Source organism: Adiantum capillus-veneris, chromosome 24 (genome assembly GCF_014529385.1).
Source record: "Adiantum capillus-veneris isolate H3 chromosome 24, ASM1452938v2, whole genome shotgun sequence".
NCBI lineage: Eukaryota > Viridiplantae > Streptophyta > Polypodiopsida > Polypodiales > Pteridaceae > Adiantum > Adiantum capillus-veneris.
The window spans coordinates 115,191,681-115,335,859 of NC_140954.1; positions in this window are offsets into that span (position 1 = coordinate 115,191,681).

The following is a 144,179-nucleotide window of genomic DNA, read 5'->3' on the forward strand; positions in this document are numbered from 1 at the left end:
ATTGAACACTTCAAGCACCTAGTCAATTAAGTGGAAACCGTTTATGTCTCTCGAGAGTTTGTGTTTGAATTGAACACTTCAAGAACCTCATTCATTTAAGCATGAGAAGCACCTCAATCTTGGGCAAGGTTCCCATAAACTCTTTAAAGGCACTTTAGTTAGCAAGTCAACAAGCACCTCATGCTTGGGTAGGGTTCCCATCTCAAGGTCAGCCCTAGCTTGCCTAAGGTCAAAGGATTTTTTAACACTAACTTTTGGAGGTCTTTAATGAAGCTAACCCTAAGGTCTTTAAGCTCCATTAGGTAACATTGCTCTTTAACAGACCATCCCTCATTTGGACGCTTTTAACCTTGGCCCTATGTTACGACAGATCCATAAGCACATGTCTATATTCTAACCCTTGTTCTCGTTTATTATCCCACATTAAATGATCAGTTTAATATGAGAAAATAATTTAGGTTGGTTAGATATTAGATATTATGACATTACCTCTCTCTTGAAATCATAGTCATCCTCGACTATGAGGTAGAAGAGATAGAGTCTTAGTCATTTGTCTACGTTTCTTAGCGGGTAGATGATCCCCTTTCACCCTACGACATCATTCCAGAATGGATGACTAGTCCATTTGGTGCTTGGGAGACGTAGCTGCCGCAAGCATGTCTGATCTTTAGTCCATATCATACTCCCAAAGTAGAGTGACAAATTCTACTTGGTGTTTGAGTGACGTCGTCATCACATACATGATTCTAAGCATGCATACTATTTAAATTTGTGCACAAAAGAGGATTAGTCTTATAAGACAAAAACATTGTTCATTTAGAAAGCATTTACATTTGCTTACTCTAATACAGCATTGTAAGCATTGACAAGGTTCATACTATCCTTAAGTTGTATTCCTTGCATCCATCTAGCATCTTCAAAAGGATTTTGAACTTAATAAGATACCGTCGAATAATCTTACGATGCCATAGTACCTTGTTTTCATGCCAAAGGATAGCTTCGGGTTGTAACACCTCTTCTTGGTTTTTGATTTTTGGAGGGTCTTCAATAATTGGTTCTCTTGGTGGCTCTCCTTTGTAGGGCTTAAGTAGGTTCACATGAAAAGCATTGTGTATGAGCCAATGGTTGGGCAACTTGAGTTGATAAGCCATGTCATTGATTGGCTTCAAGATTTGAAAAGGACCATAGTATCTTTTTGCTAATTGAGCACAATACTTTTGATGGCCCGTAGGATTTTTGCCCGTCATTTGCCTCAATCGACCCTTGGGAAACTTAAGTAAGACCCAATCATTTTCTTGAACATTAAGGCCCTTATGTACTTGTCAACAGCATCTTTTTGCCTTTGTTGAGAGATGGATATAGCCTCATTAACGTCTTGAAAAGATTCTTGTGGGTCATGACTATAATCATCAGCACAGCGAAGATCTTCCCATGTACTTTAAGTAGCAAGGGACTTTTAGGTCTTCCCTTTATAATCTCAAAAGAAGCTTTTCCTGTAGTAGTATCGACTGTATTATTGTACGCATACTCTACAAGGGGTAAATACTTCTCCCATTGTGATCATCGATCTACCTCTGTAACATAAGTCTTTAGTAGATCGAGTATCGTAATTGGCTATCTCACTTTGGCCATCCGCTTGTGGTGGTAGGCCAAAGAGAAATTCAATCTTGTAACTAGATTTTCAAAGAGACCTTTCCAAAAATTACTGGTCATTCTAAGATCTCTATGTGACATGATGGATGTTGGTAATCCATGGTCAAGCCAAAAGGCATGACAATGTACTCATAAAGACCAAACGTAGTGCGAAATGCAGTCTTTACAATGTTTTGATCAACTATTCTTATTTGATGGTAGCCACTTTTTAGGTCAATCCTATTGAAGTAGGTCGACCCTTGTAGCTTATCAAATAGGTCTTCTACCCATGGAATAGGAAACCTAGTATTGATAGTGATCCTATTTAGTGCTCTATAGTCGACACACATATAATATGTGCCATCTTTCTTTTGCACTAATAACACGGGTGAACAAAATGGAGATGGGCTAGGCCTAACCATGCCTTTCTCAACTAACTCATGCACTTGCCGCATAATCTCCTCTTTTTGAGCTTGGGAAACTCTATAAGGAGGTTTATTAGGCGGTAAACTTCCAGGAAGAAGTTCAATTGCATGGTCGTCATTGCCTCGTTTGGGAGGTAGTTCACAAGGGATATCGTCAATAAAAACATCTTGAAACCCCTGAGGAAATTGGATAACTCTAATTCCTTTTGATTGTTTATATTTCCTTTTGCTAAATCATATGGTTCATTTTGAGAATCTTTAACAAAAATCATGTACACGAAAATAGAGCTCTTTATTGACTTATTGAAAGCTTGCTTATATACAAGAGGTATGGTACTACCCAACTCCTTAGCATCTATGTACATATCTTTTTCCCTAACCTAAAGTAGATTTGCCTTTTAGGGAATTTAATATTGGCCATATGATCAAACCATGGTACCCCTAGGATTACATCCTCGTGCTTGAGAGCAAAGATAAAGAAATCCTCCTTCTCCACATAGCTTTATAAATGGAGCCTCAATTTCCCAATTAAGGGAGTGACTGAGGCTTCTTGCCCCTTGAAAGCACATCGGCACGTAAGACATCTCCCATCTCATAGGCTTGGATGCCTAGCTTGGTGGCCAACTCTATGGATATGAAATTGTGAGTAGAACCAGGGTCAAAGAGAATAAAAGCATCATGTTCTCTTACCTTTCCCCAAGCATGGCATAGAGGAGATCCTTTGTGATGAGCATCCTCTTCTTGAATTTCGACCAAGGTAGCTCTAGGAGGCTCATTACGTGTATTCTTGTGGGGGCAAGCACGATAGGCATGCCCTTGCTCCCCACACTTGAAACAACGGTTATCTTTCTGATAACACTCTAGCTCTTCAAGAGAGAGTTTATTTTTGCCTTTATAAATTCCCTTCTCCTTAGCTTTGTTGTTGTTGGCATTGCCTTTGGGAGACCTTTGGACATTGTCCTTCCCCTTAGGCTCGTTACGGTCCTTGTTTTTCGTGGGCTTAAGATTTCTCTTAGCCCCTTGTTGGAAATTGATTAGTGAAGCCACCATGGTATGGTGTATGACCGCAGATATGGTGCGTGGCCTTTGGGAGTTAACATACTCCGCCATATCCTCAGTTATTAAACCCGCACAGAATTGTTGTTTTTGCTCTCCAAAATCCATCTTTTTGAAGACAGTGGCTTTGAGATGTAAATCGAAAAACTTGTCTACATATTTGTGAATAGATTTGTAGGGAGAGAGCTTCAAGCTTTGCCATTCGGTGAGTACTTTGTCTTTGGCATTGGTAGCCAAAAACTACTTCATAATGGAAGGTCTTAAAGCTTTCCATATTCGTGGAGCTTCACCGTTTGCTCGTATGCTAGACCACCATTGCCTGGCGGACTTTTGAAAATGCATAGCTACATGGCATAGCTTATAGGACTCCGTGAAGCCTCATCTCCAAACACCGATCGAATTGTTGGATAAAGGCCAAGACTTTGTCCGTAGCACCAAAAGTGCCATCGTAGGTAAGGAAAGAGATGTTCTTTCCTCCCTCTTTAAACTTTTTGAGTTTGGAAGACCTCTTCTAGGCGGCATAGGGTTTCCTATGGCCTCTTCTTTTAGGTGGTTCAAGAGTTGCACCATCACTTTCTTCAGAAGAGGAAGAGTATGAGGAGGATGGAGAAGAGGATGACCTCTTTCTTGCCTTTTTCTTCCCTTGTTCCTCCTTGTCTGCACCATCGCTTTCTTCTGAAGAGAAAGAAGATGAAGAAGATGGAGAAGAGGGTGACCTCTTTCTCGCCTTTTTCTTCTCTTGTTTTCTCTCATCCCTCTTTGAATTATGGTGTAGAGAAGTATGCGATGGTCTTCTCCGTTTAGGGGGTGTTGGAGAGCATTTTGCCCGCCGTCTTCATGGAGCCATCTCCGCCGAGGTGGCAGGAGACTCACTTCTTTCTCGTTCTTTTGGTGGGATCTCTACCATTGAAACTTAAGTTCTCCTTTGGGAAGGAAATGCGTCATCGAGTAGTAGATTTTTGAGCCCTTTGTACGGATCCTCTTCTTCTTCCCTTATCGGAGAGAGTCCTCTTTTGGAAGTCTCACAAGGAGGCTTTCTAGGTACTCTCTCTTCTTGGTGGGGAGTTTGGAGAATACCATGGGTGCACAATTGTTGTAGCACTTCGCCTTGGAGGGATGGGTTTCTAGGTACTCTCTCTTGTTGGTGGGGAGTTTGGAGAATACCATGGGTGCACAATTTTTGTAGCACTTCACCTTGGAGGGATGGGTTGCCTAGGGCTTGTTGTAGCCTAGAAACAAGATAGTTTACAGGCATAGGGGCATCATTAGTTTCTCTTTCATTAGCAAAATCAAAGCTATCGACATTCATTTCAATCTCTTTTCCTTTGTCATCCATACTAGCAAATTTTAGGTGTAAAATTTTACTTCTACTTTGGCACTTCAAGCCCTAGTTGCTACTCCTCTTTACCTTCAAAGATAAGCACTCAAGCATCTATACCCCTGGCTAGAATATTATTAATTGCAAGGAATAGAACAGAGGGTTCAACAGACCCATGATAGCACCGGTTCATGTCAAGCTTCTAATAGCTTAATAATGATTAAGCCATAGGCAAGCCCCATAGGACTCCATTATTAAGACCATAGCTCTCAACGGTGTCCCTGTTAACTGCATAAAGCAGGCGTGCTTCAAGGATGAAAAATCCCAATTCTACTTACTCTTTTGCAATTAATAAAACCAACCATTTGTAGCAAGCTTGAGGATCTCTCTTCTTGAGCAAGAAAAGAGAAACCAATAGCTATGATACCAATGTAACATTTAATGCACTAATAACTTGTGTGTAGCGAAAATTCATAAGATAGTGAGCATTTCATTAAGAGCAAGTTCCTAATGAGCATAGAGAGAGTACTTAATTGAGAAAGCAACATAGCAATTTATACCTAGCTAATTTGGCATTGACAATACTTGAAAAGAGAGAGAAATAGAACAATTGACAACAATTGAGGACTGGATTTACATGGAGCTGGTCCCCCCTGTATAAAGGCTTTGTATTATAGCTTCTCCCATCAAAGGAAAATTTGGTACAATACAATCTTTGTGTTTCTTGATAAAACTAGTTGGCGTGATAAAGATGGAAACTTCATACACCAAATTATGCTTGAAAAACACACCTAGTGTCCCTACCTCAGTCCCAAGACCTCACACACCTTCAAAAATGGTGAGAGCTAGTAGGGAATGAGGATATATTGAGAGGAAGAAGAGGTATCCTACGAGAAAGAAGTATTCTCTTCAAATAATCACTCTAATAGCATAGCTTAACTTAGTAATTAGCATGGTAGAGGAGATGAGCATGCCATTGAAGCTTGGGTCTTGGTTAGATATGCTTGGAGAAGGAGATGGAGTTCTTCTTGCACACATGAGTTGTGTGTGTGTGTGTGTGTGTGTGTGTGTGTGTGTGTGTAGCATTGTGTTAGTGTAAAATGCAGCCCCTTCTCTCATCTTGGTCGATCCCTCTTGCTAAATGCTCATGCTAGGCTCCCATTGGCTCCTGTAAAGCTTTTCCAACCACAAATTAGAAGCATAGTTGATAGCCTTTTGACAAGTGTCCCCCTTTTCCCTTTTGTGAGAGCTTTAAGTATTTGATTAATTAATCTAAACTCTCATTGGACCTTTTTGTCTTCTGGCCAATAAGAATCAGGCAAGCCACTAGGCTGCTGGATGCTCATTGGACCCCTTGGTAGACTGTCCAATAGTTTTCTAGGGAGCTTAATTTCTATTGGTTCTTTTATCAAGCATTTTTAAATCGATTAGACTAAATTTACTGTAACCTTATATTCTCATTGGTCCACCTCTATCGCCATCCAATAGGATTTGAGATGAGGTTGGGGACAACTGACCTAGGAGCTTGACATGTGTCCAGTATCTTTGCGTAAAGGGGGAGCCTTGGAGAGTGTGTGTGTGTGTGTGTGTTTCTCTCTCATCCCCTACAATATGGGCTCGCCCCCTCCTTCCTAGGGATGTGGGAAGACTTTTTAGTCTTCCCATGACCATCCAATTTCCCTTTGCTTTGGCCATTGGATAAAAGATTTAATTTTTGGAACCTTAGCCTATGGAAGTCTTAATGGAGCTGAACTTTATGCCGTTCAAGCCCCATTGAAGCACATTGCTCTTTTGCAGGCTTTGTCCCCCTTTGAATCCCTATTTTCTCTCCTTTGGATCCCTGACAGAGACCGGTCTGGCAGCCTTAGTAGTACTTACCAATATTCTAGCTTTTACTCCCCTGGTACTTCCCCATATTAAACGATCAATTTAACATGAGAAAATCATTTAAGAGTATTAGATGTTATTTTTTATGACATGACAAAAGTTGAGGACTGGATTTACTTGGAGCCAGTCCCCCCTCCAATAGGCGTTTGTATTATAGATTCTCCCATCAAGAGAGACTTGATACAATACAATCTTTGTGTTCCTTGTGACCTAGTGAATGCAATGAAGATGGAAAGCTTCATGCATCACAAGCATAACATAAACTTTGCAAAAATCATTAACTGTCCGAAGGCCTCAAACACCTTCGAAGGTGGAGAGAGCTAGCGGGGAATGAGGGTAGGGAAGAGGAAGAAAAATCATCCATAGGAGAAAAAAATAGTTCATAACTTATCATCACTCTTATTGCTTAGCATATTATAATAGCATAGTAATGAAGATGAAGAAGATGGCAAGCTTAAGCATTGAAACATGGCTCTTGGTTGGATTTGCATTCCATTGCCAAAATTGTTGGTGTAGGCTCTCCACTTCTCAACAAGCTTGGAGAAGGAGATGGAGCTCTTGCACTTTGCACTCCACACAATGAGAGAATGTGTGTGTGTGTGTGTGTGTGTGTGAGTATACCCCCCTCTCATGCTTGGTCCCCCCCCCCCCCCCCCCTCTCTCTCTCTCTCTCTCTCTTTTATCATTTACTTATTTCATTTGGACATATGTCCTCTTTTTCCTCTTTGAGAGAAAGAACTTCATTATTTATATTTTTCCATCTAAATTCTCATTGGACCCCTTTAAAGCCTATCCAATAGGATTCAAGCACATCATGAGGGCCACATGTGGAGGATCATTTGGACATGTGTCTTTTATGCTTCTTAAGATATCATGTTTGAATTGAACACTTCAAGCACCTAGTCAATTAAGTGGAAACCGTTTATGTCTCTCGAGAGTTTGTGTTTGAATTGAACACTTCAAGAACCTCATTCATTTAAGCATGAGAAGCACCTCAATCTTGGGCAAGGTTCCCATAAACTCTTTAAAGGCACTTTAGTTAGCAAGTCAACAAGCACCTCATGCTTGGGTAGGGTTCCCATCTCAAGGTCAGCCCTAGCTTGCCTAAGGTCAAAGGATTTTTTAACACTAACTTTTGGAGGTCTTTAATGAAGCTAACCCTAAGGTCTTTAAGCTCCATTAGGTAACATTGCTCTTTAACAGACCATCCCTCATTTGGACGCTTTTAACCTTGGCCCTATGTTACGACAGATCCATAAGCACATGTCTATATTCTAACCCTTGTTCTCGTTTATTATCCCACATTAAATGATCAGTTTAATATGAGAAAATAATTTAGGTTGGTTAGATATTAGATATTATGACATTACCTCTCTCTTGAAATCATAGTCATCCTCGACTATGAGGTAGAAGAGATAGAGTCTTAGTCATTTGTCTACGTTTCTTAGCGGGTAGATGATCCCCTTTCACCCTACGACATCATTCCAGAATGGATGACTAGTCCATTTGGTGCTTGGGAGACGTAGCTGCCGCAAGCATGTCTGATCTTTAGTCCATATCATACTCCCAAAGTAGAGTGACAAATTCTACTTGGTGTTTGAGTGACGTCGTCATCACATACATGATTCTAAGCATGCATACTATTTAAATTTGTGCACAAAAGAGGATTAGTCTTATAAGACAAAAACATTGTTCATTTAGAAAGCATTTACATTTGCTTACTCTAATACAGCATTGTAAGCATTGACAAGGTTCATACTATCCTTAAGTTGTATTCCTTGCATCCATCTAGCATCTTCAAAAGGATTTTGAACTTAATAAGATACCGTCGAATAATCTTACGATGCCATAGTACCTTGTTTTCATGCCAAAGGATAGCTTCGGGTTGTAACACCTCTTCTTGGTTTTTGATTTTTGGAGGGTCTTCAATAATTGGTTCTCTTGGTGGCTCTCCTTTGTAGGGCTTAAGTAGGTTCACATGAAAAGCATTGTGTATGAGCCAATGGTTGGGCAACTTGAGTTGATAAGCCATGTCATTGATTGGCTTCAAGATTTGAAAAGGACCATAGTATCTTTTTGCTAATTGAGCACAATACTTTTGATGGCCCGTAGGATTTTTGCCCGTCATTTGCCTCAATCGACCCTTGGGAAACTTAAGTAAGACCCAATCATTTTCTTGAACATTAAGGCCCTTATGTACTTGTCAACAGCATCTTTTTGCCTTTGTTGAGAGATGGATATAGCCTCATTAACGTCTTGAAAAGATTCTTGTGGGTCATGACTATAATCATCAGCACAGCGAAGATCTTCCCATGTACTTTAAGTAGCAAGGGACTTTTAGGTCTTCCCTTTATAATCTCAAAAGAAGCTTTTCCTGTAGTAGTATCGACTGTATTATTGTACGCATACTCTACAAGGGGTAAATACTTCTCCCATTGTGATCATCGATCTACCTCTGTAACATAAGTCTTTAGTAGATCGAGTATCGTAATTGGCTATCTCACTTTGGCCATCCGCTTGTGGTGGTAGGCCAAAGAGAAATTCAATCTTGTAACTAGATTTTCAAAGAGACCTTTCCAAAAATTACTGGTCATTCTAAGATCTCTATGTGACATGATGGATGTTGGTAATCCATGGTCAAGCCAAAAGGCATGACAATGTACTCATAAAGACCAAACGTAGTGCGAAATGCAGTCTTTACAATGTTTTGATCAACTATTCTTATTTGATGGTAGCCACTTTTTAGGTCAATCCTATTGAAGTAGGTCGACCCTTGTAGCTTATCAAATAGGTCTTCTACCCATGGAATAGGAAACCTAGTATTGATAGTGATCCTATTTAGTGCTCTATAGTCGACACACATATAATATGTGCCATCTTTCTTTTGCACTAATAACACGGGTGAACAAAATGGAGATGGGCTAGGCCTAACCATGCCTTTCTCAACTAACTCATGCACTTGCCGCATAATCTCCTCTTTTTGAGCTTGGGAAACTCTATAAGGAGGTTTATTAGGCGGTAAACTTCCAGGAAGAAGTTCAATTGCATGGTCGTCATTGCCTCGTTTGGGAGGTAGTTCACAAGGGATATCGTCAATAAAAACATCTTGAAACCCCTGAGGAAATTGGATAACTCTAATTCCTTTTGATTGTTTATATTTCCTTTTGCTAAATCATATGGTTCATTTTGAGAATCTTTAACAAAAATCATGTACACGAAAATAGAGCTCTTTATTGACTTATTGAAAGCTTGCTTATATACAAGAGGTATGGTACTACCCAACTCCTTAGCATCTATGTACATATCTTTTTCCCTAACCTAAAGTAGATTTGCCTTTTAGGGAATTTAATATTGGCCATATGATCAAACCATGGTACCCCTAGGATTACATCCTCGTGCTTGAGAGCAAAGATAAAGAAATCCTCCTTCTCCACATAGCTTTATAAATGGAGCCTCAATTTCCCAATTAAGGGAGTGACTGAGGCTTCTTGCCCCTTGAAAGCACATCGGCACGTAAGACATCTCCCATCTCATAGGCTTGGATGCCTAGCTTGGTGGCCAACTCTATGGATATGAAATTGTGAGTAGAACCAGGGTCAAAGAGAATAAAAGCATCATGTTCTCTTACCTTTCCCCAAGCATGGCATAGAGGAGATCCTTTGTGATGAGCATCCTCTTCTTGAATTTCGACCAAGGTAGCTCTAGGAGGCTCATTACGTGTATTCTTGTGGGGGCAAGCACGATAGGCATGCCCTTGCTCCCCACACTTGAAACAACGGTTATCTTTCTGATAACACTCTAGCTCTTCAAGAGAGAGTTTATTTTTGCCTTTATAAATTCCCTTCTCCTTAGCTTTGTTGTTGTTGGCATTGCCTTTGGGAGACCTTTGGACATTGTCCTTCCCCTTAGGCTCGTTACGGTCCTTGTTTTTCGTGGGCTTAAGATTTCTCTTAGCCCCTTGTTGGAAATTGATTAGTGAAGCCACCATGGTATGGTGTATGACCGCAGATATGGTGCGTGGCCTTTGGGAGTTAACATACTCCGCCATATCCTCAGTTATTAAACCCGCACAGAATTGTTGTTTTTGCTCTCCAAAATCCATCTTTTTGAAGACAGTGGCTTTGAGATGTAAATCGAAAAACTTGTCTACATATTTGTGAATAGATTTGTAGGGAGAGAGCTTCAAGCTTTGCCATTCGGTGAGTACTTTGTCTTTGGCATTGGTAGCCAAAAACTACTTCATAATGGAAGGTCTTAAAGCTTTCCATATTCGTGGAGCTTCACCGTTTGCTCGTATGCTAGACCACCATTGCCTGGCGGACTTTTGAAAATGCATAGCTACATGGCATAGCTTATAGGACTCCGTGAAGCCTCATCTCCAAACACCGATCGAATTGTTGGATAAAGGCCAAGACTTTGTCCGTAGCACCAAAAGTGCCATCGTAGGTAAGGAAAGAGATGTTCTTTCCTCCCTCTTTAAACTTTTTGAGTTTGGAAGACCTCTTCTAGGCGGCATAGGGTTTCCTATGGCCTCTTCTTTTAGGTGGTTCAAGAGTTGCACCATCACTTTCTTCAGAAGAGGAAGAGTATGAGGAGGATGGAGAAGAGGATGACCTCTTTCTTGCCTTTTTCTTCCCTTGTTCCTCCTTGTCTGCACCATCGCTTTCTTCTGAAGAGAAAGAAGATGAAGAAGATGGAGAAGAGGGTGACCTCTTTCTCGCCTTTTTCTTCTCTTGTTTTCTCTCATCCCTCTTTGAATTATGGTGTAGAGAAGTATGCGATGGTCTTCTCCGTTTAGGGGGTGTTGGAGAGCATTTTGCCCGCCGTCTTCATGGAGCCATCTCCGCCGAGGTGGCAGGAGACTCACTTCTTTCTCGTTCTTTTGGTGGGATCTCTACCATTGAAACTTAAGTTCTCCTTTGGGAAGGAAATGCGTCATCGAGTAGTAGATTTTTGAGCCCTTTGTACGGATCCTCTTCTTCTTCCCTTATCGGAGAGAGTCCTCTTTTGGAAGTCTCACAAGGAGGCTTTCTAGGTACTCTCTCTTCTTGGTGGGGAGTTTGGAGAATACCATGGGTGCACAATTGTTGTAGCACTTCGCCTTGGAGGGATGGGTTTCTAGGTACTCTCTCTTGTTGGTGGGGAGTTTGGAGAATACCATGGGTGCACAATTTTTGTAGCACTTCACCTTGGAGGGATGGGTTGCCTAGGGCTTGTTGTAGCCTAGAAACAAGATAGTTTACAGGCATAGGGGCATCATTAGTTTCTCTTTCATTAGCAAAATCAAAGCTATCGACATTCATTTCAATCTCTTTTCCTTTGTCATCCATACTAGCAAATTTTAGGTGTAAAATTTTACTTCTACTTTGGCACTTCAAGCCCTAGTTGCTACTCCTCTTTACCTTCAAAGATAAGCACTCAAGCATCTATACCCCTGGCTAGAATATTATTAATTGCAAGGAATAGAACAGAGGGTTCAACAGACCCATGATAGCACCGGTTCATGTCAAGCTTCTAATAGCTTAATAATGATTAAGCCATAGGCAAGCCCCATAGGACTCCATTATTAAGACCATAGCTCTCAACGGTGTCCCTGTTAACTGCATAAAGCAGGCGTGCTTCAAGGATGAAAAATCCCAATTCTACTTACTCTTTTGCAATTAATAAAACCAACCATTTGTAGCAAGCTTGAGGATCTCTCTTCTTGAGCAAGAAAAGAGAAACCAATAGCTATGATACCAATGTAACATTTAATGCACTAATAACTTGTGTGTAGCGAAAATTCATAAGATAGTGAGCATTTCATTAAGAGCAAGTTCCTAATGAGCATAGAGAGAGTACTTAATTGAGAAAGCAACATAGCAATTTATACCTAGCTAATTTGGCATTGACAATACTTGAAAAGAGAGAGAAATAGAACAATTGACAACAATTGAGGACTGGATTTACATGGAGCTGGTCCCCCCTGTATAAAGGCTTTGTATTATAGCTTCTCCCATCAAAGGAAAATTTGGTACAATACAATCTTTGTGTTTCTTGATAAAACTAGTTGGCGTGATAAAGATGGAAACTTCATACACCAAATTATGCTTGAAAAACACACCTAGTGTCCCTACCTCAGTCCCAAGACCTCACACACCTTCAAAAATGGTGAGAGCTAGTAGGGAATGAGGATATATTGAGAGGAAGAAGAGGTATCCTACGAGAAAGAAGTATTCTCTTCAAATAATCACTCTAATAGCATAGCTTAACTTAGTAATTAGCATGGTAGAGGAGATGAGCATGCCATTGAAGCTTGGGTCTTGGTTAGATATGCTTGGAGAAGGAGATGGAGTTCTTCTTGCACACATGAGTTGTGTGTGTGTGTGTGTGTGTGTGTGTGTGTGTGTGTAGCATTGTGTTAGTGTAAAATGCAGCCCCTTCTCTCATCTTGGTCGATCCCTCTTGCTAAATGCTCATGCTAGGCTCCCATTGGCTCCTGTAAAGCTTTTCCAACCACAAATTAGAAGCATAGTTGATAGCCTTTTGACAAGTGTCCCCCCTTTTCCCTTTTGTGAGAGCTTTAAGTATTTGATTAATTAATCTAAACTCTCATTGGACCTTTTTGTCTTCTGGCCAATAAGAATCAGGCAAGCCACTAGGCTGCTGGATGCTCATTGGACCCCTTGGTAGACTGTCCAATAGTTTTCTAGGGAGCTTAATTTCTATTGGTTCTTTTATCAAGCATTTTTAAATCGATTAGACTAAATTTACTGTAACCTTATATTCTCATTGGTCCACCTCTATCGCCATCCAATAGGATTTGAGATGAGGTTGGGGACAACTGACCTAGGAGCTTGACATGTGTCCAGTATCTTTGCGTAAAGGGGGAGCCTTGGAGAGTGTGTGTGTGTGTGTGTGTTTCTCTCTCATCCCCTACAATATGGGCTCGCCCCCTCCTTCCTAGGGATGTGGGAAGACTTTTTAGTCTTCCCATGACCATCCAATTTCCCTTTGCTTTGGCCATTGGATAAAAGATTTAATTTTTGGAACCTTAGCCTATGGAAGTCTTAATGGAGCTGAACTTTATGCCGTTCAAGCCCCATTGAAGCACATTGCTCTTTTGCAGGCTTTGTCCCCCTTTGAATCCCTATTTTCTCTCCTTTGGATCCCTGACAGAGACCGGTCTGGCAGCCTTAGTAGTACTTACCAATATTCTAGCTTTTACTCCCCTGGTACTTCCCCATATTAAACGATCAATTTAACATGAGAAAATCATTTAAGAGTATTAGATGTTATTTTTTATGACATGACAAAAGTTGAGGACTGGATTTACTTGGAGCCAGTCCCCCCTCCAATAGGCGTTTGTATTATAGATTCTCCCATCAAGAGAGACTTGATACAATACAATCTTTGTGTTCCTTGTGACCTAGTGAATGCAATGAAGATGGAAAGCTTCATGCATCACAAGCATAACATAAACTTTGCAAAAATCATTAACTGTCCGAAGGCCTCAAACACCTTCGAAGGTGGAGAGAGCTAGCGGGGAATGAGGGTAGGGAAGAGGAAGAAAAATCATCCATAGGAGAAAAAAATAGTTCATAACTTATCATCACTCTTATTGCTTAGCATATTATAATAGCATAGTAATGAAGATGAAGAAGATGGCAAGCTTAAGCATTGAAACATGGCTCTTGGTTGGATTTGCATTCCATTGCCAAAATTGTTGGTGTAGGCTCTCCACTTTTCAACAAGCTTGGAGAAGGAGATGGAGCTCTTGCACTTTGCACTCCACACAATGAGAGAATGTGTGTGTGTGTGTGTGTGTGTGTGAGTATACCCCCCTCTCATGCTTGGTCCCCCCCCCCCCCCTCTCTCTCTCTCTCTCTCTCTCTCTCTCTCTCTCTCTCTCTCTCTCTCTCTTTTATCATTTACTTATTTCATTTGGACATATGTCCTCTTTTTCCTCTTTGAGAGAAAGAACTTCATTATTTATATTTTTCCATCTAAATTCTCATTGGACCCCTTTAAAGCCTATCCAATAGGATTCAAGCACATCATGAGGGCCACATGTGGAGGATCATTTGGACATGTGTCTTTTATGCTTCTTAAGATATCATGTTTGAATTGAACACTTCAAGCACCTAGTCAATTAAGTGGAAACCGTTTATGTCTCTCGAGAGTTTGTGTTTGAATTGAACACTTCAAGAACCTCATTCATTTAAGCATGAGAAGCACCTCAATCTTGGGCAAGGTTCCCATAAACTCTTTAAAGGCACTTTAGTTAGCAAGTCAACAAGCACCTCATGCTTGGGTAGGGTTCCCATCTCAAGGTCAGCCCTAGCTTGCCTAAGGTCAAAGGATTTTTTAACACTAACTTTTGGAGGTCTTTAATGAAGCTAACCCTAAGGTCTTTAAGCTCCATTAGGTAACATTGCTCTTTAACAGACCATCCCTCATTTGGACGCTTTTAACCTTGGCCCTATGTTACGACAGATCCATAAGCACATGTCTATATTCTAACCCTTGTTCTCGTTTATTATCCCACATTAAATGATCAGTTTAATATGAGAAAATAATTTAGGTTGGTTAGATATTAGATATTATGACATTACCTCTCTCTTGAAATCATAGTCATCCTCGACTATGAGGTAGAAGAGATAGAGTCTTAGTCATTTGTCTACGTTTCTTAGCGGGTAGATGATCCCCTTTCACCCTACGACATCATTCCAGAATGGATGACTAGTCCATTTGGTGCTTGGGAGACGTAGCTGCCGCAAGCATGTCTGATCTTTAGTCCATATCATACTCCCAAAGTAGAGTGACAAATTCTACTTGGTGTTTGAGTGACGTCGTCATCACATACATGATTCTAAGCATGCATACTATTTAAATTTGTGCACAAAAGAGGATTAGTCTTATAAGACAAAAACATTGTTCATTTAGAAAGCATTTACATTTGCTTACTCTAATACAGCATTGTAAGCATTGACAAGGTTCATACTATCCTTAAGTTGTATTCCTTGCATCCATCTAGCATCTTCAAAAGGATTTTGAACTTAATAAGATACCGTCGAATAATCTTACGATGCCATAGTACCTTGTTTTCATGCCAAAGGATAGCTTCGGGTTGTAACACCTCTTCTTGGTTTTTGATTTTTGGAGGGTCTTCAATAATTGGTTCTCTTGGTGGCTCTCCTTTGTAGGGCTTAAGTAGGTTCACATGAAAAGCATTGTGTATGAGCCAATGGTTGGGCAACTTGAGTTGATAAGCCATGTCATTGATTGGCTTCAAGATTTGAAAAGGACCATAGTATCTTTTTGCTAATTGAGCACAATACTTTTGATGGCCCGTAGGATTTTTGCCCGTCATTTGCCTCAATCGACCCTTGGGAAACTTAAGTAAGACCCAATCATTTTCTTGAACATTAAGGCCCTTATGTACTTGTCAACAGCATCTTTTTGCCTTTGTTGAGAGATGGATATAGCCTCATTAACGTCTTGAAAAGATTCTTGTGGGTCATGACTATAATCATCAGCACAGCGAAGATCTTCCCATGTACTTTAAGTAGCAAGGGACTTTTAGGTCTTCCCTTTATAATCTCAAAAGAAGCTTTTCCTGTAGTAGTATCGACTGTATTATTGTACGCATACTCTACAAGGGGTAAATACTTCTCCCATTGTGATCATCGATCTACCTCTGTAACATAAGTCTTTAGTAGATCGAGTATCGTAATTGGCTATCTCACTTTGGCCATCCGCTTGTGGTGGTAGGCCAAAGAGAAATTCAATCTTGTAACTAGATTTTCAAAGAGACCTTTCCAAAAATTACTGGTCATTCTAAGATCTCTATGTGACATGATGGATGTTGGTAATCCATGGTGTTTGAGAATCTGAGATATGAAGATGGTTGCCATTTGGTGTGCCTTAATAGTCTTCTTGACAGGAATAAAGTGTGCTTGCTTGCTAAATCTGTCGACTATTATCTATATTCTTGTATTCCCATGGATAGATTTGGGTTATCCAAAGAGAAAATCCATGGATATACTCTCCCATGGTGAATTAGGGATTGGCAATGGTTGGAGTAATCCAGGTTTCTTCCCTCTATCATACTTAGTCTTTTAGCATACCACACATTTTGAAACATACTCTTGTATGTCCACTTTCATGGTAGGCCAATAGAAGTACCTCTCTACTCCTCGAAGAGTAGGTTGAATGCCTCTATGCCCTGCATAGGGAGGAGCATGGGATTCATACATGACTTTCTCACGAAGGGAGTGGGTAACACATAGCCTATTGTCATGGAGAAGATAACCATCCTGCAAGGTGAATGGTTCCTCTTTCTTCCCCAAAGCAGGGGCTGACATTACATCTTTAAAGTCAGGGTCAGTAGCATACTCATCTATCATAGAAGATAGATCATTGTGAGTTGCTATAGACACCGCATTGACTTTTGGTTGTCGTGAAAGGGCATCAGCCACTTGACTGTGCTTACCAGCAATGTGAGAAATATGAAAACAAAATTGCGAAAGAAAATTTGCCCACCTCATTTGTTTGTTGGAAAACTGGGTTTGCATCATGAAGTACTTGAGACTTTGGTGGTATGTTCGTAAAATGAATGGAGTCCCCAGTAAATAGTGCTTTTATATGTCTAGGGCATGTAGAATAGCTAAAATCTCTTTCTCATAAATGCCCAAGACTTGTTCATCCGTATTGAGCCTTCAACTCTCATATGATGGCATGCCCTTGTTGAAGCAAGCCTGCTTCAAGGCAATCACCACAAGCATCACATTGGACCTCAAATGGCTTTGAGAGATCCGGAAGCATGAGGACTCGTTGAGAGGTAAGATTATCTTTGAGCTTGTCAAAAGCATTTTTCTCCTTATCAGTTCATGAATACTTAACGTTCTTCTTTGTTAAGTCATGTAATGGTCCTGCTATTTGAGAAAATTTTGATATGAAGCGTCTATAGTATGCACACATACCAATAAATCTTCTTAGCTCATGTAGATTCCTTGGATTATGCCATGCTTTTATTATCTCTAACTTTGATGGATCCATACGCATACCATCTTGAGAAATATATGACCTAAGTATTGAATCTCTTGAAGGAAAAAATTGCTTTTCTTTTGTTGAGAAAAAGCTTGTTCTCCCTCAATGCTTGAAAAATCACTTGGAGATGATGCTTGTGTTCCTCCAAGGACTTGGAATAGATGATGATACCATCAAAGAACACTCCAATGAACTTGCAATAGGGTCTAAATATTTTCTCTATCAAACGATTGAATGTTGTCGGTGCATTGGTCAAGCCAAAAGACATGACTAGATATTCATAAAGACCAAATGTTGTACAAAACGTGGTCTTTAGGATATCTTCATATACTATCCTTATTTGATGATAGCCACTTTTAAGGTCAATCCTACTGAAGTAGGTAGAGCCTTGTAGCTTATCAAACAGATCTTCTACCCGAGGCATGGGAAATCTATTTTTGATAGTGATATGGTTTAGTCCTCGATAATCCACACACATACAATATGTACCATCTTTCTTTTACACTAAAAGGACTGGAGAACAAAAGGGAGAGGAGCTAGGGCTCACCATCCCTTTGTCTACCAATTCTTGTACTTGCCTCATGATCTCCTCTTGTTGAGCTTGGGAAACTCGATAAGGAGGCTTGTTAGGCGGTGAGCTTCCTGGTAGGAGCTCAATTTGATGGTCAACATCCCCTCGTTTTGGAGGTAAGTCCATAGGGATATCATTAATGAAAACATCTTGGAATCCATTTAGAAAAGTAGACAAGTCTAACTCTTTTTGATTCATACCATTTTCATTTGATAAATCATTAGCATCATTAGTGGATTCTTTAACAAAAATCATGTACACAGAAATCAAGCTTTTCATTGACTTATCAAAAGCTAATGAATTTACAAGTGGTATAGTACGACCAGACTCATTAGCATCTATATACATGTTCTTTCCCCTGCAGGTGAAGTAGATTCTCCTTTCAGGAAACTTCATGTTGGCAACTGTTGGACGGGAAGCGACTCACACACCCATGAAGTGCATGCAAACACTACCTAGATCAACATAATGTCAATCGAGGACACAGATGACACGATAGGCACACGGAGGAAATATCTTAAGCTTGTCAGGCTGAGACCATCCTACACATACAACACTCAGGAAGGCCAACTAAACCACAATCAAGAACCTCACTGTCCTCAACTACACCACCTAGCCACATACACACATACGGAAGGTAACTCACCTAATCATGCCAGATTTGTACGAAACTTAAGGAACACCATCCCCTCACTAGGATACACTTGTCCCTAAGCTTCTACACTCAAAAAACTCACTCAAAACCCATCTGCAGAAAACGCGTAGGATGACAAAGCTGAATTTTGAAAGTGCCCGAAACTGAAATTTATGAGTACCTATGCGTAGCTTATGTCGCCACGATTCTATAGACTACTAGCACGCAGAAAACAGACATCGTTTGATACACTTACGGCCACAAATAGGTCGTAGATGCGTTGGCGTGTGAGCTTCGTCTCGCGTGGAATGCTTGGCGTTGTCGCGTAGCTATCCTCGAGCCTACAACAATGGTGCAGTCGGATCTCCAATGTGTTGAGCAAGTCGGGCGTAGCGAGAGGATGAAGCTCACGCTCACTCTCTTTCTCACTCACACACAGTAGACGACAGCGCTAAAGTTTGATTATGATTAAAAGTCTCCTTACAAAATGACCTAGGTACCTTATATACTAAGGCTACCTTAGGTTTAACCAAAAATGGGGTTGAAAGGGTCAAATGGATTTGTATTTACAATCTGGAAGTGCCATTGCACCTCGGCTTCTGAAACTAGAATAACTACTCATTACAAATGACGTTTATAGCCATAATCTGTAGCATTTCATAACTCGCAAAAGATAAGACTTTGGTACGAAACTTGAGTTATGTTGTGTTGTTGACCCAGCGGTCAACATTCCCCCCTTCCGCGTTCATGTCGTCCCCGACATGACCTGATTGTCGATGGCGATGTGGTCTTTGCTGTCGTTTTGTTGTTGGAAAGAAAGTATAGATTATAGCCTTTGCAGTAGCTTGTCTTGTTCGTCCAATCCGATATACATAGTCTTCACATGATTCAGGAAAATCATAATTGATGATGAACTTTATGTCTTTCACATCCACGCTCCGAGCTGCAGCATTTGTTTCTGTCATTATAGGTCTACTGCCAGATCTAAATTCAAAAAGAACCCAATGTCGTTTAACTTGACTCTAATTATCATGGATAGATAAAGCTCCATCCATCATTTGCTCTAGCAAATCTGTGAATTCGGAGTATTTGTGATTCTCAGAAACAACTTCTACAATCTGTAGAATTAAGTGATTGGCTTTCTGATCTTGTGAGCCAATGACAACTTTGTAAGGAGTTATGTTGTGTTGTTGACCCAGCGGTCAACACTTTGCTGTTGTTTTGGCTTCATCTGTTGCACTGCTTGTATCTTTGTCGAACCACAACAAGAACTATGATCCATTAGAGCGGACATCTATCATCGTAACCATTCATCTTTTGAGATCCTATGATTACTTTTATGTCTGCTATTTGTCATTGAGGACTTCTTTGTTCCTGTGCAATCATGTTGTTAGTGTTGTCTGCAGCGTTGTCATTGTAGGCCATTCTTCAACTCGCCATTGAGGAGAAGTATGCTATGATCTGAAATTGGTGCTCCAATTCATTTGTCAATTGATTTGAGTAGCATTTCCTTATTGTTGATGTAGAAGGAATATGTACAAGAGGATGGTGATAGGTGTCTTTAGATTAGGGTCTAAAACCTGGATGACCAAAGGGAAAAAACCCGGTGGGAAAAAAATGCCTTTGGTATACGCTCTTATTGGAGTCGAGCAGTTGAACGTGAAGCATGTTCATGAAAGGTGAGTGCTTGGGTGAAACACGGAAAGAGTGCCAGATGCAAGTGTCGATTATGGGACACTCTATATGCATATGAGAAATTTGTCAATAAAAGCATGCAATGTGAAAGAAGGAGATGATGGGTGTTTCGAGGAATAAATGTAGCACATGTGACATCAAAAGATGTCTCAATAGCTTCCACCTGTCCAAGAAGGGTTTTCGATGGAGAAGTTTCTCCACTCGTATCTCACTGTGCTCAGTACGTGAGTGTCTTTTGGACCTTCTCCTTCACTTCACCAGACTTAAGTACTTAGACTTCGACTCTTTTGCTCACCTATACCAGCATGAGCGAAACAACTTAAATATGCTCAACTCTTCCAGGTTGAGCAGTACCTAGAATAGCTAAGACGCTCAGACCCCAGAGAATATTACTTGAAGCTTTGGGACTAACACCTCACTCATTTTGTGGCGTAGCTACTCGACTCTGACTTGTATGACTTGTCGGTTGCATGTTGACACTACTTTGTGACAAGTTCTTCGGCTGTTGTAGTGGCTGCTGAGACATACTTCGTGAAGTTTCATCGTTTTCCTGTACCTTCTTCTCTTTGTAGTGCTCAGGCCTCTCGTCAGTCTTTTCTTCATGTGGATTATGGATTTTTTATTTTTTCTTAATAATAAACAAAGAAAATCTTTAAAAAAAACTCAACAAAATAAATATCATTCAAATAGAAATCTAAATGCTATGTACACTATACACATGTCCCTAGGGGCTCATATATGGATTTTGTCCCCATACTCCTCTGTAACACTACTATGAGGGCATATACTCTAAATTTTGTCAAAAAATTTATCACAATAAAACGCAAAAATTCAATGCATCTCACAAAACATTGCCCTCTAATAGTCATAATGCTAGGTCTGCATTCAGAATGCCTCCCCCCTTCCTATTTGGAGTCATCCTTTACGACAGGGTATCGCAAAGGGTATGTGTTGTGCTTGGGCAATTAAAAGTTGTGCCTATGCAGGCCTTGTAATGTAGCCCTATTATGCATACACAGTCAATGCATGGAAAAGATTTATGTTGTGCAAGATGTGGGTATAAGCAATTTGCTTATTGGCATTTGTTGGCGAGGCTTCCTATTCTAAGCAATGTAATGGTCTTTGAAGCTCCTGTATCATTGCTTGATTGAAGTGACTTGCTCTCTTCTAACTGTACTCTAATCGTAGGAAGAATTGTAAGAATTCAAGCGGCGATGCACTGACAACAGTTTTGTTGTTCTCCTTTGGGACCCATTTCTTTGCGATTATTGGCTCTTTTGTTGCTGACGCTCGTTTGGGAACCCATACTTGCCCGTGTTTCGTTTGTGTTTGAAGAGACTTCTTTGGGATCCACCTTTTTGTTGTGTGAGTTGACAGTGGTCTTTGCTTCGGCCCTTGTACGCTTGGTTGGTGACGGGATTCAGGCTTTGAAAGTTGATACTTTGGTTGTTTTGGAATCCAAATGAATTCCTGACTTTTTTGTGCTTGAATCAACTTCTTTGGAGCCCAAACCTGAGTTGTGAAAGCTTGCGACTTTGTGATATTCTTACCCATTCGTGCACGCTTTCCTTGTTTTTGTTTTGGTGTTGGATCTTGTGATTTGTCATTAGAGATCTTTGTCTTCTTGATCCATATCTGTTTTTGGCCGATCTGGCTTTTTGGTATCCAGATTTGTCGAGCTTTTTGGCTTTGACTTGTTGTCCTGTTGTTTTGACCTGTCATGGTTGTTGCTGAACGGGTTGGTGATAATGATGGCCTGAGTTGATGATAGGGATGTCGTAAGATTCATCACTATCGCTACTATCCTCAGCAAGGTTGACTTCTTGTACTTTCCCTTGATTTTTTGGCTGGTAGTGGAAAGTTACTGTCTGTTTGCTCGTGGGTGATAGTTTCTTGGAGGACTTTTCTAGCCCATTGATTAGAGCATTGTTAGCTCGTTGCTCTGGTCGTATTCCTCCTAGCTAAGTCTTTGCCTCCTTATTAGGAGCCATGTATGAGGATGCTTGTGGTGGCTGTGTCTTCACCGAGGACTTTGGAATCCACTTTTGATGCACTTTATTCATGTAGCGATGACATTGATTCCCGGGTCGTTGATCTTCTTGAAGCTCGAAGTGTTCTATAGAGTCATAGAACTCGTCGTCTTCTTCATCTTTTGATTCTCCACATTTCTTTGTTTGCTCCTTATTTCGAGAGCTTGTTGATGTCTGGACCTCTTCGTTTTCCTTGATTACACTCACTTCAAAATAAGGAACGACATCATAGCCATTTTCATCACAAAACTTTGTTGTGGGAGCATCCTCCACGGCGCACACGTCCAGAGTAGCCAAGATGTGTTCCCATCCAAAAGGCTCTAACTCTTCTTCAGAAAATGGTTCTGGGATATAGTCGTTATCCTCTATAACCCGCTCTAGGATACATTCCTCGCGTTTCAAGCTACCACATTGTGAAGCTCCACACATCCACAGTTCTTTAGGCTTACCTAACCAAGCTGGAAGTTCTGATCCTGCTACTGTGGCGGAATCAAACTCCTCAACCGGTGTTCTCATCACATCCCTATAGCTATGGTCCCTCAAGTTTATCTTTGTTATGGTTTCCATATGTCTCAGGTATATATGGTCATAACCCCAATCCTGGACCATTTTCAATTGTCGCATGAATGGTCTTCCCAGAATGATGTCATAGTTGTTCTTCTTGCCAAAGTCAACAACAGCAAAAGTGTGTTCATATTCAATGCCACAAGAAGTAACAAGTACTTTTTCTAGCAGTCCTAGGGGCTTTTCCTTGTGTCCGTCTGCAAGTTGCAGGGTCATTCGTGTGGATATCAAGGCAGGTTTTCCCCATTTTTTCCAAACCTCTTTGGTTGCAATGGCCACACCAGCTCCACTGTCAAGGATTGCCATGGTTTTTACACCATTGAATTCCAAAGGAAGGGTGGTGTTTCCATCTTCTCCCTCGTAATACTCGCCTACCTTGTTTAATGGCACTGGCTTAGTATTTAGTTGAGGCATTTCAAGCTCTTTGATGCCTTCCTTGATTTGAGTCATTGGGGTTTTTACACCAAATTTCTCTAGACATTTACCCACATTAGCCCACATGTTTGGTCTTATTCTGAGCAACTCGGCTAACATTATTGTACAGGTGACTGGGGTAGATAGAATATCTACTAGCCCCTTTGAATCGATGGCCTTGTTGGGAGACAGTCTCTGTGATGGGACTGCAACCACATCTGACTTGGTCTCGTACTCTCCCATGTAGGACGGTAGTGTTCCTAGCGAATGGGGTTGACGATCCATAGATTGTACAGATCCTTTCTCGCCCCAATACGATTGCACGTCTAGATTCATTTGAGATCCAGTCTCAAATTCCTCTATTGGTGGTAGAAACACTCCTCGTTCATCACCAGTCTTTTCTACAAGTCTTCTTAGGTCATCAGCTTCATTGGCCTCTCTGACTTGTTTCCACAATTCGTCAAGACCATCTATCTCTTTACAATCCTCAGGTATAGCTTGGTGAAATCCCTCGGATGAGTTATCCGTGGTATTCAACACTATCCTTGGTTCTAATGCTGGGTCTTTGAGGTTTGGTCTGTGCTTATGACTAGAATCTGGCTCTTTTAGTTCCTGGTTTGGTGGGATTATTTGTGTAGGCATGACATGGATCACATCCTCAGGTTTTGCAACTGGCGGTTCTAGTAAAGCTTGGGCTGTTTGAATCATTTTCTTGCACATTTCAAACCTTTGCTTTTCTAGTTCCGTATAGGGATATGTCATCCACCTGTGTTCTTGGGTTTGGTTGTTTTTGAGCCTCGCATCATAGGCTTTCAAGAGGGCATCTAATGTCTCATTAACCTTCTCTACCAACACAGATCCTCCTGAACTAGCACTTCTCGGTTTCTCATCTGTGGATGGTTCTTCTAGAGGTTTAACCATCTGTGTAAGAGAAGGTGCCTCCTTTTCCTCATGTTGTTTTATCTTCTCCTGAGCTTCGGTAAGCTTCTCAACTAGAGATTTTTGCTCTCGTTCCCTGCGTGCTTTCATCCTAGTCTTTCTAGCTTTCCAACTATTTCGTTTGCTCTTGGTTTTCTGATTTGGTGCGTCTGTCTTTGGTCCATCATCTGTCTTTGGACTCGTGTCACTTTCCATGTTCTTTGTCTCTGGATTCTCATCAACTTTCTTTTGGGCTTGTGCTCCCGTAACCACTTGAACTGGTACAACATTTTCATTTTCTAAGCTACTAGGTAGCTGAACAATCCCTGATACATTTGTCATGATTTTCCTGATTTGATTTGGTTTTTTCGGGCAATCGGGGATCAAGTGAGTGATGCCACACTCAAGACAATAGGCATTTACTTCAGTGATCTCCGTATGGGGACATTGTTTGACCAAGTGGTTGTCACGACTTTTGTGACAATCTGTCTCTGGTTGAGGAGATTCTTTTAGCATTTCCTCTTGGCTATAAGCAAGCTTTGACCTAGATAAGCCGCTATTTGCAATGAATCGCAATGTCCTTTCGTCCATTTCATACCTTCTTTCTTTCGACTGAAACCCAGGAGGTGGAGGTTGTACCGGCCTCACCACTCCATGTGCTTCTCTCACATTTTGTTGCTCCGAAGGGTAGTACTCACTTTGGTTGCTATACCACATTGTAGCTGGTACTGGTGTTGGTTTATTTGATGCTTCCATCATTGGCATGTATCTCATGTCTACCGGCATTCTAGCACCTGGCACCGGAGGTTGTTGTCCTAAGACAACCTGTGGCCTTAAAACTCCTACTGGTCCTGGCGCATTTCCCGTAATGTATCTAGGTGGAGTAGGTTATTATGGAACAGGTTGTACATACCTCTCCCTAGCATTTTCCATGCTATAATAGCACTCTTCCCTCGTATGGTTCGTCCATTTTCTCTCAATTTCACACCACTTCGGCTCTCCCGAATCGGACCTTACAAGAGGAATCAACCTCTTGACCAAGTCATCGATAAGCTTTTCTTGATCAATAGGTGCCGTTGGCTTGGCCATGGACTCACTTATCTGTGAAACACTGTGCTGAGAGGATGTGTCATCTCCTTGACTCTTTAAGTCCGTTTCTTTGTATGCCTCACAGTTATCCACTAGATAAAGAGCTTCTTTGATCAACTCGTTTAGCATCATCCTCCTTATCATATGCAGATCCTTCTGAAGCCCCGCATCTCTCATTCCCTGGATAAAGATCAGCATCAATCGTGCTTGCGTAGGTAATTCCGCTCTCGGACAGAGCTTAACATATCTCTTGAGCCGTAATGATGCTTTGCGTACTGATTCATTCTCTTTCTGTTTGAATCTATGGATTTGCTAGACCGTGTTGTGAGCAATGCCTTTTGGCGAGAATTCTTCAATAAACTCCTCAAACAACTCATATAGGGTTTCAAAATCCCATTTTTCCACCGAGTCGAACCATGTAGCTGCATCATCTTCTAGAGTCAATCCAAATCCCGCAAATTGTGTCGCAAAATCTGAAACTTTCTCTGCTCTAATCACTCTTCTAAAAGCCGTTACATGATCTCTCGGATCTTTATGTCCGGAGTATTTTCTGTTTACCCATTTCTGGACTTGGGATGGTCTAACTCGTCGATTTTCTACAAGTCTAACCAGAGACTCTCCCAATCCTTCTCTCATTATCGCTCTTGAAGGGAATCCTGGTGGCTCTCTTCTTGGAACTCCTATAGGAATTCTCGTGTTTGGTGGAGGCATTTGTGGTCCTTCATTGACCAAATATCCACCTCGTTCTAGTACAGTCTGTGGATTTGTGCTTTCTACAACTCTGTGTTCTCGTCCATACTTGTCGACAACTATAGATTTCCATTGACACTCGACTCTGTATGTGTAGACATATAAGAGCTTGTAATCCGTTATCTCTTCTAGGTATGGATCTGAGCACCTATAAAGATTGACCTCATTGTCGTCAATGTATCTATATAGTCCTTCACTCTCATGACCAATCATCCAAACTCTCTCAACAAGATGGGTCTTTATCAATTGCAAGTTTGGAAGATCCATTGTGGGAGGATATTCCTCTATCGTCGAGATCTCCAAGCTTGTGTAAGCTGCGTTTGAATCTAGGGTAGACATGATTTCTGGGCATAAGAGCTTTTGCTTGGTTTGAGTAGACTTAGTCCACTGTGTTCAAGTTCTTTGGTTAAGGAAAAGTCGAAACTATGTCCAAAACCACAACCGTTTCGTCACAATTCTCGCAAATTGTCGCTTTTAGACACCTCTGGCTTCCGGATGAATTTTGAGGCTTTAAACAATGTTTTTTTCAGAGTTGAACTAAATGGTTGCCGTCGGCATACATTTAGTTCAGGTTTTGCTCTAAGATCTGTAGAGCCGCTCTCAGGCTACGTTTTGATATAAAAACTTTTCCGATCCGATACCGTTTGTGAAAGTTATGGCCAAAATAGTGAAATGCAGTTTAGACTGGTCAAAATGAGTCCAAATTCAATTTTGAAAAAATATTTGGGATCTCTGTGACACTATGAACACTCCTGTATGGTCAAAAGCACAGTTGGACCCTAAAACTGGCCTAGAGACATCCTACGCGTAGTATGTCTATATGCTCAGAATTTAACAAAATTTGGTTCAGAGACTCCCCTTAAGTCCAACAACACAATGGTATGCTCAGAATTTCATCTGGTCCTAAAAATGGCCTTGAGACATCCTACGCGTAGGATGTCTTTTTGCTCAGAATGACTTGAAATTTTCACCCCAGCTTCTCCTTGATGTGCTGATCACAGTGGTGTGCTCATAGGTTGGTTTGGAGCCCTAAATCAAGCTGGAGACATCCTACGCGTAGGATGTCTTTTTGCTCTGTTTCAGCTCAAACTTGCACTGTAGCTTCCCCTTGATGTGCTAAACTTACAGCTATTTTTACTTTTTGATTCTGACACCTATAGGTTGGTCAAATGATCAAGAATATGTTCCAAAAGCCTGATGTCTATTCTGATGAATTCCTAAGTCAAATTAACTCCAAATTGGACCAAAATTGACTAGGAGGCTTGCCTAAGGCTATACAACACCCTGCTATGTCCACAGTTTGAATTTTGGTTTCAGAATTATGCCTTAGACATCCTACGCGTAGGATGTCTAACTGCTCAGAATTGCCCCAAATTTGAATCACGGACTCTCCTTAAGGTGCTGATCATTGTGGTATGCTTAGAATTTCGTTTAGAGTCCAAAATCACACAGAAGACATCCTACGCGTAGGATGTCTTTTTGGCATGTTTGACCCCAGACTTGTCCCACAGCTTCCCCTTGATGTCAGTAACCCAGTGGTATGCTTAGATTTTAATTTGGATGTCAAAAGACCCCAAAACTAGCTATCCTTGCCTTTTTCAGTCAAAAATACTAAAGTCTGCTTAAAACCCAATTTTCTCACCCAAATGAGGTGAAAACTCTCACATGCACTCAAAACATCATGTATAACATGCACATGAAGTCACCCTATGGTTTGGTCTCAAAATTAGGCCTTGGACACAATTTGGGTAGGATGTCTGGGAATTTTCGTCTTTTGACTTTGATCTGTCAAAATATGGTCAAATTTCCACTTTCCAGGTGAAAATAGGGTAAAACCTACCTTCTAAACACACTGGTAACCTCATATTTTCAAAAAAGTGCCTAGATCACCCTGTAGACATCCTACACGTAGGATGTCTACTGCTGATTTTTTGAGACTGAAGTGTCCCTGATGCTTCCTTATGCTCTCAGCAAGTGCAAGTATGCTTCACAATTGCAAAAACATGCAAAAATCACTCAATTAAGCCTTTGCTGAAATTTTACGTTTTCTGACTCCGCCTTTTGGCTTTTGGTCAACAAAAATAGGAAAAAACACCCAAGTCAATATGTTACTAGGGTAAAACCTACCCTCTGAACCCACTGGTGCAGTCAAAATTTTCAAATTTGGTCTCCAGAACCCCCTTGAGACATCCTACGCGTAGGATGTCTATATTTACAAAATTGCAAGTTTTCTTCACAGAACCCTTGCAAATGCTCTTTTATATGCACAGCATCAGTCAGTCATACAAAAATATCCACAAAAGCTTGTTTAATGCATTTTTACCCTCAAAAGCACACTTTTCCGTGATTTCAATTGCAATCAAGCACTTTAGCAAATAATTCAGTGTTGAATAGCTCTAGATTAGAATCGGATCACTTACCTAAAGCTACTCCTACAAATTATATGGGGTTTTGCATCTACGAGTAGAAAAACGCTTCACTGCCACACACGGACTAGTAAACGCTTTTATCACCTCACAAATCACTCGACCACCAACAACTACTCTAATCCACAGATCCTAACTAAACCTATCTAGTCGCAGACCCTCGGCAAGACACACGCTTCCTAGCTATCCACTTGATCGCGGAATATCCTCTTCCGGATCCACTTAAGAAAAATGCTTTCTTTAGCCGAAACTAAATCAAGCAACCATCACACGAGTGTTAGTAGGAAACCTACTTAGGTCCTTGTGTCCCCGGCAGCGGCGCCAATGTTGGATGGGAAGCGACTCACACACCCATGAAGTGCATGCAAACACTACCTAGATCAACATAATGTCAATCAAGGACACAAATGACACGATAGGCACACGGAGGAAATCTCTTAAGCTTGTCAGGCTGAGACCATCCTACACATACAACACTCAGGAAGGCCAACTAAACCACAATCAAGAACCTCACTGCCCTCAACTACACCACCTAGCCACATACACACATACGGAAGGTAACTCACCTAATCATGCCAGATTCGTACGAAACTTAAGGAACACCATCCCCTCACTAGGATACACCTGTCCCTAAGCTTCTACACTCAAAACCCATCTGCGGAAAACGCGTAGGATGACAGAGCCGAATTTTGAAAGTGCCCGAAACTGAAATTTATGAGTTCCTATGCGTAGCTTATGTCTACACGATTCTATAGACTACTAGCACGCAGAAAACAGACATCGTTTGATACACTTACAGCCACAAATAGCTCGTAGATGCATCGGCGTGTGCGCTTCGTCTCACGTGGAATGCTTGGCGTTGTCGCGTAGCTCTCCTTGAGCCTACAGCAATGGTGCAGTCGGATCTCCAATGTGTTGAGCGAGTCGGGCGTAGCGAGAGGATGAAGGTCACGCTCACTCTCTTTCTCTCTCACACACAGTAGACGGCAGCGCTAAAGTTTGATTATGATTAAAAGTCTCCTTACAAAATGACCTAGGTACCTTATATACTAAGGCTACCTTAGGTTTAACCAAAAAATGGGGTTGAAAGGGTCAAATGGCTTTGTATTTACAATCTGGAAGTGCCATTGCACCCCGGCTTCTGAACCTAGAATAACTACTCATTACAAATGACGTTTATAGCCATAATCTGCAACATTTCATAACTCGCAAAAGATAAGACTTTGGTACGAAACTTAAGTTATGTTGTGTTGTTGACCCAGCGGTCAACAGCAACCATGCGACCAAGCCATGGTGCCCCTAGGATAGCATCCTCATGTTGGAGAGGAGAGATGAAAAAGTCTTCTTTGTCGACATAGCTTTGGACATGAAGCCTCAACTTCCCAATCAAGGGATTAACGGAGGCTTGCTGTCCCTTGAAAGCTGTGTCAGCCGTTACAATATCTCCCATCTTAAAAGCTTGAATGCCCATCTTGGTGGCCAGCTCCATTGATATGAAGTTGTGAGTAGAGCCAGGGTCAAACAAGATGAAGCCATCATGCTCTCTTACCTTTCCCCCAAGCATAGGAGAGAGATGATCCTTTGCACAATGAGCATCCTCTTTTGGAGCTTCGATGGTAGAAGCCCTAGGAGTCTCATTGCGAGCATTTTTCTTGGGGTAAGAACGATAGCCATGTCCTTGCTCGCCACACTTAAAACAGTTATGGTCCTTGCAAAAAGCTTCAAGCTCTTCATAAGAGAGTTTGTTTTTACCTTTGTAAACTCCCTTCTCCTTGGACCTATTGTTGTTGTTTTTGTTGTTGTAGGAAGTGCCTTCGGAAGAATTTTGGGCATTGGTTTTTCCCTTTGCATCATTTTTGTCTTTGTTTTCCATGGATATGACATTCCGTCTAGCCCCTTATTGGAAATTGATGCTGGAAGCAACTATGGTGTGGTGGATTACTTTGGTGATAGAACCAGGCCATTGGGAGTTGACATACTCGGCCATTTCTTCAGATAATCCCGCACAAAAATTTTGCTTTTGCTCGGCTAAGTCTATGTTTTGGAAGACAGTAGTCTTGAGATGTAAATCCCAAAACTTGTCCACATATTTGTGAATAGACTCATGTGAGAGAAGCTTCAAACTGCACCATTCGGTAAGTACTTTGTCCTTTGCATCGCTTGCAAGGAATTGCTTGATGATGGAAACTCGTAGAGTTTTCCATGTCTTTGGGGCTTCATCGTTGCCACGAAGGCTAGCCCACCATTGATGAGCCAATTTCTGGAAGTGCATAGCTACATGGAGTAGCTTGGAGGACTCCATGAAGCCCTCGTCTCCAAAGGCCGCATCAAATTGTTGGATGAAGGCCAATACTTTGTCGATGGCACCAAAGGTGCGGTCATAGGTCAGAAAAGAGACACTCTTTCCTCCCTCTTTGAACTTCTTGAGCTTTTGTGATCTTCGCCATGCAGGGTATGATTTTTGATGTCCTTTCCTCTTGTATTCTCTAGGAGAATAGCCATAGCTTTCGTCGAGAGAGGAGGAAGGTGAAGAAGAAGGAGAAGAGGGTGACCTCTTTCTTGACCTTTTCTTCCTTTATTTCCTCTCTTCCCTTTTGGAGTGACGAGAAGAAGGACCGTGTGTTGACCATTTCCTCATGGCAACAATTGTCGATCTTCTAGACCGCCGTCTTCGTGCAGCCACATCTTCAGAGGAACTTAGGGATTCATTACTTTCTTGTTCTTTGGATTCCTCCTCTCGTATGGGAGCCTTCTTTTGGGGGTCTCATCAAGAGGCCTCCTAAGCTCTCTCTCCTGTTGGAGAGGAAGAGAAATCCCATAAGCACGATTTTGTTGAGTAACTTAGGGTTGCCCATAGCTTTGATGCAACCTAGTAACAAGATAATTGATAAACATGGGGGCATCATCATTAGCATCTTTCTGTGCAAAATTAAAGCTATCAAAGTTCATTCTACTCTCTTAGCTATTGCCAGCCATGCTAATTATAATTATATGTTTACTTAGTGTATTCTTTGGCAATTCAAAATCTTAGTTGCTACTTCTTTTAGCCTTTGAAAATAAGCACTTAAGTATCTACACCCACGGCTTGAATTGGTTAATTATAGAGAGTAGTGGGGTGGGTCTAACATAGCATAATTGTGGAAGGATAGCTCCTTTTGGACTTCTTATGGCTCAATAATGGTAAAACCATAGGCAAGTCTAAAAAGACCCATTATTAAGACTAAAGCTCCCGAGGTGTGCACCATCTCCCACATAGTGGACTCAACAAAACCGATAATAGATCCGAGTCCCACTTACCCTAACATAAGCAACAAAATCAACCATTAATAGGCTATTTAAGGACCTCTCTTCTTAAGCAAGAAAAGAGAAACCAAATGCTCTGATACCAATGTAATGGAAATGGCCTATGAACTTTGAGAATAGTGAAATTAAGAGAATTAGAGTGAGCAATTTTGTGAGATTACTTTGAGAACATAGAGGGTGAACTTAATTGATGGTAGCAACATAAACATAGTACTTAAATTAACTTGGCATGAATAATACTTTTTCAAGAAAGAGAGAATATTAGAGAACATGACAAAAGTTGAGGACCGGGTTTAGTTGGAGCCGGTCCCCCCTCCAAAAGGCGTTTGTATTATAGATTCTCCCATCAAGAGAGACTTGATACAATACAAACTTTGTGTTCCTTGTGACCTAGGTGATGCAATGAAGATGGAAAGCTTCATGCATCACAAGCATAACATAAACTTTACAAAAAGCATTAACTGTCCCAAGGCCTCAAACACCTTTGAAGGTGGAGAGAGCTAGCGGGGAATGAGGGTAGGAAAGAGGAAGAAGAATCATCCATCGAAGAAAGAAATAGTTCCTCACTTATCATCACTCTTCTTGCTTAGCATATCATAATATCATAGTAATGAAGATGAAGAAGATGGAAAGCTTAAGCATTGAAGCATGGCTCTTGGTTGGATTTGCATTCCATAGCAAAGAGTGTTGGTGTAGGCTCTCCACTTCTCAACAAGTTTGGAGAAGGAGATGGAGCTCTTTCACTTTGCACTCCACACAATGAGAGAATGTGTGTGTGTGTGTGTGTGGGAGAGTATATCCCCCTCTCATGCTTGGTCCCCCCCCCCCCCTCTCTCTCTCTCTCTCTCTCTCTTTATTAATTATTTCATTTGAACATGTGTCCTCTTTTTCCTCTTTGAGAGAAAGAATTAAATTATTTATTTTTATGCATTTAAATTCTCAATGGACCGCTTTAAAGCCTATCCAATAGGATTCAAGCACATCATGAGGGCCACATGTGGAGGATCATTTGGACATGTGTCTTTTATGCTTCTTAAGATATCATGTTTGAATTGAACACTTCAAGCACCTAGTCAATTAAGTGGAAACCGTTTATGTCTCTTGAGAGTTTGTGTTTGAATTGAACACTTCAAGAACCTTATTCATTTAAGCATGAGAAGCACCTCAATCTTGGGCAAGGTTCCCACAAACTCTTTAAAAGCACTTTAGTTAGCAAGTCAACAAGCACCTCATGCTTGGGTAGGGTTCCCATCTCAAGGTCAACCCTAGCTTGCCTAAGGTCAAAGGATTTTTTAACACTAACTTTTGGAGGTCTTTAATGAAGCTAACCCTAAGGTCTTTAAGCTCCATTAGGTAAGATTTCTCTTTAACATACCATCTCTCATTTGGACCCTTTCAACTTTGGCCCTGTGTTGAGACAGACCCATAAGCACATGTCTATATTCTAACCCTTATTCCCGTTCATTCTCCCACATTAAATGATCAGTTTAATATGAGAAAATAATTTGGGTTGGTTGGATATTAGATTTTATGACAGTTTTTCTGCAACGCTAATTCCAATAATTGGTATCAGAGCAGGTTGCATCCTCCCGTACTTAGTCGCTAGCAGCTCCAGCACACACCTGCTCTTTTCTCCAATTTTTGTGAGCTTTGGCGAGCGTTCGCAAGTCAATAAAAATTCTAGGTTAGCTCAAAGAGTTGTGTCTGCTCAGAATTTTGATTCGGGCTCATTTCGGCCTCCGTTTCCACTACAGGTAGTAGTGCACATGCTATTTTGTCATTTTGTGCACAATTTTTATCAATGTCATTTTTTGCATAACAGGTCCCTTACAGTCTTCTACCGTTTGTGTTATATAGCATGTATTGTTCTCACTTTGATTCTCCTCTTTTTGGGCAGTTTCCACATCAGGTGCAACATTTACCATGGCTAACAACAACACAAATGTGTTTAAGATGTTTGTTGATGAGGATAGATTGGATGGGGACAATTACCCTACATGGGCTTATATGATGCAACATGTTCTTATATCAAAGGGCATCTAGAATATTGTGCAGGGCATTGATGTACATCCTGGTTCTTAGAATTGCAGGCGATGTTGAGGATGTTGCAGGTCTTGCTGCAAGGATTGTTGTTGTTAGAGTTGTTTTGCCTATAGCTGAGCAAGCTCGTTGGGATGTAAAAGATGTGCGGGCTCATGCATTGATTGTGTTGTCTATGAAGCGCACTATTACTCCCCACATTCGTTCAACAAAATCTGATGTGCGCTCCTTGTCGCACTGTCGAAGCAAGGGACTTGCCGATACACCGTGTGCGAGCCACAAATGGCTCCAAGCACACAACAAGACTAATCTAGCAAGCTCAAGAGAGCAAAGGGTGTGTCACTCACCGCTCTACGCTCGCCTTCGTGGTGGATTCCTCGCCGCGATGAAGAAGAAGCTGCAGTCGTGCCGCGCTCAACCGCTTCGCCGCCGTCGTGCCTTCGTAATGCTCGATCGCACACACACTCTCCCTCTCTCTCTCTCTCAAATACACACACACACGAGGAGGTGAAGGAGAAGAAGATGGAGATGGAGATGGAGCAAGAGCACTCTTCTATTGCACAAATGAGAGAATGAGTGAATTTTAGGTTTAGTTGGCTTTTATATGAGCTCACCCCATTCACACTTGGGCGCCCATACTTAGCCAACTAATCCCTTGAATGTCCCAGTTAGAGTGCGCCTCTCATCGGCGATCACTCTTACCCTTTTCCTATTGGTCTGACAAGCCCGGTACCTGACTCTACCAAATACATAATACACGTCCGTCGTAGGTGATGGGGTGTCCGTGAGCCGTGAGGGTTAACATGCCCCCCTTCCTGATGTAGATTCCGTCCTCGGAAGCTATTGAGTTGAAGCTCGTTCGTCGAGGTGGAAGAGCATTTGAGATGAATGTCCTTAGTCTTCTTCAGTCACTGCAAAATCAAACAACATTGGCACAGTAATTGCATTCTCATAAGTGATTAAAAAGCATATGCAGTTTTAGGTAGACAAATTGATTGGTAAAAGAATTTCAAACAATTTGTCAGCAATGAACATTAAATTGCAATGTAATCAAATACATAAACAGATGTAAAGGTAAAAAACTAAACAAGTCTGGGGTCGCTAATTTGACGGTCGAAAGGCACTAGAGATCGAATATTAATACCATGGGTAAGCTTCTTAATTTTATGTGGTCAATTAAGTTGTTTAATCGCGAGAGCCAAGTATTCATGTTCGAGGGCTGACTAGAGGCTATATCTAAAAGACCTTGTAGTTAAGCTATCATAAAAGGAATTTCTCATGAAATCATCGCCTGACTGATTACTTTTTCTTTGACCACCCAAAGTCTTTTCACAGTGATTCAATTTTGATGTGTGTGCTTATTTTGTATGCCTTGGGTTTTTTGCTTTTCAAGTAAAAGCGCCCATACTGGGAACCTCTAGGGCTCTAGTACCATAGGCAATACATGTGAGTGAAGTACCAAATCAAGCTCAGACTCCTTTCCAGCTTAAGATTTTACAGTGTGGCACTTTGATTTTTTGTTTGTTCATTTTTCGCATTTTAATTTTGTAACTTTGGGGGGTCATATAACACTGATACACCTCCCCAGGCTCATCACACACCTTTTATAATACTTAAGCTAAAGGGCAATAGGGTCAAGCCCACTAGAAAGCCCTAGTACATTTCACACAATGCTGCCTAAATCGGATTAAGAACCTAAGTAACCATTAATTATTAGGAAGGCATTCCCCATGGTATTAAGAGAAGATTTCTAATACCTAACTTGGTTAAACTAGCTTAGTTGGACTGCTTGATTTTTAAACCTAGACAAGTGATTATGACAAAAAATTACATTGAATTAAATGTTTGATACTATGCAAATGCGGTGAATATTAGGCTACCAATCACAATCAAAGCAGACAATCATAGATGCAAAAAAGATAAGGGGCAATGCTAATGGACAAGAAACACCTGTTTGTGTCGATGGTCGCGCTTGATTTGAAGAGTGAGTTGAGATAAAGATTCCATGAAGGTCCAAATCCTACCAATAGCAACACGCTCCTGTACACACTAGGAAACAAAAGGAATACCTCCAGGAGGCACATTAGTGGAAAAAGGTACTAACACTTATTGAACACAACAAAAAACATAAGGAACCCTAACCTAATTATTTGCACTCCCCCTAGAGAGTCAAGGGAATAGGATATTGTAGAGGGTGGGGGGAAACCCTAAGGCTAAACCCCTATCCTCGTCGTCGAGATAAACAAAGTCATCATCCATGAGACCATATGTGCCATCCGTGTAGTCGTGTAAATTTTCTTCTTCATCATAGGTGCCCATGTTTACTAAAAAGGTCACTAGACGCCTATAGTCATCTTGGTCAAAAGGGTAGGCTTGTGCAATGGGAGAAACGCTCTCTACTAAGTATGGATCATACGTGGTCAAGAGACGTATCAGTCATTCTAACTCCTCAAAATTCCTCTCACATGCTAGCGTACCTATCAAATCCCATTCACATGCAAGCACTGGAAAGACCATGTGAAATATTTGTGAAAAGTAACGAGGGTACCTCTCACCCAAGGCAGGAGTGGATGACTCTAGCGTACTAGCCATATCTGTACACGCAAATAGATCATGGTTAGAGTGCAAATATTACAAGGGTCTTGTTATTGTGCATAATTTGTTTTTATGATTTGTGTTATGGCTCTTGCTCTTTTACTTTTTTATCTTGTTTTTGTGAGTATAAGGCTTTATATATACATTCCCTAAGATTGGAGATTAAGAGGTCAGGGAGAAAGGTTGAGAGGGAAGCAAGTGAATGATGGATGTCCACAAACACTCCCCCCTTCCTTGGGTAGATCATACCATTTGAAATGATGTCGTCACCCTTTGAAACCAATTGTTCCAGTGGGTAATAGGTGAGGATTTTTGCCAGTAGTTTTCTATTACCCTAGGTGCCTCGTCAAGTTGCAAGGGTGGTAAGGTACTCTCCTAGGATCGAACTTGAAGTGGTTCATCAGGTGATTCTTGAACACTGGGAGGTGTGGATTCTTTTGTAGCTTCATGGAGGTCCACTACTATAGATGGAGGCTGTGTAGAAGCTTTTACCTCTATGGATGTATTACATGAGGAGATAGAAGCTTCATGGAACTCCCCCCTTCCTGAGCTAGGTGGAATAAATTGGTTTTGCCTTGGAGCCCAAACTAGCTTTGGACTAGGTGTGTAGCATTCTGTGATCTTTCCCTTCCCACGGTCTGCCATTGGCTTTAGCGTTACACTGTTTGACTCATATGGGTTTGTTATCGATAGGGAAGGACACATTTTACGTTTAGGTACCCAAATTTGCTCATTTCCATCATAGTAGCCTTGGGCTTCTAACAGTTGTTTTGGAATCCATCGTGATTTGGTCTTGACTCTCCTAGGGTGCGCTCTTGGTTTTCCGGGGAAATTTTTTCTTGGAATGGATGGGAGGGTTGAGGTAGTTGGAAGTAAGGCCTTGGGGACCCATTGATATGTACTCTTAGGTCGTGCAGGTTGAGTACTTGCAATATTATTGCTTGCTGCAACTACAAGTGTTGAAGTGCTAAATTCATGGGTAGCCGGCAAAGACGAGTTAACCACCTTGGCTTGTGAATGTTGGCTATCCTTCAACTTTGCTAGAGTTTGCAACGTAGGTGACTTTGCTTGAATGATAGGGGTAAGAGTCGGTGGTCGCGTCGTGACACTACCAGTATCCCAATCAATAGTGCATTTGGTTACCAACATCCACGTGCGTCCCAGGTTTACGTTGCCTTCCATAGCTCCTGCGGGCATGACTAGAAACCTCTGCACTATGCTTCCATTGTCATAGACAACAGGGGTCTGAAGGACTCCAAGAATAGCAGTTTTCTTTTTATTAATTCCCTTGACTTGCATCGTACTCGGGGATAGGGTCGGTTTCCCTAATCGACACCAAACTCCATAGGATAACAAATTGTGTTTAGCTCTCGTATCTAATAAGGCATTGTATAGTACTTTCCCATAGGGGCTATTTAGCTCAATTGGGTATCGTAGGGGTGGCTCAGATTCTAATGAGTCGTCATCTGTGTCCTTGAAAAATGCTTGTGTGATTCCCAGATTAGCCTCTCGTTGGCGTCTAAGACATTGTTGTCGTTCTCGAGCCTCAACTCTTGCTTGGATTTTTTTAAGCTCTGCTTGTTCCTTGGCAGCCTTCTTTTGATGGATGGCTTGCAACTCTTCCTGGCTTAGAGGATCATAATATCTTTTGAATTTACTCCCATTAAGGAATCCAATGCTTTCAACTCCATCTAAAGTCTCCACACGAATGGTACCTTGCGGAGTAATTTCACACACTCGATATGGTCCCTTACCATCGTATTTCAATTTCTTCTTTTCATTACGTACCCCATACATAAGAACTTTATCACCAACTTTGATGTCTTTATCCTTTAAATGGCTATCAAACCACTTCTTTCTCCTATCCTTCTCCACTAGAGCATTTTGCACAGCTAATTGCCTTTCTTCATCTAGCCTTTCCAGGATATATAATCGCTCCACTAAGGGGTTACCATCCCAACCTTCTTGAGAAGCTACTCGAAGACTAGGAATGACAAACTCCCATGGCATAACTGCTTCTTGGCCATACACCATCTTAAACGGTGTGCAATTAATAGCAACTTTATACGTAGTACGATAAGCCCATAAAGCTGATGTAAAATTTAGGTCCCAATCAGTGCGATGAGCCTCGACTGTCTTTGTCAAAATGGAGATGAGAGTTTTGTTGGTACTCTCAGCTTGGCCATTTGCTTGGGGATAATAGGGTGTAGACTTGTGGTGAGATATCATGAAGTTTGATGTGAGTTCTTTTATTACTTCATTTATAAAATGAGTTCCATTGTCACTCACAAGTTCAAAGGTGCATCCAAAACGTGTGATAATGTTCTCAAAGAGGAACTTAGCTGTTGTTTTTGCATCTGCCTTTCGTGTTGCTTTTGCTTCAGCCCATTTGGTTACATAGTCGGTAGCCACAATGATATATCGTGATTGCGTGTTACGTGCAGCCGGACTAATCGGTCCTACAAAGTCTAAGCCCCACTTTTCAAATGGTTGGGTTACCTTGATGGGATGTAGAGGCATCCTATCCCTTCTTTGTAACTTGTTGAAGCGTTGGCATTCATCACATCCCTTTGCAAAAAGTGATGCATCCTTAAACAGAGTGGGCCACCAATAGCCTGACTGTAAGATCTTTCGGGCAGTCAACTTTCCTGAAAAGTGACCACCAGCTACACCCATGTGTGCCTCTTGTAGAATATATAAATACTCATCCTTGCGGGCACAGCGTCTAAGAACATCATCTTTTCCTCTCTTATAGAGAGTTCCAGCCAGTAAGCAATAGGATTCGCATTCCTTGATTAATTTTCGAGCTATATCTTTTCGCAGTTCTTTGGGTGGAAAACCATTAACTAAGAAGTTAACAATCTTTTCACTCCATTCAGGCATTGTCTCAACAATGAACAAGGGAGTATTAGGCAATTCATCATCAACCCCCGTAGGAGCTTCGCCATTAGGGATATGAGATAAATGATCCGCCATGACATGTTTCCTCCCAGGCCTCACAACAACGGTGAAGTCAAACTCAAGAAGAATTAACAACCATCGTGTAATTCGACCTGTGGAACACGGCTTGTTTACCAAATATAGCAATGCTTGATGATCAACATAAAACACAAACTTGGTAGCAAGAAGGTAATAGCGAAATTTCTTTACTGCGTAAATCATAGCTAGACCTTCGCGCTCTGTAGTAGTGTAGTTCATCTCGGCATCATTTAATTGGCGACTTGCAAAGCTAATAGGGTAGTCCAATTTATGTTCTCCTGGTTGAGTTAGAACACACCCAATAGCAAAATTTGATGCATCAATATGCACATGAAAAGGTACATTCCAATCGGGTGTTCACGGGATTGGAGCACTTGTTAGGGCCTTCTTTAATAACTCATAAGATTGATGACATTCTTCGGTTCAGTGAAACTCGATAAGAAGCTTGTACAATGGACGCGCTATCTCGGCAAAGTTTAAAATAAATCTTCGATAATAACCAACATGGCCCATAAATCTTTGAACTCCTTTATAGTTCGTAGGTGGTGGCAAATCGGCAGTGGCTTTAATCTTACTCTCATCTGTGGATATCCCGTTCTTGGACACTATATGCCCTAGAATGACTCCATGCTTAACCCAAAATTGGCATTTGAAAGGGTTCAATGAGATGCGATAAAATCTGCACCTTTCAAATATTTTTCGTAGATATAACAAATTCTTCTCCCAAGAAGAATAAACACAAAGGTCGTCTAGGAAAGCTTCACAAAACTCCCTTAGAAATTCTTTAAATGCAGTGTTTATTAATCGTTGGAATGTAGCAGGGGCATTCGTTAAGCCAAAAGCCATAACACGAAATGCAAACACTCCAAACTCTGTGATAAAAGCAGTTTTAGCTTGGTCCTCTAATGCAATTGTGATTTGATTGTAACCAGAGTACCCATCTAAAAAGCTATAAGCCTCCTTGCCCGCAACTCTTTCAAGCACATGTTCTGAATATGGCAAGGGATAATGATCTCTCCTAGTAGCTGCATTAACTTTCTTGAGGTCCACGCACACTCTTAGTTTCCCATTCTTTTTTGGCACAATGACTATTGGAGAAACCCATTCTGAGTGCTCAATAGGGTATATGAATCCACATCGGATAAGTTTTTCAATCTCCTCTTGTACAATTTTGGCGTACTTAGGATTCATTGGATAGGGTCGTTGCTGGACGGGTTTAGCAGTGTTGATCATGGGAATTGTATGTTGCACCACAGAAGGTGGAACGCACTTCATGTCATGATATGTCCAAGCAAAGATATCCTTGTATTCCTTGAGGAGCTCCTTAAGTACAGCCTCTTCAGTTTCGGTAAGGTCTTGAGCAATAAAGACTGGTTTAGACTCCTCACCGGGTTCTGCTAATTCTATCTCTTTAACTACCGCTGGACTATCATAGACTCCACTGCTTTCATTGGTAGGTATTCGTTGGGCCTTGGCATACACAACCTTTCGCTCCCCCGTGGTATAAGATTTAAAATGTTCAGGAGCCGTATGTAAGTCAGCAGGCTCTTGTCCTGACGGAGACCTTTCTTTTAGTTCTGCCTCCTTTTGTTGTTGTGCTAACTCTCGGTTTTGACGTCTTCTTATAGTTCGACTCAATTTCAGCTCTGTAACGTCCAATTGAGCGAGGTCAATGGGTCGCGGGCTGCACCACATGACACTCTAGAGATGTTCACCCCAATTGTCTACTAGCTTTCGATGAGCATCACATGCCCCTAGATAGCTAAGCCATTCTGCAGTAGATCTTTCCTTGTTTATCCTAGCTCTCACATTTGCTCGATATCGTCGTCTCTTATATGACCTTTGTTTCTTGTTAAGGTTTTGATTTTGGTAAATGTTTGAACTCGACTCGCTTGATAGGTCTTCGCTTGTATCTTCTTCACTCTCATATAAATTACCATAGATGGTCGTACTAGACCTTGAGTGTTCAGTTTCTATACTTGGCTCACTCGATGTTTCCTCAGGTTCTGAATCCATTTCTCCCTGAGATTCCATTTCTGATGTGTATTGGCCTGAAGCTTTTGAGGAATCATCGGTTTCACTCTCAGGTAGGTGTGCCTCTTTCTTATCATCGGATGTTACATGCGCTACACCTAACATGTTTACTGGTGCAATGTGTGGTATCTCTTCCCCATCTGGTGTTACCCAGGTTGTTCCTCTAGCTCCCCATGTATCTATAGTTGCCGCTAGGTGTACCCAATCGACATTGTCTGACTCAGCCATTCCGGGTAGGATATCCATATAAGGAGAGTTCTCCCCAATATTCGTGTCTTCGTTACACGTGTAACAATAGTGTAATGGAGCTGAGTGAATTGTTGTGTCTGATCGATTATCAATGATGAATTTATTTCCTAGAGGATGCGCTCGACCACTTAAAAGATCAACTCGAATGACAGAGTCTTGGAACTGTAAGTAGACGTGGTTTTTGGACCAGTCATGCACCATTTTTGCTTCCCTCATGAATGGACGCCCTAGGATAATCTCAAATGACATAGGATGCTTGGAAAAATCCATAACAATGAAAGTCTGCCTTACCTTGTGTCCCAAGACCTTGATCCTGAGATCCTTAAGCATCCCAATAGGCGTAACAATAGATCCATTATCCATTTTTACCACTACGCTTGTGGCTTCAAGGTGAGGTCGCCCCATAGACTCCCAACAACTCTTTGTCACCATGCTGACTCCCGCACCACCGTCAAGGACTCCCTTTACAGTTAACCCTTTAGTAGTGATTGGCAGAGTAGCATTAGATTCATCACCTTCAAAGTATTGCCCCAACTTGTTAACGGGTACTTCAATTATAGATTCATGTCCCGCTAGGTCACATGGTGGTGCTAAATGTTCCTCATCATTCATTACCGAGTCAGGTTTGTTCATATGTGCAAACTGTGGTAATCCGGCCTGTAATTCTCCATTGAGGAAGGCTCGGAGAGCTGAGACTAGCTCGGGGTCTTTATATAGTTTGGACATGATGGTGGTTCTAACTTCTGAAGACATGAAATCCATCAATTTGGCAACATTTAATGGCATCTTGTGGGACGTAGGACCCTGACAAGAGAATGGTGAAGATGGAATCTCCACTTCCTCAAGGGGGTCGGGCATTCCCTCACCAAACATTCTCTCTAGTAGGAAAGGTGTGTGTCCACTTTCAGATGTCCTACCCTCACTCTCTTCCCGAATGATACTGGGTATAGCTAACGGCATGTAGTTCTTGTGAGGTTGAACTTGTGTGGGAAACACTGTGTCCGACATCTGGATATGTTTGGGTTCAGGTTCTAATGTTCGTTGAGTTTCTTCCACCAAACCCCTCAGTTGTTGGACTCGTTCAATTTCCACTGTTGGGTTTGGATAGGTTCCAATATTTCTCTTGCAATCCTCATTTCTCGTCTCTCGTGGCTTATCTTGGGGGTTCGCAACTGGGTGGTTTAACCTTGAATACTCTTTTGGTGTTCGTCGTAATTCCCTCTCGTGATCCTCCTCACTGGCTTTTTCCTTTGTAGTAATAGTTTTGGTCTCCGTGGTCTCTATCGAATCTGAGTCATCCTCAGGGTCATTCATATACACGGGATCCTCTCCTGTCCCTATGTTAGTCTTTGAACTAGGTTTTGAGCTAGAAGCATTAAGGGATTTCTTTCTTCATGTTTTCTTCTTTCTCGCTCGGCCAATGGATGCAGCAGCTCTCTCTTCGAGGATGTAATTTTCCTTTTGGAGCATCGACCGTGTGAGTGCATTCACTGGTGCTATGTTTATAGTTGGTGGTGTCCCATCAACAATCTCTATTAAGTTCAATGGTGTGATTTTCGGTGCGTTTGGATTGTTAGGACACTGTGCGATCAAATGATCTATGCCACAACGATTACAAATGAGTATTGGCATTGCCAATGCACTCCCTTGACTTGTTTGCATTAGTGCAGCATTCTTTTGCATTCTAATGGGGCACTCAGCTACTCGATGTGGTCCACCACATTCGTAGCACTGAAGAGGTGGTCTCCTGGCAAAACTATTAATGTTTTGGCCTCTTGCTGCTAGCGCAGTAGCTTGATATACCGGTTTGATTTGTCCCCAATGGTCTTCCATATAGTACATGGGACACTCCTCAAGCATGTCGACTCCATAGGTGATACTAGGGTCTATGTCCCCTTCGCAATCTACATAAGTACTAGATGACTCACAACCTATTTGGTTCATAGGTGTAACTCTTGGATGAGGGGGTTGCGGTCCTAGCACTGGAGGTGGCAACGGTGTGGTTTGGACCACATTTTGGGTTCTAGGGACCATGTGCTGTAATGGAAACTGTTGCTCCATGGGTGGGGTAGGCATCAATGCAGGAACCCGAGGTGAGTCTGCCCAAGCTATAGGCGGTCTATTTTCCATGATGTGTTTAAGCATTAGGCAATCCTTCGCTTGATGGCCATACCTACCACACGCGTTACAAGTCCCGTTAAACTTTACTCTGAAAGTAGGGCATTCACTCGTAGTATGTGGGCCCAAGCAAATTGAGCACCATTGTTGCTCCCTTCTTGGATACATGTGAGTGTTTTGTGGAGCACGATTACCCCTAAGGCTTTCTTGGATGGCCTTGGTGAGATCTGCCAAAGTCATCTCAGATATCATTTGCTCTTTCACGATTGGCTTTATCTTCATTGGCTCATGCCCTGATGCTTGCGAGCTACTTGACTTCGGCTCGGCAGACACTCTTTCTCCTGCAATCATTAAATTATCCTCCAATTGGATTGCATTCATGGTGACTGCTTCCCAAGTAGTGATACCTCTAATGACTAGGCCATTATAGATACTTTCATGTCGTAGTCCCCTAATGAATCTATCGAGCAATTGGTTGTTGTTGAATCGCTCGTTTGGATTGCATCGAGAATTCAAATTCTTTAGGCGACTAATGAAGTCTCTCACGGATTCACCTTCTTCTTGTTGGGCTTTCTGGAGCTGAGAGGCTACACCCCAAAGTACTCCCTCTCGTATGTATTCTTTTAAGAACAGTCTCCTAAGAGTAGAGTAGATCGTTTTCTCTTCTACTCTTAAGGTTCTATACCAATCTCCAACCTTTCCGCTTAGGGTCAAACTCAAAGCCTTACACTTATGTAGCTCATTGTGCTCTTCCAAGGAATCACACACATGTTCAAAGACTTCCATATGCTTTCTAGCATCTCCGTCTCCACTGAATTTCTGTGTGAGCTTAGCTACTTGAACTGCCTTGCTCCTAGGCTCTCTATCAGGTGCACTACGCATGTTTTCCGCAATAGAGCGACCGATAGTTTGAGCAAATGCTGCCAAATCTCCTATTTGAGCAGGTATAATGGGTGTATGTGCTCCTGGAACCACATGTGAGATGGGAGTTGGCCTTGGCCTTGGCATACGCGCGGCTCTTGGGTCCCGAATTTCGTATGGTGGTGTATCAGACGGTGGTCCAAAGTTTACAGGCGTGGCCCTAGGCATAGGGGGTGCCTGATATGGCATGTTATTATTAAATGGCATGGCTCCACTTGTATAAGAGCTTGGATAATTCCATTGTGGATTGTAAGCTCTTGGAATAATCAGAGGTGTAGGAGCTACATGAGGCTGAGGTACGACAAGTGCACATGATTGATACATACATGTAAGTATAGTTGGGGGCACTGTGCTACTAGGCATCGGCGCAGTGTTAACAAATGAACTCCATGGTGTACTTCTTGTCATGCTCACCATTGGGATATGCATGGTAGCCGTAGTGTCATTAAGAGAAAGATGAGCTAGATCTGGGAAGGTAAAGCTGCCACTTGTGGGCTCAGATTGTACTGAGGCTCCTGGCGAAACAACATATGGAGGATCAATGGGGCTCATTGAGGGAGTCTCCATTTGTGACAAGGTTGGTTGGTTGGCCTTTCCCGTATCCAAGAATCTCATTAGGCCTGTTGAAGGCATGTTGATCCCTGTGTTTTGACTTTCTAACTCAACAATCCTATGGAGGACATCACAGACTTTCTGTTGTTGCTCATCTATGCTAGTAGCACCCGATGTGGATTGTAGAACATCTAACCAACCCACATGATAGGTGTGTCCTGTGTACCGATCAGTTCAAGCTTCTGCTTGTAGGTCATACTCCCAATTTTCGTTTAGGAATATCCCATCTAGGCCTGGCGTGCTGGAGGTTTCCCTTGAAGTGGAAGCATTATTGCTCCCCATAGCTTGCCCCTCCGTGACTGCTACCTTGGGAGCACTCGGTTGCTCGGCTAGCATGATTGTTGTCATAGGAGCCTTTGCTTTCAGGGCTCGACTTTGTTCTAGCCTTCGTAGGTTCTCAATTTCCCTCTCCCTTGTTGCTTGCATATAGCGTTCGATCTTATGTACTTCGGCAAGACTCCTACCATCGGGTAGTAAAACCTCAGAGGGAGATAGTCCTAAAGGATCAGGAGGTGCAGTGGATGGAACATTCACATGCATACTCTCAAGAAGCATAGGGTCCATTTTAGGCATGAATGACGAATTTACTTCCCCACTCCCTTCATTTATTTCATTAACCGCATGTTCGGAGCGAGTAGCTCTACTAAGGGTCTCTTTTAAGCGGCTAAACACGCTGGACCCGGGCCGTGGGCCCATGGCATGCATGTCTTGACTTGAACTATCAGGGTTTGGTGTAGGATACCCCTCCATGACTTCGTAGTCAGAGAAAGAATCAATAGACGCGATATGAGGATCTTGGGTCGCGCTACCTTGAGTCCCGGCCGAAGGTCCAGAACCTAGGGTGGAGGAATAATGGGTGCCCGCGTAAATGGAGGCACTACCAATATGCTCGTGCTCTAACACTCGTCCAGAGCATAGGTTCATATGACTTGGATCCCCTAGAAGTGTCAGTGAGGGCCCGTGAAGGCTGCTCACCTAGTAATTTTGGGTGTTTTGCAACCCAAGTCTTTTCTTATTTATTTATTTTTTGATTTTTTGGTCCTTTTTTTCTGACCCAGCTATAGAATAGAACGTATGATAGCTCAAAACGAGCGTCTCGGTCAGAGGGACATGCCATGCTTTACAGCCCTCTGTTTGGTCAGTTTATGCCCTCAGAATCCCTAAAACCGTCAATTTCTAGTAGGGAACTAGGCCCAAATTAGAAAGTCTAAGGGTGCAAGTGGGAAGAGAAGGGAGGAGAGTGGAGGACTTGCCCCACATGCTCTCATTCCCTCTTGAGGGGGTAGGGTATATATATAAGAGTGAGTCTAGTATATATCATAAGACTGAGGACTGAGGCATGGGCCTGGGCTTGGGCTTGGGCTTGGGCTTGGGAAAATGATCCCAATCCCGATCAAAATTTTAGTGTAGCCCCCTAGTCACTCACGCTTAAATATTATTTTCGGTTTTTTTTTTTTGGCGATGACCGCGCGCAGTTTAGGTGCCCCTTTCTTGGCCACACACACTGTCACCTACCTAACCTCCCAGTCAACAGCTCACAGACAGCTCACTACCTTATCTACTTACTAATAGTGCTGCTAACCACTGACAAATCTATTAACTGCTTACTGACAGTGAGCTAACTGTCCACCTACTTCCTCTCTCACTACCTTACTGTGCAAAGACTGTGTGCAGCCAAACCTTGACAGAAAACTGTGTACAGACTGTGTGCAAACAGAAATTGCTAACTGCCTTCCTACTTATTCATTCACTGCAAACAAGCTAACGACTACTAATTGTGCAAAGACTGTGTGCAAACAGAAAACACAACATTATGCAGAAATCACAGAACTTGCAGACAACACAGAAATTAACAACTTACAGAAAAACAACTCATTCCTCTTCCTCTTCCTCTTCTTTCCTACTACAAACAACTCATAGGAGAAGCACAAAGTGCCTCTTGGGCTTAGTGCAGGGCGATTCCCCGGCAGCGGCGCCAAAAATGTGCACTCCTTGCCGCACTATCGAAGCAAGGGACTTGCCGATACACCGTGTGCGAGCCACAAATGGCTCCAAGCACACAACAAGACTAATCTAGCAAGCTCAAGAGAGCAAAGGGTGTGTCACTCACCGCTCTACGCTTGCCTTCGTGGTGGATTCCTCGCCGCGATGAAGAAGAAGCTGCAGTCGTGCCGCGCTCAACCGCTTCGCCGCCGTCGTGCCTTCGTAATGCTCGATCGCACACACACTCTCCCTCTCTCTCTCTCACACACACACATACACACACACACGAGGAGGTGAAGGAGAAGAAGATGGAGATGGAGATGGAGCAAGAGCACTCTTCTATTGCACAAATGAGAGAATGAGTGAATTTTAGGTTTAGTTGGCTTTTATATGAGCTCACCCCATTCACACTTGGGCGCCCATGCTTAGCCAACTAATCCCTTGAATGTCCCAGTTAGAGTGCGCCTCTCATCGGCGATCACTCTTACCCTTTTCCTATTGCTCCGACAAGCCCGGTACCTGACTCTACCAAATACATAATACACGTCCGTCGTAGGTGATGGGGTGTCCGTGAGCCGTGAGGGTTAACATCTGCCAAACAAGCTTGGGATATTCTCGATGGTCTCTATGCAAGTCACGATGAGGCTAAAATTGCACTGTTGCGTAAGGAGCTAGAATCAAAGATTATGCATGAGGAAGATGATATGGACACTTTCCTTGCTGGTGTCAAGGATATCAATAAGCAACTTATTTCTATAGGTAAAATCATTTCAGAGAGTTCTTTTGTGCAGACTATTCTTGATGCCTTACCAGATTCTTACCAGGCTTTTGCTAGTACTTCGAGACTTATGACCCAAGGAAATCATAACGTTGTCAAGTTCGATGCATTATGCACATTGCTGTTGCAAGAGTCGCTTTTCAAAAAAAAAAAGGAACTAAACAGCGTGCTGTTGAATAGGCCTTTATTGCTACTCAAAGAAAAGGTGGTAACGTAATGCAGCCACTTCTCATGGTTCTTCTACGAGTGAAAAATCACTTTTTCCTCATGCTTCTGCTGGCAGAAATTCATCTGGAATTTTTGGTGATAAGGGAAAATAGAAGATGCATTGCCATTATTGTACAGCTAATGATCACTTGATCAAGCAGTGTCCTAAGTTGAAGTCCAAAGAGGCTAAGAAGAAAGAGGGTGGTTCCACTGCAAAATGTTGGTTCCACTACAAATGCATCTATTGTTGAGTCTTCTGTGAAAGGAGATTGTGATGCTGATGTTGATGCAGAACGGGATTTTAGTACAAAGTGTACCTATAATCTTGATGTCCATGATGCATGCATATCAATTGTTGTAGATTCACATGTCTGGTATTTTGACAATGGTGCTACAAAGCTCATTACTTCACATCGTGATTTGTTCACCTCTTTTGAGTCTGTCCCTCATGGGAATTCAGTTACTTGTGTCAACAATGCCTCTTATCCGGTTCAAGGAGTTGGAAAGATTGTGCTTACTACTACAAATGGAAGTTCTTTCACACTTGTTGATGCACTTTATGTACCTAGGATCAATAAGAATCTTTGTTTGTATCTGCACTTGCTAGACTTGGTCTTGTAGTCAAATTTGTGGGTGACAAATGTACAATACATGATCTTAGCTTTGATGATGAAATTGTTGCATTTGGCATTTTATGTCATGGGTAGTATAAACTCACTTGGTATGACAAGTGTGGGCAGAATTTTGCAAATGCAATTGTGGATTCAAAGGCTATTTCAGATGCAAAACTTTGGCATGCACATTTTGGTCATCTGAATTTTGCCAGTTTGCTACGTTTGCAAAAATCTGATATGGTTGCTTCTTTGCCGCCTCTTAAAGCACTTGTCAAACATGTTTATGAAGGCTATATTTTGGGTAAGATGCAGCGTTCGAAGTTTCCAAAGGATGGTTCAATTAGGGTCACATGCAGGTTGCAGCTTGTGCATAGTGATGTTTGTGGGCCCATGCAAACTCTGTCCTTGGGTAATTACCTTTACTTTGTGACTTTCATTGACGATTACTCCAAGCATGCATGGGTGTATCCACTTAAATCGAAGTCCGAAGTTTTTATGTGCTTCAAACAATTTTTGGATGTGGCTGAAAATGTCTTGGAATGTACTATGGGCACCCTCTGTTCCGATCAAGGGGGGGAGTATATGTCTCATGCATTTTTGGCTAGTCATAGGATAAAACACCAATGTACAGTGCCTTATAGGACTCAACAAAATGGTGTTGCTGAGAGGAAAAGCAAGTCGCTTACAAAAATGGCATGATGTATGGTCAAAAGTCAAGCTTTGCCGCATTCTTTTTGGCTTGAGGCCATCATGTGTGCCACTTATATACTTAACAGGTGTCCTACGAAAGCTTTGTAGTCTATTACTCCATATGAAGCATGGCATGACAGGAAGCCTTATATTGAGCAAATGCGTGTTTTTGGTTTTTTTTGTTTGGCATATGCTTTGGTGCCACAAACATAACATAGAAAATTGGATGATATGGCTGTCAAATGTATTTTTGTTGGTTATAGTGCTAAAAGCAAAGGTTACAGGTTGTATCATCCGCAAACAAAGCATACCTTGGTCTCATGACATGTTGTGTTTGTGGAAGATTCTGTTCAGCCCTTGATGTCATGTACTAGAGATAGTAATGTCAGCTCACAAGACATTTATGACACTTTGTTGCCTCTTTTTAGTGGTGGAAGTTCGAATGTAAATTCCAATGAGGCAAATGTACAGCCTATGGGGGTTTCTGAAAATTTTATAGATCAACTTATTATTTATGTAGATGTACATGATGTACTTGATGAGGAAAGGGTTGAAAATGAGCAGGCTAGAGGTATGCCAAAATGGCTAGTACATACATTACGTGATAGTAAATTGGATGCACCTTTGTCTAGTCGCTCTCGTTCAGGCTCTTGCCATGCATCTTATGCATCAAATTGTTATGCTTTGGATGTTTCTAGCTTACATGATGTTGAGGAACCTCTGTGTTTTGATGAAGCACAAAATTCAAAAAACAAGATGGCTGGCATGCAATCAGAATATGATGCACTTATGAAAAATGACACATGGACTTTATGTGATTTGCCTCTTGGCAAAAAGGCCATTAATACGAAGTGGGTTTACAAGTTGAAACACAAGCCATATGGTGAGATTGATCGCTATAAGGCTTGACTTGTTGCAAAGGGTTATGCACAACAAAAAGCCATAGATTATGAAGAGACTTTTTCTCCCACTTGTCGTATGAGTATTGTGCGTTTTCTATGTGCATTGGCAGCTCATTTTCATTGGAATGTACCTCACTCAGACATTGCTACTTCTTTCTTGAATAGTGACATATTTGAGGAAGTTTATGTAACGTAGCCTCGCGGTTTTGTCAAGAAAGGACAGAGGATAAGGTGTGTAGATGTAACAAAGCTTTGTATGGATTAAAGCAATTTCCTCGTGCTTGGTATGAGAAGGCTGACACTCATTTGGTGAAACAAGGCTTTTGTAACAGTCCAACAGAAAGCACATTGTATGTAAAGTGTGAGGGTGATGTACTTCTCATTGTGGTTCTTTATATAGATGATTTGTTGATCACTGGACCAAATGGGAGACATATTGCTGAATTTAAGGCTGATTTGAATGCTACTTTCAAGAGGAAATATTTGGGGCTGTTGCATCATTACTTGGGTATGCAGTTTAAGGAGTGTGATGGTGGTATTGCCTTGTGTTGGAAAAGTTACATAGAGACATTGCTATGTAAGTTTGAACTTAAGGATTGCAAACATATTGCCACTCCCATGGAAACAGGTTCAAAACTGAGTCTTCATGATGCTGGTGATCCTACAAATGTCACTCTTTACCAAACTGTTGTTGGATGCCTCAATTATGTATGCAACATGAGGCCAGATAATCAGTTTGCAATCTCACATGTCAGCAGATTTATGCATAGCCCAGGGTCTAAGCCTTGGTAGGTTGTCAAGAGGATTTTCCAGTACTTGAGTGGCACTTTATGTCTTGGCTTGTTTTATCCCAAGGGGGGATCATTGCCGCTAGACTTACATGCTTTTTCGGACTCAGATTGGGCTAGTTGTTTTGACACACAATTGTCCACAAGTGGTTTTTATTCCATGCTTGGCAGCTCATGCATATCATGGTTGAGCAAGATGCAACCTATCGTGGCCACTTCCAATTGTGAGGCTGAGTACAGGGTTGTCTTCATAGATACGGTTGAGTGTGTATGGCTCAGACGCCTTATGGCTGATTTGGGTGTTGGACAAAACACTGCCAACACTATCTACACTGACAATCAGAGCGCATTGGCAATTGCAAGGATGAAACCATTTTTTCATGCTCGCACAAAGCAAATTGAGGTGCATTACCACTATGTCAGGGAGAGGCTCTCAGCAGGAGAGCCCATCTTGGCTTATGTGCCGTCACAGAACAACCTTGCATATCTTTTCACAAGTACATTGTCTCGTGAGAATTTAGAAGCTTTCCGCAAAGCTTTGGGCTTACTCCCCTTTGTGAATTGATCATGTCCTCGGGGCATGGCACTTCCCTTTACTCTATGTGCCAGCTCTCGTTCACCGCATCACTCCAGGGGGGATTTGTTACCATTTACATGTGGTAGTGATGTGTGTGAACACACTTAGAACTGTTGGGGCATTTTTTCCCTCTTTAGGATATTTCCCCCCCGTGAATTGTACATATGCCCATCATTCTATTGCTATCTATATTTTCCATTGCACACTAAGTAATACACTCTCGGTTGTGTGCATTGAGCTTCCTTTGTCTTCTCCAAGTTGTGTGTGTTTTCCTGCAACCCTAATTCCAACAGTTTTCAGCTCAGAAAAGAGCTAGAAGTAGAGGCATGGAAAAATCACTCCCCCACTAGCTTCTCAACTTTTGAGGGGTGGCTCTTAACAAACCATGCCACATCAATAGCTCGTGACCCAAAGTGGTTAAAAGGGCGACATGTAAAAATAAATTGGCATGGGTTGTTTTCCCTCTATATATGTATACATATATGTGTGTGTATATATATGTGTGTGTGTGTGTGTTGGGAAGAAGAGGGGGAGACCGGTTGCTTAAAACCATTCAACCTTGCCTACAGACATCACCATCAACCTATCCACCTCTTTTCCCAATTTCTAAGCACACATTTCCCAATTTCTAAGCACACACACACACACACCTAGACTATGACACACACACACACACACACACACACACACACACACACACACACACACACACACACACACACACACAGAACATGGAATTGACATAGACAAGATTGTAAGAGTGTGTAAGAAAACTGTAAGAGATAGAGACATGATTAGAGAGTACACAACAAACGAAGCATAGCATGAGAGTGTAGAGAAGAGAATCTGCAAGAGAAAGGCCTGAATCTAGCCCCAAACTCCACGGCACCTCTCTTGTGCGGTTGGTATTTAATATATTATTTGTGAGTTTAAGGTGCCAAAATTTGAGGCCCCTCTTTTACAACCACTTCACTTTTGTAAATGAGTGAAGCTCATTAGTTTTTGCATGACCCATAAGGGGAGTTCCCACTATAATTATTTACAGAGCCATAGTGGCTTATTGAAATAAAAATCTAAAATACTATGCGAGTATAAAATGGCCGAGAGTTATTGCCTGCGCGCCTCTTCGTCAACTCCCCGCATTCCACCCTACAAAATCATCATCATCAACTTATTTAGAAAAATAAATCGACAACACATAATTAACCATTATGCCAACTATCCCGATTGCAGCTAACCACTACAATCAGAGGGTGCCCAGTCTCGTAACATCCCTACCACTAGGGATAGCAATTGTCCTCAATTGCTCAATAGAGAAATCAACTGGACCGTGAGTGATGGAAACTGTGTAGAAGGTCTGGGAAGTTGCGAAAAAAATTCAGGTATTCATTTGGCATCCTCTCTAGGGTGGCCCCTGAAATTCAAAAGGTAACGGTTATAAATCATACCAGTGCGTATAGTGGTGGTCTTGTGATCAACTATTTTGTTAGGGATGAGTTGTTCTTCTTGGTCTACAAGTGAAGGTGGGTCTTCATAAATGTGATATATAGGTAGGGGTCCTCTGAATGGTCGTAAAAGACTAATGTGAAAATACATTGTGAATGTGCCAATGTGCAGGTAGGTCTAAATGGAAAGAAACATCATTAATGACAACTGAAATTATAAAAGGTCCATAAAAACGAGGAGCAAGTTTAACAAAGACATTACTATCAACACTTTTGATCCGTAGTTTTTCAATGCGAAGTAAAACATAATCAACTTCTTTAAATTGGTGTGCCTTGCGGTGCTTGTTAGCATGCTTAGTGTAAAGTTCTTGTGAGTGTTTAATGGCAAAATGCACACTTGCATAAACATCATGAAAGTCAGTTGTGAAATTTTCAGTGGCAGGCACAACATTAAAAAGACGTGAAGCAGGAGTAGGAAGAGAGTGATCGTATACAACTTCAAATGGAGATTTAATCGTGGCAATGTGAGTGGTGTTGTTATGTGCAAATTGTAGAATATGCAAGTAATCATCCCATTTCTTAGGTTGAGAAGAAACATAAGCCTTTAAAAAATCAATGATAGTGCAATTGGTGACTTTGGTTTGACCATTAGATTCACGATGAAATGCAGAAGTGAAGTTAAGTGTAGTGTCAAGATTTTCAAACACAGTAGTCCAAAAATCACTACAAAATTTTGAACTGCGATAAGAAATAATGACTTTAGGCAAACCATGATGTGGGAAAACAATCTTAAGACACAAAAGTGTAGCTTGATCGTCCTGTGAGTGTTTTTTTAGAAGGAATGAAATACTCTTGTTTAGAAAAACGATTAATAAGGAAGTTTTCTTGAATAGTGTATCCGAGAAATGTGTGCACAGAATTGTCAAGCATATGCAACCATGTCGTTTTGAAGTCATCATCATGTGCATAAGTGTCAGACATCGTGTCAAATGAAGTTCTCGTAATGGTTGATAGATTATTAAGTGAGGCTCTTCTACTCAAAGCATCAGCTACAACGTTTTCTTTACCAGGTTGGTATTGAATGTTGGGATGAAAACTTTGAATAAAAGTGGCCCACGTAATATGTATATCATCTATTAAGGGCTGCAAAAGTAAATATTTGATACTTTGTTGATCAGTTTTAATGATCAAGTCAGTGCCCATTACATAGTGTCTCCAGATTTTCAATGCATGTACCACAGCAGTCAATTCTTTATCATAAGTACTAAACTTTGTTTCAGAAGGTTTGAACTTACGACTTTCAAAAGCAAGTGGATGGTTATCTTACATAAGGACTGCACCGATACCTTTTCCACTAGCATCAGTGACTACGACAAAGAATGGTCTTTCAAAATCAGGCAGTTGCAATACAGGTGCATTAGTCAAAGCATGTTTAAGTGCATTAAAGGAGCTTTCTTGTAAATCAGTTCATTCATAAGGTGTGTTTTTCTTCAACAGGAGAGTCAAATAATATGATTTGTAAGCAAAGTTACAAACAAATTTCCTATAATAGCTACAAAGACTGATGAAAGAACGTAGCTCATGCAAGTTTTTGGGTCTAGGCCATGATTGAATGGCTTCATTTTCCCTTACCCGATACGATATGTCCCAATATTCAATTTCAGATTGGAAAAATGAACTCTTTTCAGGATTCAAGTACAAGTGATTTTGTGCAAGCAGATCAATTACACGTGTTAAGTGCTCTTTATGCTCTTCTTCAGATGTACTGAATATATCAGAATGTCATCAAAAAATACAATCACAAAATCTTGATGGTCAATGAAAATTCTATTCATCATGTGTGCGAATGTGGCTGGTGCATTTGTCAAACCAAATGGCATGACAAGAAATTCATAGTGTCCAATTTGTGGTCTGAAAGCAATTTTGTAGACATCATGTCCAAACATTTTGATTTGGTGATACCTTGATCTAAGATCAATTTTGCTAAAGATGTTTGTCCCTTCCAATTTGTCTAACAGATCATCCACTCTAGGAATAGAAAACCTATTCTTGATGCTGACCTTGTTTAAAGCCCTGTAGTCGATACACATATGAAAGGTTCCATTTTTCTTCTTGACAAGAAGTATTGGAGTTCCATATGGTGAACTACTAGGTCGGATTAGGCCTCAATCAAGTAAATCAATGATTTGAGTTTATATCTTCTTGTGTGCGGTTGGATTTACACGATAAGGTGCTCTACAGGGAGGTTCACTATCCGGTATGATATCTATTTTGTGATCTTCTGGGCGTGATGGTGGAATTCTAAGTGGCAGATCATGCATGAAACAATCTTTAAATTGTGAAATAAATTCATCATGTTAGAGTTGTGTGAAGTTTCAGTTTCAGCAGAAATTTGATCTACCAAACTAGATATGTTTTCCCCTGTTTGCGAATTGCTCTTTTGGCTTGAATGTGAAAGAGGAGTGGAAATTTTTGATGTGCGAGTGTTGCTTGGATGGAGAAATTTTTATTACTATGAGTGAGAGACATAGTATGTGTTTTATAATTAATCAACGAGTCAAATTCATGAGACGAAATGGCATACCCAAAATCATATCAAGACCATGCAATGGTGCTACTAGAAATGTACGTGCTTGTGTAAATTCATCAATGCAAACTTCAACAGTGACTTGGGATTTACAGTTGAAATGTTGATTATTAAAAACAGTTTTGACTTTATGAGATGATGAGATTTTAGAAAGAGAGAGTTGTTGTGCCACGCGTGTAGAAATGAAATCGTGGCTATTACCATCATCTAACAGAATGGTGACACTTTCACCCTTAACAATGCCTTGCACTTTAAACAAAGTGTGAGGAGATATAAGAGTACCTGAGCATGGGTTGTCATCGTTATCATAATCAGGATCATATCCCTCACCGTAATTAGCTTCCACTTCATTGTCATCGGGATTAACATCTTTCATGAGGTTAAGAGTAGGTCCATTGGGGCGGTTGTTGTTGAAGGGTTTTTGGATTGGATTTTTGTTGACTCCATTGGAGTGGCCATTGGATTGACCATTGCCCTTAGTAGGACCATTTGGGAACTTATCTGCATAGTAACCATACTAAAAACATTTAAAACACTTCACCTTTTTGTTACCATTAGAGTTTGGAGCAGGACGTTGGTTGAAAGAATTTTGGTTGGCTCGTTGTTGCTGGGTATTGTTGTTGTTGTTGCTTTGAGGTTGAGCAGTTGTAGGAGCATTGTCAAATTTGCATCTCTTGAAAAAGGTACGGCTTTGATGTTTGTTTCTATCAAAGTTAGTAGAGAAAGGGGGTCTCTTCTTACAGTTAGTGTTAGCAGTTTGATCAGTGTGAGAGGGTTGTCCACCTTTCTTCTTCTCTGCATTGAGAGCCAAATTAATAGCCTTTGACAAAGAATCTGGTTCAAACATATCTTTCTCAGCACCAATTTATAGTGCCAAGCCTATATGTACTTACACTTCAATTTCTTGCGACTAACATGTTCAATAGCTTGCAATTGAATTAAACAGTTCCAAAAGCGATCAATGTAACCCTGTACATCTTCATTTTGACCCTATCGAATTAAATCCCATTGATGTCGTGCTTTAGCTTTGTACTGTGTGGGCAAAAATTAGCATGCCAGGTACGTGGTCTTTTCCCGTGCTGTTTGGTGGCGTTCCACCACAGTGTAACGCTACTAGTGAGATGATTTGATGCACATTTTACCATTTCACGTTCGAAGAAGTCTTCATCATGACAATAGTCATCTAGTTGACTAACCCATGCTAGAAACATGCTAGCATCTTTAGTGCCATCAAAATCCTTGAAAGTGAAGGCTTTTCTGCTTTTTTTTTTTGCTTGGGTGCCGGTGCAGATTCTGTGCATGCAGAATGCAATAATTTATCTTCAAGTTCTTGCCTTCCAATGCATCCATAGGTGAGAGTTTGTTGCACATTTAAAAGTTGTTCAACAATCATGGGTGCCTGAGGAAGGTGTGCCATGATTCCGTGCTTTTTATTTTTTTCTTTTTTTCTTTTTCTTGTGTGTTTATAAATAATAATCCTTAAAAGGGCTATATGGTGATATTTACAGATGCAATCTGCGGAATAAATAAAAGAGAGTAAAATAAATAGCAAAAATGAAATGTACTTAGCTAAGAAATTGCGTTTGCATCAAGTCCGGAATGGCAATGTACGAGGAAATTGCCGAAAAGGTGAGGGGCCAGACGGTTGGTCTGTGCGTCAGTCAAGTTCGTGGCGTCCAATCTCCCTTGTCCCAAAACAATGGGCAATTCAAAGCCTTTGGATATGGTAGTGACGCTTCGTAGTGGTTGAAGTAATTGACGATGGCTTGTTCGAGGGGTGGTTCGTAGGAGTTGCGAGCTAAATGAAAGGTTATATAATGGATTCGACCTTGGGGTTATGCAATGGCCTGAACGTTTGGTGGTCAGTCGAAAGATTTTGAAGGTGGTTGTGAAGACCGATGGTATGGTATCCACGGGCGATTAAGGAGTTGAGAAGGGGGGGGGGGGGGGGGGGGGGGTGAATGAATGCTTAAATGTATGTATTCCTTTCAAAGCTTAATGGGGTTGCAGACTAAAGGTAATGGCGTGCCTTACCTTTCTTTTTTATTAAGACCACTAGGTAATTCCATGGGTGTCCATCCATTCACCCTTTAATTTAAGGCCTCACCTTTTGTCAAAAAAGGTGTGAAGGCAATTGCATGGCAGCGTGCAGATCAACAGCGACAACGTGAGTAGGAGGGTGGACAAGGCAGCCTCTGCAAGCTTTTTCTGTCTGTGAGCCAGGAGAGGATGTTGATGGCAAGTAGGGGGCACTCCCTTTGACACTGCACGGGCACATTTTGGTGAAGGTCGACAATTGAAGCTTTCCTCTCGGCAGGGATCGATTCCCACGCCCACTCGGACAATGCAGATTTTCAAGACTTCAGAGTGGTGTGCAGGCAGGTCCTCTCACGGTTGTAGAGAGCCAGTTTTTCTTAGCTCTTGGGTATATTCCCTAGCTTCTTGTCGACTCAATTTCTTCTTCCGCTTTTCCTTCTTTGAAACCCTCACAATCTTGTCATAGCTCACAAAGTCAATGACGTTGAAAAAAATCCGAACTCGATCGCCAATTCTTTCGAAACCAAGTCTTTTCTAAATCTTCAAGCTCCTCTGCTTTCTTTGACTCTTCTCTCTCTCGCCTTCACAATCCGCAATTTTTAGACTTGGAACTTGAGACTCGGCATTAACTTGGAACTTGAGACTCGGCATACTGTATCTTGATCGTCATGAAGCCAAAACTGGAAACCGATTGCCGATTAGTTGTTGATTTGTCACCAATTAATGACCAAGCAAAATTTGTTTTGCAAGACTGATTAAGCTTTGAATTTCCATGAATCCTTGAATCTTTGTATTGCAAATTTGATGAGTTGCAATTTGGAGTTTGTCGATTCGAGGAGTTTCCTTCTTGAGATTGAATCTAGTGCTGATTAAATCAAACCTGTTTGTTCTGATACCATTGTTGGGAAGAAGAGGGGGAGACCGGTTGCTTAAAACCATTCAACCTTGCTCGCAGACATCACCATCAACCTGTCCACCTCTTTTCCCAATTTCCAAGCGCGCGCGCGCGCGCACACACACACACATACACACACACACCTAGACTATGACACACACACATAGAACATGGAATTGACAAAGACAAGATTGTAAGAGTGTGTAAGAGAATTGTAAGAGATAGAGACATGATTAGAGAGTACACAACAAATTAAGCCTAGCATAAGAGAGTAGAGAAGAGAATCTACAAGAGAAAGGCCTACATCTAGCCTCAAACTCCATGGCACCTCTCTTTTGGAGTTGGTAGTTAATATAGTATTAGTGAGTTTAAGGTGCCAAAATTTGAGGGCCCTCTTTTACAACTACTTCACTTTTGTAAATGAGTGAAGCTCATTAGTTCTTGCATGACCCATGAGGGGAGTTCCCACTACAATTATTTACAGAGCCATAGTGGCTTATTGAAATGAAATCTAAAATATTGTGCGAGCATAAAATGGCCGAGAGTTATTGCCTGCGCCTCTTTGTCAACTCCCCGCATTCCACTCTACAAAATCATCATCATCAACTCATTTAGAAAAATAAATAGACAACACATAGTTAACCATTACGCCAGTTATCCCAATTGCACCTAACCACTACAACAAGAGGGTGCCCAGTCCCGTAACTGTAAGGTCCCTCCCTAAACCCTAGAGCCATTTTGAACTTTTTCAGCGTAGAAAATAATTTAGAAAAAGCAAGACCGACAAAGAAGTCATGCGGACGAGACTTTACTCCAGAATGAAAAGAGAAGGATATTCGGATAAGAAATTACGTCATCCCTATATTTTTCCAAAAAGATTAAGATTATTTTTATATTTCTTCGTCAAAAGCCACGTGGGAACTGATCTAGATCGGGAACTAGGAGAAAAAGGGACTAACTTGATTGAAAGATAAAGTTAAGAGATAAGAACTAAGAAGAAAATTGGGGTCCAATAGGAATTAAGAAGAGAATTGGGGTCCAATAGCATTTGACAAGAGAAATGGGGTCCAATAGCAATTAAGAGGAGAATTGGGATCCAATAGGATTTGAGAAGAGAATTGTGGTCCAATAGGAATTAAGAAGAAAACTGGGGTCCAATAGGAATTGAGAAAGAATACCCACCATTTTCTATATAAGCAATCTTCTCCTTTATAATTTTGGGGACACACACATATTGCTAAGCTACTTGTATATTTGCTATGCTCAAGATTATGCTTAAGTAAATCAAGGTTTCCATTAAACCTTGCTCTTGCTCTCTCCCTCTCTTGGAGGCCAAACCCTCAACTCTCTTCCTCTCTTGAAGGCCAAACCATTGAGGGTTTTGTGAAGAAGCTCCTCTCTCTTTCCTCTTCATCCTGAATCCCTTTCCTTCCTCCTTGAGCCTCACATCTCTTCAAGAAGGACTTCAACCCGACTTCCCTCTTGCTTAGAGGAGGTAATCTTCATTTCTAGTAAGATTATTAATCCATGTGTTTTAATACTATGAAGGTTTATGTGCATCATTTTAGGTTTAAGCTTTAATGGTAACCTTGGAATTAGGGTTAAGTATTAATAGTAGTTATGCATCACTAAATTACGCTTCAAAGGTAGATTTGCACTCGTAAGCTAAGCTATAATGGTAACTTTGCACTTAGATGTAAGCTTTAGTGATTACCTTGCATTTTTAGGTTTTAAGCTTTAATGGAAACCTTGCAATTAGGGTTAAGTGATAAGAGTATCTTCGCATCATAAAGTTAAGCTTCAAAGGTAGATTTGCACTCGTAAGCTAAGCTTTAATGGTAACTTTGCACTTAGATGTAAGCTTTAGTGATTACCTTGCATTTTTAGGTTTTAAGCTTTAATGAAAACCTTGCAATTAGGGTTAAGTGATAAGAGTATCTACGCATCATAAAGTTAAGCTTCAAAGGTAGATTTGCTCTCGTAAGCTAAGCTTTAATGGTAACTTTGCACTTAGATGTAAACTTTAGTGACTACCTTGTATTTTAGGTTTAAGTTTTAATGGAAAGCTCGAAAACTCATAAATTATAGGATGACCTTCTAGCTTCCTAAAATGGAAAGCTAGGTACCATAAGAAAAGAGTAGTTGTTTAAACTCGATAGAAGTAGTTCAATTTTTGGTATTGAAGAGTATTTCTAAAGTTTTCAATTTCAAGTTTGTTTGCAAATACGGGATGGGGGAGATAGGGGATAACTTCGCGGAATTGATCTCCGTGTTGTTTGAACTTAAAACTCTACAAGCTTCCATGGAGATGCCCCATGGATGGCAAAGGATTGCAAAAACCTGAGATCGTACAAAACGGGGATTGAACTTTAAAAAAGTTGGCATTTCCGAAGAAACATTAACCATCAAATACCTATGGCAAAAACTCGCTTGTATTTTCTAAATAAACGATAATTAATGAAAGTAGGAATTAAGGTCGATAAATGAATGAACCTGGAAATTACCAACTAGGAGTTAAAAAAAAGAATCTCGAGAGGTGATAGGGATAGCCCATTGCAAAACATAGATTTAACTAGGAGTTTTGAAGATTGTCTGGAAATGATCGAGAATCAAGATGGATCTTCTTGGGGTCGATTGGATTGAAAGGCCGGCCCATTGAGAGAATTCTCTTGGGAAACTTGTCGGAGATTGGCCCTTTTCGGCTAGAGCAGTGTAACCGGCAAGTTGTTATACCTAGGTCATTCATGCCCGAGGGATAAGGGATGAATGGGTTTGTTTTACTTTTGCCCGGCCGAGTGAAGTACCCACGGTATCTTATTGGAAATCGGCCATAATCCGGGTATGGCCTGATGCCAATAGTTGGATGAGAAGGTTATACTCAGGGAGGATGATGTGAATTTAATTAAGGAAATTTGTTCGACTTGGTTGCTTCAAAAGGAACTGGAAAGGCTAGGAATATAGGGGCTATCCTGTGCATTTGTCACCAGATGGTGCTATACCTCTCGAAATAAAATGCTTAGGAAGGAATGATTAAATTACTTGATGAGGCTTTCCCAAACACTTAATTCTGGGAAATATTGTGAAGGTGATGCCATTTTGATGGCTTGTAACCGATTATCTTGGCCCGAATGGGGAGGTAAGATGAATTGGTTGAAACTAAATGTGTTGCATGATTAGTTAGGAAACTAGTTACAAGCTAATTATAGCACATAAAGGAAAGGAAATGAATTAAAAGTTTCTAAATAAAGATCTGGTGGGAACAACCAGATGAATTTCCCTGAATGAGGGTATGCAACAAATTGCATGCTGCTTCTTGTTTGATGATGTCCGATAGACTACTGTTTTCCTGATTTTGTAGTAGTTAAGTACTACCTCGGGAAGGGATTTTCATGAAATGGTTCGGTGGGTAGGCGGATCCGGAGGGTCAGATGGCCGGATGCTGATTTAAAATTTTTATGTTAAACGCTAGGACTACGTGGGATAAAAATGGGTAATCAAGGACGAGCGAGACCAGGTAGGATTGCAAGATCCCTCTTCTTAGGGGAAAGTGATAACTGTCGTGCCTGCTTGTCAGAAAAAAGGGGTTATCGCCATGAAGCAAGGGAGAACAAGAAAGCAAGAGCAGATCCTCAAGTTAAAGATCAAGAGAATCAAGACTAAGGACCACGATTTTGGGTGCGGAAAGTTGTCAAGGACAGATTGATTATGAGAATCGGATAGAATCATTGAATGAAGGGATGTACCCTCTTGGGTTGGCATTCGAGATAGGCCGGAGTCCTGTCTGAGTGTCGGTCCCAAGTGGGAGGGATACCTGCAGATAGATCTACGTCATTCCCTGGGACGGTCTGGAGGACTGAGGGAGGTGAGTAGGGTCGAGTCTGGGTATGGCCCTCACAAGTGGTATCAGAGCGGATTGATTATGAGAAGCGGATATAATCGTTGAATGAAGGGATGTACCCCCTTGGGTTGGCATTCGAGATAGGCCGGAGTCCTGTCTGAATGTCGTTCCCAAGTGGAAGGGATACCTGCAGATAGATCTACGTCACTCCCTCGAACGGTCTGGAGGACTGAGGGAGGTGAGAAGGGTCGAGTTTGAGTATGGTCCTCATAGTAACAATATATATATATATGTATGTATGTATGTATGTATGTATATATATCTATTACCATATCTATCCAGATCCACACATAAATCTATTTCTATATATGTATAATATAATCTATTTATATCTCTATGAGTGCGTGCATGTGGTGAGTGCATGAAGGAGAAGATAGAAACATGTTGTGGAGCGTAGGATGAGAAGAAGGCTCATCTACTCCCTATTGTTCTATTAAGTCAATAAGTGAATTATTTTAGTGATGGGTTAGTGGGTGTCCGCGGCCTAATTGGTTTCAAACCCCAACAATCTACAGTTGTGAAGCATGCATGTGGATTCTACCCAACACCCATCATCTCAATGCAATGTGAAAACTGCTCTAAGCCTAAGGCTTTTGTCAGAGCATCTATAGGGTTGTCATCCATATGGACTTTGACAAGCTCAATGTGTTTGCTAGCCAAAATATCTAGTATCACATGTTACCTAACCTTTGTGTGTGTTGACTTCAAGTGAAACATGAAGTTCTTAGCTTGCATTATAGCACTCTGACTATCACTAAAGCCTAATGAATGTCAAGATCTCCAATTAGATGAGCTAACCATACAGTTTCCTTGCTAGCATCATAACTTGCAACATACTATGCCGCTGTGGTGGGAGATGAAGTGCAATCTTGGGCACATGACCTCCACAAAATGGCTATTTTAGCAAACAATAATACATAGCTAGCTGTGGATCTTTTACTATCCACACAACCCACATCATCTACATCCATGCAACCCACTATGGAAGCATCACTACTCCCAACAACGTAAGCACTTTCTCGTTGTACCCTTAAGATATCTCAAAATGTGATTCACTCCTTCCCACTGCTTTCTACCAGGATTTTTCATAAATCTGCTAACCACTCCCACTATAAATGCAATGTCTGATTTGTTGACCACCATGGCATACATAAGACTACCCAATGCTAAAGAGTATGGCACCTTAGCCATTTTTGCTTTCTCAGCATCAGAGTTGGGAAGCATCATCTTTGCTAAGTTCTACATATGCTTGCATGAGGTACTCAATGAAGCCTTCCCACCCTGCATATTAAAACATTACAAGACTTTGTGGATATACGTCTCATGAGATAACTCAAGTATTTCATGCTTTCTGTCTCTCTTGATACGCAAAACAGGAAAGTGATTTGCATTTCCCAAGTCCTTCATAGAAAATTGCATGCTAAGTGATTTCTACAAATGGAAATCTTCTCCTTAAACTTCTTGACAATGAGCATATGATCAACATAAAGTATCAAGATGATTGATGAACCATCGTTCAGCTTCCAAGTATACAAGCAGTGGCCTTCTTGGCTCCTCACATAGCCTTGGGACTACATGTACTTGTCAAATTTCTGGTACCACTACCTTGAGCCTTGCTTAAGGCCATACAATGTCTTCCGTAGTTTACACACTAGTTTTGCCCTACTAGGTTTGTTAGGTTTAACTTCAAAACCCTATGGCGTCTGATTGCTTCCTGTAAACATCCTCTTCTAGATCCCCTTGAAGACATGTCTTTTTCACATACATCAGGTCAAGTTCCATATCCTTAGTGGCTACTAGCCCAAGCACAAGACGTGATGTGGTCATCTTGTTTATTGGAGAAAAAAATTCATCGAAATCCACACCTTTTTTCTGCTTGAATTCCTTAGAACCAATCCAACCTTATACTCGAGATCGAGATCTTTTGTCGTGTATTTCTTCTTATACACTTGTTTGTAAAGGAAAGGCTTGTTTTCCCCCTATAACTTTTGTTAGTTCCCAGGTCTCATTTGGCACAATTGAATTGTATTCTGTTTGCATAGCTTGCTCCCACTACACGCTATCTTCCATATGAATAGCCTCTTGGTAGCAGGTTGGCTCTCCACAGTCAATGACTAATAGATAGTCTAGCCATGTTGAAAAGCATTAGGTGCATAAGAGACTCTCTCATATCTCATCAATGTGTAACTACATGAATCCACTCTCAATAGAGCACTGCTAGTGGTAGAAATGTCACAAGTAGACTAAGATGTCGGTCTAATCTTAGTTGAGGCTACATCTTCAAATCTAACTTTTTGATAGTCCACCTCTATGATAGGTTTCTTGTGCATCTTTGATTCATTGAAGATAACATGCAAGCTTCAAATTACTCGTTTAGATTCTGGATGCTAGAAATAGTATCCCTGTTCTCTATCAACAGCATAACCAATGATGATGTATTTGTGTGATGTGGGGTCTAGCTTTCTACGTAGACCTTTAGGCACATTTGAGAATGCCTCAAACCCAAATACATGAAGTCTGTCATAGTATGGTTGTGGAGTGCACGTGCACGGATGCGTGCATGTGAGTGAGGAGGAGGCACAAATTTGGGTGGAGCTCAGAGTGAGTTATTCTCACACTCCTTATTCTATACTACACAAAGAGTAAGTGAGTTAGTGATGGGTTAGTACGTCCGTGGGTCTATTAGCCTTAACCCCAACAATATCCCACTTGAAGGCAAACATGGCCCAAGTGGCCTATGTATATACAACATGTACAATTGTGAATCATTCCAATGGCTTCACTCTACACCTCTCATCTCAATGCAATGTGCAAACCACTTTGAGGCTCTTTGCGAGAGCCTTTGCATGGTTTTCATCCATATGAACATTGACTATCTCATTGCTAGCCAGTATATATGAGGTATACTCCATATCATGTGATACTACCTGACCTCTATGAGTTTTGACTTGGAGTGAAACAGAGGGTTATTTGCTAACACAATAGCATTGTGACTATCACAATGCAACAATGGAGTTTGATAAATATTAAGGTCTCCCACTACTTGCTAGCACTAGAAATTGCAACATTATCTTTGTAGTGGAAGATGAAGTGCAATGTAATGGAAATGGCCTATGAACATTGAGGATAGCGGAATTAAGAGACTATAGTGAGTATTTTTAAGAGACTGCTTTGAGAACATAGAGGGTGAACTTAATTAGCTGTAGCAACATAATCATTATATTTAATTAACTTGGCATGAACAACACTTTTGGAATAGAGAGAATTAGAGAACATGACAACAGTTGAGGATAGGATTTATGTGGAGCCGGTCCCCCTCCAAAAGGCTTTTGTATTATAGGTTCTCCCATAAAGAGAGACTTAGTACAATACAATCTTTGTGTTCCTTGTGACCTAGGTGATGCAATAAAGATGGAAAGCTTCATGCATCATGAGCATAACATAAACTTTGTAAAACATTAACCATCCCCGGCCTCAGTCCCAAGGCCTCAAACACCTTTGAAGGTGGAGAGAGCTAGCGGGGAATGAGGGTAGGGAAAAGGAAGAAGAACTAACATATGAAAAAGAGATAGTTCCTCACTTATCATCACTCTTCTTGCATAGCATAGCATAATAGCATAATAATGATGATGAAGAAGATGGCAAGCTTAAGCATTGAAGCATAGCTCTTGGTTGGATTTGCATTCCATAGCCAAGAGTACTGGTGTAGGCTCTCAACTTCTCAACAAGCTTGGAGAAGGAGATGGAGCTCTTGCACTTTGCACTTCACACAATGAGAGTGTGTGTTAGTGTGTGGGGGAGAGTGTACCTTGCAAGCAAGCCCCTAGCTTCCTTGGTCGACCCCTCATTGTATCTCAGGCTTCATTTTGATTGGACCCCTACAAGCTTAGCCAATCACATGCATAGTGCATATGAAAGAAACCATGCTAGCCTTAGGACAAGTGTACCCCTATCCCATTTGAGAGAGAGGACTTAATAAATGCATAAACAATTGGTTTATTTAGCTAAATTATCATTGGACCCCTTGAGAGGCCAACCAATAGGCTTTAGGCACCTTATGAGGGCAACATGGAGAGGAACTTGACATGTGTCCTTGTTGCTTCTTTAGCCAAGGCTTGCCTTGTGTGAGGGTGTTGCCTTGTGTGAGGGTGTGTGTGTTCTCTCTCATGCCCCTACAAGTAGGGCTCGCCCCCCCATGACTAGGGATGGTGGTTGAATTTTGGAACACCTTGAGCCCCTCAAGCACCTTAGTCATGGAGCACCTTAGCACCTTAGTCATTAAGCACCTCAAGCACCTTAGTTAGCAAGCACGACAAGCACCTCAAGCTTGGGCCGGGTTCCCACCTCAAGCACAACCCTAGCTTGCCTAAAGTTTAAGGAACTTTAACACTAACCTTTGGAGGTCTTTAATGAATCTAACCCTAATGTCTTTCAAGCTCCATTAGCTAGCTCTTTGACATACCATCTTTCATTTGGACTCATTAACTTTGGCCGCGCGTCGAGATAGATCCATAAGCACATGTCTATATTCTAACCCTTGTTCCGGTTTATTCTCCCACATTAAATGATCATTTTAATATTAGAAAATCATTTGGGTTGTTTAGATATTAGATTTTATGACATTACCTCTCTCTTGAACTCATAGTCATCCTCGACTATGGACAATGAGGTATAAGAGATAAAGCCTTAGTCATTAGTCAATGTTTCTTAGTGGGTAGAGGATCCCTTTTTACCCTACAAAATCATTCCAAGATGGATAACTGATCCATTTGGTGCTTGGGAGACGTAACTTCCCCAAGAAGTCTACTCTTTAGTCCATATCATAATTCCAAAGTAGAGTGACAATTTCTACTTTGTGTTTGAGAGACGTTGTCAACACAAACATGATTCTAAGCATACATACTACTTAAATTTGTGCACAATAAAAAGAGAATTAGTCTTATAAGACAAAAACATTGATCATTAAAAAGAAAAATGTACATTTGCTTACTCTAATGTAGCATTGTAAGCATTGACAAGGTTCATACTATCCTTAAGCTGTATTCCTTGCATCCATCTAGGATCTTCAAAAGGATAACTTTTGAACTTAATAAGATATCGTCGGCTAATCTTACCATGCCGTAGCACCTTGTCTTCATGCCGAAGGATAGCTTCGAATTGTAGCACCTCTTCTTGGTCTTCGATTTCTAGGGGGTCTTCAATAATTCGTTCTTTTGGTGGCTCTCCTTTGTAGGCCTTAAGTAGGCTCACATGAAAAGCATTGTGTATGTACCAATGGTTGGGAAACTTGAGTGGATAAGCCATGTTGCCTCAATCGAGCCTTGAGAAACTTAAGTAAGACCCAATCATTTTCTTTGAATGTTAAGGCCCTTCTGTGCTTATCAACAGAAGGTTTTTGCCTTTGTTGAGAGATGGATATAGCCTCCTTAATCTTTTGGAAAGATTCTTGTAGGTCACGGCTATACTCATTGACACTAGCGAAGATCTTCACATGTACTTTAATTAGCAAGGGACTTTTAGGTCTTCTTTATATGATCTCAAAAGGTCCCTTTCATGTAGTAGTATGGACAATTTTACTATACGTGTACTCTACAAGGGTAAATACTTCTCCCATTGTGAGCATTTATCTACTTCTGTAACATAAGTCTTTAGTAGATTGAGAATCATAAGATTGGCTATCTCACTTTGGCCATCCGTTTGTGGGTGATAGGCCGAAGAGAAATTCAATCTTGTGCCTAGATTTTCAAAGAGACCTTTTCGAAAATTACTGGTCATTCTAGGGGCTCTATCTGACACGATGGATGTTAACAATCCATGGTGTTTGAAAATTTGGGATATGAAGAGGGTCGCCATTTGGTGTCCTTAATTGTCTTTTTGACCGGAATAAAGTGTGCTTGCTTGCTAAACCTGTCGACTATTGTCCATATTTCCATATTCCCATGGATAGACTTAGGTAATCCAAAAATAGAATCCATGGATATACTCTCCCATGGTGAATTGGGGATTGGCAAGGGCTGGGATTGTGGTTGACTTTGGGAACACCTTAAGCCCCTCGAGCACCTTCTTCATGGAGCACCTCAAGAACCTTAGTCAGTAAGCACGACAAGCACCTCAAGCTTGGGCCGGGTTCCCACCTCAAGCACAACCCTAGCTTGCCTAAGGTCAAAGGAATTTTAACACTAACCTTTGGAGGCCTTTAATGAAGCTAACCCTAAGGTCTTTAAGCTCCATTAGCTAGCCTTGCTCTTCGATATACCATCTCTCATTTGAACCCCTTTAACCTTGGCCCCGTGTTGAGGTAGATCCATAAGCACATGTCTATATTCTAACCCTTGTTCCTGTTTATTTTCCCACATTAAATATGAGAAAATCATTTGGGTTGGTTAGATATTAAATTTTATGGCATTATCTCTCTCTTGAAATCATAGTAGTCCGCGACCATGAGGCAGAAGAGATAAAGCCTTAGTCATTAGTCGATGTTTCTTAGCAGGTAGAGGATCCCTTTTTACCCTACGACATCATTCTAAGATGGATGACTAATCCATTTGGGGCGTGGGAGACTTAGCTGCCAGAAGCATGTCTACTCTTCAGTCCATTTCATTCTCCCAAAGTAAAGTGATAAATTCTACTTGGTGCTTGAGAGACGTCATCATCACAAACATGATTCTAAGCATGCATACTACATAAATTTCTGCACAAGAAAAAGAGAATTAGTCTTATAAGACAAAAACATTGATCATTTAAAAGAAACATGTACATTTGCTTACTTTAATATAGCATTGTAAGCATTGACAAGGTTCATACTATCCTTAAGTTGTATTCCTTGCATCCATCTAGCATCGTCAAAAGGATATTTTTTAACATAATAAGATACCGTCGGATAATCTTACCATGTTGTAGTACCTTGTCTTCATGCCGAAGGATAGCTTCGGGTTGTAGCACCTCTTCTTAGTCTTCAATTTTTGGTGGGTCTTTAATAATTAGTTCTTTTGGTGGCTCTCCTTTGTAGGGCTTAAGTAGGCTCACATGAAAAGCATTGTGTATGAGCAAATGGTTGGGCAACTTGTGTTGATAAGCCATGTCATTGATTGGTTTCAAGATTTGAAAAGGGCCATAGTATCCTTTTCCTAGTTAGCATAATACTTTTGGTGGCTCATAGGATTTTTGCCCGTCGTTTGCCTCAATCGAGCCCTCCGAAACTTAGGTAAGACCCAATCATTTTCTTTGAATGTTAAGGCTCTTCTATGCTTGTCAGCAACATCTTTTTGACTTTGTTGAGAGATGGATATAGCCACCTTAATTTTTTGGAAAGATTCTTGTAGGTCATGGCTATACTCATCGGCACAGTGAAGATCTTCCCATGTACTATAAGTAATGATCTCAAAATGTGCTTTTTCCATAGTAGTATGGACAATATCATTGTACACATACTCTACAAGGGTAAGTACTTCTCCCATTGTGAGCGTTGATCTACTTCTGTAACATAAGTCTTTAGTAGATCAAGAATTGTAAGATTGGCTATCTCACTTTGGCCATCTGTTTGTGGGTGATGGGCTGAAGAGAAATTTAATCTTGTACCTAGATTTTCAAAGAGACCTTTACAAAAATTATCGATCATTCTAGGATCTCTATCTGACATGATGAATGTTGGTAATCCATGGTGTTTGAAAATATGTGATATGGAAAGAGTTGCCATTCGGTGTGCCTTAATAGTCTTTTTGACAGGAATAAAGTATGCTTGCTTGTTGAACCTGTCAACTATTGTCCATATTCCCGTATTCCCATCATATATTCTCTCATGGTGAATTAGGAATTGTCAAGGGTTGGAGTAACCTAGGTTGCTTCCTTCTATCATACTTGGTCTTTTGGCATACCACACATTTTGAAACATTCTCTTGTATGTCTACTTCATGGTAGGCCAATAGAAGTACGTTCTACTACTCGAAGAGTAGGTTCAACGCCTCTATGTCCCGCATAGGGAGGAGCATGGATTCATACATGAATTTATCACGAAGAGAGTGGGTAATACATAGCCTGTTGCCATGGAGAAGATAACCATCTTGCAAGGGGAATGGTTCTTCTTTCTTCCCCAATGCAAGGGCTGACATAATATCTTTAAAGTCAGGGTCAGTAGCATACTCATCTATCATAAAAGATAGAACATTGTGAGTTGGTATAGACACCGCATTGACTCTTGGTCATCCTCAAAGTGCATCAGCCACTTGATTGAGATTACCAGCAATGTGAGCAATATGAAAATAAAATTGTGAAATAAAATTTGCCCACCTCATTTGTTTGTCAGAAAGCTTGGTTTGCATCATGAAGTACTTGAGACTTTCGTGGTCCGGTCATAAAATAAATGGAATCCCCAATAGATAGTGCTTCCATGTGTCTAGGGTATGTAGAACAGCTAAAAGCTCTTTTTCGTATTTGCTCGGCATTGAGCCTTTGGCTCTCATATGCTATGGAATTCCCTTCTTGAAGCAAGACTGCTCCAAGGCAATCAGCACAATCATCACATTGGACCTCAAATGGTTTTGAGAGATCCGGAAGTATAAGGACTGGTTGTGAGGTAAGCTTCTCTTTGAGATTGTCAAAAGCATTTTGCTCTTTAGCAGTCCTCCATGAGTACTTAACGTTTTTCTTTGTTAAGTCATGTAATGGTCCTGCTATTTGAGAGAATTTTTTTGTCATAAAATCTAATATCTAACCAACCCAAATGATTTTCTCATATTAAACTGATCATTTAATGTGGGAGAATAAATGGGAACAAGGGTTAGAATATAGACATGTGCTTATGGATCTATCTCAACACGGGGCCAAGGTTAAAGGGGTCCAAATGAGAGATGGTCTATCAAAGAGCAAGGCTAGCTAATGGCGCTTAAAGACCTTAAGTTTAGCTTCATTAAAGACCTTCAAAGGTTAGTGTTAACAGTCCTTTGACCTTAGGCAAGCTATGGCTGTGCTTGAGGTGGGAACCCGGCCCAAGCTTAAAGTGCTTGTTGTGCTTGCTGACTAAGGTGCTTGAGGTACTTAATGACTAAGGTGCTAAGGTGATCCATTACTAAGGTGCTTAAGTCGTTCAAGGTGTTCCCAAAAGTCAACTTGATCCCTACTCAAGGGGGGGTGATCCCTTATTGTAGGAGCATGAGAGAGAACACACACACCCTCACACAAGACAAGCTTGGTCTAAAGAAGTAACAAGGAAACTTGTCAATTTCTTCTCCATGTTGCCCTCATGGTGTGCCTGAATCCTATTGGTTGGCCTCTCAAGGGGTCCAATGATAATTTAGCTAATTGAATTAATTGTTTATGCATTTATCAAGTCCTCTCTCTCAAAGTGGAAAGGGGGATACTTGTCCCAAGGCTAGCATGGTTGCTTGATATGCACTCTGTATCTGATTGGCTGGCTTGTAGGGGTCCACTCATCTTCCAGCATGAGCTACAAGGGGGGGTGACCAAGGAAGCTAGGGGCTAGCTTGGGGGGTATACTCTCTCTCTCTCTCTCTCTCTCTCTCTCTCTCTCTCTCTCTCTCTCTCTCTCTCACACACACACACACACACTCTCTCTCTCTCTCTCTCTCTCTCTTTCTCTCTCTCTCTCTCTCTCTCTCTCTCTCTCTCTCTCTCTCTCTCTCTCATTGTGTGAGGTGCAAAGTGCAAGAGCTCCATCTCCTTCTCCAAACTTGTTGAGAAGTTGAGAGCCTACACCAACACACTTGGCTATGAAATGAAAATCCAACCAAGAGCCATGCTTCAATACATAATCTTGCCATCTTCTCCATGTTCATTACTGTGCTATTATGTATGCTAAGCAAGAACAATGATGATAAGTGAGGAGCTACCTCTTTCTCGTATGTTACTTCTTCTTCCTCTTCCCTACCCTCATTCCCCGCTAGCTCTCTCCACCGTCAAAGGTGTTTGAGGCCTTGGGACTAAGGCTGGGGATGGTTAATGCCTTTACCAAGGATTATGTTATGCTTGTGATGCATGAAGTTTCCCATCTTCATTGCATCACCTAGGTCACAAGGAACACAAAGGTTATATTGCACCGGTCTCTCTTTATGGGAGAATCTATAATACAAAAGCCTATTGGAGGGGAGACCGGCTCCACATAAATCTGGTCCTCAGATGTTGTCATGTTCTCTAATTCTCTCTCTTGCAAAAGTATTGTTCATGCCAAGTTAATTAAGTATAATAGTTATGTTGCTACCGCTAATTAAGTTCACCCTCTATGTTCTCAAAGTAGTCTCATAAAAATGCTCACTCTAGTTCTTTTAATTCTGCTATTCTCAAAGTTCATAGGCCATTTCCATTACATTGGTATCAAAGCTATTGGTTTCTCTTTTCTTGCTTAAGAAGATACTTCCTTAAGTTGTCCATGAAAGGTTGAGCCTATTCATTGTAATAGGGTAAGTGGGACAGGGATCTATTAACTTGGTTGAGAAGGACTTAGTTTGAGGTACACGTTGGGGACTATACTCTTGATAATGGAGTCTCTTGGGGCTTGACTTTGGATTAACCATTATTGAGATACAAGCAAGCTCAATAGGAACCATAATCAACCAAGCAATGTTAAACCCTCTCCACTAGTCTTTGCAATCAATATTGTATAAACAATGGGTGTGGCTGCTTGAGAACTAATTTTCAAAGGTAAAGAAGAGTAGAGACTAAGGTCTTTGAGGGTTCCAAAGCACAAATTAATCTATACATAAGTTTAATTAGCATGGATGAAAATAACCAAGAGAGTCGGATGAACATTGATAACTTTGATTTTGCACATGAAGGTGCTAATGATGATGCCCCCATGTTTATCAATTATCTTATTAATAGGTTGCAACAAGCGATGGGCAACCATGCTTTGAAAGCCAAAGTTACTCAAAAATTGCGTGCTTATGGGATTTCCCTTCCTCTCCAAGAGGAGAGAGAGCTTAGGAGGCCTCTTGATGAGACTCCCAAAAGAAGACTCTCTCCCATAAAAGAGGAGGAATCCAAAGAATGAGAAAGAAGCAAAGCCCTAAGTTCCTCTGAAGATGTGGATCCTTGAAGACGGCTGTCTAGACGATCACCAACTCCTCCCAAGAGGAAACGGTCAACCCACAGTCCTTCTCCTCGTTGCTCCGAAAGGGAAGAGAGGAAACAAAGGAAGAAAAGGGCAAGAAAGAGGTCACCCTCTTCTCCTTCTTCTTCACCTTCCTCCTCTGACGACAAAAGCAGTTGATATTCTCCTAGAGAATACAAGAGGAGAAGCCATCGCAAATCCTACCTTGCGTGGGTCCCAAAAGCTCAAGAAATTCAAAGAGGGAGGAAAGAGTATCTCTTTTCTTACCTATGATGGCACCTTTGGTGCCACCGACAAAGTATTGGCCTTTATCCAACAATTTGATGTGGCCTTTGGAGACAAGGGCTTCACAAAGTCCTCCAAGCTACGTCATGTAGCTATGCACTTCCAAAAATTTACTCGTCAATGGTGGGCTAGCCTTTGTGGCAATGGTGAAGCCCCAAAGACATGGAAAACTCTACGATTTTCATCATGAAGCGATTCCTTGCAAGTGATGCAAAGGGCAAAGTGCTTACCAAATGGTGGAGTTTGAAGCTGCTCTCCAACAAGTCTATCCACAAATATGTGGACAAGTTTTGGGTTTTACATCTCAAATCTACTGTCTTTCAAAAGATAGACTTTGTTGAACAACATCAATAATTTTGTGCGGGATTACCTGAAGAAAAATTCAACTCCCAATGGCCTGGTTCTATCACCGAAGTAATCCACCACACTATGGTTGCTTCGCACATCAATTTTCAAAAAGGGGCTAAACAGAATGCCAAGCCCATGGAAAACAAAGATCAAAATGAAGCAAAGGGAAATAACAATGCCCAAAATTCTTCCCAAGGCAATTCCAACAACAACAACAACAATCGGTCCAAGGAGAAGGGAGTTACAACAAAGGTAAAAATAAACTCTCTCCTGAAGAGCTAGAAGCTTTTTGTAAGGGCCACCAATGCTTCAAGTGTGGGGAGCAAGGACATGGCTACCATTCTTGCCCCAAAAGAAATGCCTACAATGAGACTCCTAGAGCTTCCATGATCGAAGCTCCAAAAGATGATGCTCATTGCAAAGGATCACCTCTCTCCTTGCTTGGGGAAAGGTAAGGGAGCATGATGATTTCATTTTATTTGACCCTTGCTCTACTCACAACTTCATATCAATGGAGTTGGCCACTAATTTCAGCATTCAAGCTTTTGAGATGGGAGATGTTGTAACTGTCGATGGAGCTTTCAAGGGACAACAAGCCTCCATTAATCCCTTGATTGGGAAGTTGAGCTTCATGTCCAAAGCTACGTCGATAAAAACATGAATTTTTCATCTCTCCTCTCCATCATGAGGATGTTATCCTAGGGGCACCATGGTTCAACCGCATGGCTACCAACATAAAGTTCCCTAAAAGGAGAATCTACTTCACCTATAGGGAAAAGAGCATGTATATAGATTCTAGTGAGTCCGATCGTACTATACCACTTGTAAATTCACCTGCTTTTGATAAGTCAATGAAAAGCTCAGTTTTTGCGTACATGATTTTTGTCAAAGAGTCTCTAAATGATGCTAATGTTTTATCAAGTGAAAATGATAGAATCAAGAAGAGTTAGACTTGTCTAATTTTCTAAAAGGAATCCAAGATGTTTTTATCAATGATATCCCTTTGGACTTACCTCCAAAACGAGGGGATGATGACCATCAAATTGAACTCCTACCAGAAAGCTCACCGCCTAACAAGTCTCCTTATCAAGTTTCCCAAGCTCAACAAGAAGAGATCATGAGGCAAGTACAAGAATTGGTAGACAAAGGGATGGTGAGGCCTAGCCCCTTTTCCTTTTGTTATCTAGTCCTTTTAGTGCAAAAGAAAGATTGTACATACCGCATGTGTGTGGACTATCGAGCGCTAAACCATATCATTATCAAAACAGATTTCCCGTACCACGGGTAGAAGATCTATTTGATAAGCTACAAGGTTTGATCTACTTTAGTACGATTGACCTTAAAAGTAGCTATCATCAAATAAGGATAGTGAATGAAGATATCCTAAAGACAGTGTTGTGTCCAATGTTTGGTCTTTATGAATATCTAGTCATGCCTTTTGGCTTGATTAATGCAGCAACCACATTCAATCGTTTAATGGAGAAAATATTTAGACCCTATTGCAAATTCACTGGAGTGTTCTTTGATGATATCATCATCTATTCCAAGTCCTTGAAGGAGCACAAGCAACATCTCCATGTGATTTTTCAAGCTTTGAGGGAGAACAAGCTTTTTAGGAATCAAAAGAAGAGTGAATTTTTTCTTCAAGAGATTCAATACTTAGGTCATATTATCTCTCAAGATGGTATCCATATGGATCCATCAAATTTGGAGGTAATAAAAGCATGGCCTAATCCAAGGAACCTACATGAGCTACGACGCTTTATTGATATGTGTGCATACTATAGATGCTTCATAGCCATATTCTCTCAAATAGCAGGGCCATTGCATGACTTAACAAAGAAGAACATTAAGTACTCATGGACTGCCAAAGAGCAAAATTCTTTTGACAAGCTTAAAGTGAAGCTTACCTCCCAACCAATCCTTATACTTTCGGGTCTCCCAAAGCCATTTGAGGTCCAATGTGATGCTTGTGGTAATTGCTTTGGAGCAGTTTTACTTCAAGAAGGGCACACCATAGCATATGAGAGCCGAAGGCTCAATGCCAATGAACGGGTCTTGGGCATTTATGGAAAAGAGCTTTGAGCTTTTCTACATGCCCTAGACACATGGAAGCACTATCTTTTGGGGACTTACTTCATTTATTTTTGCGAACGGACCACCAAAGTCTAAAGTACTTCATGACGCAAACCAAGCTTTCCGACAAAAAAAATGATGTGGGCAAATTTTCTTTTGCAATTTTATTTTCATATTGCTCACATTGCTTGTAAGAATAATCAAGTGGCCAATGCACTTCCATGACGACCAAGAGTTAATGAGGTGTCTATACAACTCACAATGATCTATCATCTATGATAGATGAGTATGCTACTGACCTCGACTTTAAAGACATAATGTCAGCCCTTCCATTGGGGGAGAAAGAAGAACCATTCACCTTGCAGGATGGTTATCTTCTCCATGGCAATAGGCTATGTGTACCCACTCCCTTTATGAGAAAGTCATATATGAATCCCATGTTCCTCCCTATGCGGGGCATAGAGGCATTCAACCTACTCTTCGAGGAGTAGAAACATAGTTCTATTGGCCTACCATAAAAGTGGACATACAAGAGTATGTATCCAAATGTGTTGTATGCCAAAAGACCAAATATGATAGAGGGAAGCAACTTGGATTACTCTAGCCATTTCCAATCCCTAATTCACCATGGGAGAGTATGTCCATGGATCTTATCTTTGGATCACCCAAGTCTATCCATGGGAATACGAGAATATGGACAATAGTCAACAAGTTTAGCAAGCAAGCACACTTTATTCATGTCAAAATGACTATTAAGGCACACCAAATGGCAACCCTCTTCATATCTCAGATTTTCAAATACCATGGATTAGGTACAAGATTGAATTTCTCTTCGGCCTATCACCCACAAATGGATGGCCAAAGTGAGATAGCCAATCTTACGATACTCAATCTACTAAAGAATTATGTTACAGAAGTACATCAACGCTCACAACAGGAAAAGTACTTACCCCTTGTAGAATATGCGTACAATAATATTGTACATACTACTACGGGAAATGCACCTTTTGAGATCATAGAGGGAAGACCTAAAAGTCCCTTGCTACTTAAAGTACATGGGAAGATCTTCACTGCCGATGAGTATAGCCGTGACCTACAAGAATCTTCCCAAAAGATTGAAGAGGCTATATCCATCTCTCAACAAAGGCAAAAAGTTGTTGCTGACAAGCACGGGAGGGACTTAACGTTCAAAGAAAATGACTGGGTCTTACTTATGTTTCCCAAGGCTTGACTGAGGCAAACGACGGGCAAAAATCCTACGAGCCATCAAAAGAATTATGCTAAACTATCAAAAAGATACTATGGTCCTTTTCAAATCTTGAAGCCAATCATACATGGCTTATCAATTCAAGTTGCCCAACCATTGGCTCATACACAATGCTTTTCATGTGAGCCTACTTAAGCCCTACAAAGGAGAGCCACCATGAGTAGGGATGTTGGTTGACTTTTGGAACACCTTAAGTCCCTCAAGCACCTTAGTCATTAAGCACGTCGAGCACCTTAGTCAACAAGCACGACAAGCACCTCAAGCTTGGGTCGGGTTCCCACCTCAAGCACATCCCTAGCTTGCCTAAGGTCTAAGGGCTTTTAACACTAACCTTTGGAAGTCTTTAATGAAGCTAACCCTAAGGTCTTTCAAGCTCCATTAGCTGGCATTGCTCTTTGACACACCATCTCTCATTTGGACCCATTAACTTTGGCCCTGTGTCGAGATAGATCCATAAGCACATGTCTATATTCTAATCCTTGTTCCATTTATTCTCCCACATTAAATGATTAGTTTATAATAAGAAAATTATTTGGGTTGGTTAGATATTAGATTTATGACATGCAATCTTGGAGGCATGATCTCCATGACACGGTTGCTTTGGCAAATAGGAATAAATAGCGAGACATGGATCTTTGACTATATACATAATCCGCAAAATTAGCATATGTGTAACCCACTATGGATGGATCAGTATTTCCAAGAGTAAGCATCTACTTGCCATACCCTTAAGGTATCTCAGAATGTATTTCATTGCTTTCCAATGCTTACAGCAAGGATTTTCCATAAACCTACCCACAACTTTCAGTATAAATGCAATGTCTCGTTTGGTGGCTTCTATGGCATACATCCTACTATTGAAGAATATGGCACCTTTACTCTTGGATTTTCCTATTCATACTCTCAACAATGCCATTATCAGAAAGTGTGTACAGTGTAGTAAAATGTCATCTATTGCCTCTTTTGTGAACTTGGTAGAGACCAATGGCATGTACAATGTTTTGTGTGAGAGACCGTTTAGATTTTGTTACCTATGCATAGTAAAGTGCCCCTTAAGTTTCAAAAGGGGCTTACAAAAGGTAAATTTGTAGTGCCATAAGGGCGCAAGATTTTGTTGAAATAAATTATGTTTTTCTCAACTTTACACCCTTGTGGCACTTCAAGTTTACCTATTGTATGCCATGTTGTGCACAACTTTTACCATTTACTGTGTGCCCCATTAACACAATGGTTTAATTTCCACACCAATGTTGAAATGCACCATGCTATGCAATAGATACACAAGATATGAGTTGTGCCTTGCATTTGTGAGCAATAATGACTCTTTGAGTTGTGATACAATTGTCTTCTTGAAGCAATGATTGGAACTTAGCAACGTACAGGATTGTTCAAGAGATAATAGTTTTTCATGAAGTGATCAATACACTAGTGCACTATCTTCAATTCATTGACAAATTTTAGAATTGGTAAGAACAAAGAGAAGATTGAAGGGAAAATTGAAAACACAAAGGAGTGAAGTGTAATTATCACATTATCATTTATAGAACACCAATGTACATCACTTTTTTCCCTTAAAGACTCTTTACAATAAAATTTTATGCCGCTTAGATGACTATGACACTTCATCCGTCAAGAGACCTTGTTTCATTTTCTCAGGGTTTTCACTACTCATGGCTTGGTGCATCACAACGTGTTTAAATACCTTACCCCTAGAGCCCCTAGTAAAGGTAGATAATGCAAAATATTTCTTCATGAAAAGAACCATGTGGGTAGAGTTGGTGATAAAGGACAAACACAAAAACATAGAAAATGCTCTAAAAGCCATTACATAAAAGAGCCATCATTATAAAACTCCTTGTGCACAATGGTAACATCGCTTGGCAGAAGGGAGCCGATGTAGTGTGCAAGTGCGATGAGGGCCGAAAGCTCGACAATATCAATAGTACGAAGTCATCCAATTCAGAAACATCCTGAAATCAAATCTAAATACATATTCAAACGTAGTTACATAATTATTTGTATAAGGGGTTTACATCTTTGACACAATCATTTTTATCCACATCGTCAGTAGGAGCCAAATCAATAGATGATTTTCCTTATCAAAATTGGCAGGCAAATCCAACAGCGGTGTTGTATCAAGAGGAATTGGCCATTGGCACACTACCAATACCACTTGGACCTTCATGAACTCCTCCTCTGGGATGTCTGCTTGCTTAACACAAGCGACGATCACATTGGCAATTACGACTCTCTCCAAAAATGTCTTGCCCAAAGCAAGGAGTTTCTCCTCTACAAGATCAAGCATTGTGTGTAGGGGGAACTGCACCTGTTTAGACAAGAGGTTGAAGCACTCATCCATGTGAAATGAGCAAGCCTTCTCTATGCTGTGCATGACCATGAACTCTTCATCATCAATAAGAAAACTATAAAATCTTGCAATCTCCACCTCTGAGATTGCTTTGCCAGTGGCTTATTTATCAACCATATCCACAACACTGCTTGGCTTGATAATGGTATGTGGACTCGATCAAAAGTTGCACTTCCTCAATGTGCATATCCCGCTTGCCTGACGTGCATATGGGGTGTCTTTGAGTAACACTCCCACCTGCATGTGGGGGTAGGTCAATGTCCTTGAGAGGAGCATTGCCCTCAGTCACCATGAAGATGAAAGTAGCAAGTCTCAACAAGAAGTTGTGCCCAATCTTGCCCTTGTGCATAGCAACTACCACCGCAGGTTTGAGGGTGACATAGTGACCAACACTAATAAGGATGCCCTATGCAAAGGGCCTATCGCCCTTGTGAATGTCACTGAGGAGCTTGCGCGGCACCTAGTAGCTAGCATGATTGGGAAGCAGGACCACATACTTCACCAACTAGGTATTGATGTAGTTGTGAATGTGGCGAAAGGTGTCATCATGAAGTTTGAGGTTTGATCGAGGTCAGGGAGATGTGAGAAGAACTCACTGACATCCCTTGCCTTATCCTCTTTCAAGAATGCGGTGAAGCTCTCCTCCATGGCTTGCCTACCAAAAAATGAAAATTCCCCCCTCCCCCTCCCTTTAAATAATAGCCCCTAACCTTCTCCTCGCGCACAACTTGATGTTGCTCACACAATGTGGGACGGGTGTCTAACCTCACTCCTATCTTATTGCAGACATAGCGAGAACCAAGAATATAATTGTCAATCCATGGGACAAAGCTGACTCAACTAGTGCATAGAGGCTACAAGAGGTTGTCAATCTCTTGGAAAACAACAAGCAACTCGCATCTAACTCAAGCTACACTGAAATGACTGAAATCACCAAAAGCCAATCGCTCATCGACAAACAAATCACATCCGTTACAGCAATGACATCCAAATGTAATGAAACTTCTAAGACATGTTTATAAGACCTAAGCACACATGCTTATGTCTCAAATCTCACTTTAGATCAAGTGCAAAAATCACGATTATTAACAGCAGTGGATTTTTGACCTAGTTGTTTTCTACCTAGCATGCATCTAAATGCTTAGCAATGATGCCCCAATACCCTTCCTATACTAAGTTTTTTATTTAGAAGATTAAATTCCTACTTATGATAAAATTAGGCCGCGGGTCGACGACCCAAAAGCTACGAAATACCGTGAAATGCTTACGTCAATGCGTAGAGCTCTTACCTGCGGTTGCAATGCAACAAACACGACTGCAATGTGATAACCAGGGAGGGAGTAGGAAGCGCGAGAACGAGAAAAGTGAGCGCCATTAGCTCACGTTGTATTTCATTATCCAAAAACTTATGAAAAACTTACAAAAATTGGCTTTTATACCTTAGCCAAGGTTTTTGGTGGTCAAAACTAATAATCAAGGAGCTCTAACTAAAGACAAGTTGATACAATCAAGAAGCTTGTAGCCCCGGCTCATCAATTGCAAAGTTTATCCAAAAAATATGAGTTACAATATTCCCAATTCATCAAAATAATAAATGTTTTTACAAGGAAAGCTTCAAAAAATGGTATCCAAATTGGCTTGTTGCTAACATTCCCCCCCTCCTCGCCTGTGTCGTCCCTTGACACAGCTTTATGGGTTGAAGTAATCTTTGGGTTGATGGCTAGTGAGGCGGTCTTTAAGTGCATGTAAGGCTTTCTCATATTTGATCTTTCTTTCTTTGTCTGGAACCTGCAAGAATTGCATAGTAACCCTGTTTTTGAGCTCTATGGCTGAGTAGCCAACAAATCTGGAGGTTAGCTTGCTGATCACTGGCCCAAATATCTGTGTGCCAAGTGAAGAACCCTGTATAGAACGTTTCCTCAATGCCAACATATTGCTAGATGGCAAGAACATGCATCGGGCGTAGAAGCCATATGTTTGTGCGCCAAGTGAAGAACCCTGTATAGAACGTTTCCTCAAACGCCAACATATTGCTAGATGGCAAGAACATGCATCGGGTGTAGAATCCATAAAGGACTTCTTCGGAAGGCTGGTCACTGAGATCATAGCAAAGACCCTCAAGGAATGACATCCACGGTGCTCTTGCTTGCTATGGCTCATGAAAAGCTAATGCATGTGAGCAGCATTCTGCAAATTTTGTAGAGCATAGCACATGAGAGATCAGGGAGACTTTTGAAGAATGTCATGGCGCCTGTTAGGGTTTTCACCATGTATTCCTTTGTCGGTGTTCGCTTTTCTAGGAGCTGGCAATCTTGGATAATTCAGCCATGTATGCCGCTTCTTTGTCATTGCTTCATGTGCTTGCCATGTCCTTACCCTTGGTACATGACAAAAGGTCGGGTCTTTCTGAAGGGCGGCAGGTGCTCTTGTGAAGAGAATCAAATATCTGGGATTCTTGTTCAGTCAATTGTCTCCACTTGGGGTGGACTTCCGTGCACCTTCTGCCTACATATCTTTGTATAATCTTTCTTTGACCTGTAAAAGCTCTACCTTGATCAAAGGATATGGCAATGATTGTTGATTTCATTATGCATTGATTTGGTTGGGAGTGAGTTGAGTGAATGGAGAACTCTCAACTCCCAATCCATCGTTGCTTTCCATTGTTCATCTGTTTCCTGAGCAACCTGCTTCTTGAGTGCATCTTCTTCAGCTTTAGACAGCTGGACCATTAGCACTTGCTCTGAGCATTTGTTATTGGTACCTAGAAATCTTCCTCTCCTCCTAGTCCTTCTGTTGGATGTGTTTCCATCTCAGTGAAAGAGATTGAGGGAATTTCAATGCTTGGTTGCTCTGAGGTACCAACTTCTTCTTGTGTCTCTGGCTGACCGTCTCGCAACAGCTGATTAACTCGCTTGAGCTTTGCTATCTCCTAAATTGTTCTTCTCTTTGTACCTGCATCGATGCAAGGTCTCTTTGTTGTGACTGCTCTAGCTTTAGCTCTAGCTCAAGATCTTTATTCTTCTTTTCCATTGCCTTATATACTTTGTATGTACCTTTGATCAAGGCAACTGCGGGACTTTCCCTTATCTATCTCAAGAAAGCTGCCTGATCATTGATCCTTTACTCTCAATATTGTAGTGAAGCATTCGCTACGTTGAGCTGCACTTGAATCTTTTGCACTGACAAAATTGTAGTTAAGAGTTCATTGGTAACCTCTATCAGTTGTTCGTCTTTAGTCTTGCAGGCATCTGATAACTTCGTGAGAAGTTCACCCAATTCCTCCATTTCCTTTTGTTGCTTCTCTTTGGCCAGATGGTGTTGTTCAGCTTCAACTCTCAGCTCTTGGATTTGTCTCTGCAGATCTGAGATGACATTCATTCTGTCCTCTAGCTCTCCTTGGAGAGCGTCTATAACCATCTCCAGCTCTCTAGCCTTAGCACTGCGACTAAGTGCTGTTGTTCGCATTTTCTCAGTCATCTCCTGCATCTGCTTGGCATATGCATTAACTTGCAGGATGACTTCGTCATTCATCTGCCAATCTTCATGTTCTATAGGCTGCCTAGATGTTTCAACAGTCTCTGTGTGTGGCTCCTTGGGTGGGGCTACGGTGACTTGTGGTTGTGGGCAAGGGTTCTACCTCTCCTTGAGGCTGTGCGGTTGCCTCGGCTGCTTTGTCTTCTCGAGGCTTCGTGGATACCTCAACCGTTTCCTGTTGGGTGGTTGTAGAAGGTGTGGTTTCTATTTTTGTTGCCTTGGGTTGTTCAAAACTTGTTGCCTCGTGTGGTTCAGGCTCCTTCTCTTTGGCTTGCTCGCCCTCAGTGGGTCTAATTGTTGGTGAAGGTGGAGGGCTTGGCATAGGTTGGTGTTCCTGTTCCGTATATGTGATGATGGTCTAGGAGACATCTCACCCTATTCATGCTGAGCTTTACTTTGTTGGGCCACTTCAGCTTGTCTCTGCTACTCCATCGCATCTTCCTTTGCTTTTCTTTCAGCTTCTTGAGCTTCTTTTAGCTTTAAGGCTTCCGCTTCTTCGTACATGCATTCAAGAGAATCCTTGGGATCTTCTGGTTCTTTCTTGATAGCATTCTTGGTTTGGGGTCCTCTTATATCTCTTGAAACCCACCTTGCCAGGTCCTCACCTGCAGCTTGGCAGTTTCTTTCGTAGGTTTGCTTTTCCCTTTCAAACCTCGCCTTCTTTTGTTGAGGTTCCTCTTAGTGTGCAGCCACTGCTTTTTTCTTCATCTCTTCTCTTCTAGCTCTCTTCTCGTCATTGTTTGAACTTTTGCTGCTATGTGCTTCATGAGAGCTTTCTGCCGACTCTTCATCAGATTTGTAAACTCTCTTTGTCGAGTGGGGGTTCTTGGAGATGGTTGTGCCGACACGATCCATGTGTTTTGATCTGGGGTAGGCAACAAATTGTCTGCCATGCCAATAGCATGGTATGCTATTCTTGTCAATACCTCAAGTACACCCAGATACGTGATCTTACCCTCTTTCTTGGTGCCCTTCAATGTTGATAGCACATACTACGCGTGATCAATGGGTTGCCTGGTTGTCGACTTCAAAACTTGGGTGAATGTAGTCGCAATTGCATATTTGGTGTTGTGTACCTTGGCGGTCTCTTTGCTAGAAAGTGGAAGTGCTGGTGATACAACCGTGCTGGTTCTTCCACTTGCTTTTGAATGAGGTCAGCAAAGGTTGCCGCAGCAGTCTCCTTGGTGAAGGTGCCTGTTGTCTTTGTGTCTTGAGCCCTCATTGTCATCCCCTCTGTTGGCACCTTCAAAGCCTCAGCCACAATTTCCTTTGTGATCACTACCTCGACTTTATGCCCTTGTTGGTCAATAATTTGGGTTGATCCATCTTCTTTAATTGTAGACAAGAGTTCATAGGCTTTCTGGAAGTCTACGCCACATGGTTCCTGGTCGTAGAATTCTCTGAGGCTGAGCCTTCCATTGGCCTCCTTTGTGTCTGGCTTTTGTCGGGACATCATAGATTTCTTTCGGTAGTAATTGCAGCTCTACTTGATGTCCTTCTTCACTTTTAAACCTGCCTTTGAAAACTGTGGTGTTGTTCTCTTTGAGCTGTTCTCTGGACAAATTGTTGCTTTGGCCGTCTTTATTGAACTGGGATCCAGTTAGTAGGGTGGCAGCTCTTGCAGCTTCTCTTTTTGGGATACCCTCTTCTTGGCCTTCTCCGCAGCTTGCATTGCTCTTGTTAAGTGAATAGGATGCCAAAGTTGGAAAATTCCTTCAATTTCGCTCTGAAATGGCCTTTAGTGTGAATTGCTGACAAATTGAGTCCAATTTGCTTCAAATCAATTTTTGAACATGCATAGATGCATAAAAACATGTAAAGATCAAAATCATAAAGTCCAAGCAAAATTTTTGCAACAAAAGTAAATAATCGCGATTATTTACAGCTAAGGATTTTTTCAACTTTTTGCAATTTTGGCATGATAGGCTTGAAATATATAGCAATTAGATACTCTGAGTGAAGTGTGTGCTCATTTGAGTGCATAGGGTGGAAATGGTGCGAAATTTAGGCTTTCCATCTTTCAAACTGTAGATATAAAGGAATTTTGAGATTTTGAGCTCCAAACTTGTTCAAACTTCGTCAGTGGGCTTAGGACATCATGTGCTTTGGACCCATGAAGTCAAAATTGCAATTTCCCCCCATTTTGGTAAAAAAGTAAATAATCGCGATTATTTACTTTTTCATCAAAACAAACATTTTTTGGTGTAACTTGGTTCTAGACATGATGTATACTTTGTGTATGTGATTTGAGGTAATTTGGATCAAGAAATGTATCAGATAACTCAAAATTTGGTTTGAAAGGACTTCTTTGTGTCTTTTGGCAATTTTTCAAGTTATCATTGATCAATTTGGCTCATACTTGAAATGTTACATGTAATAGGTGTGCACAAGTGATAGGTGAGGTGAGGGTACCATTTTCAAACCAAAAATTTGCAAAAGTAAATAATAGTGATTATTTACAGTAGTCAACTTTTTTTGCTAAACTTGACAAATTTTGACCTAAACATATTCAATACACCTAAAACAGGTCCTAAATTGAATTTGGTAAAGTTTTGTCTTGTCGGCATCACTTCTTACTTTGTCGACTCTGAATTCAACGATTTTTGTGACTACATGGCCCGTGGAGTTGGTTAGTCACTTTTGAAGCTATGGACTTGTCCGCTACATAGTCCTGAAGCTACTCATCCAATTTTGGCCCATTTGGAGTCAGTTTGACTTCGTATGTCAAATTTGACGCTTTGTAGCCTTCAAGCTGTTTTCTATTTTTCAAGAGCTTGTTTTGATTGATTTTATGAAACCAACCATATACATTGTATAAGACCCAGTCTATAAGCTGTTTGTGGAGTCAGAATCCAATTCTGCCATCTGGCAAAAACCTAGCTTTTCTACTTGGGACCCCTCTCGACCCCTGCCGAATGGTCAACTATTGATATATAGTGTTCTATTATATGGGGACATCCTACACTTCAAGTCTTGTCCAATTTGGTTGAGCTGACAGGGTGTTGTGGTCATTTTTTGGTCGTAGGACTTCATGCACTGTTCGAATTCTAGGGTTTTTTCCTAGGGTTTAAACTAGCTACCGGCCATATAGAATGGATCATTGATAAGTATAGAAGTTACCCCTCATGTCTCGTGCGAGATGGTGTTGTAAACGGGCTATTGTGAACTCCAAAAATCGCGCGCGAAGAAGGTGAAAAGCTCTCCTCCAAGGGCGACAAGTGGAAATGAGGTGATTTTAGACTACCCTGGATATCTATACTCGAACTTCCTGAACCATGTTTCCCCAAATTTCCTTGTTATTCCTACTAGGCCATGAAACCTATCTTAGACTCAAAAATTTCTTCAATCGGATTCCTGTAGCTCATTTTGCAAGATTTCTGCAAAAGTAGGCCTTGGCCGCCTAATTTAGGCTTCCCACTTCCATCAACCGATTTGATTGAAATTTTTTATTCTTGTCCACCTTGTCCTTCTGATCATCAGCGTATCTTCAATTTTTCCATCTGAGCTCATTTACTATTGATTATTAATTTTATTTTTTGACCTGTTTTTTAAAAAATCAAAGAAAATAACAAAATAAGCTAAAAAATCAAAGTGAAAATTCAATAATTAAGAAAATCTATTGAAAAACACAGCTTATTGTTTTTTGTTGGATTTCTTCAATTTTTAAGTCCCAATATCAATAAAAATGATGAAATATAACCAAAAAATTATATTTTTTGATGATTTTCTCATAATATATACACTATTTACACTCATAAGGAGATGTTATCAGTTAAATTTCCCCTGTGGATGATTTATAAGGGCATTATTAGGTAATTTTGCAAAAAATTACACGCTAACATCAAACTTTTTCCTCCCTCTTCAAACATTGCCCTTAATTACTTAGTTCCCTTCCACCCCTCCTAGATGGCGTACTCCGGGACGACTGTGTGCATGGTTTGAACAATCGTGTCTATGCATAGCCTTGGTTGGCTCTACCATGCTTTGAAGATCAATGCAGTTAAAACCATTATGTTGTGCAAGAGTTGGGTCTTGAGTATTAGCTCAAGGGTTTCTGATGTCGAGGTTTTCTTTTGTTGTCTTCCAAAGAGCAAATCTTGTAGCTTGTGTGCTCTTTGCTTGATTGTACCATCAGGATACTTTAGCACACTAATATCCTGAGCTGTCGGTACCAATAATGGTTGTTGTCGAGCTTTTACCCACCATTGGTATCTTGGTTTGTCTTGGTCAAAATGTGTGGTTGAGTCTTTTGAGACTTAACTCTTCATTGCTTGATTGGTTTTATAGTTTGCGAAGAAGATAAATGCTCCCTTTTCTTCCAATTCCATTTTGTTTTAGGTTCTTTGCTCGAAGATTCTCCTCTTTGTGCTTTGAACTTTGAAACCATCTTTGGTACTGTAGATGATTTTTTGGGCACCCAGATTTGAATCGGCTTGTCCTTAAGCTGTACCTTTGGTACCCAAATTTGCCCGACTCCTTGTATGCTACTTGTAGCATTTGATTTTCTATAGGATGGAGAAGATTGATTGCTTTGTGGTTTGCTCTCCTGGTAGCTTCCTTTCCATTCCTCCTTGCTTGGTACAATTGGAACAATGAGTTGTCCGCCTTTAGGTGATAGTTTGAGTTGATTGGTATCCCAATCTGGTACTGCCTTGTGTGTCCGCATCCATGAGATTTCAAGAATCATTGTTTCATTCATGTGTTTATCTGGTAAGCATACAAATTGATGAGGGCACGAACATCCATGTACTATCACATTTAAGTTGACTACTCCCAATGTTGATGTTGGGTTCTTGTTCCATCCTTTAATAATCGCTATTCCTGTTGTCAAAGACTGACTTGTTGCTTTCTTGTACGTGGAATAACTGACTGCATTTACTCGAGCTCTTGCGTCGACCAATGCATTTGTGCTATGATTGTTCGATTGTACTTTGATGCGAAGGTCCATTCTATCTAACCATTCATCATCTGTTGACACTACATTTTTCTGTAATTCGCATTGTCGGTCATCTAGTTCCAAAGTGTTGATGGGAATAGGTATTTGTTGATTTTTGAGAGCAGCTTTCCGTTTGAGCACTCAAAGCTGAGCTTCTTCTTGGGCTTCATCAATAACTTGCTGTTGTTTTATCTTTCGTTGTTTTGCTGCATGCATTCTTTCTAGCAATTCATTGGTTAGTGGCAAATTGTACTTCTTTAAACGACATCCACTAATCCAATTAACCATTGGTTCACCATCTAGGGTGGACAACTTAACTGCTCACTTGGAGATACATCTTAAATGACAAACGGTCCGTTTCCCTTTTTCTTAAACTTGGGAATGTGTTGCTTAAGGGAATAGACTAAAACTAAGTCCCATTTTTTGAATATTTTCGTAATTAGATGGGAATCAAAAAACTGTTTTTGTTTCCACTTTTGAGCATAGATGTGAGCTACAGCATTTAGCCTTTGCTCATCAAGCTTTTCTAAATCTTCGAGCCTCTCTGACAATTCATGTCCAGTCCATTTGAGATCCTTTGCTACCCGTAGTGTAGGCAATAGAAATTCTATTGGCTGTATGGCATCAAGAGCATAAACAAGGTTAAAGGATGTAGCATTTAGAGCTGTTTTGAATGAAACTTGATAAGCCCATAGGGCAGTATGGAGATTCATTTCCCAATCTGTCCTTCTTCCTGTAGTCAATACCGAGCTAAGAATTTCATTCGTATGCTCAGCTTTTCCATTTACTTGTGGGTGATAAGGATTTGATGTGTCATGGATGACCATAAACTCATTAAGCAGATATTCAATTACCTCATTGAGAAAATGAGTTCCCCTATCACTGACAATTTCTATTGGCAGTCCATATCTTGTAAACACATACTCATATAAGAATGCGGCAGTGGTTCTAGCATCATTCTTTTGGGTTGCTTTAGCCTCGGCCCACTTGGTCAAATAGTCCGTAGCTACAATGATATAGTGAGCTTATTTTCTATAAGCAGGTGGTTGTATTGGCCCAACAAAGTCTATACCCCATTTTGCGAAAGCTCTAGCCCCCGTCATTGGTCTCAAGGACATGCTATCTACACGGGTTGGCATTTTTGCTCGTTGACATGCATCACACCTTCGAACATATTCTTTGGCATCTGCAAAAATCGTTGGCCATCATATGCCTGCCATTAAGATTTCTCTTGTTGTGGTCTCACTAGAAAAGTGACCTCCAGCTAATCCAACATGTGCTTGTTCTATAATGGGAATATATTCGTCTTTATTTGCACAGACGCAAATGTTGATCTTTACCTCTCCAATACAATTGGTTTCCAATAAGAGCATATTCTCTTGCTTCAATTTTAATTGCTCTTTGGCGGCGTTTACTCATATCCTCAGGAAATGTTTGTCTTGATAAGTAAGTAACTAGATAGTTACTCCACTTAGGAACAAGTGATATTTGGAACAATGCCACATGAGGTATGGGTGTTCTTTTTTGACATCGAGGACAAATTTTCACAAAAGAGTGAACATCACTCCTCATAGTTGGCCAAAGTACTCCAAGTCTCAAGATACGTCGCATAGTTTGGTCTTCCGTAAAGTGAAGTCCTACTATGGTAATATGTGCTTGACTTAGGTATTGAGTTTTCTCCTCAGGATTAATGCATTAAAAAAATATTCCATCTCGATTTATTTTGTACAACCTTCCAGCTAGTAATTGATACATAGCCGATTGCTCAATTAATCCGATTGTAATAGAAAGTGGTATTTGTGAATCCACTTGAACTATGGTCATCAAGGATACTATGTTTTCTGACCACCATCGAGGTATCGTTTCCACGGAGAACAGATATGCATCTGGTAGATCATCATCTACTCCCTTAGGTGGTTCTCCGGAAACAATCCTTGACAAATGATCTGCTCTTTGATGAGTGGTGCCCTTTTTCACAAGTACAATGAAATCAAATTCCAGAAGAATGATGAACCATCTCACTATTCTCCCTATGTTGCATGGCTTGTTAACCAAATAAAATAAGGCTGGGTGGTCCACAAAGAACACAAATTTGTTTGCTAATAGGTAATGTCTATACTTTTTCACAGCATAGATCATTCCTAGTCCTTCCCTTTCGGTGGTGGTATAGTTTTTCTATGCCATATTCAACTGTCGGCTAGCATAAGAAATAGGAAAATCAATTTTTCCGTCTCTTGGTTGAGCTAGTATACACCCGATGGCAAAATTGGAAGCATCTACATGTATGTGGAATATCTGATTCCAATATGGTGCTTTCAATATTGGAGCTAAAGTGAGAGCTTGCTTAAGCTTCATGAAGGATTCTTCACACTCATTGGTCCATTCAAATTGTGTAATCAAGTTGTACATGGGTTTTGCAATTATAGCGTATATGTATATGAACCGTCTGTAATATCCACAATCTCCCATGAAGGCTTGAACCTCTTTGACTGTTGTCGATCTAGACAAATCAACAATAACATGAATTTTATCCATATCAGTAGCTATGCCATTTTTAGACACTATATGTCCAAGAATTTTTCCTTGTCTACCCATAAATGTGCACTTTTTAGGATTTAAGCAAATCCTATAAAAAAGTCTATATTTTTGAATACCTTTTTGAGGTGTTCAAAATGATCAGCCCGAATTGATGAATGTACACATAGATCATACATATATACTTCCAAGAAATTCCAAAGATATTCTTTAAAAGCATGGCTCATCAATCTTTGAAAGGTGGCAGGAGAATTAGTTAACCCAAAAGGCATAATCCGATAGGCAAAAATACCCCATTCAGTTGTAAAGACAGTTTTATGTTGATCTTTGGGGTCAACCAAAAGTTGATTGTATCCCGAAAAGCTATCTAGAAAGTTGTAAGCTTCTTTTCCTGCAACTCGTTCTAAAACATGCTCAGTGATTGGAAGAGGAAAGTTGTCTCTAATGGTAGCTGCATTCACTTTCTTGAGATTAACGCGCACACTCTTAATTTTTCATTTTTCGTCGGGACTACCACAATTGGAGACACCCAATCTGTGTGTTCAATTTCATAAATGAATTCGGCTTCCTTTAGCTTTTCAATCTCTTCTTTGATTTTTCTGGCAAATGTTTCATTATATGTGTATGGCCTTTGTCTACTTGGTTTTGCATCATCTCTTATCGGTATGGTATGTTGACAGATTTCTGGATCAACACCCTTCAGATCCTTATAAGACCAAGCAAAGATATCTCGATATTCTTTTAGTAAGCTTAACAAAAGCTCTTCTTCTTCTTCCGTCGGGTCATTTGTAATGTAGGTAGGTCTAGTCTCTTCTCCTGGTTCGGCCAAATCTATCTTTTTTGCGTTTTCAGGCCTTCGTAGGACTCGCCCTATTTTCGTAGTTTCCTGACAGGTTGTTCAACTATGATTTTTTGGTCTTGGAGAGTGTATTTTTTGTAAGGGAACACGCATTACATCTTTACCTTCCTCCTCGGTGGTTTCCATTTCAGTTGTATATATCTCCTTCGGAGCTTTTCTCAACTCTTGATATTTCTTTCTTCGTTCAACTCGTGTCATGGTCGAATCCTTGTCCTGGTGTTTAGGTTTTGCTTGAGTTTACTTTCTCGTTTTTCTCAATGTTTTTGACATTCCTTGTTTTTCTTTTAAAGGATATCTACCATTGATTTTGTCCTTGACGCAATCATGTGCACCTATCTGCATCAGAAACCGTGTTTTACTGGAGACTAATGGCATAGGTCTAGCTTTCAAGTTTCTTGTGTCTCTTTTTCTTCTATACCAGCTCCAAGTAAATCCGATCCTCAACTATTTTCATGTTCTCTAATACTCTCTCTTGCAAAAGTATTGTTCATGGCAAGTTAATTAAGTACTATGTTTATGTTGCTACCATCAATTAAGTTCACCCTCTATGTTCCCAAAGTAATCTCACAAAAATGCTCACTATAATTCTCGTAATTCTTCTATTCTCAAAGTTCATAGACCATTTCCATTACAAACAGCTCTCTAGCACTATCACAAAACGCATAAAACCTGGCAAAAATTTGGCAGAGTCTCCTTCGGAGCAAAATATCACCAGAAAACAAGGAAGTAAGCAATTCCAAAACACTATGACACAATGCCAAATACAATGGCAAACATTCTAGTAATCCCTCAACTGGAATCAATGAGCATAAAGCTCCCACAATGTCAATACATGAGTTGTACCTGTTCTACAAGACACTGCAAACCTGTGAGCTATTCGCCAAGCTCCCCCGTACGGTATCGAGGCATACATACACTAATCTCCCACTTGCACAGAATACCACATAAGCCCTGACTGCAACCTGCAATCACTACCTGGATCGCATCAAATTATGCACATAAAACTGTTGGAAAAAATTTGCTAGAGTTTAAACAGTACAATGGCTATCAAACCCAAATAACCACCACCAACAATTGCCAGGCTCAAACACGAGCAATAAATGTGCATTAAATTGCACTCAACATACATGCATGCATAAACATCTGCAAATTTTGTGTACCAATCTCTCCAAAATTGGCTCAACCGCATGAGCCAACACGCATAACCTGTAATGAATCCGCTCTCAAATCTTGAGACTCCACAAGAGTGCATACATCCACCAAATGTTCTCAACTTATACACGTGAATTTGCTGAAATTTTTAGCCCACGCTCTCTTCACTGAGAGCAAAATGTGAATGCACAAAATAAGAGAACGACAAAGCTCAATCCAAGCTCTCCTAATGTAGAAAATCACCACATTATGCATACATGGTCTGCACATTAGCTTGCAACTTTTCGAACACCCTGCAGAGCAGCCGGGATAAGCCCATGTCTCTCAAACCGTTCAAAATTTGAAGAAAGTTCCTTCTACAAAGTTGTAGATCTTTTTTTTTTAAGGAAATGGGCATGAAATGAGTTTTTTTTACAGGTCAAAACAGATCTTTAAAAATCTACAGCTGTGTATCCTAAACCTGCAGGCAACCTTCCAAATGTATGGCAAAATCCGTGCTGGATTTGGAAAAACTTTCAATTGGAAAGTTGGAGACCACGATGTTTCCAATCTGGATCCACAAAACCAAGCTAAAAATTTGACCTTTTTCTTAGCCAAAATTCTGTTGTAATCCCGTGTTAAAAAAATTTCATCTTCACCGCAATCTCCGCCCCAAGGTCGACCTGCTCTTTGCAATCACCGTGCACTCTGATACCAATTGTGAGTGTGCAAATGTAGTGCGTGTGCACAGAGAGAGAGAGAGAGAGAGAGAGAGAGAGAGAGAGAGAGAGAGAGAGAGAGAGAGAGAGAGAGAGAGAGAGAGAAAGAGAGACAGAGAGAGAGAGAGAGAGTACATAAGATGTGGGTGGAGCAGCTGTACACTATGTGTGTGTGTGAGAGAGCCCCTTATTCTTGTAACTAGTAAAGAATAAGGTGTATACAAGTAATGGGCAATTGGACGTCTCTGGCATGTCCGACCAGGGCAAGAGCCACACTGCCTTTACCCCAACAAAAACCTCACGAAAATTTGACAGAGTCACCATTGTAAACTGGAGCAAAATCTCAATGCAAATCTCAACCATAAACCACATCCAAGATGCCAAAGTGGGAGAAGCTCTCGACAACTATAAACTGGCCAAAATTTGTCAACCAAAAGTATGGCAAAGTGGGATTAAACCTTGACCACTATAGTCTTCGAAAGGGGACTCTAAACCATAAACCATGACACTACTCAATGCGAATGAGTATAAATGCCAAAATGGATCCACAATTTACAATGGCAATCGCACTCAACGTACATCCACAAAGCGATTGTGCATAAACAAGCGCCAAAAGAGTCACAATCTGAAAAACCGATCAGTGTGAAAACAATGCTCTCAAGAGAGCTCATCGGCACTCAATAGTGCTTGCCAAAGTGCATGTATAATGGGCATCAACCATGCACCATAACCATATGCAAAGATCATGAACCAAAGCACAATATTGTTGCCAAAGTGTCCTTTGAAAAACTACATCTCTCAAGAGACCGCTTTGATGGTGTGTAAATGCCTTTGTGATTCTTTATCCAATCTTCCAAAAAATCCTCAAACCGTAAGCTCTACACACGCTGGAAAGAGAGAGAGGGGAGTTGGGGGGGGGGGGGGGGGGGGGGGGGAGAGAGAGAGAGAGAGAGAGAAGAAGAAGAACAAGAAGAAGATTTTGACGTCGTAGGAAAATTTCCCAAGAGACTTAAAAATCTATCCAACGAGGAGAGTTGAACTCAAGACATGTTATTCGAGAGGGGAATGGCATAACCAATCTACCACACTTGGGTGATAGAAAGGTCATACCATTTTCCTCTTCTTATTAGCACGCACACACACACACACACACACGATAAGAGATAGAGAAAGAGAGAGAAAGAGAGAGAGAGAGAGAGAGAGAGAGGAGTTGGAATAGCATCTCTATCACCCAAGTGTTGTAGATTGGTTATTCTAGCTCCCTCTAAAGGTATCAGTTCTTTCAAGATTTGTCATATAGGTCTTGGAGGTCTCTTAAAATCATTCCTACATTGTAGTAATCTCCTTTTCTCTATATGTGTATGTGTGTAACATCTAATGGCCTAATAACTTATGTGTAGCGGAAATTAGCATGAACATAGTGGGCATTTCATTAGAATAGATTCCTAATCAGAATTACAAGAGTGCTTGGGTGGAGAGAGCAACAAAAAAGCACAACACCTAGTTAGATAGCATCGACAATACTTTCAAAAGAGAGAGAAATTAAGCTATTGACAACAGTTGAGGACCGGATTTTCATGGAGCCGGTCCCCCCTCCAAAAGGCTTTGTATTATGGTTTCTCCCCATCAAGAGAGACATTGTACAATACAATTCTTTGTGTTCCTTCAAGACTAGCTAGTGCAATGAAGATGGAAACTTCATGCACTAAGCAAAACACTTAACAAACACAACTTGAATTATCCCCGTTCTCAGACCCAAGACCTCACACACCTTCGAAGATGGTGAGAGCTAGCAGGGTATGAGAGTAGATTGAGAGGAAGAAGGAGTATCTTACGAGAAAGATGTACATCTCCTCACATAATCACTCATATGTAGCATAGCTTAGCTTAGTAATTAGCTTGGTAGAGGAGATGAGCATGCATTGAAGCTTGGCTCTTGGTTGGATTTTCATCCACATGCCAAGAGAGTGTTGATGTAGGCTTCTATCTCACAAGCTTGGAGTAGGTGATGAGTTCTCCATTAAAGCTTGGGAAGAGATAGTCCTCTCTTTCTTCACACATGAGCTTGTGTGAGTGTGTGTGTGATAATGCCTTGCAAAAATCAGCCCCCTCTCTCTCTTGGGCGAGCCCTCTTGCTAATTGCTCTTGCTGAAGCCTCATTGGCCCTCCCCAAGTCAAGCCAATTACAATTAAGCAGCATAAGTGATAGCCTTCTGACATGTGTCCCCCTTTCCCCTTTTGTGAGAGCTTTAGGTAATTAAATAATTAAACTAAACTCTCATTGGACCCCTTTGCCTCCTGGCCAATAGGAATCAGGCAAGCCATGGGGCTCCTGAATGCTCATTGGACCCCTTGGGAGACTGCCCAATAGTCTTCTAGGAGACTTAATTCTCATTGGTTTCTTTTATTAAATGTTTTTAAATTAATTAAACTAGATTTACTCTAGCTTAATTCTCATTGGTCCACTTCAAGGGTCATCCAATAGAAATTGGGCACACCTTGTGGGCATCTGGCCTAGGGAGCTGACATGTGTCCCTCATTCCCTTTGTGTAAAGGGAGCCTGTGTGTGTGTGTGTGTATCTTTCTCTCTCATCCCCTACCTTTAGGGCTCACCCCCTCCCATGTAGGGATGTGCAAAGACTTTTAGGGCACACACAAAGCATCCAATTTTCCCTAGGGTTGACCTTTGGACACAACCTTTGAATTTTGGAACCTTAGCATTTTGGAAGTCTTAATGGGCTGAACCTTAGGGTCTTTTTAGCCCATTGTTGCACATGGCTCTTTTGCAGATGGCCCCCCCTTTGGATCCCTATTTTCCCTCCTTTGGATCCCTACTGTGGTCGGTCTGCTAGCTTAACCAATATTCTAGCTTTTTCTCCCCTGGCCTTCCCCACATTAAATGATCAGTTTAATATGAGAAAATCATTTAGGAGAATTAGATATTGATTATTATGACATTACCTCTCTCTTGAAATCATAGTCGTCCTCGACTATGGTGTAGAGAAGATAAAGCATGTTCATGAGTCCTTTTCTTAGCGGGTACAGGATCCCTATGTTACCCTACGACATCATTCCACAATGGATGACTAGTCCATTTGGCGCTTGAGAGCCTAAGGCTGCCGCAAGCATGTCTGCACACTAGTCCTATCAGTCTTCCATAGTAGAGTGACAAGCTCTACTTTGGTGTTTGGGAGACGTCGTCCCCGCAAACTTGATCTAAGCATGCATACTACTTCATTTTTGTGCACAAATAAAGAAAAAGAGAGTCTTATAAGACAAAAATTTTTGTTCATTTTTAACATTTTGTACATTTGCTTACTCTTGGGAAGCATTGTAAGCATTGACAAGGTTTAGGTTATCCTTTAATTGTATGCCTTGCATGCATCTAGCATCTTCAAAAGGATAATTCTTAAACTTAATAAGATATCGTCGGATAGTCTTACCGCCTCTTAATACCTTGTCTTCATGTCGGAGAATGGACTCGGGCTGCAGCACCTCCTCGTGGTCCTCGATCTCCGGTGGGTCTTCAATAGTTGGTTCTTGAGGTGGCTCTCCTTTGTAAGGCTTTAAGAGGCTCACATGAAAAGCATTGTGTATGAGCCAATGATTGGGAAACTTAAGTTGATAGGCCATCTCATTGATTGGCCTAAGAATCTGGAAGGGACCATAGTACCTTTTTGCTAGTTTAGCATAGTACTTTTGGTGACCCGTAGGATTCTTGCCCGTTGTGTGCCTTAATCGAGCCTTGGGAAACTTTAAGAAGACCCAATCGTTTTCTTTAAAGGCTTGGGCTCTTCTGTGCTTGTCAGCAGCAGCCTTTTGCCTTTGCTGTGAGATAGAGATAGCATCCTTAATCTTTTGGAAAGATTCTTGTAGGTCTCGGCTATTCTCATCTGCAGCGAAGATCTTCCCATGTACCTTAAGTAGCAAGGGACTTTTTGATCTTCCCTCAATTACCTCGAAAGGTGCTTTTCCCGTGGAAGTATGTACAGTGTTATTGTAAGCATACTCCACTAAGGGTAAGTACTTCTCCCATTGGGATCTTTGATCTACTTCCGTTACATAGGCTTTTAGTAGATCGAGAATGGTTAGGTTAGCTATTTCACTTTGGCCATCAGTTTGTGGATGATAGGCCGAAGAGAAGTTTAGCCTTGTTCCTAAATTCTCAAAGAGACCCTTCCAGAAATTACTGGTCATTCTAGGATCTCTATCCGACACTATGGACATGGGCAAGCCATGGTACTTGAAAATTTGTGAAATAAAGAGGGTTGCCATTTGATGGGCTTTGATAGTCTTTTTGACAGGTATAAAATGAGCTTGTTTACTAAACCTGTCTACTATCGTCCATATTTCCGTATTCCCATGGATAGACTTAGGCAATCCAAAGATAAAATCCATGGATATGCTCTCCCATGGTGAATTAGGGATTGGCAAGGGTTGAAGCAATCCAAGGTTCTTCCCTCTATCAAATTTTGTCTTTTGGCATACCACACATTTGGAAACATACTCTTGTATGTTCAATTTCATGGTAGGCCAATAGAAATATGTTTCAATTCTCTTTAAGGTAAACTGAATCCCTCTATGCCCCGCATAAGGTGGAGCATGAGATTCATACATTACTTTCTCACGTAGTGAGTTAGTAACGCATAGTCTATTGCCATAGAGAAGATAACCATCTTGTAAAGTAAATGGTTCTTCTTTCTTCCCTAATGCAAGGGCTGAAATCACATCTCTAAAATCGGGATCAATAGCATACTCATCTATCATTGAAGATAGATCATTGTGAGTTGCTATGGAAACCGCATTCACTCTCGACCGTCTTGAGAGTGCATCAGCTACTTGATTATGCTTGCCAGCAATGTGAGCAATATGAAAATGAAATTGCGAAAGGAAATTTACCCACCTCATTTGTTTGTCGGAGAGCTTGGTCTGCGTCATGAAGTACTTAAGACTTTGGTGATCCGTTCGCAGAATGAAAGGAGTCCCCAATAAATAGTGCTTCCATGAGTCTAAGGCATGTAGAACTGCAAGGAGTTCCTTTTCGTATATGCCTAGAGCTTGCTCAACGGGGTCGAGCCTTCGACTCTCATAGCCTATGGCATGCCCTTCTTGGAGCAAAACAGCTCCAAGGCAATCACCACAAGCATCGCATTGGACCTCAAATGGTTTTGAGATATCCGGTAGTGTAAGCACAGGTTGAGAGATAAGCTTTTCTTAAAGCTTTTCGAAAGCATTGTTCTACTTGTCTACATATTTGTGGATGGATTCATTGGGAGAGAGCTTTAAGCTTCGCCACTCGGTGAGTACTTTGTCTTTGGCATCGGTGGCCAAAAACTGCTTCATAATGGAAGCTCTTAAAGCCTTCCATGTTCGTGGAGCTTCACCGTTGGCTCGTAGGCTAGACCACCATTGTCTGGCGGACTTTTGAAAGTGCATAGCTACATGGCGTAGCTTAGAGGACTCCGTGAAGCCCTCATCTCCAAACGCCGCATCGAATTGTTGGATAAAGGCCAAGACTTTGTCCGTAGCACCAAAGGTACCATCATAGGTAAGGAAAGAGATGCTCTTCCCTCCCTCTTTGAATTTCTTCAGCTTGGACGACCTCTTCCATGCGGCATAGGATTTCCTATGGCCTCTTCTTTTTGATGGTTCAAAGGTTGCACCATCACTTTCTTCAGAAGGTGAAGAATTTGAAGAAGGTGGAGAAGAGGGTGACCTCTTTCTCGCCTTTTTCTTGTCTTGATCTTTGTCGTCTTCAACATAGCTTTCATAAGAGGAAGAGGATGAAGAAGATGGAGAAGAGGGTGTCCTCTTTCTCGCCTTTTTCTTCTCTTGCTTTTTATCATCCCTCTTTGGATTGTGGTGAGGAGAAGAATATGATGGTCTTCTCTGCTTTGATGGTGATGGAGAGCGTTTAGCCCGCCGTCTTCGTGGAGCCATCTCCGCCGAGGTGGCAGGAGACTCGCTTCTTTCTCGTTCCTTCGGTGGAGGCTCTTGAGTTCTCCTTTGGGAAGGAGATGCATCATCGAGAAGTAAATTCTTGAGCCCTTCGTATGGATTATCTTCTTCTTCCCGAATCGGAGAGAGACATCTTTTGGTAGTGTCACAAGGAGGCTTCCTAGGTGTTCTCTCGTCATGGTGATGAGCTTGGAGAATCCCGTGAGCACGGAGCTGCCGTTGCACTTCACTTTGGAGAGATGGATTGCCCATGGCTTGTTGAAGCCTAGAAACAAGATAGTTAACAAGCATTGAAGCATCATTAGTAGCTTCCTCATGAGCAAAATCAAAGTTATCAACATTAATTTCACTCTCTTTACTATTGTCAGCCATTCTAACAACTTTTAGGTGTAAACTTTTTAGGTGTACTTTGGCACTTCAAGCCCTAGTTCCTACTCCTCTTTACCCCTTTAGAAAAAGCACTCAAGCTACTGTACCCGCGGCTCGAATACCATTAATTGCAAGGAATAAAAGAGAGGGTCTTTCGACACCAAAACAGCACCGGCTCCTGTCAAGCTTCTAATATCTCAATAGTGGTTAAGCCGTAGGCAAGCCCCGTAAGACTCCACTATTAAGACCATAGCTCTCGACAGTGATGCCCCGTTAACTGCACGAAGGCAGGCGCACTGCAAGGCTGAAAAATCCATATTCTACTTACTCACAGGCAATTAATAATACCAACCATTTATAGCTAGCTTGAGGACCTCCCTTCTAAAGCAAGAAAAGAGAAACCTTGAGCTCTGATACCAATGTAACATCTAATGGCCTAATAACTTATGTGTAGCGGAAATTAGCATGAACATAGTGGGCATTTCATTAGAATAGATTCCTAATGAGAATTACAAGAGTGCTTGGGTGGAGAGAGCAACAAAAAAGCACAACACCTAGTTAGATAGCATCGACAATACTTTCAAAAGAGAGAGAAATTAAGCTATTGACAACAGTTGAGGACCAGATTTTTCATGGAGCCGGTCCCCCCTCCAAAAGGCTTTGTATTATGGTTTCTCCCCATCAAGAGAGACATTGTACAATACAATTCTTTGTGTTCCTTCAAGACTAGCTAGTGCAATGAAGATGGAAACTTCATGCACTAAGCAAAACACTTAACAAACACAACTTGAATTATCCCCGTTCTCAAACCCAAGACCTCACACACCTTCGAAGATGGTGAGAGCTAGCAGGGTATGAGAGTAGATTGAGAGGAAGAAGGAGTATCTTACGAGAAAGATGTACATCTCCTCACATAATCACTCATATGTAGCATAGCTTAGCTTAGTAATTAGCTTGGTAGAGGAGATGAGCATGCATTAAAGCTTGGCTCTTGGTTGGATTTGCATCCACATGCCAAGAGAGTGTTGATGTAGGCTTCTATCTCACAAGCTTGGAGTAGGTGATGAGTTCTCCATTAAAGCTTGGGAAGAGATAGTCCTCTCTTTCTTCACACATGAGCTTGTGTGAGTGTGTGTGTGATAATGCCTTGCAAAAATCAGCCCCCTCTCTCTCTTGGGTGAGCCCTCTTGCTAATTGCTCTTGCTGAAGCCTCATTGGCCCTCCCCAAGTCAAGCCAATTACAATTAAGCAGCATAAGTGATAGCCTTCTGACATGTGTTCCCCTTTCCCCTTTTGTGAGAGCTTTAGGTAATTAAATAATTAAACTAAACTCTCATTGGACCCCTTTGCCTCCTGGCCAATAGGAATCAGGCAAGCCATGGGGCTCCTGAATGCTCATTGGACCCCTTGGGAGACTGCCCAATAGTCTTCTAGGAGACTTAATTCTCATTGGTTTCTTTTATTAAATGTTTTTAAATTAATTAAACTAGATTTACTCTAGCTTAATTCTCATTGGTCCACTTCAAGGGTCATCCAATAGAAATTGGGCACACCTTGTGGGCATCTGGCCTAGGGAGCTGACATGTGTCCCTCATTCCCTTTGTGTAAAGGGAGCCTGTGTGTGTGTGTGTGTGTGTGTGTGTGTGTGTGTGTGTGTGGCTTTCTCTCTCATCTCCTACCTTTAGGGCTCGCCCCCTCCCATGTAGGGATGTGCAAAGACTTTTAGGGCACACACAAAGCATCCAATTTTCCCTAGGGTTGACCTTTGGACACAACCTTTGAATTTTGGAACCTTAGCATTTTGGAAGTCTTAATGGGCTGAACCTTAGGGTCTTTTTAGCCCATTGTTGCACATGGCTCTTTTGCAGATGGCCCCCCCTTTGGATCCCTATTTTCCCTCCTTTGGATCCCTACTGTGGCCGGTCTGCTAGCTTAACCAATATTCTAGCTTTTTCTCCCCTGGCCTTCCCCACATTAAATGATCAGTTTAATATGAGAAACTCATTTAGGAGAATTAGATATTGATTATTATGACAATGTGTGTATGTATGTGCGTGTGTGTGTGTGTAGTAGTTACAAGAGGATACATAAACGCAAATGAACACTACCTATTCATAGACCAATAATTATAGACAAATACAATGGATTTGTACAATAATTTATTTGTTGTTAAGAATAAATTTTGTACAAGACAGTGATGAAAACAAAGTATAACATGGGAGAAAGTAATCCCTAAATCAGGAGTGATGCTGCTTCAAGGTAAAAGATAAGCCTAATGTCCACAACCACATAGAACAGTATGTTTTTATCAAAGAAGGTAGCCCTCACCTACACCGATGTGAACAAGAAAATGCTCAGTTAGCAATTAATATTGTGTACGGGTGATGCATGGGCACCCCAGTTGTTATCCATGTCACAATGAAAAAAACAACAATTCTCAACGTGCATTTTGTTTTTGAAAAAAGAATACGAGTTTTTTAAGCCAAGTTCTTACTATAAGATAGTCCTTGGTTTTTAGTAAATCTTTCCTAGAGAGTGAGATTCCCATAATAAATGCTACCATTTATCAAAACAGTTCCAGATTTTTCAAAACATTCCACTGTTTATCATAAGTTTAAAGTGTTTAAAGAGGTTATCTCAATCAAAACAATGTTTAAATATTTCTAAATCATTCTTTAAACAGATCGGGGAGTTTTTTTACCCCATAGAAGCAAGCACAAGTTAGCTCGAGACATACACCCTGTAGTAGGCGTCAGTTTTTAACAGTTATTCTATTTCAAAACACCTCCTGAAGTGATAGAGGAAAGCCAGTTACACATGAACAAAGTCAGACCCAGATTTTATTTCAATCACAGAGCCTAAAGGCCTTTGTAGCATTTTAGAGAAAGCAAAGCCATAACCTATCTGAATTTATTTTAAAAGAACTATCTAAGGTGATGTCTTTAATGAAAAACAAGATAATGAGGTACAGGACTCCGGTAACCAGCAGAACAACCAGAGGAGTCCCAACCCATATGTTTGATTTTTTTTGAAATTTACCCCTTCTTGAGTTAAGAATAGATTTAATCATCTCAAATGACATCATCAATTTATAGCTGTCTCTTCATATGTCATGGGTGACATATTTTTTCACAAAGCCAGTAACATATTCCTATTTTATTCCCTGCTAAAAAAGAATAATATCAATACCAATTTCAGCATCTATTACTAGATATTAAAAAGAAGCAGCAGATTTATTCTTCTCGGTATGGAGACCGAAAAAGCAGAAGAATTATAAAGTATGTTTTGATGGTGTAGGCCAAAGTGCTATACTTTGAATCACAACCAGACCAGCAGGGCAAGTCTAAGAAGAGAAGCATTAAGCCAAAACCAGAACAATAATAGCCAGAGATTAGTAAAAGTACAACTAAAAAGCCAGAGACCAACAATAGCATAGTCCAAAGACCAACTCTCACGCTAGAGAGTACCCATTATGCCAAAAACCCATTTTAAATATCTAACCCCTAGCTGGAGATATCAAGTTTCATATTCTTTGTAACCAGCATCATGCGGGTATATTTGTAATGTAATAAACCTACTTCTAACTAATATGATATGAAATGAGAGCATGTAAGGGCAAGTTCAATAGAGCAAAGCTTAGATCATTTTAAAGCAGGGGAACTAAACCATAACCAGGCAAGATATACCCAGCTACCACATGTCAGCAATACTTTCAAGATGCAAATGGTGAGTAATCGATCTGGTTAGTGTAGTAAACAAACCAGATATCTTTTGGGTATGTGATGAATGTCGGCAAATGTATTCAAGCTCAAAAAGAAAACCAGACATCATTAGGGTATGTGATGCTTTTCATCTTCAAAGATTCTTTTCAAGATCTGGTAGCACCTCAGTACCCAGTAATCATACGACAGTGAGATTCCCATTTTTTTAGAGATTTCAGCACAAAAACAGCCCATAATCAGAGCATACCATTCCATCACTAATCTGTCCAACTAGCAAGAGTTATAAATACACAGAGTACCATCAACTCAGGTTTAACACTACATCTCAACCAAACCAGCCCAGCCCTATCTTAAAAGCTAGATAAGTGAAGAACACCATCAGATCAGATATAAAAATTAAATAATATGTAGACTCGGAGAAGAAGACAACTCCACCATAGTTTTCTCCTTTCCCTTAGGCATGTTGCAGTTTCAACAACATAAAAGTTTGAACGCACAGGTTGATAACACAGAACAAAGATGCTAAGTGAGTGTAGTACTCACCTATTCCAAATCTATGAGGGTTTTATAGAGGTTGATGCCCAGCCATAGCTGATGGGACCCGAAATTTGCCAGAATTTCCCACAATCGAGGTAGCTCATAACACCCATGTCTCCTGAGATTTCATTAGCACAAGATTCGGTAGAGCATTGAGTGTGACGAATCGTGAGTGTTATAGCCACGTACCTATGAACACTCCATTCTCGTGTAGAGAGTAACGTGCGACAAAGAAGATGTACGAGTAGTTTTAATATTTGCAGAGGGTTAAAACAAGTAGTAAAGCTATATAGGTGTTGATAAAGTAAGGCAATATATTTAGTTGAAAGTTAGGGTTTCTGGACAACAGAAAAAATAAAACCTAGCTTGAATAATTTCTAAAACGAGGCTTCAAAGAATCACCCCTTATTTTCCAGCCAGTAGTGAAATTTAGAAAACTAATAATTTTGTAAGAGTACCCACTTGAACATATCATGTTATTTTTGCTAAGTCGATGCGCGGCTCAAAAAAATTTATGAGGTATAGTCTCCAAATCTGGATGGTCGCAGACGAAAAATACTCATACTACAAACATTTCAAGAGAGACTATTATAGGTAGAACGGCCAGTTGGGTAAGTTTCTAGGAGAAACATATGTCGAGAAAACAAAGGTAAGTTAATGTGTTACGGGATACCAATATACTTTAGAGTGCACTGTAACAGACTTGAGCAATCAACAAGACAAAGGGTTTTATTGAATCTAAGCCATGCTCTTTTTGTCCAACTATGTAGTGAAGCAAGAGAAAGGACTCATGCAATGTTGTGTCTGTGTGTGCGCTTGTGTGTGTGTGTGTGTGTGTGTGTGTGTGTGTGTGTGTGTGTGTGTGTGTGTGTGTGTGTGTGTGTGTGCGCGTGCGCGCGTGCGTACGCATGCATGAATAAGATGGGAATAACCTTTCTATCACCCAAGTGTTGTATTTTTGTTGTTTTTCCCTTCAAGAGTGTTAGGTCTTGAGTTCTTTAAGGTCTCTTGGGATTGTCCCCACAATGTTAACATTTCTCTTCACGTGTGTGTGTCATAGACAGAGAGAAATTAAGAGAGGAAACTAGAATAACCTTTCTATCACCCAAGTGTGGAAGATTTGGTTGTGTTAGTTCCCTCTAAGAGTATCAAGTCTTGAGTTCAAGACTTGCCAAACATATCTTTTGGATCTCTTGTATTAAAACTTCTCTTCGTGTGGTGTGTTTGTGGGGGTGTCTCAGTGTGTAAGCAATAAACATAAAAGAACCACATCAATAAGACTAAAGGCAAAGACACGAGAGAAATTAATGCTTCAATTAAAAGGCTTTTGGGTACAATAAATTTCTTATCAAAATGTGAAATTAACCCCTTCCAATTTATCCAAAAACTCCTCTATGCAAGCATTGTTCTTGATATAAGCATCCATCATAAATCAAAGCAACTAACGTTAGCCTTTAATTTATGGACTATAGGTGTCATGGAAATAGTGCATGTGTTATAGATGTCAACATAGTAAGAGTTTGGGGATACTTGGGGACCTAATTGGCCATAGTTGGAGAGCTTTTGCTAGTGGTGTAAGGACCAAGGAGGATATCTTCCAATTTGAGGCGAGAGGAATCCATGCATATGCTCTTAAATAGCATAAGAGTGGTGGGTCCATTAGAAATCAAGCTTCACTAGAGATCGTAGTTTTCTTATGTTAGGGGCGAGTGGTGTGATGGGTTAAAAAGAGAGAAGGTGGTCGCGCCATACAAGTAGTGGGGTTATTTACACATGTTGTACTATCATTTGGTATTACTTACCCGAGATCCATACTTACCCATGATGGCATGCCTTTTTTGGATTTATACCAAAACTTGTGTAAGCTTTCTTAAGAGTAATAAATAGGTGATCCCGCATAGAAGATGCTTTATGCTATTTATGTGTGTGAATAAGAGAGGAATTTAAAATAACCTTTCTAGAGGTCTCTTGGGATTGTTCCTATTGTTGGAATTAGGTTGCAGGGAAACACACACAACTTAGAGAAGATGAAGAAGCTCAAGGCACACAACACAGAGTATATTTCTTAGTGCACAATGGAAAGATAAGTTAACTCTAGAATGATGGGCGTAAAACCTCCTAGTGAGAGAAAAATTTCTCGGTGGTCCTAAGTGTGTTTGCACATATCACTACCTCATATATGGTAACAAATCCCCCTTGGAAGTGATGCGGTGAATGAAAGCTGGTACATATTGTATACGGAAGCGCCATGCCTTAAGGACATGATCAATCCATAAAGGGGAGTAAGCCCAAAGCTTTGTGGAAAGCTTTGAAGTTCTCACAAGGCAATGCCATTGTGGAGAAATCCACAAGGTTGTCCTGTGTTAGTACATAATCCAAGATGATCTCTCTTGCTAAAGTCTCTCTCTCTAACATAGTGATAATGCACCTCGATGTGATTTGTGCGAGCATGAAAAATTGGGTTCCTTGCAACTACCAATGCGCTTTGACTATCAGTGTAGATGATGTTGGTAGTGTCTTGTCCAACACCCAAATTAGCCATAAGGCATATGAGCCATGCATACTCAACCGTAGCTATAAAGACTACCCTATACTCAACTTCACAAGTAGAAGTGGCCACAGTAGGTTGCTTCTTGTTCAACCATGATATGCATGAATTGTGGAGCATGAAACAAAAGTCAATTGTGGACATTCATGTGTCATAACAACTAGCCCAATCTGAGTTCAAAAAAGCATGTAAATCTAGCAGCAATGATCCCCCCTTGGGATAAAACAATCCAAGTTGTAAAGTGCCACTCAAGTAGCAAAAAAATCCTCTTGATAGTTACCGATGCTTAGACCCTAGGCTATGCATAAATCTGCTAGCCTGTGAGATTGCAAACTGAATATCTCACCTCGATTTGCATACATAAATAAGGCATCTCCATAAAGAGCGACATCGGCAGGATCACCAACATCATGAACACTCATTTTCAAACTTGTTTTGTTGGAATTAGGGTTGCAAGGACATGCACACAACTTGGAGAAGACGAAGGAAGCTCAAGGCACACAATAGAGAGTGTGTTACTTAGTGTGCAATGGAAAGATTGATAGCCCTAGAATAAATGGGCTTATATACAATGCACGGGGGAAAAAACCTTCTAAAGAGGGAAAAAATGCCCCGGTGGTCCTAGTGTGTTCACACACATCACTACCACATGTACATGGTAACAAATCCCCTCTGGAGTGATGCGATAAACGAGAGCTTGCACATGAGTAAAGGGAATGTCATGCCCTGAGGACATGATCAGTTCACAAAGGGGAGTAAGCCCAAAGCTTTGTGGAAAGCTTCAAGCTTCTTACGAGACAATGCCTTTGTGAAAAGATCTGCAAGGTTGTCCTATGTTGGCACATAAGCTAAGCTGATCTCTCCTGCTGAGAGCACATAGTGGTAATGCACTTCAATGTGCTTTGTGCGAGCATGAAAAACTGGGCTCCTCGCAACTGCCAATGCACTCTGACTGTCACTGTAGATAGTGTTGGCAGTGTCCTATCCAACACCCAAATCAGCCATAAGGCTTCTGAGCCATACACACTCAACCGTAGCTGTGAAGACTGCCTTGTACTCAGCCTCACAACTCAAAGTGGCCACAGTAGGTTGCTTCTTACTCAACCATGATATACATGAACTGCCAAGCATGAAACAAAAACCACTTGTGGACACTCGCATGTCAAAACAACCAGCCCAATTTGAGTTCGAAAAAGCATGTAAATCTGGCGGCAAGGATTGCCCCTTGGGATAAAACAAGCCAAGATGTAAAGTGCCACTAAGGTAGCGGAAAATCCTCTTGACAACCTGCCAATGCTTAGACCCTAGGCTATGCATAAATCTGTTAATCTGTGAGAGCGCAAACTAAATATCCAGCCTTGTGTTGCATACATAAATGAGGCATCCAATAGCAGTTTGCTAAAGAGTGACATGAGCAGGATCACCAGCGTCATGAAGACTCAATTTCAAACCTGTTTCCATGGGAGTGGCAATAGGCTTGCAATCCTCAAGTCCAAACTTACCTAGTAATGTCTCTATGTAACTTTTTTTACACAAGGCAATACCATCGTCACACTGCTTAAACTGTATACCCAAGTAATGATGCAATAGCCCCAAATCTTTCATCTTGAAAGTAGCATTCAAATCAGCCTTAAATTTAGTAATATGTCTCTCATTTGGTCCAGTGATCAACAAATCATCTACATGAAAAACCACATTGAGAAGTACATCACCCAGACTATTACGAAAGCCTCATTTGACCAAATGAGTGCCAGCCTTCTCATACCAAGCATGAGGGGATTGCTTCAACCCATACAAAGCCTTCTTACATCTGCACACTTTCTCTTCTTGTCCTTTCTTGACAAAATCGCAAGGTTGCATTACATAAACTTCCTCAAATATGTCAGCATTCAAGAAAGCAGTAACAATATCTTATTGATGTACATCCCAACCAAAATGAGCTACCAATGCACATAGAAAATGCATCGTAGTCATACGACAAGTGAGAGCAGAAGTCTCTTCAGAATCTATGCCTTTTTGTTGTGCATAACCCTTGCAACAAGTCGAGCCTTATGGCGATCGATCTCACCATCCAGCTTGCGTTTCAACTTGTAAACCCACTTTGTACCAATGGCCTTTTTTCCAGGAGGCAAATCACATAAAGTCCATGTGTCATTTTCTAAAAGTGCATCATATTCTGATTGCATGGCAGCCATCCAATTTTTTGAATTCTGTGCTTCATCAAAAGACAGAGGTTCCTCTGTAAGCTAGACACAGCCAAAGCATAACAATCTGATGCATAAGATGCATGACGAGAGCCTCAAAGTGTACGACTAGACAAAGGTGCATCCAATTTATTGTCACGCAATGTATGCACCAGCCATTTTTGCAAACCTCTAGCCTGCTCATTTTCAGCCCTTTCCTCATCAAGTACATCATGTACATCTGCATCAGTAATAGGCTAATCTGGAACATTTTCAAAAACCCCCATAAACTGTACATTTGCCTCATTGGAATTTAGATTCGTGTTTCCACCACTGAAAAGAGGCAACAAAGTGTCATAAATGTCCTATGAGCTTACATTATTGTCTCTAGTACATGACGGCAAGGGCTAAACAGAATCTTCCACAAACACTACATCCCGTGAAACCAAAATACGTTTTGTTTGCGGATGATACAGCCTATAACCTTTGCTTTCAGCACTATAACCAACAAACATACATTTGACAGCCTTATCATCCAATTTTTTGCATTGTGTTTGTGGCACCAAAGCATATGCCAAACAACCAAAAACACGCATGTGCTCAATAGAAGGCTTTCTATCATGCCATGCTTCATATGGAGTAATAGACTGCAAAGCTTTTGTAGGACACCTGTTAAGTACATAAGTGGCACACATGATGGCCTCAAGCCAAAAAGAATGCGGCAAAGCTTGACTTTTGACCATACATCGTGCCATTTTCGTAAGTGGCATGTTTTTCCTCTCCGCAACACCATTTTGCGGAGGTGTATAAGGCACTGTACATTGGTGTTTTATCCCACGACTAGCCAGAAATGCATTAAATTCATGAGACATATACTCCCCCCCTCGATCGGAACGGAGGGTGCCCATAGTACATTTTGATACATTTTTAGCCATAGCTAGAAATTGTTTGAAGCACTTAAAAACTTCGGACTTCGCTTTAAGCATAAATACCCATGCATGCCTGGAGTAATCATCAATGAAAGTCATGAAATAGAAGTAATTTCCCAAGGACGGAGTTTCCATGGGCCCACAAACATCACTATGCACAAGCTGCAACCTGCATGTGGCCCTAACTGAACCATTCTTCAGAAACTCGCTGCATTTTACCCAAAATACAGCCTTCACAAACATGTTTGACAGGTGCTTCAAGAGACAGAAAAGAAGCAACCATATCAAATTTCTGCAAATGCAACAAACTGGCAAAATTCAAATGCCCAAAACGTGCATGCCACAGTTTTGCATCTGAAAGAGCCCTTGAATCTGCAACTGCATTTGTAAAATTTTGTCCACACTTGTCATACAAAGTGAGCTTATACAACCCACGGCACAAAACTGAGATCATGAACTGTACATCTCTCATCCACAAATTTGACTACAAGTCCAAGTCTAGCAAGTGTAGATACAGACAAAAGATTCTTCTTGATCCCAGGTACATAAAGTGCATCAACAAGTGTGAAAGAATTGCCATAACACAATCTTTCCAACCCCCTGAATCGGATAAGAGGCATTGTTGGCACAAGTGATTGAATTCCCATGAGGGACAAACTCGAGAGAGGTGAACAATTCACGATGTGAGGTAATGTGCTTTGTAGCACCACTGTTGAAATACCACACATGTGAATCTGCAGCAACTGACATGCATGCATCTTGGACTTCAAGATTGTAAGTGCACTCTGCACTAAAAGCCCATTCTGCATCAACATCAGCATCACAATCTCCTTTCATAGAAGACTCAACAATGGCTGCATTTGTAGTGGAACCAGCATTTTTAGTGGAACCACCCTCTTTCTTCTTAGCCTCTTTGGCCTTCAACTTAGGATACTGCTTGATCAAGTGATCATTAGCTTCACAATAACGGCAACGCATCTTCTTTTTGCCCTTATCACCAGAATTTCTAGACGAATCGCTGCCAACAGAAGCATTAGGAATAGAAGTTTTGCCACTCGCAGCATGGTTGCATTGTTGTTACCACCCTTTCTTTGAGAAGCAATAAAAGCCTATTCAACTGCACGCTGCGTAGTCCTGTTTTTTCTAGAAAGTGACTCTTGCAACACCAATGTGCATAATGCATCGAACTTGACAACTTCAGGATTTTCTTGGGTCATAAGTCTCCAAGTACTAGCAAAAGTCTAGTAAGAATCTGATAAGCATCAAGAACAATCTGCACAAGGGATCTGTTAAAAATGACTTCACCTACAAAAATAAGTTGCTCATTGATATCCCTGACACCAGCAAGGAAAGTGTCCATATCATCTTCCTCATGCATAATCTTCGACTCTAGCTCTTTACGCAGCAAAGCAATTTTAGCCTCATTGCGACTTGCATAAAGACCAACCAAAATATCCCAAGCCTGTTTTGCAGATTTTGCTGAACGAATGTGAGGAACAATGGTGTGCTTCACAGACAACGCAATCAATGCATGAGCATGCACATCCTTTACATCCCAACGATATTGTTCTGCCATAGGCAAAACAACTCTAATGGTAGCAATCCTTGCAGCAAGACCTGCCACATCCTCAACATCGCCTACATCCTCAGAACCAGGACGTACATTAATGCCTTGCACAATATTCCAGACGCCCATTGACACAAGAACATGTTGCATCATGTAAGACCACATAGGGTAATTGTCCCCATCTAATTTGTCCTCAGCAGCAAACATCTTGAACACATCTGTGTTGTTGTCAGCCATGGTAAATGTTGCACCTGATGTGAAAACTGCCTGAAAAGAGGAGAAAAGAAGCGGGAACAACACGTGCTATATAGCACAAACCATAGAAGACTATAAGGCACCTGTTATGCAAAAAACGGCACTGATAGAAATTCTGCACAAAATGACAAAATAGCATGTGCAGTACTGCTTGTAGTGAAACAGAGGCCGAAATGAGCCCGAATCAGAAATCTGAGCATACCGAGCTCTATGAGCATGCTCAAAATTTTTGTCGACCTGTGAACGCTCACCAAAGCTTACAAAAATCGGAGAAAGTGAGCAAGCGTATGTTGGAGCTACTGGCGACTCAGCGCGGAGGACACAACCTGCTCTGATACCAATTGTTGGAATTAGGGTTGCAAGGAAACGCACACAACTTGGAGAAGATGAAGGAATCTCAAGGCACACAATAGAGAGTGTGTTACTTGATGTGCAATGGAAAGATAGATAGCCCTAGAATGAATGGGCGTATATACAATGCACGGGGGAAAAAACCTCCTAAAGAGGGAAAAAATGCCCCGGCGATCCTAGTGTGTTCACACACATCACTACTAGATGTATATGGTAACATGTTTCCATTGGAGTAGTAATAGGTTTGCAGTCCTCAAGTCCAAACTTACATAGTAATGTCTCTCTGTAGCTTGTTTGACACAAGGCAATACCACCATCTAAGTGTTTAAAATATATACCCAAAATAATGATGCAAAAGCCCTAATTCTTTCATTGTAGCATTCAAATCAGCCTTGAAGTCAGTAGTGTGTCTCTCATTTGGACCATTATTCAACAAATCCTCTACGTATAGAATGATGATGAGAAATACATTACCCTCATGCTTTACATACAAAGTGCTTTCTCTTGGTCTGTTACGAGAGCCTAATGAGTGTTAGCTTTCTCATACCAAGCATGAGGAGACTCCTTCAACCCATACAAAGATTTCTTAAATTTGCACACTTTATCTTCTTGTCCTTTCATGACAAAACCGTGAGGCTGCATTACATAAACTTCCTCAAATATAACACCATTAAAGAAAGCAATAACAATGTTTGATTGATGTACAATCCATCCAAAATGAGCTTCCAATGCACATAGAAAGTGGCTAGTAGTTATATGACATGGCTAGTAGTTATATGACAAGTGGGAGCAAAAGTCTTCAAAATCTATGCCTTTTTGTTGTGCATAACCTTTTGCAACAAGTCGAGCCTTATAGCGATCAATCTCACCATTCAACTAGTAAACCCACTTCATATCAATGAATTGTTTTCCAGGAGGCAGATCACATAAAGTCCACGTGTCATTTTCTATAAGTGCATCATATTTTGATTGCATTGTAGCCATCTAATTTTCAAAAATATGTGCTTCATCAAAAGAAAGAGGTTCCTCCACATCACATAAACTAGAAACAACCAAAGCATAACAATCTGTCGCATAAAATGCATGGCAAGAACTTGAACGAGTACAAATAGACATAGGTGCATCCAATTTACTGTCACTCAAAGTATGCACCAGCCATTTTGGCATACCTCTAGCCTCCTCATTCTTAGCCCTTTCCACATCAAGTACATAAGTTACATCTGCATTAGTAATAGGCTAATCTATAGAATTTTCTAAAACCCCCATAGGCTGTACATTTGTCTCATTGGAATCTGAATTCAAGTTTCCACCATTAAAAAGAGGCAACAATTGTCATAAATGTCATGTGAGCTTACATTACTATCTCTGGTACATGATAACAAAGATTGAATAGATTCTTCTATAAACACAACATCTCTGAAATTAAGATATGTTTTTTTTGCGAATGGTATAACCTGTAACCTTTGCTTTCAATATTGTCACCAAAAGTTTTTTGCATCTAACAGTCTTATCATCCAATTTCTTGTGTTGCTTTTGTGGCACCATAGCATAAGCTAAACAAACAAAAACACGCATGCGATCAATAGATGGCTTTTGATCATGCCATGCTTCATAAGGATTCATAGACTGCAAAGCTTTTGTAGGACACCTGTTAAGTACATAAGTAGCACACATGATAGCCTCAAGTTAAAACAAATGTGGCAAAGCATGACTCTTGACCATTACATGTGCCATCTTCATAAGTGACACCATTTTAATGAGGTGTATATGAAATTGTACATTGGTGTTTTATCCCACGATTAGCCATAAATACATTAAACTCTTGAGACATATACTCCTCCCCTCAATTGGAACAAAGGGTGCCCATTAAAACATTTAGAGACATTTTCAGCCATAGCCAAAAATTGCTTGAAGCATATAAACACTTCAGACTTAACTTTTAAGTGGATACATCCATGCATTCTTGAAGTAATCATCAATCAAAGTCATGAAGTATAGGTAATTGTCTAAGGATGGAGTTTGCATAGGACCACAAACATCATTATGCACAAGTTGCAATCTGCATGTAGCCCTTATTGAACCATCTTTTGAAAACTTTGAATGCTACATCTTACCCAAAATACAACCTTCACAAACATTCTTACAAGGTGCTTCACAAGGCGGCAAAGAAGCAACCACATCAAATTTATACAAATGTAGCAAATTGACAAAATTCAAACCAAAACGTGTATGCCAAAGTTTTGCATTTGAAATAGCCTTTGATTCCACAACTACATTTGCAAAATTCTGCCCACACTTGTCATACAAAGTGAGCTTATACAATCCACAGCACAACATGCTAGATGCAACAATTTCATCACCAAAATTGAGATCATGAACTATACATATGTCATCCACAAATTTGACAACAAGACCAAGTTTAGCAAGTGTAGAAGCAGACAAAAGGTTCTTTTTTATCCCAAGTACATAAAGTGTATCAACAAGTGTGAAAGAATTGCCATTTGTAGCACTCAGCACAATCTTTCCAAATCTCTTGATTGGATAAGAGGCACTGGTTGCACAAGGTTCCCATGAGGGACAAAATTGAGAGAGGTAAACTCAAGGTAAACAAGACACGATGTGAAGTAATGTGCTTATTAGCACCACTATCAAAGCACTAGACATGTGACTCGCTGAGAGATACCCCTGCCCAAGGGTCTCTACGAAAAATAATACAATTTATACTTTTATGTAATTTCAATATACATCAGAGTTGCAAAAGCGAAACAATCAATATTAAGGGTTTACAATCTAAAATAATCAAATCCAACTTTTGTCATGATAAATCACTCTCGTTTCTATCCCACTTGTGTGCACTACACATGCACGCTCGTATACACGAACAAAAAATATACCCAGATTAGAGCACACGCTCTTTTAAAACATCACAATATACATCGTGCAACAAGATTAGCCATCAACCCTACAATGATACATGCACACAAAATGTTTGAAACAAGTGAATTTCAACGCTTTACAATCCATAAGAATCCAATTCGACTTTGTCCTCTTAAAGTAATGGATGAACAACATAGAAAGACTTCAATAACAAACCCATATAGACTAATATTAAAATGATTGAGAGGACACATCTGAAAAAAACAACTACAATATGGCATATACGGAGCAAAATAAAACAGTACAATATACTCACATGGGTTCACGGCTTCTTGCTCTAATGCTAGCTTACAATGGGGAAATCTAGTTCTCCTCATCGCTAGTGTCATCGTTGTTGTCATTGTTGGCTCCATTGTCTTGTCCTTGTGCAACAATGTATGTACTCCACATGTCTACCCAAGCCTCCACATGTCGCTCGAAGATTGCACACTCTTGTGGGGTGCGATAACCATGCTCCCCCCAACGCATGATTGCATTGTTGGCAATGCCGACAACTTGCTCAATATCGAGCTCGATTGGATGTGATTTAAATCAAGTTGATACATGGTGTTGAATAGGGACATCGTGGCATCATTTGATGAGTGCATGGAAAGCCACGATGTTGTTGCGTGCGCTTTCTGATGTGCATATATTATTCATTGCATACACAGTGTTAAAAATGTAATTAGCATGCACATTGTTGATGGGGTCAACGCATGGGGGGTGGACCACGATGAGGGTCACGCCGCATTGTGCAGGTAGCCCACGCTGATCACGTTGTCTGCGGTTTCCCCTAGGCATGGTAAATGTGAGGATGTGAGAAGACTAAAGGAGAAGCACGTGGAAAACTTGCAAATCAATGAAAGTGGTGATTTTTTGGCAATTTATAAAGAACCCTTGGTGACTTTACTTCCAAGACCATTCGCTTTAAACGTTATCCAAATAAAGTATAATATTTGAGAAAATCTCACTTGAAGATAAAACTTCTTCAATTAACTTGCCTTGAAACCAAGCATAATTAAACATCACAAAACAATTCTTCTCAAAAATTAAAACATAGTGAGAACAACAAGTACCAAGTTTTGATGTGCCATTACATAGAGAATAAGTTCATATGAAGTAATCAATACAAATTGGGTTTCAGGTTCCTGGTGGTTGGAGTTCTTGTGGTGGTTGCGCCACTAGGATGCTTGCAGGTGGTGGCTCCATGGGTAGTGAGGGAAATAGTGGCTTAGAGAGCGGTTGGCTTGGCCCACCTGGAACTACAGGTGATAGTCTACTTGGGGGTGGATCCAACAGCACAGTTGGCTCTTGGTGACATGGCAAAGGCGATGGAGCTGGCTATGATTGTGTTGAGCGTGATACCTCACTCACATGAAGAGTACGTCCTAGACCACTAGGAAGCCGTTGGTGTGATTGAACACGTGCTAGAACCAATTTACGATCTCACTTAATGCTGATGCAATGTCATTGTAGATGCTTGCACTCCATCGCCAAGCCACCGCATCCAGCAAAGCAATTCAGAACTGCATCGCCAACCCTCGTGAGGTACCCAATAACCACCTATTTAGAGGAGCATAAACATTGGTGGACATTGCAATGACAACTATCGAGCAAAGAAGTCCACTCCTCAACTTATCGAGCGAAGAAATTTCTCTTCTCCACTCCATGCCAAAATGGTGCTCTAAGGCCATCTAGCATCCATGGCATCTCCCGGAGTGGCTGTCGAATCATGTCATTGTCAAATTTGAAACCATCATTGTTGGCTGTTGCATCTCCTGCCTAGCGATCATATAATGGAATAAATGGGATCCCTTCAATTTTACGTGCAAACATGGCCAACCCCAACGTCTTGACCTACAACATGGTTTACATTTTAATCAAAAACATGTCAATATCTACCATGAAACTTGTGGAGAAATGGTTAAGAACTTACTGGATTCGTGAAGTCAACTATAACAAAGTAAGAGCGTGAAAACATCTGGAAGATGATGGTACGAAGATGGAAAAAATTGCACAAGTGGGCCTCCACAGTGATGATTACGAAGTGGTCTTCTCAGCATGCCACGACTACTACGCCATCCGGTAGTTAAAACTCTACAACTAGGGTAAACACATTGGAAACAAGCTTGGTAGAGAATACATTCCATCGGGGCACACCACCAATGTCAGCTTCAAGTTTTCAATGTGTGGGTAGGTCTGCCCACAGCCGCACACCTCCAAGCCACTGTTCAAGCTCCATTTTGTCAGAGTGTGAGAGAGACCCAACCAAACGGCGTTCACTCAGGGACTTCTGCAATGCAAAAGACAATGTGTAAGAAGATTGATTGAGCTCTACAACTTCATTATTGAAATTAGATACCAAAGTGTCATAAACTTACTCAAGATTGAATTTTGGATCCATCAAGGCCTTCCGCATATTATCTATATTAGCAAGTACTAAAAGATGTACGAGAACCACTCTCACACTCACATTTTTTGTAAATTTTATGTCAAAGTGAACCAAAACTACGTCACATGTAAAATTTAACCAAATGTTAGAAACCAATGAATTTTTTAAAAAAAATTGGTTTGTGGTTGCGTTTTTTACCTCGTGAAAAGGAAGCAAGTGATTTGGGTGGCATTGCCAAAAGTGGATGGCTACCCTCGCTTTGCCCAGTAGCAATGGATATGGTTTACTTCAAATCTCGAGATCTTGAACCACGAGATGGACTAGACCTCCCTGATTCCAAGTGTCGCTTGGAGTCACCCTGCTCATAATCTAGCCCACCACCTTACTGTCACTCCTTTCACTCTGCAGCTCTTTCAAAAAGACCTCAAACTCTTTGATGACTAGTCATCCTCTCTTCTTACCTTGTGTAGGTCCGCCTGCTGCGGTTTTTGGCTTCGATGTCCCTTGGCCGTGTTAGGAAAAATGGCATCGGTGTGAGGTTGATTGATGGTAACACTTCCGCTTTTTCCCTTTCCTCTAACCTTCTTGTGTAACGCTGCAATTCCAAAAAAAAATAGTGAGGACACTATACCAAACCAAACCACATTAGTTCCACAAGAAAAACATAACTTACCGTTGTATTCTTCAACTTGTTTTTTTGGGAACTCTCCATCCACATAGTCCAAGAACCATGGACAGTCTCTCCACATATCCTTAGCATGGAGCTTGTCTATCCAATCATTGAGATAGATGCCACTCTCCTCTCTCTCAGACTCTACCCACGCATCACTAGGATGCTCGAGGTATGGACTACGAAGACCTAATTTAAGGGCGCCCAACAACCATCTATAAATTACAAGAGGAGCAAATCCATTATTCAAAACACACAATTTGAATCATACATCCTAATAAAACTCTATAGTTCAATACTTTGTATAGAAAGCATCGAACAATAGATGCAAAAATGTGACTGCTCCTCTACATTGTGAATGGCTTGTATAAGAGGCTTTCATTGCACAACCAAAGTGTTCTTGTCAAAAATCCTACATTTCCTCACCAAGAGACAAGCCACAATCACAGGCGGCACGTGCATATAGCTTCTTCACCGTGGAGTTCTTGCCTCCATCTTCTCCGCCAAGCTCAAAACACCCCTGCACTCCAAGCATTCTCAACCACTGCAAGAATGGCTTCTCTTGAGTCAGAATAGATGCCTCCATCAACTACACATTGCCCTTGGTCAATATGTCGACCATGTGAAATTTTCTACAATGTATCATTGGACACCATCTTAGACAATTAAAAAAAAAAATAGTGCATTCAAAAGCAAATAACACTTACTCCGCTAGACTAATGCATGCCCGTGCAACCTCAAACACTCTGAAGGGGGTCATTATGCAACCCTTCTCTCCCCAACCCACAAAAGGAATGCATCTTTAAAAAAACTCCGAGCCGTTCTCAGGATTGGCTATGACCGCTATCTCCAATCCCTTGCGTTAAAAAAAAAGTGAGTCTCTTTTAGCACCAAATCATAGCTTGCCTTGTAATCATATTCGTTCAAAAGGTACTCTCTTCTCCCCTTGACTGGCCAATTCTACGTTTTGAGTCAATACATCGCATCAAACTCTTCTTACAAAAAATTCAAATCATGGAGACAAAGTGATTTTCAAGCAAAACAACATGTACTCACCTAATGCATGTGTATTATAAATTTACCATTACCTTCCACAATTGTTGTGATAGAAAATACATAGTTAGTCTATGTCATTTTGATCATTTCATTGCCATGCCATGAAGTGCCCTCTCAGCTTTCACCCTATCCTCTTCATTGAATTTGTTCAATAAGGAACGTGGGTAGGCAAGCACTAGTTTTTGTTGTTGGGGTATAAAGCCCAATGTGGTCGCCCAGGTAAGTGGGCGGGCCGCCAGGTATGTACACATATTCTTTTGTTAAAACCTAATAAGAACTCACTATGCTCTACAAATTACAGTAGAGCGAGTTCACCATATCGTCGTGCTCTTCTTCTCGCACTCTCTCTCGCATCGCACTTCCGCTCGTACTCCTTCAACTGGTATCAGAGCTCACATTGAGGCTCGGGGCAGCACTGCAGAAGGCTAGAGTCACCAGCTCAGATTGGAGTGAAATTCGACAGGCAAAGACACGGCCCCAAATCCTGTGGGAGAGCCCGAAGGACTTGGTGTTCTCAAAATTTCATTCTGAGGTCATCTCGGCCACCGTTTGGCTTCGACAAAGGTCTGCGTAGGCCATTTTCGACTACGTGGTCTCAGCGGGTGCAGATCCGACTGTGCAAATTTGGGGTTTTCGGCCTACGACTGCAGGTGCTAAGGATATCGACACTCCCAGAGTGTTGATTTGTGGCTGTCTACACATCGAAGGACGGCTCACAGTTCTTGGAGGCGTGTCACATACGACACGGGCGCATCTACACACAGACTGTAGGCGACATCCACTAGTTCATCAGGTAGCTTGTGTTTGCTGCTTGATATTCCAGATTTCATCCTGACATTGCAGGTACTTCCACATGGGATGTATTGTCAGAGATGATGTATGTCTGTTGAGGGTTTGCTGGCTGTGAGTCACGCAGCAAACAACTGCCGCAGCGGTTACAGCATATAGTGGGAAATTTGTGGATGTATGACTTTGTGGGAAGTCTATGTACTATCTAATTTATTGCAGCCTTTGTTGAGGGTCGAGTGAGGTTTTATTGAGCTGGGGGATTCTCGAATGTTGAGATCCTTTCGGTGATACAGGTCTTGGAGCGATCCCTCGAGCACCCTTAGATAGGCAGTTAGGATGTATTGACTGTGAGTTAGACAGTTGGGATTGCATCTTTGCTTTACTGCCGTTGAGGCATTGTCGCAGTCTATGTAACATTTAATGGCCTAAAATCTTATGTGTAGCGGAATTTAGCATGAACATAGTGGGCATTTCATTAGAATAGATTCCTAATGAGAATTACAAGAGTGCTTGGGTGGAGAGAGCAACAAAAAGCATAACACCTAGTTAGATAGCATCGACAATACTTTCAAAAGAGAGAGCAATTAAGCTATTGACAACAGTTGAGGACCGGATTTGCATGGAGCCGGTCCCCCCTCCAAAAGGCTTTGTATTATGGTTTCTCCCATCAAGAGAGACATTGTACAATACAATTCTTTGTGTTCCTTCAAGACTAGCTAGTGCAATGAAGATGGAAGCTTCATACACCAAGCAAAACACTTAATCAAACACAACTTGAATTATCCCCGTTCTCAGACCCAAGACCTCACACACCTTCGAAGATGGTGAGAGCTAGCAGGGTATGAGAGTAGATTGAGAGGAAAAAGAAGTATCTTACGAGAAAGAAGTACATCTCCTCACATAATCACTCATATTAGCATAGCTTAGCTTAGTAATTAGCTTGGTAGAGAAGATGAGCATGCATTGAAGCTTGGCTCTTGGTTGGATTTGCATCCACATGCCAAGAGAGTGTTGATGTAGGCTTCTATCTCACAAGCTTGGAGTAGGTGATGAGCTCTCCATTAAAGCTTGGGAGGAGATAGAGTATTTTCCCTTCACACATGGTCAAGTGTGAGAGTGTGTGTGTGAATGCCAAGCAAAAATCAGCCCCCCCTCTCTCTTGGGCGAGCCCTAGCTGCTAAATAAGTCTGGCTTTTGCCTCATTGGACCTCCCCAGGTCAAGCCAATAGGGATTAAGCAGCATAAGTGATAGCCTTTAGACATGTGTCCCCCTTTCCCCTTTTGTGAGAGCTTTAGGTAATTAAATAATTAAACTAAACTCTCATTGGACCCCTTTGCCTCCTGGCCAATAGGAATCAGGCAAGCCATGGGGCTCCTGAATGCTCATTGGACCCCTTGGGAGACTGTCCAATAGTCTTCTAGGAGACTTAATTCTCATTGGTTTCTTTTATTAAATGTTTTTAAATTAATTAAACTAGATTTACTCTAGCTTAATTCTCATTGGTCCACTTCAAGGGTCTTCCAATAGGAATTGGGCACACCTTGTGGGCATCTGGCCTAGGGAGCTGACATGTGTCCCTCATTCCCTTTGTGTAAAGGGAGCCTGTGTGTGTGTGTGTGGCTTTCTCTCTCATCCCCTAGCTTTGGGGCTCGCCCCCTCCCATGTAGGGATGTAGAAAGACTTTTTGGGCACACACTAAGCATCCAATTTTTCCTAGGGTTGACCTTTGGACACAACCTTTGAATTTTGGAACCTTAGCATTTTGGAAGTCTTAATGGGCTGAACCTTAGGGTCTTTTTGGCCCATTGTTTCACATGGCTCTTTTGCAGATGGCCCCCCCTTTGGATCCCTATTTTCCCTCCTTTGGATCCCTACTGTGGCCGGTCTGCTAACTTAACCAATATTCTAGCTTTTTCTCCCTTGGCACTTCCCCACATTAAATGATCAGTTTAATATGATAAAATCATTTAGGAGAATTAGATATTGATTATTATGACAGTCTATGCTTATAGGACAGTGACAGGACAGTGAGAGACAGTACAGGTGCAGGACAGGTTTACCCGCAGCTTACAGTGTCAGAGAGACAGTGTTTTTGGAGCTGTTTTTTGGTCTGTTTTTAGTACACCAGAGCCATTTTACAAAGGAGACTCTGCCAAAATTTCTGCAGAATCTGAAGCTTTCTTGGTTCATTTGACAGGTTGATATTGGTTCAGAGGTCAGTTTACAGGGGAAACTCTGCCAAATTTTTCCCAGAAAAGTAAACTACTGTGAAGCGTAGCTATGGCTGGATCACAAGACACTGCTCTTTACAATATCAAGAAGCTGGATGGAACCAATTTCCCATTGTGGAAGAAGTAGATTTTGCACGTGTTGGTACAAAAGAAGCAGATAAAACCTATAAAGCTCAAGGGGATAAAACCAGAAGATATGGACAAAGATGAATGGAGCGAAATGGATGAATTGGCACTTTCTACCATTATGCTGACTTTGGCAGAAAGCGTTTACTTCAATGTAGCAGACGAGATGTCGGCTTATCAAGCATGGTTAAAGCTGAGTGATCTTTATGAGAAGCAGAGTGCAGCTTCACAGGTATACTGGCTTAAGAAGCTTGTTGACTTGAAGATGAAAGAAGGGAAACCTATGTCCAATCATCTGAATGAATTCAACACAATCTATAGTCAGTTGTCAGCTCAAGGTTTCAAGTTTGATGAACCTGTTAGAGCTATGTTCCTGTTGATCACATTGCCGGAAAGTTGGGACACTTTTCGCACACCTTTGAGTAATTCTGCACCTCCAGATGGTTTGAACATAGCAGGTGTAGAAGGAAGTCTGCTTACTGAAGAAACCAATAGAAAGATAATGGACAAAGGCAAAGGAACAGCCTTAGTTGTCAGGGGAAGGACCAAAGAAAAGTACAAAGGTGGAAAGAGGAATCAGTCTCATAGCAAGTCCCGTAGTGCTAAAGGCAAGAGTGACATAGAATGCTACCATTGTGGCAAGAAGGGTCACATGAAAAGAGACTGCAGAGAATGGAAAGCAGAAAAAGGCAAAGAGAAAGCTGAAGACCATGGTGAGAAGAACAAGTCCTCAGTGAAGATTCAAGAAATAAATGTGACAAACACTGTTGCAGAGGATGACAGTTTAGTGTCAGGAGACATCTACTTCTTGAAGAATACAATGGACTCAGCTCTTCTTACAGCATCTGATGGAAATGCACTGAGTGACTGGATTATAGACTCAGGGGCATCACTTCATGTGTCTCCAAACAAGGAGTGGTTTACCTCTTATGTGACCACTAAAGATCATGTTCGGCTAGGCAATGGGCACACATGTGAGATCTTAGGTGTTGGAGATGTACAATTGAAGTTTCAGAATGGCTCTTCTTTCACGCTGAAGAATGTGAGACATGTTCCCGCAATTACAAAGAGCTTGATCAGCACAGGTTTACTTGATGATGCTGGCTACGTCACCACTTTTGGACAGAACATGTGGAAGATATCCAAGGGTTCTATGATAGTAGCACATGGAGTAAAGTCTGGAGGACTTTACATGATTTATGTATCAAATGTCTCTAAAAATGTAATCAATGTATCCGAGCAGCCGAACGTTTCTTTGTGGCATAGCCGGTTAGCACTTGGAAGAAATTTCAGCTTTGAAGTCAAAGATGGCAAAATCGTTTGACATGAAAGACATGGGTGAGGCAAGTCATATACTTGGTATGCGCATTGAGAGAGACAGATCAAAGAAGTTGATTTGGTTATCTCAAACAGAGTATATTGACAAGGTTTTGCAACGTTTCAATATGGAGAAGGGAAAGGCACTGAGTGTTCCACTGCCACCATATGTGAAACTTAGCAAACAAGATTGTCCTGTGTCTGAGGAAGAACAGGCTGAATGGATAAGATTCCATATGCGTCTGCAGTGGGTAGTTTGATGTATGCAATGATTGCTACTCGCCCAAACATTGCATTTGCAGTGGGAGTAGTAAGTCGATACATGTCAAACCCAGGCAAGAAACATTGGGAGGCAGTGAAAGGAATATTGAGATACCTGAAAGCTACAAAGAGTATGCGTATATGCTATGGGAGTCAGGAGCTAAGTGTAAAGGGTTTTACAGACTCAGATTATGCAGGTGACTTAGACAACCGAAGGTCTACGTCAGGGTATGTCTTTACATTGGCTGGTGGAGCAGTATCATGGCGTTCTAGATTACAAGATTGTGTTACTCAGTCTACTACAGAGGCTGAATATGTTGCAGCATCAGAGGCATGCAAAGAATCAATTTGGCTTAATCGACTAGTAACAGATTTGGGAATCAAAGAAGAGATGCCTGTGTTATATTGTGATAGTCAAAGTGCTATACAATTGACTCGCAATCCAGTTTATCACTCAAAGACAAAGCATGTGGATGTGAAGTATCATTTCATCAGGGAAATGCTCGAGGATAAGCAACTTCAGCTTGTCAAAGTTCACACCACAGAAAATCCTGCTGATCTACTTACAAAAGGACTTCCCTCAGAGAGCTTTGTGCATTTTCGCAAGCAGTTAGGTGTAGGGTAGTACATCACTTCTCTACATCTCTTGTATATTAGCTTGTATAGTAGCTTCTCTCACACTTAAAGTACCACATTGGACTTTAAGTGGGAGGTTGTTGGGGTATAAAGCCCAATGTGGTCGCCTAGGTAAGTGGACGGGCCGCCAGGTATGTACACATATTCTTTTGTTAAAACCTGATAAGAACTCACTATGCTCTACACATTACAGTAGAGCGAGTTCACCATATCGTCGTGCTCTTCTTCTCGCACTCTCTCTCGCGTCGCACTTCCGCTCGTACTCCTTCATTTGCATCATATAGATATTGTGGACAGTGGTGTGAGACACATGGACTCGTGTAACCCTATTTTTAAATGTAAAATTTTACTAACAATTCAAAACTCAAGTGCATCAATAAAATTGTGAAGGAACTTACTTGTTGATCATGCCAAGCACTAACAAAAATTCTAACATCTCCTCTGGATCAAACTTCACAAGCGTGCACTCAACCTTGGGGGTGGAGAATTCATCCAACTGCTCCTGCAATGCCTAATCTTTCCATGCATGGAGCCGATGATTACCGTCTCATATGATGAACATTTTCTCCTCCATATGAGAGAGCTCAAGAATGTCTCTAAGTTGTTCATCAAACGTAGCCAACATCACTAACTCTCTCTCATAAGTGCCATGCCTATTGAATGGTATAAGATCTTCCATGAGAAAAGCTTCAGACATAACGAAACAAGTCATCGTAGGCTGGTAACCTCTTTTGGCTATAGAAATTGTGATTTTTGTCACACAACCAAAATTCATTCTAATGACCAGATTGGTCAAAACACGAGAAAGAAGGATTCATGGCAACAAGTGATTGTACGCCCCAATACGTGCATCAATCCGTCCTAAAGAAATATGGCTATCAACCACAGATCCAAAGAGATCAATAAGAGGGTGATTACCCCTGTTTGTGCTTCTGTGGACGTCGACGTGACTGCACCCTTCAAGGACGTACATGTGTAGCCGTCAACATGGGCTTCGAGGAGAAAGGTAGAGAGTGAGAGTGAGAAAAAAAGGAATCTCTAAGAGGTCTCCCCTTTTATAGGCAGGGGGTGAGAGAAAAGAGAGTGAAAGTTTGAGAGAAGAGAGAGTGGAAAAAGAAAGAGCAAGGGTTATAGCAAAGGGATAAGGGAAGGGCATTGGAATGAAAAAGAATCGCTTTTTTGGCGTTCACTAAGGCTTATGGATTTGAAGAGAAAGGTGGAGAGTAAGAGTGAGAGTGAGAGTGAGAGAGAGAAAAATAAAATGGTAAGGGGGGAGCCCTTTTATAGAAAAGGGGGGGTTGGGGGGGATCCCATGTGGCAGGCGCCCGTGGTCCACTATGGGAACCCGCGTCCATCCACCTCGGGCATCCACGTGGACTCCGGGGCACCCCGCAGTCCATGCGGGCTCCTATCGTGGATTGCCACGTGTTCACCAGCGATCGCGATAGGGGGGAGAGAGAAAGAGAGGGGGGGGGGGGCGTCCCACGGAGAGAGAGAGAGAGAGAGAGAGAGGGCGAGGAGGCGTGGAGAGAAAGAGATAGAGAGAGAGGATGGGATGGGTGTTCGGCAGAGAAGAGAGAGAGAGTGAGGTAGAATGATATATTTTATTATCGCCGTTGGAGCTCAAATATAACCTATGGGACCAAAGTTACATGTGATGTAGTATGTGTGTGACGGATGACGACTCTCAATGCTCCAAAATTGTGGTAATGAGAGTCGCAATGGAGAGCCCACATTGTGGTTGGGAGAGGAAAGTGTGTAGATCTAAGTCATGACTAAAAATGTGAGGGAAGCAAGTTCATATGTGACCAAAAGTTGAGCACTCTAGTAGTGTGTGGTACTCAGACCCTTGAACTTGCAGTGAGCATAATGTGCATTGTCGATTTGACTCTTCTCCATTGCCCCAACGCCTGTCTCACATCGAAGGGAGTGGAAGCTAAGCCGAATGGTTGTGATAGTGCGTATCGCTAACACAGGGATAGGCTCAAGCATGTAAGTGCGAGTAAGGTTTCCCACATGGTTTTGTAGTTAGGGGGCGATATGGGTGGTGTAATGTATGACGCCTGACCCAGCGAATTCCTCTCAAGCCGTAATACCTTGGCATTGTATAAAAGCTTCATTCACTTGCGAGTCAATTGAGGCATCATGTAGCAAGTGTAATGCATCCCATCTCCCAAACCACTTCTTTATATCTTGCATCCATCTCGTGCTCAAGATCTTGCTTTTATGCGTCTTTTGAACATTTTTGCTTGCTTCCCATACAATTGTAGGAAGTCTATGTGAGGGGTTTATCATGTACTCCACAACCCTTTCCATGCCGATAACCTCAAACTCTTTCCAAGTAGACTTTGGGATGCTCCCACCCCACACTTCAACTCCATAACGAAGAACCGGTGTCACCAATGTGTCAAAAAGGTACTTCTTGAGAACCCAGCACTTGATGTTTCCCGCATTACACATGTTCTCAAATGCATAGTATGCTCTCTTTTCCGCTTCCAAGCGACGCATAGCACATTCATGCCACTTGTGAATGGCCGGAACCTCAAGGCCAAGGTACTTAAAGCTCTCAACAACTTTAAAGCTCTCAACAACTTCAAGTGTCTCATTGTTGTACACAATGTATGGCTTCTCCTTATGGTCGGTTTTCACAAGCATAACCTTTGTTTTGGATTCATTCACAATCAATCCACTATGCAAGCAAAAGTTCTCAAGAACAACCATAAGCTTTTGTGCATCTTCTAAATTGTGTGCTAGAAGTACTACATCATCCGCATACAACAAAAGCATGATTACTACATTGCAAATAATGACCTCTTCAATGCCCTCTTCTTACAAAAAGTAAGTAATATTTGTTCCAATTGATCGATGCATAGACCAAAGAGAGTTGGTGATAACTGACATCCTTGTTAACCCCAATAGTGCTTACATTTTATTTTATTTTTCCTCTTCTCATGCACAATTGACACATCACCTTCTCATAGATTCGAAAAATCGCAAGCATAAACTCACTTGTCCTTCTTCCACAAATTGTTACGTGGAATCATATCAAAGGCTTTCTTAAAGTCCACAAAACAACAATACAAACGATTGCCTTTCAACCAACTTTCCTCCATGAAAACACGAAGAGTGACAAGATGATCAATAGTTCTAGGGTATCGACAAAAACCCGCTTGTCCTTTTGCACGCTTGTCATTCTCTTCATCCCAATCACTCAATTTCATCTCCATTATGCGCCCAAACAACTTTGCCATAAAAGACCCAATGATTATAGTCCGGTAGTTGTTTACATTCATAACGTCCCCTCCTTTATGCAAAGGCTTGACCCAATTAGTACTCCAATCATAAGGCATACCATGTTGAAGTGCAAGGTTGAACATATTACACATCCACTCATTACTAAAATCTCATGTCCATTTAATAATCTCCGGCTTGATACCTTGAAGATCTTCCGCTTTGCAAGTGGCCAATTTTTCAAGCCCACCGCATACATCCTCAATAGTATTAAAAAAAGGGGCATACATGGGAGTGAACCATAAAATAGCTTTTTTTTTTTAGCATTTGGTTGCTCATATAGTTGCCTACAATGTGTGTACATATCCACAAGACTCAAGTTACCAAAATTCTCAACCCACTTGTCCCTCAAATTTCTCCAAAGTTTCCACATGCACATGTTTTTTCTTGGACTTGAAAAATTGTTGGCTTTACTTCTCATCTTATTCTTTTCTTTTGAATCAATGTCTTGTATGTATGCAAATGACTTTTATAGTTGTCTTTGTCCATAGTTATAGCAAGTTTTATCAAGGACTTTTGAGCATCTTGACATTCTTTATCAAAGCACCTTTTGTGTGATCTATCTTTGTTGAAACCATGGACATGTTTTATGGCAAAGCATTCTTCAACACAAGAACAAATAACATTCGTGAAAGCTTTCCGTTTAGTTTTCAATGGTGCATCATATATTCAAACTTTGTCATCCATAACTTTTGCTTCACCATTTCAATGTACGTTTGAAATGGTTAAGCAAAAGTTTGAAATCCATACATAGTGATAACTTCTCTTCTCTTTGGCTGAGATTATCATTCTTAGTTGCTTCTCCACATGCAAGGTCAATACACAAGGTCTGATGGTTTGATTCCTGGTCCATTGGCCAAACATAAAACTCTTTATGCCATACATGATGGCTTCGGAGAGTAGTATATAGTTTATCACACTATCCCCATTATGTTTTCTACATTTAAATCCATTGGTTCCACTCCACAAAGATACACCACTGGCAATGAGCATATTCGTGCTATTACACATATGTAAAAGTAACTTTCCATAGTGATCCGGCTCTTTCTCATCCATTGAAGTACGATCATACAAGTGAACTTACTCCAACTCCCTTGAAATGTATGGCATATCAGATTGTTGAGTATCATGTTGCAATGTTTTTGTGCGGGCATTCATATCCCCAAAGACAATAACATCACCTTTGCCTTTGAAATAAGCAATGTCCTCTTCTAAATCAAAAAATGGCTGATCTCTATCCATGCAAGCATAAAAAGGCAAAATCATGACAAGAAATGTAGCAACCGGCTACAAAAATGGTGCTCTTTTTTGTGTCATAATTATCAACCATACATAACGTTTGTACTCGTCATCTTTGTTAACCCTCACGGCTCACGGACACCCTATCACCTACGACGGACGTTGTAACCTACGGCGGACGTTGTATTATTTATTTGGTAGAGTCAGGTACCGACCTTGTCGGTCCAATAGGAAAAGGGTAAGAGTGATCGCCGATGAGAGGCACACTCTAACTGGAACATTCAAGGGATTAGTTGGCTAAGCATGGGCGCCCAAGTGTGAATGGGGCGAGCTCATATAAAAGTCAACTAAACCTAAAATTCACTCATTCTCTCATTTGTGCAATAGAAGAGTTCTCTTGCTCCATCTCCATCTCCATCTCCATCTTCTTCTTCTTCACCTCCTTGTGTGTGTGTGTATGTGTGTGAGAGAGAGAGAGAGAGAGAGAGTGCGATCGACCATTGCGGCGGCACGGCGGCGGTGAGGCGGTTAAGCGCGGCGTAGCGGCGTCTCCTTCTTCTTCGCGGTGAGGAATCCTCCACAAAGCAAGCGTAGAGCGGTGAGTGACACACCATCACCTTCTTTGAGCTTACTAGTTTAGGCTTGTTGTGTGCTTGGAGCCATTTGTGGCTCGCACACGGTGTATCGGCAAGTTCCTTGCATTGACACGTGCGACATACGCGCACATTTTTGGCGCTGTTGCCGGGGAATGCCATACATGAAGCTCGAGTAGCACTATGTGCTTCTCCGTGGTGCAATTTCTATTGTAGGAAAGGTAAGGAAGGAGTGTGTGTGTGTGTGTGTGTGTTGAGAAGAGGGATTTGGTGTTATACTGTGTGTGTTTTTTTTTGTTAATGGAGTTTTCAAAGGTTCTGTGTTTATTCTCTCTGTATTAAGGTAGATAGTTTTCTTTGTTAATAGAGATTTCAAAGGTTCTGTGTTTATTCTCTATGTATTAAGGTAGTTAGTTTTCTGTGTACAGTAAGTAGGAAGTAGATTAGTGAGAGTTAATAGAGTGTGTTAGTGTGTAAGAGTAGGTATATTAGTTAGAAGTAGGTAGATAGAGTGTGTGTGTGTGCTCTCGCGCAGGCTGCGACGACCTTATCCTAAACTAAAAAATTAAAAAAAACATTAAAAAAAATAAAAAAAATTAAAGGTAGGACCGGGATCGGGAATATCTCCCAAACCCAATCCCAGACCCAAACCCAAGCTCACGCTCAGGCGTATGCCTTAGTCGCCTTTTTTAAAAACACGAATTTAGCTTCACACGTAGCTAAAAATCGATTTTTTGAGGACCAACGGAACGTCAAATGCCCGAAAATTGTGTTGTAAAGCACACAGCGACCCTCTAAGTGATACGCTCGTTTCGAGCTATCACACACTTTAATAAAAAAATCAAACATTAAAAAAACATCAAAAACAAGAAAAAATCAAGTAGAAAACGGGTGCAAAACACCCACAAAACAAAGCAAGTAACCTTTGAGGGTACTTGCCGACACTTGTAGGGCACCCAAAGCACATGTATCTATGCTCTGGTCGTGTGCTAGAGTCCGAACAACTAGCTAGTGCTTCGATTTACGGGAGTACTCACTATCCTTCCACGCTAGGGTCTACGCCCTCGACGGGGACCCAAGGTAGTGCAACCCAAAACCCAAATATAGCGGCTAGCGACTCTTCCTCTGACTACGATATTATGGAAGAGCATCTTACACAAAGCCCCCGGGGAACAAATGAAACCGTACCTAGCTGGGCCCAACAACTTGGAACTAATGTTTTTAGCCGTTTGATGAAAACTTTTAGTAGAGCTACGCGCTCTGAACCTATGGCTAGTGAAGTAAACGAAGGGGGTGGGGAAGTAGAATCACCATTCACATCTCCTGTAGACCCCAGACTCCCTCAGAGTTTCCACGTGGACATTCCACCTACCTCATTTAATGAGGGCCCTACCGAGCTACCACCTTCCAAAGTCGCCTCTAAGGTAGCGGTGACTAAAAGTCAAAACACGGGAAGCAACATTGCATCCACCTCACGGCAACCCTCTAGTACACCAAGTTTGGACGGGGTATTTCTCAATGAAAATTCGGAATATGACCTACACACGGAGACTTTGACCAACCTATACATGGGTTACACATACCATGTGGGTTGGTTAGAACTTGTACAATCCACATCTAGTGCCACTAGTCTAGAGAAACAACAACACATGATCTGCAATGTCATCCATAGGATTATCCAGTCCGAGAGGCAAAATCAAGGAATAAACATACCTTCGACGGGTCCTATGCGATTTTTAGACACGGGAAAAGGGAAACAACCCACTCTATCACAAATGGAGACTCCCCCAGTGAGTCCCATCGATCCCCCATATGTTGTTTCTCTAGGGGTCTCAATGCAATCTAAGCCCACAAGTGATAGCTTTACTTTTCCAAGTCTAGCTCATCTTTCCCTTGATGACACCACGGCTACCATGCCTACCCCAATGATGGGCATGCCAATAAACACACCATGGACCTCATTTGTTAGTAAAGCACCGCTACATGGTAGCTCAATGCCTACAACAGTAACTACAAGTGTGTACCAATCGTATGCACCTATGGCTCACACTAATGTAGTCCCTACCCCTCCCATTGTTTCAACTACCTATGCTCCACAACCACAATACACAAGTTCTTATTCCCATGGGACTATACCGGCTAGCATTAGCATGTCACATCCGACGTCTGCTATGCCTAGGGCCACTCATATGAACTATGGAACACCACATGACACAACATCGTACCCAACGTGGAACCCAAGGGCTTCCTATGCGCCAAGCCCAATGCCAATACCTACTCCACATGTAGTCTCCGGAGCGCCTTCACCCACGGTGCCTGCTCACTTAGGTGACTTGGCAACATTTGCTCAAGCTATTGGTCGATCTATTGCTGAGAATATGCGTAACACGCCTGATAAAGAGCCTAGAAGTAAGGCAGTACAAATAGCCAAGCTCACACAAAAATTTAGCGGAGATAGGGATGTGAGGAAGCATATCGAAGTGTTTGAACAAATATGCGATTCTCTAGGAGAACACAATGACCTACATAAGAGCAATGCTTTAAGCCTAACCTTAAGTGGAAAGGCTGGGGATTGGTATAGAACCCTAAGGGTGGAAGAAAAAACGATTTACCCTACTCTTAGGAGACTGTTCTTAAAAGAATACATACGTGAGGGAGTGCTTTGGGATGTAGCCTCTCAGCTTCAGAAAGCCCAACGAGAGGAAGGAGAGTCAATGAGAGACTTTATAAGTCGCTTGAAGCATTTGAATTCTCGTTGTAATCCAAATGAGCGCTTCAACAATAACCAATTGCTTGATAGATTCATTAGGGGATTACGACATGAGGATATCTACAATGGCCTAGTCATTAGAGGTATCACCACTTGGGAAGCAGTTACTACCAATGCGATCCAATTGGAGGATAATTTAATGATTCAAGGAGAAAGAGTGTCTGTTGAGTCTAAATCTATTAGCTCACAAGCATTAGGGCATCAGCCAATGACCCTAAAGCCTATTGCTGAGGAGCCAAAGATATCTGAGATGACTTTAGCAGATCTCACCAAGGCTATTCAAGAGAGTCTTAGAGATAATCGTCCTCCGCAAAACACTCATATGTATCCAAGAAGGGAGCAACAACGGTGCTCAGTATGCTATGGACTGCATAGTACCAGTGAATGCCCTACTTTTAGAGTAAAATTCAATGGGTATTGCAATGCATGTGGGAGGTATGGTCATCAAGCTAAGGATTGGATAGTATTTAAGCGTGCGATGGCCAATAGACCAACCTTAGCATGGACAGACACACCTCGAGTACCTGCATTGATGCCGGCCCCACCTCTTGAACAAACATCACAACATATGGTCCCTAGGGCCCAAAATGTTGTTCAAACAACACCCTTACCACCCCTAGTGCTAGGACCGCAACCACCACATCCGAGAATCACTTCTGTGAATCAAGTGGGTTGTGAGTCATCTATTTCTTGTTTGGAAGGCTATGAGGAAGATATAGATCCTAATATCGCCTATGGGATGGATTTTCTTGAAGAAAGTCCACAATACTACATGGAGGACTATTGGGGACAAGTCAAACATGTATATCAAGTAGCTGCTCTTGCGGCAAGAGGCCAAAATATCAATTACACTGCTAAGAGACCACCTCTTCAATGCTACGAGTGTGGAGGTCCACATCGTGTAGCCGAGTGTCCTATTAGGCTACAAAAGAATGCCACACTAATGCAAACCAATCAGGCCGGCACGTCTACAATGCCGATACTCATGTGTAATCGATGTGGCATAGATCATTTGATTTCCCAATGTCCAAATAATCCAAATGCACCGAAGATCACGCCATTAAACTTGATTGAAGTTACCAAGGAGCCATCACCAAGTACACTCGTGGTATCAGTAAACGTACTCACACGATCGATGCTCCAAAAACAAAATTATACTCTTGAGGAAAGAAACACGGCATCAATTGCTCAATCTCAGAAAAAGAAGAAAACACGAAGAAAGAGATCGCAAAAAGCAGCGAAGTCAGACCCCAGTTCAAAGACCAACATAGGGACTGGTGACGACCCCGTATATATAAACGACGTTGAAGAAGATTCTGATTCAGGTGAAACCATGGAGACCAAAACGACCACTAACATAGAAACCAACAAGGAAGATCTTCATGAGCCACAATGGCCAGGATCCAAAAAGAAGATAGGAACTTACCCAAACCCTACAGAGGAGATTGAGCAAGTCAAGCAATTAAGGAGTTTGATAGAAGATACCCAAAGGGATCTAGAACCAGCACCTAGGAAGATCCAGATTACAGACACCGTGTTCCCTACGCAACAACAACCTCACCAAGTCCATAGACCCTTGGACATACCTAGTGTCATTCAAGAAGAAAGTGACTTAAAGTCATGGGAAAGTGGGCGTACTCACTTCTTGATGGAAAGAATGTTTACAGAGGGACTACCTGATCCTATCAAAGAAATGGAGATCCCATCTTCGCCACGTCAAGGGACTCAAGGCCAAAAGGTGCCATTAAACATTGCCAAATTGATGGATTTCATGTCTTCAGAAGTTAGAACCACCATCATGTCCAAACTATATAAAGACCTCGAGCTAGTCTTAGCCCTTCGAGCCTTCCTCAATGGAGAACTGAAGTTTGGGCTACCACAATTTGCACAGATGGATGGAGCTGGGGAGATGCCAATAGAGGAGGAACACTTAGATCCACAACCCAACTTAGATGAGAACCTTGTTATACAAATACCTGTTAACAAGTTGGGACAATACTTTGAGGGTGATGAATCTAATGCGACTATACCAATCACTACTAAGGGATTAACTGTGAAGGGAATCCTTGATGGTGGCGCTGGGGTTAGCATTGTGACTAAAAATTGCTGGGAAACTATGGGAAGACCTCACCTTGAGACCACAACCATAGTAGTGAAGATGGCCAATGGGTCTATTGTTAAACCTATTGGGATGCTAGAAGATCTCAAGATCAAGGTCTTTGGACATAAAATAAGGATTACCTTGTTATGGATTTCTCCAAACACACTATGGCATCGGAGATGATCTTAGGACATCCTTTCATGAGGGAAGCAAAAATGGTGCATGACTGGTCTAAAAACCATGTCTACCTGCAGTTCCAAGATTCTGTCATTCGAGTGGATCTTGTGACGGGTCGAGCACATCCTCTAGGAAACAGGTTTATAATTGATCATAGATCTGACACCACAGTTCACTCGGCCCCATTGCAGTATTGTTACACGTGTAAAGCGGACACCGCTGTTGGGGAAGATTCTCCTTATATGGATGTACTACCTGGGATGACTAAGTCGGACAATGTGGATTGGGTCCACCTAGCAGCAACCATAGACACTTGGGGAAATATGGGGACGACCTGGGTAACACCTGAGGGGGATGAAATGTCTGTACCTTTAAATATCCCTATTGACCTTTAGCTTAAGTATTATAAAGGGAGTTTACTAGTGTGATGAGCGTGGGGAGGGTAACGGTGTTATATGACCCCCCAAAAGTTACAAAATTAAAATGCTGAAAATGAACAAACAAAAAATCAAAGTGCCATAAGTAAAATCTTAAGCTGGAAGAGAAATCTCAGCTTGATTGGGTACTTCACTCACATGTATCGCCTATGGTACTAGAACCCTAGAGGTTCCCAGTATGGGCGCTTTTCCTTGAAAAGCAAAAAACCCAAGGCATACAAAATAAGCACACACATCAAAATTGAATTACTGTGAAAAGACTTTGGGGGATCAAAGAAAAGGTAATCATTCAGACGATGATTTCATGAGAAATTGCTTTTATCGTAGCTTAACTACAAGGTCTTCTAGGTATAGCCTCTAGTCAGCCCTCGAACATGAAATACTTGGCTCTCGCGATTAAACAACTTAATTGACCATAGAAAATTAAGAAGCTTACCCATGGTATTAATAGTCGATCCCTAGTGCCTTTCGACCGTTAAATTAGCGACCCCAGACTTGTTTAATTTTTTACCTTTACATATGTTTATGCATTTGATTATATTGCAATTTAATGTTTATTGTGCTGACAAATTGTTTAAAATTCTGTTACCAATCAATTTGTCTGCCTAAAACTGCATATGCTTTTTAATCGCTTATGAGAATGCAATTACTGTGCCAATGTTGTTTGATTTTGCAGTGACTGAACAAGGCTAAGGACATTCATCTCAAATGCTCTTCCACCTCGACAAATGAGCTTCAACCCAATAGCTTCCGAGGACGGAATCTACATCAGGAACGGGGGCATGTTAACCCTCACGGCTAACGGACACCCTATCACCTACGACGGACGTTGTAACCTACGGCAGACGTTGTATTATTTATTTGGTAGAGTCAGGTACCGAGCTTGTCGGTCCAATAGGAAAAGGGTAAGAGTGATAGCCGATGAGAGGCGCACTCTAACTGGAACATTCAAGGGATTAGTTGGCTAAGCATGGCCCAAGTGTGAATGGGGCGAGCTCATATAAAAGTCAACTAAACCTAAAATTCACTCATTCTCTCATTTGTGCAATAGAAGAGTGCTCTTGCTCCATCTCCATCTCCATCTTCTTCTTCTTCGTCACCTCCTTGTGTGTGTGTGTGTGTATGTGTGTGTGTGAGAGAGAGAGAGAGTGTGTGTGTGCGATCGAGCATTGCGACGGTGAGGCGGTTGAGCACGGCGTAGCGGCGTCTCCTTCTTCTTCGCGGCGAGGAATCCTCCACGAAGCAAGCGTAGAGCGGTGAGTGACACACCATCGCCTTCTTTGAGCTTACTAGTTTAGGCTTGTTGTGTGCTTGGAGCCATTTGTGGCTCGCACACGGTGTATCGGCAAGTTCCTTGCATTGACACGTGCGACATACATGCACAATCTTTCACAATTGATATAAAATCTTCCAATCCTTTCTTAACCATACATGCTACCCCTCCTTGCCCTCTTCGTTGCTTGAGATTCTTTGACCACATCAATGAATGTACATTGTAATCCTCAAAGCCATTAATCCTTTATATATCATGCTTCCAAGTTTCAACAAGAAGTACAACATCGACTTTGCTTGTTAGTTCATCAATGCCAACCCCCGCATTCCATGGGTATCCATTGCAATTTCAAAAGCATATTTTCAATTGTAACTTGACCTCATAGGTCGCACATTCCTATTTGCTTGAGAGACTTGCCTCCTCCTTGGGTACATCTTCTTTGTGAGAGATCTCTTGTTTTTCTTATTCCTTTCCTCGTATGTCTTGCGACACATATTTTGTTGCTTAGTAGTGCGAATTTCACATCAAAACATTTTGTATCCCTCAAATAGATCCAACTATTATCAAGGATAATCTTTCGTTTGGTCTCATCCGGCTTGGTGCATACAAGTGGCTGTTCTCTCGAGTAAGAAGCTCCTTGCTTACCCACTCTACGTGCTCCATAGACCATAACTCTGGACATGCCAAAGTGGGTTTTGAAGAAATATTCGATAAAAATGACAAGAGAAGGAGGGGTCTCTAACTTCTCTTCAAGAATTTCATGAATAACAATGTTCTTGGAACGTCGCTCCCGTTCCTTCAACTCCTCCACATCCACATTCTCAACATTCTTTGTTTGAACCATGGCTTGCATAAGGGAGGAAATAGGAACCACATTGCTACCACATACATCAGCCCAAGACTTGTTTGTGCATACATTTTTCATGTCACATACATCCCGACTCATGGTGTCAAGTTTCTTCTCTTTCAATACATGGCCATGCTCTACTTTGCTCATGTGCTCCTTCAAAACATTCAAGTCCACAAGAGAGCGTTTACATTCCTTGATTTCCTCTTCAAGTTGCATCAAACGTGTTGTTTGCATCTCAATTTTCCTCTTAACATTCTCATTCTCAACCACAAGAACCCTTAGCGTGCCATTCTCCATTGCAAGTGCCCGTAAGTCTTCACCTTGTTTGTTTACGATCTCTTGCAACGATACCAATTATGCCATGGTCATGGTTTCCGATGTCCTTGGTTGAGTGGTTGTGTTGCTATCTCCATACTTAGGAGATTTTGGATCATTTTCTACAATGGTTGTGGACCTTGTTGAAGAAAAAGAACCCTTGCGAGTGCCGAAAGATATTGTATGTAAAATAAGAGATGAGAGTCAACTTTCTTAAACATGTTCACTTCAGAAATGCTGCTATAGAGATGTTATTCATAACTCTGAAATTATTTGGCTTTACATCAACGCGTAGAGGGCGTTGTGCTCTTCGATTGAGGGTATAGATCACCCAAATTGAAGTTCGGACGAAGAAGTTAACATAAAAAAAGTGAACTGCTATCTACTCGATCAAAAAACGGCTGCACTAGGGGGACACACACACAGAGAGAGAGAGAGAGAGAGAGAGAGAGAGAGAGAGAGAGAGAGGCGTGCAGAGAAAGAGATAGAGAGAGAATGGGGTGCGTGGAATGAAGGAGAGAGAAAGAGAGAGAGCATGTGTGTGTGTGTAGAGAGATAACGAACGTGTGTGAGAAGAGAGAGAGAGAGAGATAATTTGTCATATGATTTTAATGTAATTTTAATAATATTAATATTTTGATAAAATATAAATTCTTTCAAAATAGGTATCAATAGAAGATTTGCAGCCACTACACTACATTGTACAGTACATCTCCCTCACAATACTCTTTCTCTTTTTTTCTCTCTTGTCCTCTCTCCTTTTTTCAAAGTTAACCTCCCTCAAATCTCTCTCTCTCTCTCTCTCTCTCTCTCTCTCTCTCTCTCATACACAAACACAATGACATCGTCATCATCACGCTCTGACATTTTGCAAATCAAGAATGCATTCAATTCTGCAAAAGCTTCCTTGGAGAATGAGAAGGCTGTGCACAATGCAAGGACACCAAAGAAGATCAAGGACAAAATAGCTCGTCTCATCAGCTATGCTGATAATGGGCTTACATACTTGGGACAGCTCAATGACGATCAATCTCGCCAAGTAAGCGATCTTTTGATTGCAATGAATGCGATCAAGTACATGGTCGCAAAGCTGTTTGAGGGTGCATACCTCACCAGTTCAGTGAGAGGAGCGAAACTTTGAACTCGGTGATGGCAATATACCACTTCATACTTTTGGCCAAGATTTGTGGTCTTGGCCACCACCATGGACGTGAAACTTGTCAATTGTTAGGTTGCTAAACCAAACGAGCTTAGGATACCCAATTTGGGAATGAGCGTTAACTACTTGTAGCACACTATCTTTGAAACGTTTATGTTGTAATCCCAAAATATCCAAGTTTGTAATGGTTTCTTCCTGGTTTTTTTATCACAAAATCTTTCTTGTAATGTGAATGGGACTATTTTTAATGCGTTAGAGGTGCCAATTTCTTTTTTGTAACGTTAATGAGCAATGCCATTAGGCGTCCAAAATAACCCTCTTACATAATGGAATAAATTTTTTTAAAAATTTAATTTGGATTTCTAAAATTTATTGAATAATACTAGTAAATATTATAATATAAAATACCCTTAGCTCTTTTGAACACAATTAGACATTTTCATTCTCATTTTTTCAATAAATTGCTAATTTTTTCAACTCTGCTATCATGTCGTGCACTATATTCTTCCCTTCTTTTGAAAGAGCTTTTTTCAGGAATATTATTTTTGGGGTTAGATCTGCAAGAGCAATTTGCGTCGCAAACATTTCGTGCTCTAGATTCCATTGTCATGGTTGGAAGTGAAGAGTTGACAATGCCACTATAGAAAACTAGCAATCACTTAAGAGAGGAGTTTTATGTTGTGAATGAATCTCTCTTTACAAAGTTTGTGGGGGTGATCAAAGATGACATGGTCTCACATTCGAGTGGCATGGTTGCTTCTCTGGTGGACGTTCCCTACATAGACATTACTAGCCCAAGCAAGGAAAAAAGTTGGGGGGAGCAAGCAGAGAGAGAGAGAGAGAGGGGGGGGGGGGGGGGGGGGGGGGACGGAGGCTTGGACAAAAAGAGATAGAGAAATGAAATGAAATGAAATTTCTTATTAACGTCTTCAGAAGGCCAGAATGACCTATAAGACCAGAAAGTTACAATGTGGTGGATCTGATACAAAGTCAAAGAGAGGATGCGGTGGGTATTGGGCAGAGAGAGAGAGAGAGAGAGAGAGAGAGAGAGAGAGAGAGAGAGAGAGAGAGAGAGAGAGAGAGAGAGAGAGAGAAAGAGAGAGGTGGAAGGAAAAATAGGGGGCGAAGAGAGTGAGGAGGTCGGTTAGAGAGAGGAAAGGGGGAGGAGAGTTTAGATTAAATGTTAGAGAGAGAGAGAGAGAGAGAGAGAGAGAGAGAGAGAAGGTGGGTGTGGGGGGAGGAGGGAGAGAAAGAGAGAGAGGAGGCATGGAGAGATAATAGAGAGGGGAGAGAGAGAGAGAGAGAGAGAGAGAGAGAGAGAGAGAGAGAGAGGATGGGATGTATGTGGGGCAGAAGAGAGAGAAAGAGAAAGAGCATGGGTGTGTGAGAAGAGAGAGATATATAGTTTTTTAATTATTGTGATTTTGAAGTAATTTTATTGAACAATAATATTTTAATAAAAAGTGAATTCTTTCAAGATTTTTAGCCACTACATGACATTGTACACTATATCTCGCTCACGATTTGCTCTCTCTCCTTTTTTCGACACTAACCTCCCTTAAATCTCTCTCTCTCTCTCTCTCTCTCTCTCTCTCTCTCTCTCACGCACACATTAGTGCGGAGTGGATTCATGAGAGAATAACCGAAGCAAAAGCGTGCGGAGAAGACATCATCGACAAAGAATGGGAGTATGCACGAGGTTGCACACCAAAGGTAGAGTACTCATATACTTAAACCATATTGTATAGTTTTTTCTTGGTTTTATCTTTGTAATTGATAAAAAATATTTTCTTATTTTGTAGCACCTTTCCTTTAACTCTATGTGGTCAAAAAGTCATCACTTTTGTACGCGCCACATTGACGAGGGTAGAACCAGCATGGATTGTGGCATAATGGGTAACTTCGACACAGATGGTGATGAAGCCAGGTATTGTGGAACTATTGAAAGGATGCTAAAGGTTAATTTTAGAACCTTTCATACCTTCATCTTTGAGTGCAAGTGGTTTACAAATGTGTCTAGATGGCATGAGAATTGCCTCTACATGGTGGACTCTAGTGTGCATCATACAGGGAGGTATGACAATTTAGTTTTGCCACGCAATTATGAGCAGGTGAGTGACTACCTTTTTTATTCTTGTTTGCTTGTAACATTAATTACATCACTGTCACTCACTTTGAGCTTCTCTTCTATAGGTCATCTAAATCCCAACAATCCACCAACCAGAACTTTGGTTCGTAACTCCCATAACACCTCGAGGGAGAACCATTTTTGCCATTAATGAAGTGGAGACCATCTTCGACCCTCTTCCACCTCCTACTTTGGATAAGGGGGAGATAGATGATTCAAGTCCGACGGCTGCAAGTCTTATTGAGGATGATTGTCATGATAATGATGATGATGAGATGGAGGATGACGAATTCACTTATGATGAAGCCAATGCATCCACAAACGACAATTCTATTTCTCTCTTTATTGATTTAGGAGCCATGGGCTTAGAATCGGATGAACCTTTTTGTAGGGATCTTTTGGAAGATGATTCATAAATATTTTGTATACTTTGAGTTATGAAATTTTTTGATCGTGTCATCCATGCATCTCTTTCTTACCCCCTCTTCCTCTCTCTAATCTTTTGAAGCATGCTAAATTATGTTAATCAAGTGATAGTGATTAATTTAATTGATAACAAAAGTGTAGATTATGTGCACATTGCTGCAAAATAAAGGTCGAAGAAACTAACATAGGTGTTATCGTCTCATAAAATGTGGACACACTTCACTCTATCATGTCCATGCCTCAACAAAAGATGTCGTCCATGTTTAGCTTCTCATCTCTAACAATGCTTGCTTTATGTGGAGCTGCATGCATTATTTTAGGATGAAGTAGGCCCTTTGTTGTTTCATGTTTATTCACATAGCTAAGTATTGTTCCATGTTTTCATATCTTTTTTTTTTTTTATTTGAAAAATTCATATGATGTTCTTTAATTTTTATTAAAGGGGAGGGAAACACCAAAACAAATGGAAACATTAAAATTTGAATGTAACAGTTTAGGTGCTAAACCGGGTTTCGAGAATAAACGTGGTAATTTTTGCGACAATAACAGAGACAATTGTCATTGTAATAAGCGCAAAAATAAACACGATAATATTTGAAATGAAAAAAAGTCCCCCCCCCCCTCCCTCCTCTCTTCCCTCACCAGCCGATTTTGGACTCTCCCTTCTCTACAGAACGCGGTAAAAGGCCACGGTAAACAATTAGAGATTTTCATAGTGTTTGTTGCAATCCCCAAATATCTAAGTTTGTAATGGTTTCTTCTTGGTTTTAACGTGCAAAATAATTTTTGTTTTTAATGTGTTAGAGGTGCCAATTTCTTTTTTGTAACGTTGATGAGCAATGGCATTAGGAGTCCAAAATAACCCTCTCACGTAATAGAATACAATTTTTTTAAAAACAATTTAATTTGGACTTCAATTTTGCAAAACATAAACTAATAAATATTAAGTTTAATATAAAATGTCTTTAACTCTTCTAAACACAAGTAGACATTTCCACTCTCATTTTTACAATTTACTGCATATTTTTCCAACTCTGCTATCGTGTCGTGCACTATTGTCTTCCCTTCTTTCAAAAGAGATTTTCCTTTTACCAATGGGAAGATTCTTTTTGGGGTTAGATATCTCCAAGACCATGTTGTGTGGCAAACATTTAGTGCTCTACAGTCCATTGTCATGGTTGGGAGTGAAGAGTGACAGTGCCACTAGAGAGAACAAGCAATCACTTAGGAGAGGAGTTTCATGTTGTGGATAAATCTCTCTTTACAAAGTTCATGGTGGTGGTCAAAGATGACATCGTCTCACATTCGAGCAGCGTGGTTGCTCCTCTGGTGGACGTTCCCTACATAGACCTTAGTAGCCCAAGCAAGGAACAAAGTTTTGGGGAGCAAGCATTGCCACAGAGAGAGAGAGAGAGAGAGAGAGAGAGAGAGAGAGAGAGAGAGAGAGAGAGAGAGAGAGGTGGCGGGGGAGGAGAGAAAGATGTAGAGAGGGGGAGGAGGCCTGGACAGAAAGATATATATATATATATATATATATATATATATATAGAGAGAGAGAGAGAGAGAGAGAGGAGGTGTGGAGAGAGAAGGGAGGTGGAAGGAAAGTTAGGGGGAGAAGAGAGTGAGGAGGTCGATTAGAGAGAGGAAAGGGGAGGAGAGTTTAGATTAGATGTTAGAGAGAGAGTGTTAGGACAAGGGTCCTGTAACCTAAGAACTAAGATGGTCATTGACTACGGCAAAGGGTCGGGTTAGACAATGTGGACAGGGGATCCGTCTAGGGCAAGGGGCTAGGAGCCCGCCTATATAATGGGAGGTTGGGATGAGTGTGCGCGTCTACCGCACGTGTTGGAGCTAGGGACTTGCCGAGCACCGTGTGCGAGCCACGAAGGCTGCAAGCACACAACTAGCACGCCTAGCAAGCTCACAGAGAGCAGGGGTGTGTCACTCACCTCCCTGCGCTTGTCGCCGTGAAGGATTCCTCGCCGCGAAGAAGAGGGAGCCGCCGCCGTACTACGCTCAACTGCCTCGTCACCGTCGCAGGTGCCATCGCAATGCTCGATCACACACACCCTCTCTCCCTCAAGCGCGCACACACACACACACACACACCTGTGAGCACACAATGGAGATGGGGATGGAGATAGGGCAAGAGCACTTCTTCTATTGCACACTGAGAGAATAGGTCAATTTTAGGTTTAGGTGACTTTTATATGAGCTCGCCCCATTCACATTTGGGCGCCCATGCTTAGCTAACTAACCCTTGCGTGTTCCAGTTAGAGTGTGCCTCTCATCGGCGATCACTCTACCATTTTCCTATTGGACCGACAAGCCCGGTGCCTGACTTTACTAAATAAATAATACGGCGTCCGTCGTAGGCGATAGGGTGTCGGTGAGCCACGAGGGTTAACATACCCCCTTCCTAATGTAGATTCCGTCCTTCGAAGCTACTGAGTTGAAGCTATTGAGTTGAAGCTTCTTATGTCCATGTTGTAGAGAATCTGGATTTGAATCTGCAAGGCAAAGTCACTGTTTCAGCAAGCGGAATTATATGGCCATAAATCATGAGGGGAATGTACAGTACATGTAGAAATGAGTAAATGCAAGATTTATGAAATGTTAGACTGCCATTAAGGACAAATAAATCGCACTTTGAGTAAATTAATTAATCAAGATTTTTGGACTTATGGGTGAGTCTATCAATTAGTTAGCTATGACTAAAGTTAAAACAACTACTCTAGTACTAGCTAAGCTAAGAAGATTATCTAAATGCAAGATTCCCTAATTGTGCTTTTCA